Source organism: Falco cherrug, chromosome 17 (assembly GCF_023634085.1).
Source record: "Falco cherrug isolate bFalChe1 chromosome 17, bFalChe1.pri, whole genome shotgun sequence".
NCBI lineage: Eukaryota > Metazoa > Chordata > Aves > Falconiformes > Falconidae > Falco > Falco cherrug.
The window spans coordinates 1,173,631-1,315,107 of NC_073713.1; the positions used below are offsets into that span (position 1 = coordinate 1,173,631).

At 51.3% G+C, this 141,477-nt stretch overlaps 1 protein-coding gene across 3 annotated transcripts; it reads left to right on the forward strand.

Moving 5' to 3' along the window:
- The first annotated feature begins 2,485 nt into the window (after positions 1-2,485).
- NECTIN1 (nectin cell adhesion molecule 1) lies at positions 2,486-109,329 on the forward strand. 3 transcript variants are annotated; one of them, XM_055728517.1, is made up of 10 exons: positions 2,486-3,255; positions 50,146-50,496; positions 51,196-51,498; positions 51,921-52,038; positions 56,245-56,396; positions 89,234-89,381; positions 91,396-91,483; positions 92,018-92,128; positions 97,581-97,765; positions 105,116-105,223. In XM_055728517.1, exons 1-9 carry the CDS (start codon positions 3,174-3,176, stop codon positions 97,719-97,721), a joined length of 1,494 nt encoding a protein of 497 aa, XP_055584492.1. In that variant the 5' UTR covers positions 2,486-3,173; the 3' UTR covers positions 97,722-97,765; positions 105,116-105,223. The 3 variants fall into 3 exon arrangements, with proteins under 3 accessions (XP_055584492.1, XP_055584490.1, XP_055584491.1); XM_055728515.1 differs by lacking the exon at positions 97,581-97,765 and having other exon boundaries at positions 105,116-109,329; XM_055728516.1 differs by lacking the exons at positions 89,234-89,381; positions 91,396-91,483; positions 92,018-92,128; positions 97,581-97,765; positions 105,116-105,223 and adding an exon at positions 66,094-68,361 and having other exon boundaries at positions 2,491-3,255.
- Positions 109,330-141,477: the final 32,148 nt, after the last annotated feature.

Consider the following 141,477-nt stretch of genomic DNA (forward strand, 5'->3'; position numbering starts at 1 on the left):
GGACATGCACAGAGACCTCCCCAAATCAAAAAAATAAGTATGATGCAATTAAATATGTTACATATTATGATCTTCCTCCCCTAGAAATAACAAAGACTGCCAAACCAAAGTATTCTACCCCTGCCTTTCCTGCTCATGCAGAAGTCCCCTTGGGCTTCACGGAAAGTTTGGACTCGCAAAAAGCTGCAGAACAGGGGCCCCATGGCACTGTGTAATAAATCTTAGAAGTTAACAGCCAGAACTGTGCCAAATGTGATGGGTTTTGCTTTGCGCAGGATCATGAAAATAATACATTCTGGCTTAATAAGTTAGGCCTGATGCACCAGGGCTAACAGTCTGCTGCTGCTGCTGCTAATGGATTTACCTTTTTGTCTCAGATGTTTGAGGTCTGTGATTTGGGAGGCCAGGGCCCAAGGCTCTATCAAATATTGCCCTATTCTCAAAGAGAAATCTCAATCGTACCCTAGACATCGCACTGAAATGTCACCTTGCTTAGATCAAGCTCTGATCAATCCCAAGTTTTTCTTCCTGCGATTGATTTCAGATGTGAGTTTTGCAACTAACCAGGAGGGAATTCTGTGTGTTTGCCTTGTCTGTTCTGTGTCACCCGCAAGACCCCAGGAACAGCGTTCCCCTTCCCTCATAGCGAACGACTCGGGCAATTTTGGTGTTTGCCAAGCCATCACCGCTCCCCGTGGCCAAGCACTGCACCAGAGGGTTGCAAGGGTGAGAACAGACCTGCCTGGTGTACGGCATAATCACAGCTTTGGCCGTTCTCTTTCCCTTCCCAGAGGAAAACCTCTAGCTGCCGGGCCTGTGAAGCAAGCGCTGAATGTGCGGAGCGAGGGTAACCGACCCAGGGTGTCAATGCCGTGGGAGTGCAGGGAGCTTGCAGCAGTGGTGCTGAGGTCTGGCCTGCCCCACGCACCCCCGCAGAGGCTAGCCCAGGTGCCGGTGGTAATGCTTTGAAAGGGAGATGGGAGAGGATAAAACGCTGGGAAAAACGTAAGTCAGAACGTTGTATAATGTGGGGGACTCGATCGAAATTTAGAGAGACCTGCCCAGGGGAGTCATGTCTCATCGGAGGTATCTCTTTAATGGAGTCGGGAAAAGAAATAATGAGATTTTATGGATTAAAAGTGAAACTAGCCAGATAAACACTCCAAGGACAGGAAAACCAACCGCTGAAACAACCGTTGCAAAGGTGCGAAGAGCTCTCCATAGCTTGCCTGTCCGCAAGGACAGGGGGTCACGCTCCCATGCTCCAGCCTGCAGCTTTACCGAGGCAGCGGGAGGCAGAAATCACCGGGGCAGGCTCAGCAGCCTCCGCTCCACAAGCAGGATGTCCAGAGGAATCCCAGTGGCCTTAAAGTCTGCGAATCTATTAACTAAACCGCATTACTACGTAATAACTTTTGTTATTTTGGAACAAACCTTGTATCTGGCTAATCCGCTTTGTTACAGAGCTGCCCATCCTTCCCTTGAACAGGAATTAACTTCTAAAGGAATTAAAAGGAGGAGGAGACTGCTGAAGGGGTCCTTAGAGGTATCTTTTTATAGCTGCTGGCTGCCGCCCCCCCCTCTTCCCTTCTCCACTACGTGTGGTATCCTTCCCCACTGGTTCTGTCCTTTTCTGCTTGCCAGGCATTGATTTATTCCTGTGTTGTTCTAATGGAGCTTGAAATCAACATGACTTTGTTGTTGGTTGTTGTCATTGTTGTTCACATCTTTGTTTGGGGTTCAGCAACCTGGTGGAGGCCGGGGCAGCTCAGGACTGGCATGAGCAGGCTAAACACCTCTTTAGCAAAAGAGCCACAAAACCCACGTCCGTGTCCACATAACAAGGGCCGATACAAAGTGTAGCAAACCAGTGCTGTGCTTCGCTTATCGGCACGCGCAGGATGTGTCCAGAGCAAGCTCCTGCTTCCAGCAGGCCCCATGGAAAGCTGTGTATCGCTTAGGATCTCCATCCAAAGCATTCAGAAGTGTGAATCCCATAGGACAGCCGCATCTATTTCACACGTGGTTTACGGAAAGGGTCTTTTATGTGGCAGATCAGCAGCCCCATAGGTAGGCTGCCATCACTGCCACCATTGCCACCACTGCCAGCAGCCCAGGCGTTCCGCCACCCCGGGGGGGTTCCGCAAACCAGCCCCAAGGCCACAAAGCCCGGGTGCCCCGAGAACACCGGGACCCCGCAGCGGGGGGGGGGCGGGGGGGCGCGGGGCGATGGGCGCTGCCGAACAAAGGGCAGCTGCCAGCAGCAGCGGCGGCAGCCGGGGGGGCGGGGGGCGAGGCGGGCCGCCCCCATCCCCCGGCCGAGGCGGGCAGCCCCCGCGGCCGGGCGCGGCCCCCGGGGAAGCAGCCGTGTGTCCCCGTGTCCCCGTGTCCCCAGGCCGCGTGGCAGGCAAAGGGTTAACGCAGCGCCCTCCTTCCGCCTGCACTGACATCACGCAGGAGGGCGAGCGCCGCCGCCGCCCCGCCCGGAGTGCGCTGCGCTGCGTGTGCGTGTGCGTGTGCAGCGGCCGTGCCTTGAGCCCGGGCAGCCCCCGCGCCCCCCGCCCCGCGGCCGGCCCCGCGCCCCCCGCCCGGCCATGGAGCGCCGCAGCCGGCCCGCCGCCGCCGCCTGAGAGCCGCCGGGCTGCCGGCGCCCGGGACCGGAGGGCAGGCAGCGGGCGGGGGCTGCCGAGCCCCGCCGCCGGAGCCACGGGACCGCCGCTGCGGAGCCCGCGGAGGGCTCTCCCTCGCTTCCCTTTATTTGTTTTTCCTCCCCCCCCGCCCTCGGCCCCGCTTTTTTTCTTTTTTTTTCCTTTTTCCTTTTTTTTTTTTTTTTTAATATTACAGTTCTCCCCTCCCCTTCTCGCCCGCCCGGCGCTGCGGACGTGCTCGCTCCCGCAGGACGCACCCGCGGTGCCCGGCCGGAGCGCCCCGCGCGCGCGGAGGGGGCCCCGCGCCCCGCCGAGCCCCGGGCCCCGCGGATGTGCCAGGCGCCCCCCGCCGCCCCCCGCCGCTCGGCCCGCGCCGCCTCTTTGTCCTCCTGCACCTACGGTTGTGGTTTGTTTTTTTTTTTTAAATTTTTTTAAGCAGCCCTGATCACCACCGGGGGCGGGGAGGGTGGGGGGCCCAGCGACGCTGCCAGACCGACCCCTGCCCATTTCTCCTAAGGAACTCTCATGGCTTCACAGCTGCAGACAAGTTGCCGTGCATCTTGGTGGACTATCGGAGTTTGCATCCTGGCGGCCGCGCTCCTACCAGGTGAGCCGCTGCCGGCCGGTCCCCCCGGGAGGCGGTGGGCTGTGCCGGGGGTCGGGGCAGCTCCGGGGGAGGGCTGCGGGGTGCCTCGCGGGGGGGGAAGGGGTGCGGGACGTGCTGCGGAGCGGCGGGGAAGGCTGGGATCGGCTGGTGGGGGTGCGCGCCCGGGGCTGGAGCAGGTGTGGAAGCATCTGCGAGAGGGTGGGAGAGAGCCGGAGCCGGCTTCGCCTCTGGCTCGGGGAGGAACAACACGATCGTTTGTTTTGGAAGCAGCTGCGGGCAGTGGGCTCCGGCGGCCAGGGAGCCGAGGCCGTTTGTTTGCTTTTTTCGATCGAGCAACGTCTAGCGAGGCAGAGCAGCCAGGCTTCCCGGGAAAGGGGGCCACGAGGCTGGGCGATGAGCAGCGGTGTCTGGGAGGAGGGATGGAAGCCCTGGGCTGTCCAGCATCCCTGAACCCGCCGCTGCCCCCAGGCGCACACAGACGCTTCCCCCGGGCGCTTCTGGCGGGGGGGCTGGGCTGCTCCCGGGGCTCAGACCTTCCCCTTCACTGCTTTTGTGCTTGGGAGCCCCACGGCGTCCTGAGCTCCCCCACCCCCCCCCACCCCCGGTCCTGAGCTCCCCCCCGCCCAGGTCCTGAGCTCCCCCCCCCCAGGTCCTGAGCTCCCCCCCGCCCCGGTCCTGAGCTCCCCCCCCCCTCCCCGGTCCTGAGCCCCCCCCCCCCGCAGGCTCTGAGCAGCCCCCACCCTCCTCCGGTTCTGAGCCCCCCCTGGGAATGAGGAGGTGGGCAAAGGTTTGGATCGCCTTCTCCCCAGCTCCCTCGCCCCACGCTGGTGGCTGCAGGAGAGCCCCGCTGCCCCCGGCTCGGTCCTGCCCGGGGCTCTGGCACAGCGCGGGGGGGCGCAGGGTGACCCCCTTCGCCCAGTGCCCGGGGGGCTCTTTTATCCTGCTCCAGTGCAATGTGGGTTAATGCCATCCTGGGGGGCTTTCCGGAGCCGGCTGTCGGAGAGGTGGCAGGGGAGCCGGCAGGCTGGGCTTACAGCGCTCGTGAATGAACTGGGGAATGCAAACAGCACCGATGTTTGCCTTGCTGAGGCCAGGCTCCTGGGGGCTGTGGCTGGAGGGGCTGGCAGCGGGCACATGTGCCACCCCCCTCCCGGTCGGTGTCCAGCCTTCTGCAGGGGTGAGAGAGGCAGCCTGTGCCTGCAGGACTGGGATCTGCAGCTGGAGAGATGTTGCAGTGAAGGCAGGGTGGAATTGCCTCCGCTCCTCCTCTGGCTCGGCTGGGGCAGCATCCTAGAGGAGCCGCCAGGCTGCCTGGGCTACCACTGTGGCCACCGTTAGCAGGGTCTGGGCCAGAGGACCGGCCATCGGAGCAAATGCCAGGGCCCAGGGTTCTCTAATGCTAGCAGAGACAGTGATGATAACATCCAGGGCTTGGGGGCTCAACAGAGCAGTGGCTGGATGGTCCAGCTAAAATGGATGAGGACAGAGGTGAAATGGGAGGAGGTGGTGGTCAAGGAAATAGGAAAACTGTGAGAGGGAAGGAAGAGGTTAGAAATGATGAGAAACCAGGTCTGGGTACACCTCTGTACTCTTAGGACAAAGGGATCTGCTGTGCATTGCAAAAAGAGGTGAGGGAAGGGACAGCCTCGGGCTCCCTGCGCTCTGTGCTTCCAGGCAGGTGCCTGGCTGAGCTCTGCCTCCTCACAAGGAGTCTCAGAACTTTCCATGCCATTCTTCACCTGGTCTTCCCTCCTTCCCATCCCTTCCCACAACCCCTAGGAAAGGTGCTGGAGGTGGAGTAGTGCTGTGGTGACTGTGCTGGGTAAACCAGGAGGGGTTTATGCTCCCCCAGTCCCGCTAGGAATTGCTTTCACCAAGGAGACGCACCGACAGTGACCCCTGAGGCAGCCTTGCATCTCACCTTGCCCTGCCAAGAGACACTTTTTTCACCCCAGTTATCCTATTTTTGGCTGTTCTCGAGGCTTTGCTGCCAGCAGTCAGGCAAACTCATCTCCTGCCACTCTGCAGTAGCCTGGTAGTTTGTCTTGCACTGTCCTGCTGACAGCTCTGCCAGGATAAGCCAGTGGTGCATCTAGTGGTGCTTTGCCAAGCAGAGGGTACAGCCAGCTCTGCAATGCTCCGGGAAGATAATCCTTCCTGACCACTGTCCGTGATCACCGAGTACCCTGCAGCCTGTGTGGGCGAGACTTTCGGCTGGTCCAGTTTAGTGGTGAATGCACCACGTTTGCAGGAATGCCTGATTCTCAATTACGTATTTATTCATTCATTCGTTTCATTCATTCGTGGGCTTATTTGTACTGTGGATGCATCCCAGAGCTGTGGGCAGGGACCAGCACAGTACTGTGCTAGGTGCTGCACAAAGCCGCGGCAGACGGACAGACCTTCCTACACCACAGGTCTGAATGCTGTACTGAGGCGGGCAGTTCCTCAGGTTTGCAATGCATTGTGCCAAAATCAGCCGAGGGTACGTATCTAACAAGCCGTATGTAACCTCTGAGTGCAGACAGGCTTGCTTATAAAGGAGAAGCGGAGATGAGAACTTGGGGTCCTCTATTATAAGCAAATTAATAGCTGTGGACTTTGTTGAAAAATGTGTTTTGGTACCTAGCACCAAAGGAGGATGAGAGGAAGGCAGGAGACAGTACCTGCTTTCTGGAAAACCTTTCCTGCTCCTCTGATCAATGCCGTTTCATTTTGTTGCCATCCACGTATACTACCTCCCCCTTCTGACAATGTTAGCTTTTTTTCTGATAAGGAAATAAAAGTTCCCTGCTGTAAAAGCTGAAGGAGTCCCTTATAAAAATCTGCCTTGCAAATCGTCTTTAATGTGATCGGCTCAGTCGTCCAGAACAGATTCAATTCAGGGTTCCTCCAGCCTTCCATGCATATCTGTCTGCCTGTCCATTTGGAGCCACTAACCGGGTATCAGCTCAGGCTACGGCTTTAGGGCTTCGAGGTACTGATATGAGCAGGGCTTATTGAAAAGCCATGGGGTGCTGGGGAGGAGAGATCCTAGGCAGCTGATCTTCAGAGGTTAGGAACACTTGCAGTTAAATTTATGCTTTACATGTCTTAACAATCTGTCTGTTTATCCCCGCCATGAAATTCGGTACAGCTTGAGTTGCAACCACGCAGAGCAGAGGCATTCATCTTGTGCTTGGTCCTGCATCTGCATATCTGGGCCTCTATTTCCAAGTGCTCCCCTCTGTCTGGGGACAAATTCCTGTCTGCTACCACTGGGCCACCTCTTGGGCTCTGAGGGGGCCTGTGAGCCTTTCTTTGCAAAGTGCTTTGAGATCCTCAGCAGGGGAGAGCGGGAGAGGTGGCTGAAGGTTTGACACAGGGTTTTTGCATCACCGTGCTTGAAAGCGGCTTTGATGGAGCTGTAGTGACCTGGAGGCCTTAGGTCAAACTTGGCTGCAGCTGGAGGGAGGGTTCCTTGTTGGGGAGGTATGACAGCCCTCTGGAGTGCTGGCACTAGTCAAAGCGTGTCACTGCAGGATCTGGTCCGCCTTGTGCTCTGTAAAGCTGCTTTAACATCCCAAGGCAGGTTCTCAAAGGCAAAAAGTTGCCAGAGTTTTGTTCAGCCTTTGGTTTGAGTTCTTTGTTACTTTTTCTTTCCTCCACCTATCTCCTCCCAAAACTCAAAACTGACATCATCAGGCTATTTCAGGAAGCAAAAGTGTGTCGTTTGCTGATATTTTCTCATTAAACCTCGCTTCTTGTGGTGGAACCGACCCATCGAGTTTTAACCTGGAGTGAATTGATGAGCTCATGCATGTGTCAGCGTGGCTGAGGCGACAGGCTGTACTGAGAGCCAGCTCAGCCCACAAGCAGGAGAGTGTCTGCCCCATGGCCAGAGCCAGGGGACGACCGTGGTTAATGCTATTTGCTCTCTGAACCGGCAACGTTAATCAAGCAAGAGCTCCCAGCCCAGTGCGCACGGATCCATTTGCAGAGACATACAGGAGCGGGGGCATTGCCACATCCAGCAACGCAGCTAGCGCGAGGCAAATACTCGCAATTAACTGGTGGCTGACAAGATGCCGATGCTGGCGGAGCCTGGCACATCCCTCCTCGCATCGCCCCTCCTCTGGGCTGCAGCTGTACCAGCCACAAAGCCAAGTTTACAGGGAGGCACCAAAAGGATCCTTTGGGCACTGCTCACACCTCAGCTGAATCACGAAGGGAACCAGAAGAGCCGGTTGTCGTGACCTGCTTCCCAGGCCTGCCTTTCCACTGGCACCCCTTGCCCTCTGCTAGCGCTGCTAAGGCTGAGGACAACTGGGGCAGCCCATCATAAGGCTGGGGGAGAGCAGCGTGTGGCCACCACTAGCCAGGGGAAGGCTCCTTCCCACCTCCAGCACCCCTGGGGAGTTACACAGCACTGCCAGCAGACAGGCTTTGGGGGGGGATGGTGGGGCAGCACCCCGGGAAGATGATTTCTTTATTTTTTGGAAGAAGAGAAGTCAGTCTGCCTGTGAGTGCTGCAGGGATGAGCTGGTAAGTGCTCAGATGGACGGCCACCATCCTCGGGGCCTCTGGGAAAAGATTTGCGTCTTGCAACATCGTTGCTCGAGGTGGTGATGGCGCTTGCTCAGTCCCTTTCACAGGCTAGCAAGGCGTATCGGTGCAAAAAGCAGAAACAGATGAGAGAGGGACAAAGGTACTCCAATCTGAGCAACCCCTGGAGATCTTCTTGCTTTTTTGAGTAAGTCAGATTAAATCAGGGCGGCTCTGATGCAGGGTGAGTTGGTGCCGCCAGCCACTGGAGCTGGGACCCAGTTTGCATTTGAGACACCTATTGTGTTAATTACCAAAGCACAGCCGTCCCAGCACAGAGAATTCACAGCTCTGCAGTGAACGCTCCCTAACCCAGATTATTGTTTCAGGTGAAAACTTGTTTTAACTAAGGAATGAAACCTCTCATGATACATCCCCTTGCTTTCGGCTTGGCTGCTGTTGAGCCGCAGATATATCCTGGCCTTACAGTTTTCTTCACTTCTCCCAGTGCAGGTTTAGTCCAGGTTAGGTTGATGCACGTACCCTCCCAGCACACACGCACGTACCCTCGAAGTTTTCAAGGGGAACCCCTCGGCTGCATAGGGGAAGAGAAACTCTTGCCCAAGCTGCCCAAATGCAGAAGTGTCATCCACGAGCGGAAGGAGAGTTTCCCCAAGTGAGATCCCGGGGCAGCCGGGCAGGCACCTCCCTGGCCTTCCACGGTGCCACCATGCTAGGCTTGAAGTCCTGCCTTTATCTTGTCTCTGTCACTCACAGAAACGGGAGGCGAAATCTGCGGGCGCGAGGGCTGCTGCCCTTCCCAGCACTGTGTGTGCTCCGTGTCTTTCTGTGTGTCCCTGCCTCCGCGGGCCCCGGGGAAGCGTGGGGAGTTTAATCCCCTGGCTTCCATTCACTGCTTGTCCCCATTCACTGCTTGTCCCCGTCTCTGGGGCTGATGCAGCCATTCATGCAGGCTGGCATCACAAAAGCTGCGGCAGCTCTCGGCTCTGCAGCAATCCCGAGGCAGGCGAACAACAGCTACTGGGCATGTGAGGGGGAGAAAGAGCTTCGGTCCCTTGCTGCTTGCCCAGCCCAGGAGGACAGGGGTCCCAGGCTAGGGCAGCTGCTTGTGCCCTGCGTGGCGCAGGTCTGAAGTGGCCGGGGCCAGGGGCAATCTGCCCAGCGGTCTCTTGTCCCTTCAGCATCTCTGTGGGGTGCTGGGGAGGGATAGGAGGAACCGGCCCAACTCAGTGAACCATCTCTACTCCATTCCCCCACCATACAGCTGTCCCTGCAGGACGTTTATAATCCCCCTTTGACATTATTTGGTGTGATGCAGGAGGACAGCCTTTCTAAGCACTATCCGCCCAGCTCTGCCTCTCTCCCTCCGCTCCAGGCCTCCCTCCCTGCCTCTGGGCCAGTCCAGCTGGAGACTGGTGCACAGCACTGCTTCCCATCTTCACTCGACCTACAGGTGGGCAGGGAGGGAGAGCTTCTGGAGAGGCAAGATCCGTGCGGCTCTCCTGCCTGAAAGAAGATGGGGTTTTCTGTTCCCCATCCCAGCCTGTTTGCCGTTCTAACTGCACGAAATAGCAAAGTGCCTCCATCTGCTCCCGACCATGCAGAGATGCTACAGAAGGACCTGCAAATCACATCACTGCCTTGAAGCAGCGGCAGGTACCAGATGGACCACCTGGCTATGAGACAGAAGGTGCTCCCAAGCCTGGTTAGTCAAGAGGACTCTGCCTCCATCTCTCTTCTCAGCAGTCCTCTCTCTACCTGGGAAACCCCTGTAATCAGACTTGGTTTTGAGTCTGTTTTTCTTTTCCCATGGAAGATCCATTCCTCCCCCGTGCTAGAGTATGGCATCCGGAGGCACGGCCGGGAGCGACAGAGGGTCCATGCAGCTCACAGCCAGTGGCTAACATCCAGCGTTTCTGCTCTGGTGACAGGCGAGAGCGGTTCCCAGCACAAAGGCCCATCTGTGTGGGAGACGAGGGGGCTGGAGCGGAGCATCGTGTGGCCACCTGAGAGCTAAACCAGCCTTCTTCTCTGTGTGAGGCTAAAGACACGGTACCCGATCAGCCCGCTGCAGTGGAGGGTCCGTAGCCACATCATGTGGATCTGGGGGGGATGCTGGATTTCAGCCAGCCTTATAGGTATCTCCTTTTTGTGGATCCTTTTGAGGATCCCACACGTGGTAAAACCAGTTTTTTTTGTATCCCCTGGCAAGATACCTTCTGGACTAGGGGGATATACTGCTTGAGAAGCTTTTCACCGACCACATTCGCTGTCCCTAGGAGAGGCAGCCTGAGGGGGCAGAGTTCTGGCTATGGACTAAGTTAATGTGTAGCAGAGGCTGGTGGGACTCCAGAGCTCAAGCAGAGGTCTATAATTAGAGGCTGTTGTGCTGAGTGTTGTAGCAAAGCCAGGGGTTACAAACGGTCTGCGGCGGGCAGAAGTCGGACCTAGAGGAGAGTTTATTACGACGAACAGGGTTTACTGGGAGGCACGTGCTGGGTAGCTGAGGAGACGGGTCAGGGTTTCTGACACTGTCTTCTCCAGGTTCCTGTGTAGAGCAGCTTGACACACGATGGTTATGCTGGCCTGTGCGAGGCACTGTGGCACTCGGGTCAGGGGAGAGCAGCAAGCTAGGAATGAACCCTGCCCTGTCCTTGAGCAACCCAAGCAAACGAGCTAGCTGAGCTCAGGGTCCGGGTCCGGATAAGTTATCAGTACACTGCGGAGTCATAACTCACCCCTTGCCCAAACCCATGGCCCTGACAGAGGTTCCCCCTGCCTTGAAACTTCTCCTCGCCCTCCCACCGGGCTGGGAATAGAAATAAAGAGACTGTCTGGGTGCCTCAGTGTGCTACAGCCCTGGCTTTCCTGACTGCCACAGCCACAGCCACTGCGTCAGAGGCTGATGTGTGCTATATGCCCAGCAAAGTGAATGCTGTGGGTGGGCAGGAGAAGGGTGCGCGTTGCTGCCAGCACGTTAAACATCCATACGAAGCCTGCAGTCAGGAGTACACTGTCTTCAGTGGAGAATTAAGCTGCATCAAGCTATGGCTACTTTTTTCTTAAGGAGAGGCATCTAATGGGCTTTACTCTGTGACTTTTCTTGGGCTAGATAATGAGCACTGAGACCCCTTGTAGGCAAGCCCAGAGTGACATTCCCACCAGAGTAGTTGTGCTGATGGCCTTCCTAGCCCGTGGGGAGGGTGCCCAAACCAGAGGAAATGTTAAGGACAGATAATCAGAGTTGGTTTAGGGGTTGTAAGTATGCACAGGACGATGATTGCCCCTGTTCCAGAGAGGCTGCAGCACATGGTATTTCCTTGCTTCTCTTGCCTGTCTTAACTCACTTAGCCAAGGCCTGTGTCGTTTGAGAAGCAATGTTGTTCTAAGGGATGGAACAGAAGGCAGCAGCTAGTGATTTGGTGGTGTACAGCAGAGACAACTGCACAAGCTGTTCATGACTGGGCCTGTTCGTGTTCTTCCCCTTGCCAGCTGCAGCGGGTGGTGGCTGGGGACTGCGCTGCAGGATGGGGCATCTTCTGGGTGCGGGGCAGAACCAAGGCTGTGCCCATTTATGGTCAGTGAGGATCAGGGATGTCTTGCGGAGCAGCATCCTTGCCATGCTGTAATTTATATCAGCTGCCACAGTTCCCGTTGGATACAGGACCCCCCTTGGCTCTGTAGGCAGTGGTGCTGGGTGCTGCTAGTTTGTGCATTGCATCCCGCAGCTGGACACGCTGGAGTTCTGTGTATTTTACTTGGGAAGGGGGAGTTCATTTTTGTGTACCAAGGGGCTGAGACCTAGGCGGTAGGGGCTGAGGAAAGGGCAGTCTGGGGCCAGCCCGGGAGGTAAATCGACAGCACAGCTATCGTCACGACTTCAAAGCCAATTGCTGCGCTTGTTGTGTCATATTGGTGAAGTGCATGGTGTCTTATGAAAGGCTTTAGAAAAAGCTTCTTGCTTTTCTCTTTGAGGCCATGGTTGTGAAAGACACTTGTATGCACCAACATGTGAATCAACACGCGTGTGCTGGAGCAGCACTTATGTCCCGGTGTTTGCAAGCATATCCACCCACTGCCAGCGCTCCCCTCTCCCTGGGCTTGCATTGATTCTCTGCTGTCTCCCAGGGGGAAGCAGGGAGGGGAGGGCGGCGAGGGTGAGGGGACCTGCTGCTATCGCTTGTGCCATCTGCGGCAGCCCCCCTTGCCCAGCCCAGGTGGTACGCTGCAGCTGCGGGTGGGGATGCGAGACCCAGACCTTCAGGGCAGCAGCAATGCCCTCCTTGCTGCAGGGCACCAGCGCTGGGGCAGCCTCTGAACATCTGCTGCTGCATCTCTGAAATGGAGGAGAGGGCTTGCAGGGGAGCAGGGAGAGGCCAGGAGCTCTGCGTGTGCAGCTCCTGTGAAGAGACTTTTCCTAGTGATGGGGCTGAGCCTGCCAAAGGTATCTCATGTGCTTGGGTTCTGCAAGAACCCAGAGAAAGTGGGGGCAGGCTTCTTGGGATCTCCTTGCAGAGGGAGTGATTACAGTGTGCTCTGATCTTTAGAGGAGGCTTGTTTGGGGATTTGCTCGATGCTGTGATGCCTGATGGGTGTGCTCATGTATCCCTTTGATACAAGCTGAAGAGGATCCTTCTGGGGAGGATGACTGCAGTCCTGGTAAGGGGTGGGAGGGATGGTAGGGAGAGAGGCTTGCACAGAGCACAGCTTGTAAAAGGGAGAATGTTCTCAGTGCCTGAGGACCCAGGAGGGAATTAGGGAGCAGGACTGAGGAAAGCTGTGGTTGCAGAGGAAGGCAGCGCTCTGGCTGTTTATCTTTGGGTCCTCTAGGACCCCTCTGGAGCCAGGCTGAGAACTCCCACATCATTACACCTCCTGTGGCAGGCTGTTGCTGTGCAGCATCATTCAACCTGTGATTGGTTGACCTGTGATCAGTCAGCTGTTGTCAAGATTTCCTAGATGCCTGCCAAAAAAGGAGCCCACCCCACTCCCCACCCTATGCAGGGAAGGAAACACTACCCAACCCAAGGAACAATAAGGCATCAGGAAGGAAAAACTGGCCTGGCCATCCTGCACAAGCCAATGCATGGATTTCCCTGCCCCAAAGCTCAGGTGGCCTTGCCATGGGGAACAGCTGGGACACGCTGCTCCAGCGGGCCAAGCACCACGTGGGGTGGTGCCCTTGCTCCAACTCCACGGCTTCGTCCTTCAGTTGACATCCATGAGCTGTTCCCCGTGTCCCGGTGTCCCGTCCCCGCTGTGTCTGGTTACACGTTTGGGCTCCTGGCCCGGCAAACCAGGCTGCTGTTCCCGTGAGGGTGCCGCTGTGCAGAGCCACGTTGTGTCATTGCCTATGGGACATTATTGCAGACACTGAGTAAGCAGGGACAGTGCAGAAGTCACCCTTCAGCATTCAGAGGAGCTGGTTTACATTTGCCACTGGTTCAGCTGGGAACTGACCTAGCAATTTGCCAGGGAAAGAACCTTTATCCCCTGACCCCCCCAGGTCCTTCTGGGAGTTGGATTTCTCAGCCTACAACAGAACGATGGTGGTAGGAGTGAATCCTCTGGGGTTAATATTTCCAGCTATCACAATATAGAAAGAAAATTCTGCCTTTCTTGGCATGGCAGGAACAGACTTTCAAAAATGTACCTTGATTTTTAAATACCCTTTTTGCCTGTGGTGTAAATACTAAAATGTGGTTTTTTTCTCTCTCTTCTCTCCCGGAGTTTAAAAATATCGCTAGCCTGGGGAGGTGCATCTTTCAGTGAGATTTATAACGGCTGCTCCCAAGTGATGTGGAAAATGAGCCTCCCTCTGCCCCATCCAGCCTGGTACCTTCCAGGAATTTATTTCCTTTATTTGCGTGAACCTAAGAATACTTAGAGGCTGCATCTCCGCCCAAGCACTCTAATTATTTAAGTTTTGTTTATGGCCAATCTCTGGGGAGCTGAGTAGGTCCGGGTTGCCGATCCTTCCCTCGCCTGGGTAATTCAGCCCTGCATTACTGCCGTTTGATAATGATCAACAAATCACAGATGCTGTATCTATTGCCCGCTATGTATCACCCTGGCTCTGTAAATTGGCCGAGCCTTTGGCGGAGCCTTGGGAGCGGGTGTGAGCGAGACATGCATGGCCTCTGGCTGGCAGGGCTGCTGCGCACAGGCGGGAGCCAGCGGGGATGTGGGCAGGGGGTTGTGAGTCAGCCTGGTGGGGAGCTTGCTGGGGCAGGGACTTCTGCACAGCACCCAGCGTGGCAGGGCTCCTGACCTAGCTGAAGCCTTTAGGTGCTGCCTCAGCGTTGCTTGCGCTAGGCAAGAAGCAGGCAGCTCCTGATGCAAGCACAAAGCTTTGGCTCGTTCCTGTGCTACCGCCCGAGCCCTGGTCGGTGCCAGCTGCCATGCCCGTGCCGAGCTGCTGCATTGCTTATCCCGTGACCCCCCGTGCGCTTCTGTCTCTGGTGGGAAGCCGCTGCCGTGGGGGAGGCTGAGCACTGCGGGGGAGGCAGGAGCCAGGGGGTGAGGGGGCAGTGAGGAGGCAGTGCCCTCCCCATGCACTTGGTCAGCACGGGCGCCGGGAGGCTTCTTCCTTGGCATGGCCAGGTGAGCGTCTGGGCTCTGCTGCTGGCCAGTGCCCAGCTCTGCAATCGGGCTGTGGGTGCTTCTGGTCTCAGCCTGACTCTGCACTTCCTTCCCGCAGCACCTGCTCCGCCAGCGCCCCTCAGTCCCCATCTCCATCTCCCCGCTGTGCCCACCCAGGTCCCTGCCCAGCTCAGGGGCTGAGGCTGGCTCTCCCGTTGATGTGCTTGGCCAAAGGCAGGCCAGAGAGTTGTGGCGGTGAGGGGCTCTTTCCCCCCCACCCGTGGCAAAGCTTCCCAGCCCCAGTCTGATCCACAGGAATGTGCAGTCTCCAGAGGCCGTGTGGTTGCCAGCGTCTCTGCTCCCGTCACGCTCCGTGATAAAGAGAGAGTGAGAGAGATTTTGATTACATTATGACAAGCAACAGAGAAATGGAGTGAAGGCTGCAGTCTGCCTATTGTAATTCCAATTAGCAGGGGTAATGTGGCCAAAGCCTGACAGCTGTATTGATCCAAACTTTGTATGGGGAGAACCTATAATGCAGTTTCAAAAGGTCCCTGGGGCATGGGGCTGAGCACATGCGCAGCTGTGGGGCAGGAGAGGGGAAGAAAGGCCTGTTGATAATGGAGCACATGAACAGGCAACTGCAACCCACCATCTGAAATGCCAGAGCCAGCCCGGTAGCTAGGCTCTCTCTAGGGCTGGATTTGCCTCAAAATCTGTGCTGCAAAATCCCCTTGAACCCCTTAGGTTCTTTCTACCCACGTGGTGAAGCAGGTTGTCTGGCTGTGCATGTGGAATGAGTTTGTCAAGACTCAGTTTCTTCTTTAGAAGGAATGTACCGAAGTCAAATAAACCAGCAGTGATCTCCCTGCCGGGGAACAAAAGCCCAGGGCTCAGGGGAAGGGGGGGGGAAGGGGGAGTTTCCCTCTTGCACTTCAAGGCAGCTCCTCAAGGTCAGAGCTGAGGCAGGCTGGCAGAGGCTGTGGGCAGGCTGTTTGTGCAGATGCTGGCTCAGCTGTACCCTTCTGTGGCTGAGGGGAGGACTCCAATTTGCAGTTTTGCTGGTATTGATCTGAGACCTTTCACTGCCTCTAAACTCACTTTGGAAATACAAGGCTAAAATCATTCTTTTTAAGTATAAATACATTTTTTGTATTCTTGACATTCCGATTGCGGCCATGCCTGTGGAGTACCTTACAGTACCCCACTGGAAATGGGAATTTCTGCTGCCTCACACTGACTTCTACCAGGCATGATTCAGCTTTTACTTAAAGGGAAGGAATGGCCTGGAGGTGATGGCAAAGGCAGGCTGAGCTCAGAAGGGCTGGCATCATTTCTTGGCTGTGCCACAAGCTCCCTGGAATACCCTTGGCTAGCTCACTTCACCTCTGTGTGCCTTTTCTTGTCAAAAGCTGCTGGTAGCAGTCCCTCTCTTCTCTGCTCGTATTGCCCTGTGTCTGCAGGGTGCCTTGCACAACTCATCTTGCCGACGTTACTCTATACAAGCAGGAGACCATCTGCAAAGCACAGGGAAAGGTGACTCCCCTTTATTTTGTCATTTTTCGTAGCAGCCGGGAGCCAACAGCTCCTTGTCCGGGGATTTTAGAAGACAAGAAATTGTTTCGCATAGATTGATGTACAAATATTCTGTCAGTGCAAACACTGGACCCAGTTTCTTACTGCTCTGAGTGTGTGATGTGTGGGTTGGAATCATGGAAGTGGGTGAACATGGTCCATTGGCTTCCCTGCCTGGTTTCATTCAAAAGTCTCTCGATTTCTCGCTCCACTAGTTTTGCATTTGGGTCACTTCAGGTTTCCAGTCACCATCTTGGGGGGGCTGCAGGTAGGTGAGAGGCACGGGCTGGGCATCCCTCTGCACCCCTGCTGTGCTGCCATCCCGGGGGGGGGCAGCTTCCACCCTCACCCTGGCTCTTTGCTGGACAACACGCCAGGCAGGACGGGTGACAGGGGCTGTGCCCTCTCCTGGGTGGGTTTGCTGTGAATGCTGGGGCAGGAGGGATGGTTGCGTCCTGGGGACAGTGATGTAAGTCTTTGGGTATCTGCACTGCGTTTTGCTTTTGCTACCAATTTCCTAGGTGCCTGTGAGCAAGTTTCCTAGCACCTGAGCTGCCCCACTGTAGGATGCAGGTAACAGTAATACCCTGCCTGTTGCATGAACAAGTGCTTCAAAACCTCGGTGGTCCTTCCATGAAGAGGGGCGGGCAGCAGTGCAAACCCAGGCCCTATGAGCCGTTCAACTTGTTTCACGTGTGAGCCATCACATGGTACTGATTATAGTTGCCTCAGACAGCAGATGGATTTAAACAAGTGTCTTTATGCTATAAAAGCTTTCTAGTCTATCTCCTGGGTAGATTATGGTTTTAGTCATATGCAAGAGGCTATGGTATTCCAAGGCTGGGGGAAACTTGCCTAGGAAGATGCGTATCACAACAAGCCATTTCTTTTTGTGGCCAAAGGAGCTGCAAGATGCATTGAAGGAGGGAAACAAGGAGGTTCGTAACCAAACTCCCTGGAAGCTTGGAGCTGGGAGGTTGCAACTCGGTGTAAAAGCAAGGAAGCAGGCCGAGCGACTGCCTGCCCTGGAGTCTGTCTGCATCCCCCTCCTTTCCCCTCCTGCCCCAGTGTGCCTCGGCAAACCAGGCTGGGAGTGTTTCAGACTGAATGAGTTATTACAAAATCCTGGTCAGGACAGGGAGAGAGACGGAGGGTTTAAAGTCCGATAATTGTTAATTATTACCCAAGCTTCCCATGAGACTTTCTGAGAAAAAGCCATGCCTCTCTTTTGCGAAGGTGTTTCGTGGAACATTCGTCTCTGTCCTGGCCATGCTGAGTCCTTTTCACTCTGCCTTCTTTCCGCCTCCAGTGGGATTAATAAAGAGCTGCTGGAGAGCTTCTTATCTAGCAGCTGAATAATGTTTGTAATACAGGGAGGGGAGGCAGCTTTGATCCGGGAAAGAGAGCAGAGGGGAAAAAAAAAAAGATGGGCTATTGGGGCAGGGGGAGGGTGTGGGCCAGGCTGGGCTGTGCTGATGCGTGGGAAGCGGGCACGGCTGCTCCTGCACCCAACCTGTTCTGCAGAGAAAAGATCTGGGTTTCCCGGGCTTGTCGGGAAGAAAGGGCTGAACCCAGACGCCAGCAGAAAATAAACCAACTGGGAACCCCCTCGGAGGGAGAAGACGCACAGAGAAGGGGTGCTGGGCCAACCCTCTCCACACCAGGAGGCTTTGCAGCCTCCCAGGAGCTGGGCACGGACCTCCATGGCAGGGTGCTGCCACCCAGCAGCTCCTGCTCCCCATCTCCCACCAGCCCAAGTGGCCGCATCCAGGCTGGCACCAGCGCTCTCACCGGGCAGGAGCCCGGAGGCGATGGGCCACACCTGAGAGGCAGGACGGGCTCTTGCTCTTCTCACGGGTGTGGGCTGGGAGCCGGTTGGGCCGGGCCGGGCCCCTGGGGCCAGGATCTCTGCGAGCGTGCCAGGCCGAGGGAAGGGGAGCAGCCTGGCGCGGGAGCCGTTGGCGCAGGGAGAAGGCGCTGCTATTAGGCAGGAGGGGGTTTTGCTCCCCCTTCCCTGCAGCGCTCCATGCAGCCTCCCAACACGCTCATCTCTCGCCCTGGGACCGCCAGCTTTCCATCCCCAGCCTCTTCTGGCCCTTGAGCCCTGAAAAACGCTGCTTCCCCGGTGGGACAAAAGCCCCCCCGGGACTCTGTGAGCAAGAAAAGCAGCTGCCTGGCCCCCGTGTATCTGGGGACAGGGCTGCAAACTCTGCCATGATCCACAGAGGCTTAACTTGTCTGGATCGAAGGAAGTTGCGATAATCATGGTAACAGCTCCAAAACCGGCTCTGGAGAGCGAGCGTTGCTGTGGGGTTTTCAGGAGAAAATGCGTCTGAGAAGTTGAGACAGCCAGTGCTAGGATCTCAGGTTCCTAAAGGAAAAGCCACTTCTTTTTTCTTTCTTGCAGCAAGGTTCCTCGGCGTCTTTAGCCTGTGTTTCCCCATAGAGAGCCCTTCGCCTTTGCAGGTCCAGACAGCTTTGTAGGCTTTGAAGTGTAGTTTCACACTTGCTGCTTTGCCCCAGAATGCAAGCAGTTTTGGGGCTGCCCACACCAAGCTGTATTGGGTTTGCCGCTCACCCTGCAAATCTGGGGAGAAGAAAGAGGTCTGCGCCCCTGAGAAACACCCTCTTCTCTCTGGGTGCCTGGGGCATGCCTGGCTGCTGCTCACAAACACTCCAGAGGCGTCGTGGGTACCTCCAGGAGGGCTTTAGATGTTGTTTGTCTGCTCCAAAGCCCCACACCACGGCCCCACGTGGGCAGGCTTGACAGTTAATCTGCAGGGAGATTAGCGGCTGAGTTTTATCTTCACCCAGCCGGGTCCTCATCCCCGGTCTGCTCAGATGAATCTGTCCGGGAGACCCGGCGAGGCTGTGCCAGCTGGGCCGCGTGCCCGCTCGCTTCACGGATGAAAAGGTCTGGCCCCCGCGCCCACCTGCTGCGCAATCCCCCTCTCAGGGGGCGAGCTCGGCTGTAGGTGGGCAGGGGGATGCTCCAGATGTCTCAGAAAATGTGGCTCTTCCCATAGGCGGGGAAGCCCAGGTCATGGGATGGTGGGTCTTGGAGGGGTCGTGCCCCTTGGGAGGGGAGCGGGCATGTCCCTCCCTCCCACGAGGCCACCCCGAGGTGGCACCAAGGCTATGGATGTCTCAGCGTGGCCGGGGGGCGAAGGAGGGGAGCGCAGTGGGGGTGACCTCGCTGTCCCCCCAGCATGTGGCCGGGGCCCGCTCCTGCCCTGCCCCGCGCCCCAGCACCGCTCCCCCTCGAACTGGGATTTGGCTGCCTGGACCATCTGTTCCTTTCGGCCCGTTGCCATGGTGATGGGGTGGCTTGAGATGGGGTTTCACCAGCACGGCCGGGGACGCTGGGAAAAAAATCCAGGCAGGGACAAAGTCTTCCTATTTTTCCTGGGCGGAAATGAAGGGGAGAGGGAGGGACCCTCCCTGCAGAGGCTGTGTCCCTTCCTTCCTTCCTCGCCATGCTCCACACGGCTGTCCTGTCCGCGGGCTCCTCCTGCGTGCCCCCCTTTCCCTCCAGCCTGCGTCTCCCGTGCACACATGCAGCTGCAGGGAGCGGGGCTGCGGCCGTGCAGGGCTGTGCGGGGAGGTGTCCTGCCTCCCCCGGCATGGCGGCAGGCAGCGAGCCCGCAGGGTGCTGCAAGGAGGGGCCGTGGTGCCGCCCCGAGCAGCCCTGCTGGGCTCTGCCTCCCCCCAGCCCAGTTCTGCACCCGTCCAGCACCCGTCACCGGCACGTGTGCATGGGAGCGTGCTTGCTGACCCTGCAGAGGAGCTGCTGCGGGCCCCGACAAGCTGTGGCCGTGTCTGTGGTCCCGCCACTTCCCCACTTGGTGTCTGGGCTGGTGACTCGCTCGGGCTGAAGCCACACGTGCGATGCTGAGCACGAGGATGTTCAGGATGGCCGCTGGTGGCTGGCTGCTTTGTGCCCATGCTTAGCCCAGGCAGTGAGAGCGAGATTTTGGGTTTCTGCTTGCTGGGCTGTGGTCGGGCTCCTCCTCTCCCGACGCAAATCGTGTGGTTGAATGGGAACATGATGGCTGGTGGGCAAGTGTGGACTGGCAAATGGGCCGAGATCTGCTGCTGGCAGCGCAGGCACGACCTGGCCTCCTGCTCTGCCTCTGCACCAGCTGAGCACAGGCTGGGCAGATCCTCTTGCCTACCCGCCTGTGCAGCCAAGGGGAGGCTGTGGCCGTTTGGCTTTTGGTTTTAATGCAAAGAGTCACTTGTCAGACCAAGTTACTCCTAGTCTTTCTCATTAAATAAGCCTGGAATAGAGAGTAACCCTGGTGAAAATAGTGCCCTGCTATTTGTGTGTGTATGCCTGTGTCTGCTGTGTGTCGGTATGTTTCAAGGGGAAATTGTTTTTAAAAAGAAAACAAAAGAGGAAACAATAAATAACTATCTGCTTGTAGACAGTAAGATCTGAGATAATGTGTGACACAAAAATGAAATGAACGCAAAGTGACAGATTGACAGAAAGACAGACATGTTTTTGTGCTAGTTTAGCTTCCTGATAGAAACCGAAGATAATTCAGGTTGCAGAAGACCTCGGGAGGTCATCTGCCTCCCTGCCAGAGCGGGTGGGCATGCTGAACGCCCTCCATCGAGAACCCCATGCCCCTTCCCTTGCGGCGGATGCTCGGAGGTGGCTGTCGGTGGCAGGGCTTGGCAGGGCGCTGGCGGACGGGAGCTGCGAGCCTGCGCCCGGGCGGCCCCTGCGTGCTGGTTGTGGACCGATGGCCATGGGGCGGTGGGCAGCGTGGGCCCTGAGGGGGGCAGGGGGTCACCAGGCAGTGAGTAAACCGGTAGCAAGCTGGGGGAAGCCTAAACACAGAGTTCCTTTTGGGTACGATGCTTGCTGGAAAGGCAGTCTGGGGTTTTCGATGATGAGGCTTTTTGTTTGTTTCTACTAAATCTAGGGAAACTGGATCGATGAAGCCAGTTATCACTGTACACCTTTGTGTCAGAGTCCCGCTGTGCTGGCTGCAGTCCCAGCCGGGAGATTTTCCGATCTCTGGCTTTACCCCTGCACTGGACACATCTCTGGACATGTTTGCTCCCAGGGCAGTAAGGCAATAGGAGGCGTTCGGGGCCAGGGCTGAGTCTGCTGCCTTGCAGATAAGTCTCGGTTTCCCATTGAGAGCTGCGAGAAATGGAGTATCAGACCTGAGACTTCCTGGCCTGTTCTGGGAGCTGGGAGGAGAAACCAGGGGCTCGTGTGGCCCCTGTGAGTGCAGGGCTGGCTTAAAGTCATTTTTCTCTTCCCCTTGTATCCCAGACCTGAGTGCAGCAGGACTGAATGTCACCTGTTCCCTTGTGACTAGAGATTTACAAGCGCTCATCCTGCTGCTTGTTTGCAGAGCAAATGCCCTTTTCCTGTTGGCTCTGCCCTCCCTGCAGTGGGGAATCAGCATATTCTGGTCTTGAGGCTTCTTCCAGATTTATGAGCTTGCTCTTCACCTTGAGAGGAAGGCTCCCTTGCCCTGAGAAAGCTTTGAAAGCCAAAACACCAATTGCTGACTTAAGCAAATGCCATTGATCCTCTAGCAAGTAAAATTTCTTTCTTTTTCCTTTTTAGGACACAGGTTGTTGAGATTTTGTTGTTGCCCTCTCTGTATTTCTCATCTTCTCTGGAGGCACAAGTCCCAAATGGTTCTGAGCAAAATCAATGCGATTTGAAAAGAACTCATCGATAACACTTATGGGGAATATTACCTCCTTGTCAGGGACCAACAAAAAAACCCACAAAAAAACCTCCTCTCGGTTTCCTGTCCCCTTGAAAAGCAAAGTTCTTTAATTGGCTTTTAATCTGGGGAAGAGGAGAGCTGTTTGCATTGAATTGGTAATAGGGGATAATATCTTACCGTGAGTGATGGGTTATTTGATCTCTGTGCGTCAGAAACCTGAGCATATGGCTGTGAAATCGGGGGGCGGGGGGGGGGGGGATACCAGGGCTGGCTCAGGGCCCAAATAGGAGCACAGCTGCTTTTTTATTTCCAATAATAATTAGGAATAAGATGGGGAACAATCACCTTTTGTCCTGTTGCTTGAGGGCATCAAATGATACTGGGAAGCCCGGGGAAGAGCCTTCAAAGACATTCATGGGGCGTACAAGCCACTCAATGGGACACAGCCGAGCCAGTGCTGCCCCAGCTCAGCCTGCCTGCACGGAGGCTGCCGTCATCCAGGGCTGCAGATACCTGCCCAAGCAGATGCTCAGCAAGGAGGGCAGCTCCGCTGCCTGCGGCCCTTCGGCACTTGCTGCACTCTGAGCACGTGAGGAGCCCAAAGGAGCGGCAGCTGCAGGAGCACCGCGTGCTGCAGGACAGGGGTTGCAGCGATGCGCAGACCTGCACCCACTGCCCTCCATCACTGCTGGGCGGCGGGTGCCTGACGGTTTGGAAGCAGCCCTCATGCCCGTGCCACCGCCCCTCCTCCTGGGAAGAGGAGGAGGTGAGGTGAAGGCTCTACCATCCAGAGAAATGTGTGATCATTTTTTTTAAAAGAGACAAATCTCTGTCGTGGTGTCATCAGGTGTTAACAGCGCTGCCAGAAATGGGCAGTTTGGGCATGGGAACATTGTTCTGACCCAAGTTGCCACCGGTGTCCTGTGCTTGTGCCCTAGCTGTCACTGCACAGGGCCAAGCGTCGCAGCAATAGCAACCTCATTGACCTCTGTGGCTCACGGTGCTGGCCCAGCACCCCTCCAGGCAGCGATCCCACCGTGGGGTCTGTGCCTCTGGCAGGCGCTCACCCCCTTCTGTGTCTCTAAGTGTCATTGTCAGGCCTCTGTGGCTTCCAGACTGGGCTTGGAAAAGGGGATGAAAGGGGGATAAATCAGGCAGTCACCAGTTTACCCTCCCAAAGTGCTGTCAGCTCTGCAGGCATCACAGGGGTTTTGTAGCGAGCTCCAAAGTGAGGATCATTGACGTCATGTGCCTATGGATTGGGCCCGTAGCTGGTGCACTCATGCGGCGCAGGGAAGAGCGGGAGGTGCTGGGAGGCAAGTGGGGCTGGGAGAGCAGTGCAGCGACAGTGCCCCAGTGAAACGTGCTCTTAAATGCCTCCTGGCTTCGAGCTGACTCAAGCACACATGGGAAACTTGTTGATGTGGATGACACCGTTCATTCCTGGCTGGTTTTGTTTGTTTTGTTTTGTTTCTTGCTGCAGCTGCCTTTGGAGCAATAAATAGCTGTGGATCTTGCTTGTGGTCTGTGCAAAGTAGTTAATATTTAATCAGAGGTCTGAAGGTGGATTTGTTTGGTTGGCAAAACATAAAAATTGCTTTTTCTGTTTTTAGAGCTAGGCAGATAGGGCCAGACTTTCAGAAAAGCTCAGGGTCAGGTTTTAATTGATTGATTATTTTAAGATTGTAGCACACTGGTCAGTGACAGGTTTTGTAAACACCTCGGCTCCCAGCAAACCACCCTAATAAATGCCAAAGCATCTGAAGTGACTGGCATCTGGCATGCCCTTGGTGTGAAATATTATTTATAGAAAAAGACCTTCTGACACATGCTAGCAAAGTGTTATCTGCATCCACTCCCCCTTCTCCTGTTCCTTCTTGGGGTTTTCCTCCTGGTCTGTTCACATGGTTGGATTCTGCTGCCCAGGATACAGGTGGGAGGCAAGAGGGATATGCTTCCTGCAACAGGATCTGGCTTTCTTAGGAGGTCTTCCCTCTGGCTTTGTTGGTATTAGGGATCCAGTCCCTTTGCAAGTGTTGGTGTAGAAACCCTGCCACAGACTCCTAAGGGAGAAAGGTTGAGCTTTGATTCCCCCATTCGCAATTCCTGCCGCCTACAGAAATGTTTCCAGCAGGTATCTATGGTTGGACTCCATGGCCGGGCTGTCTGGAGCATCGCCCACATTTCTTCTGACTCCTTCAGGCCAAGGTCAGAGAACAGAAGAGGCACACAGGCTTTTGAGGGGGCTGTTGCCAGACTGGAAGGTAGCAGCTCTAACATTTAGTGAGAAGCATCCAGCAATGCTCCTTTTCCCAAGCCCTGAACCTGCTGGGGTACCAGAGGCAGGATACCGCGCACCTGGTCTGCAGCCTGCCTCCCCTGGTCCCCTCTGTTGCTCCTTTTGTCCTTTCATTTGGGAAAGATGCCGGCACACCAGCCTTAGAAATCTGCTGTTCCCCCTCTTCACCTCAAAGTCCATGGTCTCTTTCCAGGGAGATATGAGTGAACCCTGTCTGTACTCGGAGCCAGCCAGACCCCACAGCACTGTGTTAGCAGAGAGCTCAGGCCCTGCTTGATGGATCCTGTCCCTCTGCAGGGCGCAGCTCCGGGGTTGCATCCTGGTTGCTCCCATGTGCAACATTTCCATGTTAACTTCAGATTGCTGTAGGAATTTGCCAGTCCATGGGGTTCTCCGGTATATTTTGCAGTGCCAGGTCTCTGGATTATTATCCCTTGAGACTAAGCAGTGGGATGGCCAAGACTTAGGCAGCTGGTGTTTTCATTGTGTAGGAGGGCATGGTTTATTTATGAGAAGGACCAAGCACCAGCATGTCAGCTCTGTTGCCTGATGATCAGAACATCATGCCTATTAAAAAACAATGATTGTATTAGGTCATGGAGTCCAGCAGTCCACCTCCAGGGGCCAGTCCCTTGTCAGGTCTTGTTTCTGAAGGTGCAGAGCTTTGTGCGCTGGCCTGTCCATGGACAGAGACCTTGATTCTGACCCTGTTGATCAAAACATTCCCTGCTGGGGCTGTAGCACAGGGCTGACTGCAGTGCAGCAACCTTTATGAGCTACTTGTAGGACAGATCGTTTCCAATCTCACCTTGCACTGCCACATTGATCAGTGTACAGGTGATGCTCAGTGCAGGATCCAGCCCGCAGCCCTTTCCGCACAAGTGCAAGGGGATGTGAGGACTGGAGGATGGGGTTAATGCTCTGCCAGGCATCCTTTGTTCTGGGCAGGCTGCTGAGGTTTGGAAATGGAATGCTAAGAAGTGAGCACCACAAAATATATACGTCCGCACTTTATGATGCTGATTTTCAGTTTCAACAGCTGTTCCATTTGGAACGGATGAACGCGTACTCCGGCTTAGTGGGAGTCAATTAAAAATAAACCAAGGGAGAAGGATTGGTGTTGGAGCCCAGCGACGCTCATCGGACATAGAAGTTGCATCCTTTCAAGCCTGGATTTTCACTCCAATTTGCCACAGGCGGCAGGATCCAACTCGGAGCTCTCATTAGCATAGAAATGCTGCTGGTTGCTCTCAGTTCCAGGGCTCATCGCTTTGTTCCTGCTCCTGGCAAAGCCACCTCCCAGCCTATCTGGGCTGGGAACAGCTGGTCCCTCTGCTCTGCCACCCTTCCCTGGTGCTGGGTGACACTGCTGGGTGACACTGCTGACCAGAGCGGAGGCTCTGGGGATCAGACAGCAGGCATCTGCAGGCAGCGGGGAGGGGGCTGGGAAGGGCTGCTCTCTTTTGTTCTTGCTTTTTTACCTTACGTGGCCAGAGCATGGCCATCATTGCGGCCATCCTTGGGGTTTGGGTTTTTTTCCCTTCAGCTTCCCCAAAGCAACGAGGAAAGCAAACTTGGGCTCAGCCCTGCATCTGCAGAGGTGAGCATCCTGCTGTGTCAGGTGCGCAGGAGAGGAACGCTTTGAGCAGGAGCGTTTGACTGTGGATAGGACTCCTGTAATGTCCCTGCTCTTATTCCTGCTCTCATCACGTATTTTTTGGCAAAAAAACTCCTGTCTTTCTGTGGTTTTGCCAGCAAGGAACTGTAAGCAGGGTAAGGAGAGGTACAGGATCATTCAGGAGGTGTAAGGTGGGCTGTGCGCCTTCGAAGTAGAAAAGACCTGATGGCCCACAGTAGAACCTTAAGTTTTCTCCCCTTCCTATTACTGTTAAACGGATGTGCCTCTTGAGCCCCTCTCACTGCTAAGGTGGGAAACATGGACAGGTCCTTGCAGCATCAGGCTGTCAGCGCCTCTTCGCCTGCAACAAATACATGTCTGGGTTCCCACTGCCTCTGTCTCTCAGGCTGGCCGTTCGGGAGGGCAGCAAGGGGTGGGAGGGAGAAGAGGCCAAGCATCACTTTACAAAGGCTAGATTGAGCATTGGGCCAAAATGCATCATCTTTAAGTGATGAGTCAGAAATCTGATCCACAGGCAGTGTCAGTTTTCACAGAGGGGGTGTTTGCAAAGGGAGAAGAAAAAAGACAAGTGCTTTGCTCAGAAATTTGGGCAAGAACTAGCACTGCCGAGGCGGCGGCTCTGGGGGAGGAGGTGGGTTCAGCTGATGTTCCCCTTGTGGCTTGTGATTTGGGCTGTCCAGGTTAAGACCGTTAAGGAGGCCAGCGCCTGTCGGTAATTTCTGGAAAGAACAGGCTCTCATGAAATGGGGTCTCCAGCTAGGCAGCCCCTTTAGAACACGTAGGCCAAGGTCTCCTGAAGGAGTGCTTTGAGCAATTGCTGGGCAAGTCACTGAGTGAGTGGAGCCCTCTCGCTAGTCCAGGTCAGTGAGAAAGGCTCCGTTTCACTGGGGAGAGGCTCCTGCAAGACCCTGCTTTGACATCAAATGGGAACATGGAGCTAATCATCCAGGCTGCATGCCCAAGGAAATAAAAAGGCACTTTCAGGCTAAGATTCATCCAGCCCAGGGTAGATTCCTTGTGCACACGGCGTGAATTACGCAGTATCATTGACTCCACGGTCAGTGCAGCCAGCCAGCTAGGATGGAGGTGTCTGCACCGTGTGGCATGAGCTGTGTTTTTCCACGAGGGGGGCTGCTTGTTGTGCAGGCAGAGTTTCTACTCCTCTCACCTTTCTGCCACTGCAACTTCAGGAGCCGTTTCAGTAGCTTGGCATCGTTTGCTGGAGATGCTAAACAGCTCCACAGAGGGGAAGATGGCCCCTTTCTTGGAACCTCCTTCTCCCCTTCCCTGCTTCTCTCAATCACTCCTTGTGCCTTCCAGCACTTTTTAGTAGTGTGTTTGTGTGACAGGAAAACACAGGGATGGGAAATTAAATCTGGAGAATAAATGAGAGGTTTATTAATTTATTAATATGACAGAACTGATTACTGTCTCTCCAAGATTCATCTTCTTCCCTGGGCTCCTGCATGCCAGTGACTGGGTCCCGAGAGTCGCATTACTGTGACAGCAAGGCTGGGAAGAGCCTCCTGAGGAGAATGAAGAGCAAAACACACAGCCTGGGCAGAGAGGGCATGGTGGCACCCCAGCACGGTGGCATCTCAGCTCTCAGGCTGGGTGTGCACAGAAGGCTGAGGTTAAGACAGAGCAGGAATGAGTGGACAGAAGCTAAGCCATTGCCTCCCTTTCAGCTGCTTGTGCTCACTGCGGGTAATCCCTGGTGCAGTTCTTCCTCAGGGACAGGAGCAGTAGTGTTGCAGAGGACAATCCAAGCCAAGTGACCTGGCTGCAAAGTGGTGTCCGCGCTGCAGGAGTTACCTTCCGTTCATCTAAAGGACGGGTTGACTCTAAAAACCGAAGTCTCCCGGGTGCGTCTGGCAACAGCTGATGTGGTACTTTCAGCTGCTGGGAGGCCTTGCACTCCTGCTTGCACTCCTGCTCCTGTTGATGTGTTACTTAACACGAGCATGGGCAGAATCCTGCAGTCCTGCGGGATGCCAGAGCATGCTGATGGATCCCCTGGCTTCAGCCCCTGCTGGCATTACCAATGGAAAAGCCATTTGTCCTCAATGTGTGCGTTGAAAAATTCTTGGTTCATTTTATTCTTTGTCACCTTCAGTGTACAAAGGGCTGGGACTCTATTTTAAATCTGTTTGAGTGACGGTTCAGAGGTTTCACAGTGTCTTGGTGAAGTTTCGTAGGCTGTGTATTCAGTCACTGAGTTTTCTGCACTCATCAAGATCTTTCACTCTATTTCTACGTCTTTGTAAAAAATAGAGGGAGCAGATTGAGATCAGTGTTCAAACAAGCTCTCTGCATACCTGGGCCTGATCCTTCCTCGGTGGGCAGTAGCAAAAAAGGACAGCGTGGGCTGTTTGCTGACTTGTGGCTAGAAACTACTGTTGTGGTGCTTCCAGTTTGCTGGATGTCTTTGCGTTCGTGTTTATTAAATGCAGATGTTTTAAGGTGGGGTGGGCACGGAGAAGTTTCTGCAGTGAGACGGGGTCAAGCGGGCCTGCTCAGCGCTCCCCTTCCCACACACCTGGCGCCCTGTGCTCCATTGCTGAGTTTTGCTGCTGCAGATTGCTGGTTCTGGCAGAGAACCACCATGCTGTTGTGTGCAGAGGTGCCAGAAGGGCAGAGCAAGAGACAGTGTGGAGGGTGGGAGAAAAGGAAAATAAAGAAAGTGTAAGTCAGGTGCGTGTTTCTGAGCCTGCCACTCTTGCTTCCCCTTCTTCCCGGGAAGGCAGAGCTGAGAGACGGAGGGGGAGCTTTGGCTGCCCTTGACACGCAAGAGGGAAATCACCGTGCTGGCAGGGACCCCAAGGCAAGCAGCTCCAGCACAGCTTGCCTCCCCTGCACGCCATCCCCCAGGAGAAGGCATGGATGCTGCCAGCCGGCCCTGGCACCACAGTTGCACTGAGCGGCTCCAAATTGAGCCCCGGGCTTTGCTTGGTGCAATACAGCCCTGGCGGAGCCTATGCTGGAGCTCAGGACCCTGGCCCTGGAAGGCCAGCCCTACCTCCTAGAAACTTCTGGGGGGGAGCTGGGGCTGCTTCTTGGTCTGTCAGAGCTAAGCCACAACACAGGTCGAAGTTCACAGAGGAGCCCATCACCTCCTTTTGTGTGAGGATCTCCCGGCTCTGCGGGTGCTGATAGTACCTGGCATTTCCTTCATTGCAGACATCGGTTTGCAGGAGGCAGTGGTCAGTGGGACAATTTTGAACACTGGTGTGAGATCTCAGCTGTGGTTGTCAGTGGGGGTGACTCACCAAGTCACCCCGCACAGCAGTCTGCATCCCATCAGGATGCTGGGAGCCGTAGGAGCTTTTTGAAGTCTCTCCTTTATGGGATATAAAATAACCCAGTTGCCAGCAGGCAGCAGGATTGCAGCCCCACTTCTGCAGATACTGGCTTTGGACCGAGGTCCTGCCTTTCAGCCAAGGGAAGGTGGTTGGTATTAGCAGTAGGAAAGAGTGGGCAGTAAGTAACATGCCTGGAAGGGGCAGCTCCTCCCTGGCATGCCAAGCCGTGATCAGCTCCTGCTGTGAAGCACAGGGGCTGAGATGCCGTGTTCTGCTCCTGAGCCCTGGCTAAGGGCCCCGCAGGTGGCCTGCCTCGAGGGACAGGAGGAGAGGGAAGACGCTCATGGCAGGGCACCCTAGAAAGAGGCTGAGGCACAGCTGTTATGGCAGAAGCCATTTCCAGCCTCGTGCCCTCCCTCCTTTGCCAGACTGGGAAGCAGGAGGGCAGAGCAGGCTGCAGGAGCAGGACCTGGGACCTGCCGGAGGGGCACCCCTGGGGAGGGCAGCTCTGGGTTTGTGGGGGAGGGGGTGAGCTGGACATGGCCCATGGGAGCAGTGCGCTGTTTGCATTCTGCCCAGAGCAGAAGGGGAAGCCTGTCCGTGACGGTAACGTGCCTGTGATGGTAACAGCGTAAGCCAGCTCCCCCTGCATCTGCCAGATCACCCCCTTGCTTGGCTGGGGGGTGCCTTCTGTGGAGAGGGACCTCTCTGTGTGTGGTCTGCAGCAGGGTATGCGTCCTGTGGGGCAGGACAGGCCCACCAGGCAGCCCAGGGGCTTTGCCACCAGGGCAGTCGATACAGATGAAGGTGTCGTGCCTCCCACCGCGCTGCAGCCCAAGGTAGCTCCTGCGCAAATGAGGTCAGGCCAGGAAGCCCCAGCCCTGCTCTCCTCCTGCGCTGCCCAGCTGCTCCGTGCTGAGCTGTGTCTCTAGGAAGGTTTCTCATTTATGGGCTGGGTTTCTCTTTTGGCTGCTTTGTTTGCAGGGGAAGAAGTGACACAATCAGGCAGCCGGATCTGGTGTGTTGGGAGGGAGGAGAGGATTGATCCAGATCTTCATTGCTGCTGCAATCAGCTTAGCCGTTCCCAGGATCAGGGTCTGTAGAGATCAGCCTTGGCAGGGAGACCGAGACCCTGCTCTGCCTGCAGGGAGGGGAGGTTTTGTGGGAGCACGACCAACCCCAATGTCACGCTGCCACTGCAGCCAGATTGCTTTCCCAGGCTTCCAGCCCTCTCCTTTCTCCCCACTGCCGTGCCATGCTTTTCAAGCCCATCGCTGTGGACAGACACGAGCCAGCCTGTGACTTCCTCCCCGCTCCTGTTCTCCGTGCTGGTTTGCTCCCCGTCCCATGTTCCTGGGTGACCCCCCTCGCTGTGCAGCTCCTGGCGCTCCGTCTCTCCCCCTGTCTCACATCTAGTGTTCCTGTTTGCTCAGTTGTGCGGTGGCTGGGGGGATAAAGCAGAGCGCACGGGCACACAACCTGCCCGCCTGCGGTAGCCGCAGCCGAACGTAGGGCGGAGAAGGTGGGTAGGGAGCGAGCGTGGGAGAAAAGAGCCTGTGTATGAAATATTCCAAGTAGGGAAAACTGGCACATTTGCTAATGCTATAAAGAAGGAGGCAGCCTTTTCTCAAGCCCTGGGGCAGACAGGTAGGCAATAAAGGAGGAAAAAAACCCACTAGAAATAAGATCCGCCAAGCTGATGGCCCAAGCAAGCTGAAACCTGCCTTGTGGGGAGGCTTGTTCCAGAGTGGGAAGGGGCAGATTCTCAGTCAGGACTGGCTCTGCGCAGTCCCTTTCTCATGGTAATGGAGCCCAAGGTTTCCAGGAAAAACTGGGCTTTCAGTATCTGGAGGGGAACTCTGCCCCCAACCCATCACTCTGATTTCAGGCTGCTCCAAGCTCGAGGAAGCCTGTGATCCCAGTTAATGCCCAGTTTGAAATGCAAACCCAGCCCAACAATTTCTCTCTGCAAGTCACAACTCAGAGAGCTTATCTGGGTCCCATCTGAAGCGACGCTAGGGCTAATTTACTGTGACAGTATAAAAGCAGGCTCATTGTAGCACCATGCCAGGACCTTTCACTTGTGCTCAGCCATGGAGAGCCCACCAGAAAAGGAATGTGAGAGAAAACCTTTTTGGTGGATCCTGCTGTGACAGCTGGATTTTTTCCTCTACAGAGGACTCATGAAGCCCCGAATATCACCCCACTGCCAGGCTCCACTGGTCCTTCCCCTGTTTCATATGCAATATTTGCAACTGTCCTTGGTTCTCGCACCAGAGCAGCTGTGCTTAGCCTGCCCGCCCTTGCTGAGGCTGGAGGAGGCGAGGGCAATGGTTTTTCTGCATTAAACCATCCCTTGTCATTAGGGCTGGGAGCCAGAGTACATTCCTCAACAAGCCAGCACAGACCCTCCCTCCCGTCACGCATGCTGCTCCTTGCTTTGCACATCCCTGGGTTTGCGATGGCCCTTGTCTGATGGGTCCCAAGCAATGGGGACCAATTCTGTGGCCCTTCTGCTTTCTCGCTGATGTTTCTGAACTAAAGCTGCATCTCTGGGGCAAGTCAGAGCAGGCAGCCCAGTTTCTGGTTGGACAGGCTTTGTTTGGGAGAAGCGGAGAGGTTGGCTGCAGGCCTCAGCTTGGGGTGGGAGCTCAGCAGTTGTGGCCGGGGAGAGTGGGGACCTGTTGCAACTTGCTGCCCGTTGCTCCCCCTCTCCCCAGTTCCCTCTCTGGTTTTTGAACTTTGGAAATGTCTTCCTGCAAAAAGGGATGTGAAATGGTGCCGGAGGGAAGCAAAGAAGGAAAAAGGGGAACAGCAGAAGCAGGTGATTCTGTCTTAGGGGAGTAAACTTGATGGAGTCTGAGCACTGAGCACCTGTTGAGGCTGTGCAGTTTGGAGTCTTAGGGAAGACCAGCCATCCCCCATGAGCTAAGTGCTCCAGGCTTCTGGAGTCTCCTGTCCCCTTGGGGAATGCCACCCCAGTGGCGTACCACCTCTGGTAGCTCAGGCCATGTGGATCCAGGAAGGTCCTCTGGGTTCCCAGGGCCCACACACAGCTGGATCTTTGCCTTTGAGTCTAGGCTCCCCCCTGCCTTGTTGCTGTACCTGCTGAGAGCTCCGTGCAGCCTCAAGCTGTTTCGTAGATAGCAGGGACATTGGATGGGTAGCTTGTAAGAAAGGCAGGGGAGCATCGTGGGGCACATTGAACGTGTGGCTGAGGGTCCTGGTTTCTCTCCATCACATGGATCAGCCATTAGACAGGGCAGTGCTCACATACGCTGAGATGGAATGGCATTGTTTCCCTTTCCTCACTTCCCTCTCTTCTATTCAGCTCCTTCTCCATTTTAAATGTGGATTTTTTCCCCCAACCCTTTCTCTTTCCGTCCCTCTCCTCTCCCTACTACCCTTTTGTCTTTCTCTGTTTCAACCCCCTTCCTACGTGTCTGCAGAAAGCCTCTGCCCAGACACAACAGATGCTGAAGGGCAAGACTTGAACTACTCTAGATGCAATCTCCATTTTGCTCAAGGATCATTAATTACCTTGATGATTAAATACAATTAAAGATCCGTAAGACCTTTCTGATATCAGAGCCTTTAGCAAGGGCAGCTTTTAGGAACCTTCACCAACAGTAAAACAAAAGGAGGAGATAGACCAGTAAATCAGGGAATCCCAATTAAAATCCACGCTTAGCTCATTAACCTAATTACACATTGTGTCGTGCTAGCCTCAGCTCCACTGAGGGGGAAGAGGAGCAGCAGTGGGGGCAGGCAAGTGTGCTAACTGTACTAGGTTGTTTATGTTAGATCTCTATTGTCTCTTCGGCTGAGAAAATGGCCTTTGTGGGGGATTTGTAGCTGGGCTTGGAAGCTGAGAAGCATTTGTGCCAAGCCCTGAAAGGCGGTGTGTGTGCATGTGATACAGCATGGATTTCCTCTTCCCTGAACTGTTCTTTCTACACACGCCCTGCTCCGTACGCTGCTTGGCAGATGGCACCAGTGCAGGCAGGAACCTTCCCACACCCAGTTCACCCGCATCCCTCACGCTTGCAGAGGCACCGGCAGAGCTGGTGGAAGGAGAGCGCCTGAATGGGATGATAATGGAGTTGAGGAGGAGAGGGGGTCTCAGAAAAAGGGGAAAAGGGAGGGGGTTGGTGCTGGGCGTGGAGAATCCTTCAGCGGAGGCAGGCCCCTTTGCTGCGGGGTCGAGGCTGAAGCACACCAGGACTCGGTGACTTGCGGCTGGCTCTGCAGAGCGCCGCCTGCTCCAGTTACCTGCTGTGGCACCAGACACCCCTGTCCTTTCTCTCCTTCCCCTTTCTCACCAGGTTGCACAGGGGGCTCCCCTTTGCCCATCCTGAGGTCTGGGTCCGAGATCCTGCTCCCAAGGCCCGGCACAGCCTGGCAGGCAGGAGTCTGTCCCCCCAGGGAGCTTGTGCCAGTTACTGGGGAGGGAGGAGGGAGGCATGATGTCTTGGGAGTGTGTCTGTCCCACTGAGAAAGGGAACAGGAACATTTGCGGGCCCCTCTCTCTGCTAATCCAGGTGACTCATGGATTTGTGGTTTTTCCACATGAAAGTCTGAGGGCTGGATCCTGCGGTGTGCAGCTGCATTCAGTGTGCTTCGCTGCCTACGTGTCTGCGTTCAAAGGGACAGGGAAGAGCAGCAGGCCCCAGCATGTCCTACCCGTAACCAGGCAAATTTGGAAAAGCAAGTCAGAGCTCGAAGAGGTCAGGGTGCGGCTTCCCACATGGCCGGGCACGGGAAGCAGGAGCGTACCGGAGACCCTGAGTCCCGTGGGACCAAGCTGTGACTTCCCTAGTACCTGCAAACGTGGACGGAGAAGGGAAGGAGACAGGGAGCCAAGAAGGCATGCTCCCCTCAGCAGAGCAGCTCTATGGGGGGGTCTGTGCAGAAGAGCCATTGCCAGCTGGGAGGGGACAGGTCCACCCTGGGGAACATCACTGGATTCCCTGGATCGGCAGGGCTTGAACTGCCTGCAGAGCGCTTGGGAAGAAGGCAGGGGAAGAGCAGAGAAGGGAGTTAGGCATGTGCAGGAATTTGAAGAGGCGCAGCACAGCTTGCCAAGCAATATGCCACGTATGGGCTACTTGAGCCTCTGATAGGGAACACTGCCATAGCCTCAGGTAACTTCAGACAGGGCCAGGGCAACCCAGCTGGCAGGCAAATGGTCATCCCTGCCTTGGGAAGAGCTCCTGTTCAGCACCATCTTAGTCTCTTGGGAAAGATCTATTCCTTCCCTTCCCTCTGCCCACATATAAACACACCCAAACACGATTTTCTCTCACATGGGTGTGCTGTGGGCATGTGAGAAAGGTGGCAGGGGTATGAGGGGACCAGAAGCCGTAGGGAACTACTGGGAGCTGGGTAGGGTTAGGTAGGATGGGGACAGATGGACTCAGATAGGCAGATGGAGCCCAGAGGCGCAAGCAGCCTGCTGAGTGGGTGAGACAGGATCATGACAGGGTGAGTCCCCTTGCACAGCTCCGTCCCACATTCGCGCTTAGATCTAGGCTGAGCCGTGGTGAGGGTGTTTGGCCTGGCACCAGTTTACTTGAGGACAGTGTGTACGAGAACAGCTGTTCAAAAACTTCCACAGCGGGTGCCAACCTGAACTGAGGCTGCAGAGGCAGCCAGGAGGCGTAAAGGTGATCAGAATCCTTAGAGCTTCAAGAAAACAACAAATAGAAAACAGGTTGGGAAGTTCAGGATGCTGCTTCCCCCCCCCCCCCCCCCTTTTTTTTTTCCCCTGATTAATTTGTCCTTTCTTTGGAAAGAAAAGAATCTTCCCCTGCCAAACGTTTATCAGACTTGTAGGGTTACTGTGCTAAACGAAAGTCCACTGCCTCTGCCCCAACAACAGCTGTTTCTGGGCATGACACATCCTGGAAGAAACACTGATATCCTGAAGCTCTAGGGCTCTGAGACAGTGGGATCTGCCTCTCTGCGGCGATAGGAATGGAAAAGCAACTTCAAACCCTGCTGAAGTCACAGTTCCTGGGATTTTGCAGGGCATGTTGTCATCCAGATGGGAGGTTTGCAGTTGCACTGCTCTGGGATTACAGGCATTGCCCCAAACCAAACAATGGATTCTAGGGTGCAGGAAAGAAGTTATCCCTGTTGCCATAAAACTGTAGGCCAGCTCTCACAGAAGAATTTAATCTAGCAGGAGATCAGCAGGCAGCCTTCCTGAGACATCCCAGCCCCACTGGGACAGCAGGGCTTGCTTTACACATTGACCATTCTTTGGCTGGTGCTCTGCTTACAGGTAATTAAAATGGCTTAACCCTGCAGCCCAAACAGCTGCCTGCAGATAACTCGACTGTATGCCCAGGGGACCCTTAGCTCATTGTCTGCTCCAGAGAACCCCTTAACTGTGAGGCATGTTTGGAGGAGACGAGGATTTCATTACACAGTGAGAGAGTGAAGGCAGAAACTCAAATAACTTTTTCTGGGATCAGGGCAACAGAAAGAGAGAGGACATGAGAGAAGAGAAAATACAGATCCTAGGGATGTGAAAGAGCAGGGGATTTGTAGATTTTACAACAGGAGAATTTGAAGTCTATTTCTCAGTTATGCCAAGCATATCTGGAGTGTTTCCAGAGCAAACAATGCAATTACTTTAGATGCACACTATGCCAGTGAGTTGTCAGGCCTGAGGTTCTGGCTCCCAAAGGGTCCTGTGCAGACTTGCATATAAGCTGTTATGCTTTCCTAAGGGATGTGGAAGCTCTGAGAGAAAAGACTGCATTCACTTTTCTGAGGACAACTGTAAACTTCCTCTTCCTCTTGGGCTTCCTGCTGCTTCCCTGTCTGAGTCCTTCACTTGAGGAGATCCACAGCAAAAAATCCCAGCCCTTTTCGTCGTGCTTTTTGAGCTTGTATAGCCCACAGGGTTGAAAACAGCCTTGGGGATAAGGCTGGGCTGCCCCTTCGGGTTGCCTTCAGCCCTGCCAAGAGGTAGTTATTTTCTATTTCAGAGGTGTTACTTCTTCCTGATGGGATCTCTCCTGAGGAAGGTGTGTCTGTCCCCTAAATGAAGTCTCTTCATTTCTCTTTGGGGCACATCATCCTTACCCTCTGTTTCCTCCATCTCACTGCCTGTGTGTTTCGCTGGCTCTGGGCACTGGGTGACTTCACATGCAGAACCCATAACTGATCTGCTCGCCACACTACTGATCTGTTGAGACTTCATGTCCAAAGCCCTGTTCCGTAGAACTGTCGTAGATTTGGTGCTGGGACAGCATCAGAAACGAGATTCTCAAGCCTGGTGCCTTTCCAGAACTAGGAAGAAACTTGGCTTTTGATTTAATTAATGATTCTTTCGTTCCATCCACTTGCGGATATACTGGCAAGGCACCAGCCTGTGTCTTGCAGCAATATTCCCTTTGCTTAAGATCAACCAGGCTGCTTAGCATGAGTCCTTTACAGAATGGCTATACCATTTTCCCAGAGCCTGAGCTTACTTTTAATGAGCAAGTTAATCTATTTCTGCATGGCACTGTGCTGTGCCAGGAGGACATGTCCTGCTCCGCTCTGTGTTCACACAAGGTGACATCATGCCTTAAAACTGGTGTTTCTTTGTGCCCACCTTTGCCTCCTCCCAGGGTTTCTGCAGACCAGACCTCCACCCTTAACTGAAGACTGACCCTTTGAACTCTCCAACCCCTGCACTAATAGGAGTTAATGACATTTATCTACATGCTTATCTTTCTTTTCCACTGCCTACTCCTTACTCCTCACACTGGAGTATCTGGGTACCTTACGGGCAGTAATGGTTTGTGGCATCCAAGTGACATTAACTCTTTTTCCAGGATGGGAGAATTGCTGTTTAAACAAATGAAGAAGCTCCCTTTAATCTCTTATCACTTTTCCCTGGTTTCTTTTTTCCTCCTTCCTTTTTCTTTTCTTTTTCTTCTGCATTCATTTAATACCCAGGTGGTTATTTCTGGAACTGTTTTTCCACTACTATTCTGGTCATTCTTTACAAAATTGGAGATGGGACTTTTGTCCTCTTTTCTCTTGCTGTTAGCTATTTATATCCTTCCATCCATCTTCTTAGGTAGTCAAGAATCCAGCTGTGTTATATCTGTCACCTTGGTACCTAAGCAACAAGTAAAGATGTTTCTTAACAGCTGTTAGCTCAAGCAATGGCTGCTGTAGAGCAGGGGTGGCAGATAAGTGACACTCGAGCTGCTGTGCAGCTTGTAAGCAATTCAAGCCCAGCTGCCATGCCCAGAGGTGGTGAAGCACCAAGAGGAGCCCTGGCCAGGCTTGTCCTGTCCTTCGCTGTAGTGTCGGGACCCCAGGGGAGGTGTTCTTGTCTCCTGGGGATTCATTCTGCACAGCTCCTCCTTCCCTTGCTCCCGCACTTGTGTGATGGGACTGGGCATGGCAGGTCGAGAGAGCCCATCACATCTGACCTCCCAGCCTCCCTCTTCTGCCTCCGGTGTTCGGGGCCGTTTCCCCCATCCTCAGGGGGGACGGGGCTGCTTCTGGGGGCGCGCTGGCTGCGCGGTGCTGTGGTTCTGGGGAGTGTCTGTCCTCGCGCCGGTGCCGGGGGGGCAGGCGGGGAGGCACGCTGGTGAGGAAGGTCGGGGGGCCGGGGTGCTGGCTGATGCTGGTGCTGGGGTGGGGGTGCAGGCAGGAGGCTCTCCGCAGCGTGGTACACAGCAGCTGCTGCGGGCAGTAGCCAAGGCTGTGCAGCCAGGTGCTGAGAGATCTTGCCCAGTTGTTCACAGCTTTCCAAGGGGAAAATATAGAAGTTCTGCTGGAAACCTGGAGGACCCTTTCTTTTCTTCATTTTTCCTCCCACCAGGGCAGCTGGCTGACATTTTCCGGGTAAAATTTGTCTTGAAAAATGTACAACGCTCTGCAGGAATTGTGTCCGTATTGTCATGTCCGCTAAAAAATGTAACAGTCTGGTTTGTGTTCTCTCTCCCTCTTTTTTTTCCCCCAATCTGAAAAGAACATGAGTTCTCTTAAATAGCCTCCCATGTAGCTGTTAGCAAGTGGGAAGACACAAACAGCAGACGGAGGAGGAGGTGGACACACCAGGCAGGTGGAGGGTGGGAGCAAATCCGTCTGTCGGGAAGGAGGACGAGACAGGGAGTCAGAGGGGCTGGCGCTGGCGCGGGCACCCCGCAGAATGCGGCCGCACGGTCCCGTGCTGGGCTGCGGCACACGGCTGCATGGGGTAGCCCCAGGCCCCAGGGACCTGACCCGGGGACAGGACGGGATGAGACTCTTGCCGAATGAATCCAGATGGATGGAGCTCGGAGCAGGCTGTGGAAAACGGTGCGGAGAGTCATAGGCAGGCGTGAGGTGCTTTCTCTTTGGGTGTGAAAGCTGTTGAAAAGGTCAGATGTGAAGATGACTGTAACGCAGAATGGGCTTGCAAGTGGAGATGTTGGGTGTTTCAGGATGAATTTTCCTTCTTCTTTGAAACAAACTGGCATTTGAGAATTTCCACGGAAATGAAATTTCAAAAGAAAACTTTGGCCTGGCTTAATCCAAAACGTCCCATTGCATTACAACCGAAATATTTCATTCTGGTTGCAGTTCTGGTCAGTGCTTTACCACATACCATTTAAAAGAAATGGGAGTTCAAAAGAAGTTGTTCTACAATAGATTTAATAAGTCTTAAAATGAGAAAAACCTTTTTTGTTTAAATGGGAAAAACTAAAACCGCAGAAAAAGGAAACATTCTGTTCCAAGGTTAGCGCAGACCATTTCAATCTTATCAAAAGGCTTTTTTATTTTTTAAATTAATTTTGTCAAAATCAGCACGTTCCAGTGGACAGTTTTGGCTCAGACTAAATGGTACTTTCCATCAGAAAAACATGCTGTGTTGGAAAATTTTCCACTGGCTCTAGTTTTTTTTCCACATGCTTTCCATTTTTGTGGCAACTTCGTCAGTCCCCAGTTTCAGCTAGGAGGAAGCATGCAGAAGCCCCAAGAGAGCAGTTGACCTCCTGGTCTTTGAGGACCAGGATGACTCACTGGAGCTCGCCCCAGCGGTGCAGAGGGAAATACGTCTGCGCCCTCCCCCCCCCCCCCCCCGCCCCCAGCAGCCTGCTGTTCCCATCCCCACAGCCAGCCTTTTGAACACAGCCTGTTGCTACATAGGAAGGAAATGGGGAGCCTAGTGCTGATGCAATTTTGACAAAAGTCAATGAAATAACTCTGAAAGTCAATGAAATATGTCAATTAAGGCCAACTGAGCTATTTAACCCTCAGTCTCTGGGCCTAGATTCTCCAGCATGAGGCTGGAAATGGGATGTTGCCTCTCAGCTTGCACTGTCTTTATGGGGAGCTGATGGCTTTTTGGTGCTGGCCTGCCCTCTCATCCATCTAGACTTCAAGAACAGTTAGGTTTGGAGGAAATATGTGATGCAAGCCTGCTATAGGGATTCAGGCCTTGTAGCTACCCGCAGCTCCTGTCACAGTTGATATCCCAGCCTTCCTGCTCAGGCATCCCCAGACTGGGGAAAAAAGCGAAACATGCTGAGAGAGGCCCCAGAAACCAGCCCAAGCAGCAGCAACCCAGTGCAGATGCTTGCAGATGCATCCATCAGACTCCGGGTGATGCACAGCTGAAATGCCTCCCAGGATGCTTAGGAAGGGACATCTTTGTACCTGGGCATAAGAGGCCCGATGAGTCACTCAGCACAGCATGTCATGCCGCCTCCTGAGTGGCATTTGTCATCAAATTCCCCTGGGTGTTGTATCACAACGCAGCTCCCTCCCTGGGGCTACCTGGAAGCGCAAAGCCAACCTTGTTTGAGGAGGGGATAATAAGGCATGGAGAAGCCCTTAGTTTCTCTTCCTGGAAGTTTGCTCGCCTCCTCCATTGCACTACAGTCACTAAGCATATACAGCTCATAAATCGAAGTCCCCAGTTACCCGTCTTTGCCCCATCAGAAAGAGCAAGCCTTGCTCCCAGTAGGACCAGCATGGACTCTACTTGGCAAACTCTTCGCTGGAGGACAGACCTTTCTGCAGGAGTCCCTTTGAACTCCTGCTCTTCCTGCCCTGCCCTCTGCTCTGGGCTAAATGCTGCCTGTCCTTACAGTGCAGTGAGCCCTCGGTGACTGCCCTCACCCTCCTGGGCAGGGAAGAGTGGCTGTGACAGTGTGCTGGTCTCCCTTACTGTCCCCAGAAGAGCAAAGCCACTGTTCCATGCATGCCAGAGCTGTGGACCAGGCAGGATGAGGCAGGGAGCATGACCCCTGGGGGAGGCCTCTCTGCAGGGTTCTGACCCTCACTCACTGCCTTCCCCCCCTCCTTCTGATGCTCACGATTGGGGCCAGCACAGCTGCCTTTAATGGGTGGTCTTGTCACTTGTTTACAGTCCTGAGTCTTAGAAGCTCAGCAGGCTCCTCTAAGCCCCAACCTGTGCAGGCGTTTTGAAGCTCAGCAACCATTCCTGAGACAGCCTGGATGGAGTCTGTGACCTTAATAGATACAAGTGCTGCGTCTCCATCCAGCGTGGAGTTGACCTGCCAGCTGCCCTCCGCTCAACCCCACCAGCTGCTGTGAGGTCTGGAGTCAAAGGGACCCCCGTGCACCCAAATGTGCCCTGCTCAGGTCTCTCTCCTCGCTGAGATGGCATTGCTGCTGAGCTGTAGCAGGCCATGCCAGATCTGAACCCAGGCTGGGGGGGTGGCGGCAGCCCCTGATCTGGCAAGCGAGAGAGATGAGGCAAACCCGGAGTGCATGTCGGCTGCTCGGGGCAGTGGGGTCTGGAATTGTGGAGCTGGCTTTGCTCAGCGGTTGAATGGGACGTTCACTGTCAGCCTCAACATCTCTCATAATTTCTGGCATGTTCTTAATACAAAATGATTTGTATTTGATCGCAGCCACTTTGCATGTTCTTAATACAAAATGATTTGTATTTGGTCGCAGCCACTTTGCTCATCGTTGAGAAAAATGTGAGCCATGTTTTGGGAACCTTTACTCTAGCTGTTGACTTGGGTAACATTCAGGTTTGCTTCCCGGCTCTGCCAATAGAATGGGTTTTCCACTTCATCTCCCTGCACCTTCATTTCCTCAGCCATAAAAATGAGGGTGACCTTTTCTATTTGCGTGAGTGGTGGGTGGGGTTGGGGTAAGACGCCTCCATACCTGCTTCATTAGGTGAGAATTGTCACCATAAAATGCAGATACCCACATGTAAACCAAGCCATTCAAGTGAGATTGCCAGTGATTGCCTGGCTGGCCCTGGGCACATCTCTTTGTCATTCAGCACCTCTGATTTTCCCATCCCTGAAAGCAGGGGTAAAATATTTTCCTGCCTCTCAGGGTGTTGGAGGATTAATTAATTACTGTTTGAAAAGTCTTTTGAAGATGCAAAGCTTTCCATAAATATGCAGACTTATTTGTACAGATGGGGTCCAGGTAGGACTGAAGGTCTGCACTGTGGAGATCATAAATGCGGGAAGAGCTGAAATTTGTAAAATTAGTTCCTTGCACAGGACTTGATAAGAAAGCTGAGCAGCAGCAGGCTGGAAATCAGGCAAGGCACTGAGTTTTGGTTTATATGTACACACTGTTCTTTCCAGCCTGTTGTTCATGGGCAGGACTCCTTAAACAACTAAGGCAAAGTTCGAGGTCTGAGTCTTTTCCATCTTCCTGCAGAAATTATCTCCAGGGCAAGCTAAAACACATTACGAGAGTAATCGCAGGCAGTCAGCCAGCGAAGGGTGGCTGTCCATTACATCTGTTGGGTGCCATGTTTGTGCTCATGTTGGGTTTTTTTCACTAATTTCTTTCCTAGATTTTTCCTAGTTGTCAGTTCTGATGGGTCACGAGCTGCCAGAATATATATCACATCTTCCTGGCCACAACAAAAAAAAAAAAAAAAAAAAAAAAAAAAAAGTTGTTTCTATCTTCAAACAATTTATAGTAGAACAGAGCATAACATTCCTATTTGCAACAGTAGAAAACATTTTGTTTCAGGAGATACTGAAATATCAGCAATGCATTATATACTGAAATGATAATGGCAGGAAAGAGGAGAGCCAGACCACAGAAAGTTGTGACGGGTTCACATGCATTTAACCTACAGGAAAGTAGGAGTTTTGATCTTCTGCACAAAACTTGCAGGGCTGGCCAGCACCAGCGTGCTTTGGCAGGGATGTGTTTTGCACCATGACTTGGACAGAAGACCAGAGAGTTTGTGTCCTCTGGTTATTTCCCATTGACCTGGCGTCTACCCCTCTGATAAAAGAGGCTTGATTTGAGTGAGGACAGAGACTCGGGAGTGGCGAGGCTGGCGGGGGCAGTCAGAGGAGGGCTGCCAGCTATTAACCCCGGTGCTGAAGTCACGCCTGAGTCAGCAGAGTTTCGGCTTTGTCGCGTTCCCATTGCGGAGCCGAGTGAGTCACCCCCGTGAGCCCTGCAAGCTCCCTGGTTTCCTGCTTCGGCTCTGAGCTGTCAGCCCAGGGAAAGAAGGACGGATCTGATGTTCTCTCTTTCTGTGCCATCAAGTTTATTTTTGTTTTCACTGAATCTCTTCAGTCTCAAGTTCCTTCATTTCGGAAATGAGACTCTCTATGGGTTACTATCTTGATCCTCACTTCACAGCTCTTCATTAAATCCCTCCTTCTTAGCACCTGGAGAGCTCTAATAGCGAGATATTTAGTCCTGGACCAGGGCTCCTTGAACAACATCCAAGGCAACGCGGAAGTCCAAGAAAGAGGCAGGGCAGAGAAAATACTCATGTACATTTGGGGACTCAGCCCATCAAGATAAGGTGTCGGGACAGTCTCGGCTTAATTAACTTCTCCTCGCTCAATGCTTCAGCTTCTTTCCCCTCCTCCATGCTTGATTTTCCAGCTGTACTGTTCTTTTCTGCCCTCGCTTCCCCACCCAACCACCAAATAAGCATTGGCTCTGAACGTCGTCCCCTTTCTCAGTCTTCCCTCTTGCTTACAGGTCAGAGCTGGTAAGCAAGAAGACCCTGGTTTTTCCTTGCTAGCAGACAGAGAGGTGGCTCTTGAGAGGAGGGCCTTTGCTTTTTTGTTCGTTGGCCACCCTTGCCTTTGCCTGGCCGGCTGCCTGCTTTTCCTAGTGCAGAATTGTGATCCTGGACATATTCCCTGGTTCCCCTCCAGAGTAACCAGTGGCTAGGGATGAGCAGAGGCTAGTGCGTGGCCTGGGGTGTGGTGATGATGATGCTGGGGAGACACAAGAGGGGTGGGAAAACCTGTAAGGTTGAAATGGAGGGAGGGCAAGTCAAAGAAACCAAGCGTTGCAGACCAAGTTGGGGCAGCCCTCTCCTGGCTTACGGAGGCAGGTGGCAGGGGCAGAAGGGAGTTGTGACTTAGCTGTAACAAGCTGCATGAGGCCACAGGGGAAGGGAGATGGGAGTCCTCTGCACCCAGGCGCTGGGTGGGTGTAAGAGCGTGCGGTGGGACAGACCTGCGGAAGGAGCTGGAGCGGGGTCCAGCCCAGAAGGCTGGGGGACAGGGTGCACGGAGGGGAGAGGGGCCAGGCACTGAGCACAGGTGCACATCAGGTGGAGGCGAGGGGCAGCCTGGTTCCCTGCTCAGGTGTGTGGGAACCGGCAGCTCCCGCCGGAGGATTAGCCGACATGCTGGCGGGGCGGGCGGGCGGCAGGAGCCGTGACTGAGGAGCCTTTGTGCTTTGTTGCTGAGCATGGGGTTTCACAGCTTTATTGCAGGAAGGCCTTTCCCAGTGCTGTGTCAGCGCTTTCAGCAGGAGCCCTGCTCTGCCAGCCTCCCTGCTTTTGCCATGGGGCATGTTCCCCTCCCCGTGACTTGGGGGTGAAGCAAAGCAGCTGTGTGAAAGCCAGGAAGGGTACGGCAAAGAGTGAAAGCCGGGAGCAAAGGCAGGCATGGTTGTTCCCTTCCCTCTCCTCTGGTTTGCGGCCCTTTTCCTAGAGCACTAGAAGGTTGGCTGCAACAGAGGCTGTTTGCAAGGTTGAAGTACAGACAGCAAGAACTAGTGGTCTACTTGGGTGTTCAGCTCTGCTTCTCGCTTTCTGTTTAACCTGTGGCTGGTCTCACCCTGGCGTTTGCTATTTTTTCATCTATTTCTGTGAAGAACACCTAGGACAAGCATGGCCTTGGCCTGGCTTAGGGCCTTTGTGTGAACAGGCTTCCCGAACCTTAACAGGCAACAAGCAGAGCATCAATGGATCAGGCCCTTTAGGAAAGATCTTTCATTCAAGTGGATCCTGAGGCTGCTTTGTGCTCTGTTTATCCAAAGAGGAAATACAGCACAGGCAGGAGAAGGCAACCCTGCTCTATCCCAAAGGCATCTCCACTGTCCTGTCCCAGCAGACAGCCAATGGCAGGCTGTCTAGAGACCTCACTCAATACAGGCCATTGACTGGTCCTCAGATAATAACATCTCTGCTGTTGCTACTATGTGCTGGTTCTGGATATGAACCAGTGACCTAGAGAAAAAGGCCCTGTGTTTCCCATTTGCGAGCCAAAGCCAAGCCGGTTCTCTTTTTTTGAGAGGGATTTGAATGAGAGCCAGATGGGCCATTGTACACGCTGCCATTTCCCAGCTCCTATAAAGCTCTCAGCTGGGGGAAGGGATGCTTGGGCTTGCAGTTTCTCTTGCTGTGCCCCCACCCAGTCACAGTGTTATCTCAGGCCTTTCACTTTCATGTGCAGCCACGTCACCTGGAGCTATAATCTTGCCACATCTATTCCTCATCTTCTTTCTAAGGCCCCCTCCCCTTGTGTTGGAAACTCAGTCTTCCTCTTCTAATCCCGTTGGTGTTCAAACTCCACACTTCAGTGGGGCAGGACTGAATCAGTGCATGACAGAGAGACCTCCAGTGAGAGTCTGCTGCTGTGGGAAGAGCACGTTGGTGAGTCACTGGAGACCACTCCTTCACTGCAGTCGGCTGCAAGCCATTGACTAAGCAGGGTGAGGCAGGCACTGTGCTCTTCTGGAAGAGCAGCAGAGTACTGATTTGAATGCCTGGCAATCAATACAGAGCCTCTCTGGCAAGAGGAGAGGTATTAACCCCAACATCCTGGCCAAGCGCCAGCTCAAACCTTTGCTTCTTGCCACCTGAATTCCCCCTGCTGGGATTTAGGATCTTCTTTCCCATTTCCCACCCTGCCTAACACACCTGCGGCATTTCTTTGAGCTGTTGGAGGCTGGTTGTGTTCTGCCCCACAAGGGTTGCATTTCAGACCTTGATTTCCACCTAAAAATAGGGAAGATTTGCAAGATGAATTCAGAAATACCAGAAGAAAGATTTATATGCGCCACCAGCTGGAAAGTTTTGAGCTCCTGTTCCATCCAGTTTTTTTCCCCTCATGGAAAGTTCTTGGAGATCTGTTTGGAGTGTCTGTGAGGTGTACAGAACCACGCACAGTCGTTGCCCATAGCTGAGGTGCAGTGCAAGGGGCTCTCTCAAAATCAGGTGCTTTGTGTAGGGTTTTGCAGGTTGAATCGTGATGCTTTGTTTTGTGTTTTTGTAAGGTCCAGCTACTGTGACCCTTCAGTTTAGTTCTAAGTGATGCAAGGAGTATTAGCTCTGATTCCTCTGACATTTGCATCAGCCCTGGTATTGCCACACCGAAGGGTGGCTCATCACACTTCTGCCAAGGGCTGTTTCAGTGCCCTTGGGGTGAGATGAGTATCAGGGAACAGGAGGGAGAGAAATCGGTGGGAGGCTCAGCAGAGGCAAGGTTGTGCAAAGCGGCGTGGAGTTCACATGGTTCTTAACAAAGAAGCATTGATTGGAGGCTTGCTGTTGTGACAGAGCTGACTAGTGCCTGGAGATCATTTCCAGAGCTTTCTATATGGGGGAGCAAGAACCAGATTTGCAAGTGTGGGAGCCTCAATGTAACAGCATCTCCCGGGCTTTTAGGGAGAAAGGGTTTTCAGGTTCAAGAGCCACCAGCTGCCACTTAGCCTGCTCCCTCCCCAGCGCCCCTCGCACCCAGGGAGTGCAGACCTTCCTTCCCAGCCCGCTGCCTGTGCCGCAGGGCACCCTGCCTTCTGCACAGTGCCCCCCAGGCCTTGCATGACCTAGTAAATATCTGGGTTTGGGATCGTGGGGAAAGGCATCAGCGCAAACCACTTCAGAGGCCAAGGTGGAGGAGTAGGATCTCAGAGGTCTCCACTAATGAGGTCTTGGCACCAACATGTCTTTGGCACTCAGCTGGGCCTTTTTACTGCTTTTGGCCCTTCACAAAATATACCACCAAAAAAACTAATGAGTAAAATGCAACTCGACAAGCTTCAACCTATACAGCTAATCCTTCCTCGTGTGCTGGCTGCCCCCTGGGAGGTGTCAGGGTGGATTGGTGGGCACTGGGAGATCTGGCACAGGAGCTGCACATGACAGGCTGCTCCCAAGCCTTTTCTCTGCCATACCAACCACATAGATCATTCAGCAAAGAAAAAGCGAGGCAAACCCCAGCACTGCACATGCACACACACCCCCTGCTTAATATGTTCAAGCCTCTCCAGAGGCTGATTAGTGATTTTATTTTCTCCTCCTCTCATGGCCTTGCATGCTCACTGCCATCAATTATCTATGCATTTGCCCTGATGAATTATTGAGTGCATAACGGGGCGAGGGAAGACCCGCCATCCCAGCTCAGTCACCTTGCAAACAAATGCTCCCCAGAGTGTGACAGCAGCTGGTTTGCCCTCTGGCTTCTGATTTAGGATGGGGAGCATGGGAAGCTGATCAGGCAAACTTGCAAAAACCCCTTTACTCCGTCTGTTCCCCTTCCTCATCGTTGCTGTTGGGGTGTGGGTGTTGTTGCAGTGGTACGGAGCAGAGCAATGGGTGCGTTATTTCCCTGATGAGAGGCTTGGAGGAGCGGAACATAAATAGTTTACCATCTTGCAAAAGAGCCGTGAGTTATTCAATCACCTGGAAAGGAAACACGATTTCCGCACAGTGTTTGGGGTTTTTTAGGGTATTTTTTGTTTGGTTTGTTTTGTTATTTCTTCTGCTGGGTTGGTTTTTTTTTTTTTCCCCCTTTTCCCCTGAAGCCTCTAGAAAGTTTGGAATGTGTTTTTGTTAAAATTGCTACATGTAGGGGCCTGAATCCCAGCTTTGGCAGCGTTTTGTTGTTGGCAAGCAGTCCTGAATTGGCACCAGCTTTTTCCCTAGCCGAAAGTCTGACTCTGTACACCTGGGCAGGGGAGGGTTCTGCAGGACCATCCTGAAGTCTGGTTCAGGGTCAGGTTTGCCAGCACCAAAGTCTGCTTTTCCTCCAGTTTGTGTCCAGGTGCAGCCTGCGCTGATGCATGGATCCTGTGGCTGGGGGAGGGTAGAACTGGGAATTGTTGCTACCACTCAAGGTCAAGAAGAATCACTTGATTTTTAAAAGGGTCATTCATTAATTTGCAGGGATATCACAGCATAAAGAAAGGGCATAGTAATGATGAAGCAAGGGATCGGATTGATCTCTGCCCAGTGATATATATCCCATTCTCTGCCAGGCTGGATGGCAATACCTTTATTTAAGGGGCACGTCTTAGGTGCCCATCCTTGGGCGGTGGTGGCCTTCGGCCTGGCATAGCCTTCTGCCTGCAGTGCTCGGCCGCATGCCCTGCCAGGGAGGGACTGGGCTGTCCTCCCGGCTCCCCTGCAAGGGTGACTCCGGGGAGAAGCTGGTGGCTTTCCATCCTCTCCTCCCTGGGGTTCAGCTCTCTCTAGCTTTCCTGGCGCTGTGGGGAGGCTCTGGGCCATGACTTCCTGCTGTCGCGGACGGGGCCTCCTTTGCTGGGATGTCGAAAGCCTGGATCAAAGGGAGCCGCTGAGGCCTGTGGGGGGCCAGGGAGCTTGTGTGGGAGCGGGGCCAGCCCTGCCATCGCCCCAGCCCCCGGCAGGCTCTGCCTGGGGGCATTGGGCCCTTCATGAAAGAGGTGGGGACCGTGCTGATGAATCTGTTCTCCTCCAGCCTTGGGAGAAGGAGGGAGCGCTGAGCACACCTACAGCCCGGCAGCCGTGAGATGGGTGGCAGGTTGTTCCCAGGGCCCTTGCTACGTGATTGCTTTTGCTCTCCGGCAAGCTCCCACACGCTTTGCAAGGCTCGAAAGACTTCAGAGCCAGACTGCTTGGCAAAGCTGTTGCTCACCTCCGCGGGTGTGGGCAATTCTGCAAGAGGCTCTCTCACCTCCAGGGTAGAAGGAGCAGCATATGCTGCAAAGCATGTTGGAGACATCTCCCCCCTCCCCATCCACCCATTCTTTCCTCAGATCCCAGCACATCATTATCTAAACTCAGCCCTGCTCTGCACCCAGTGCCCTCCTTTCATCGGGAAGGCTTTTGTGGGCCACGGGGTCCCACCAGGCACAGGCCAGACTAGCTTCAGGGAAGTCTTTCACTGTGTCTTACTGCCAGGACATCCTTGGCATGGAGAGACGTGGTCCAGCTGTGACTTTATCAGCGCAGGAACGTCCCTTCCTTCTGGTTTCTGGAGGAAGGTGCATGGCAAAAATGGCCCTGGGTACACTGGGAGGGGAAACGTGCAACCCTGCCAGCTCAGCAGACAGCCTCCGAGGGCTCGACGGCTTCATGCAGGCAGGCACATGAGGGCACCAGTGCTTTGCTGTGGCTGTAAACAGCGCTGAAAAACATTCCTCAGCACCCAGCTGCAATGCTAGGGTGTGGGGCAAACCAGCCCTTGACTCAGGGAAGGGGGCAAGTTCACACAAAGCTCTAGAGACATGAGTTTCGGTCTTAACTGCTGGTGACTGTGGTCAGCTGATGGCGTCTCCTGGCCGGGCTGGATTGTTGAGGCTTGTCCTCAGGGTCACAGGCTTGGTGCGGAGGGAAGGAGAAGGGGAGAAAGAAGAGGCTTAGATGAGATGTGGGGACTGAGATCAGGCCGAGAACAGCAGGCAGGCAGTGAGCTGGCAACATGGGAGAGTGCCGAGAGAGCGGTAAAGGCAGTGTTTGCGCATGAGAAGACTTTTGTATGCCTGCATTCGTGTGTGTGTGTGTGTAAAACTGCAGGAAGGAGGCTCTTGCTCAGGTTCACTTGTAGAAGTCACTGGGCATGTCTTCAGGGGTCTGCAGGGGCTAAGACTGACTTCATTTTGGCCTTGCACAGGGAGCCCATTTGTCCCCTGGAAGAACAGAGTAGGGGTGACATTTCAGAAATGCTCTGTCCCCTCAGTTAGAAGATGCTGTCCTGTTTCTCTTGCTACGTATTTTTCTCTTTCCCAGCTTCTCTCTCATTACCCTTTCATGTTCCTCACTCTTTGTACATCTTTCTTTTTATATTACCCCTTTCTTTCCTTTACTCTCAGTCTCCCAGAATACATCCAATTTCAGATTCTGCCAGCAGTGACAAAACCCGCTTTTCTTGTTCTTGCCACCTTGCTTCTCTATTGTATTTATCATATAAATACTGGCTGTATAATTACCAGAGCATTATCTCTAAACGTACAGATTAGGGAAAGACACAGTGGCAGCCAAAGATGAATTTCAGGGTCAGTCCTGGTGGGAGACATTTTCCTCCAGCTGTCAGGGGAGGAATCAACAGACAGAAGAGCAGACATGGACACCAGCCACCACTTCTCCCAAGCACCTTTCATCTTTACCCTGCAGAATCAAGATGGAAGGTTTCTAATTGCAGCCACTTCTGGGGTTAAAAAAAGGCCACAGAAACGACCTAGATCATGCTGGTAGATCGCGCAAGGTGTATAGGCACCGCGGTAAATCTGTTCTTATATGGGAACTGTCGCTACTCTGAAATCAAGCCTGAGTCTTTGCAGCTCATTTAATTACTGATGCATTTCCAATAGGATTAAATGGATGTCTGAGTGTGTGTTAGCATATGTTAGGATATGCTATGCTTATAAATATCAGTGCTTTCATATGCCTCTAGATATGCATGCCCTGTATTTTTACAATAACCGATTTAGTGTCATCCAAAGTTGAAGACAAAAGAAAGGAAAATTTTATTGATTCAGCCTTGTGCTTTTTGTTGATCACAAGCCCTAGGTTGGCTGGTTGTAGTGATGTATGAACAGCAGTTGTGGGAAGGAAGGTGTTTATGAGCAGGAATGAAGCTGCAGGTGGATGCAGGTAGTTGCAGAAGGTACTGAGTGCCTGTAGTCATAGACTGTTCTTGTATCAGCCACGCCAAGAAGCAGCAAATGGAATAAAGGGGTCTGTGGGCCTGATGTCCAAGAACCATTGTTTTTCTGTCTTTCTCTGTCTAAGAAGTACACGTATATTCGTGCCTTTCCATTTAATTGCAGGGCTGCAAGCTCAGACTGTCTTAGTCAATGACACAGTCTCGGGGTTTATCGGAACGGACGTGGTCCTGCATTGCAGCTTCACCAATCCGCTCCCCAATGTGAAGATCACGCAGGTCACGTGGCAGAAAGCCACCAACGGCTCCAAGCAGAATGTGGCCATCTACAACCCTGCCATGGGGGTCTCCATCCTCTCTCCCTACAAAGAGCGGGTGACTTTCCGGAATCCTTCCTTCAAAGATGGCACCATTCAACTCTCTCGGCTAGAGCTGGAGGATGAGGGAGTTTACATCTGTGAGTTTGCCACCTTCCCAACTGGCAACCGGGAAAGTCAACTGAACCTCACTGTGCTGGGTAAGATACTGGACAAGCTTTGTAGTATGAACCATTGCCTCCAGTTAAACAGATCTGGAGGAACACAGAACTCGTGTCCTGAGAGCTCAGGGCAAACGTGGATCTCGGGTGTAAATTTTATCTGTGATGATCTTTCAAGTTGACTGTAAAGAGGTGAAGAGCAGGGAACGCAGGGTAGGTGGTTCACTGAGCTATCACAGGAACGCCGCTTCCCTTGTCAGGCTTCACTTCCCCTATCTCTTAATGCAGGTGCAATAACAGGGACCTGTTCCCTAAGGGAGTGGTGAGTTTTAATGAGCTGGTGGCTGTCAGGTGAACAGAGAGAGAAGACTACAGATACCCTAAGCACAGATAGAGCTTATCCATGGGGCTTAGGGCTGTGCGTGAACAGACCCCACCCAAGGTCTGCACGATTTATTTCAGTTTCTCATTCTAACGTAGGGCTGAAAACCTATAGCAGGAAAGGATTGACTTTCCATCTTGGATCTGTGCATCTAGGGCACCTCCACCATTCTTTCCACAGAGCAGGTTGCTGGCAATTTGCAGCAGCTCTGGATTCACCACAAGGTCTGTCACAGGCTCAGTGGTGCTAGGTGTCTCTTGGGTTGGTTGTAGTAGAGAAGGTAGTATGGCTTTTCTAACCATCTCTTTGTACTCTTTTCTTCTCCTCCTTCTCCTCCTTTTTGCACTTCCTTGCAGCGAAGCCCACAAATCGGATGGAGGGCACCAAGCGGCCACTTATTGCTAAGTCTGGCAGGACAGAAAAGATCTTGGTAGCTACCTGCACCTCCTCTAATGGGAAGCCCCCCAGCACTGTCACATGGGACACCAAGCTCAAAGGGGAAGCGGAGTTTCAGGAGATCCGGAATAGCAATGGCACCATCACAGTGATTAGCCGGTACCGACTGGTGCCGAGCCGGGAGGCCCATCGGCAGCAGCTCATGTGCGTGGTTAATTACCAGCTGGACCGCTTCACCGACAGCATGACCCTCAACGTGCAGTGTAAGTGAGCATGCAGTGTGAGTGAGTGCAGCAGGGCTGGAGAGCAATGCTCCATGGTCAGTCCCTGGGGTGGGTAATAAAGTCTGGCAAGAGGATTTTTCTGAAGGGAAGGTGTTGGTCTGGTGGAGGGGGTGAAGGTGGAGGGCTGCTCTCTTTTTCTGGAGAGTGAAAACTGAAGTGATCCCTTGGAATAATCATATGCTTTCTTTTTCACACCTTTTTTCCTCTCTGCCTCTGCTCTGTCCCTCTGTTCCTTCCCTCCTCTCTCCTTCATCCACCCTCTCTCACTCCTTCTCCCATAATCTTTCCCACCTTCTCCCACCCTGCCCCCTCATCTCTTCCTGTTTCATGTTCTCCCCCTTCCTTTTCCATAACTCTTTCCTTTTCCATCCTGCTTTTCTATCTTTCTCATCTCCCTGCAGATGAGCCAGAAGTCACTATTGAGGGCTTTGATGGCAACTGGTTTCTCAACCGGAAAGATGTGAAGCTGATATGCAAATCTGACGCCAACCCCCCAGCTCACACCTATGAATGGAAGCTGTAAGTGCCTACACTGCTTCTGCTCTCAGTAGCACATAATGATCTTCAGTCTTCGAGCAGGGCTAAGGAGTTTCTAGAAACCTCAGTCACCCTCTGGTCAATTAGGGCATGGTGCCATTACTGTCAGCGGTGTCACTCCAAGGTAAAACCTGTGCGTGTGAGCGGGGAGTTGGACACTTGTAGTTGCTGGAGCCACCGTGCTCCTGCAGAACGCTCGGAGATGATTCTGGTTCCCTGGCACAGCTCTGCCAGGAGGCCTTCATTGCACAGGGACTGGAGCTAATATCTTTATTTGCAGACCTGGGAAGCTGCTGTCTTCAGCCTTGGCCTTTCTGGCTCACCCCTCCTGTGCTGGCCATCCTCTGAGGCTGAGCTTGTCAGACCCGAAACAAGGCTTGCTGCCCTGCAAGCCCTGCCTACGGGGCAGCCGATGCTTTCGAGGCAGGCAGTGCAGTTTTGAAGCGACATGGGCAAGGGACTTGTTTTGGGTGGATGGGCTTTATCAGATGTTTCCTGTGGCCCCAGCTGACAGAGCTGGCACTAGCATTTTAGTTGAGCCACACACACCCACCTCACCTTGTGATGGACAGGGGTAACCCCCTGCTTTTCAGCTGGGTCTTCCTCCAGCATCTTCCAGTTCAGGCTGAGGAGGGAAGAGCAGTGGGTAAGGATCATACACACCCCCTCTCCACCAGGCTGGGACGGAGCTTGCAACCAGCACAGTGCCACCTCAGTACCCAGGGTAACTTCCTATTCTCAATTCACTGGAATAATATTCTGCCCCAGTGATGTGAAGCAGCTGAGGTATGACAAGGTGAATCATTTGCCTAGCACCACTAAGTGCTTCAGTAGCAGAGCTGGAAAAGAATCCAGGAGTTCCCTTCCTTAAAGGGGCACAAACAGCACAAAATTTGTCTGCGTGTGAAAAAACCTTTCTCTAGAATCAGCCCCACTGTAAGCAGGAGCTCCCCTTTGGAGCACACATCTCCACATGACTGACATTAAACAGCAGCAATTCCTCGTCCTCCAGGGTTTCAGCTTTTGGCTGAACACACTAAAGGGAGTGAAAAGTGAGCGAGGGGTGTGTGGGGAGTCAGATGGGAATTGATGCAACCTGATGTGGTTCTCTCTCCCTCTCTTTTCTATAAGCACTCATGTAGCTTTAAAAAAGAAAGATCAAATGGATCCTTTCTTCTTTTCATCTGGCATTTGTCATCAGGAAAGAGGCTCTCAAAATGGCTTTGCAAGGAGCTAGGCATATTCTCTCTCATTTCGCTTCCCAGATCAAACTGTTCACAGTGAAAGTCTGAAGAGAATTGTTTTTCTTGCCTTTTTTCTAGTTCTCGTCCTCAGCTCTCTCCCTCTCTTGGTTCTGCCAGTTAAACTTAAACTCCAAGGGGGCTCTCGGGGTTCCTCACATTACCAGGAAAGCATTAGAGGCAAAGATGCTCCTTGTGGTACCCAAAGCAGAAGAGATCCTGGTTTAGGCTGTCTCTGTGTAGCAGGGCTGGAGAATGGAGCTGAATCAAGCCTTGTGAGATGGATCTGGGGACAGCTGGTTTGTGGCAGGTTTTTGGTCTGCTTTTGGACAAGTCATTGCACCCCTTTGTTCTGCTGTTGCTCACATGCAGGGCTGGAGGCTGAGCGCTTGCTGGGCTCCCTGGGCACCAGGCTGTCTGTGGCAGGAGCTCTGTCACTGTGTACAGACACAGCCAGCAGCACAAGCGGACCCTGATCTCTGTTGGGCAGTCTGCTCCTACTGTGATAATGATGCTGAAAGCAGGCTGAAAGCTGAAGCACAAGGTAACCAGGTGCCAAATGTCTTAGCCAGGTGATGTTTCTATAGCTCAGGGCAAGAAAGAGGGTTAGTTACCAGCTAGGCTCAAACACAGCAGGGGATGCGGGTGTCAGGACTGAGCGTGGTGCTGCATGACTGAGTGAATATGATGTGTCATTTCCACACCTGGTTTACACACTGCGCTGGTAATAAATTCAGCTCTGGCAGAAGCGATTCCTGGGAACAGCACATCTTTGAGCCAGGCATCGAGCTGGTCCCTATGTGCTTGTGTGATGGATGATTTTTTAAATTATTTTTTTTTTAGCACTGGAAAGAGTTGTTTTCCTGTGGATTCTCTGTGAGCTGTATGTCCATTTGTCTGTCTTTAGCCTGCAAGCGTTTCTTAACTTACAGCTAAGAGACTGGGAGTATCGATACTTTGCTTTGAGAAGGAACTGTGAGAATAACAGAGAGAGAGAAAGCACAAAATTGAAGAGTACAGGTTTCTAAGCCTGACAGCGCTTCAGTCCGATGCACCAGCCTCTCCCTTGTTGCACACTTGGTGGGTCAGTTAGGACCAAGTATAGTTTTATTGGCCTGACAGGATGGAAAGGAAAGATGGAGTGTGGCTGAAGGTGAGGAGCATGAAGGCAGAAGAAGAGGATAATAGACAGTGAGAGAGAGAGAGCGCGTGAGACTGGGGGAAATGAGGCAGGAAGGGAGGAGGAGGGAAAAGCTGGAGCACAGAGTTGCCCCCGGCTCTTTCAGCCCAGACTCCTGCTCTCCCGGTCCTGGCTGCAGGCTGCCTGTGAGCAGGGCGTGCAAGGAAGAGGCAGGCATAACAGATGGGGTGAAAGCCTGATAAATAACTGTACTGCAGCCAGCTACCTAGGCATGTGGCCCGTGTGTACATGTAAAGAGGTAAGGAACGGGAATAAGATCCATGGTCATCCCCTTCCTTCCTCCAGTGCCACGTTCATAATATCAAACCGATTCCTTATTTCTTTGGCTGGGCAGAGAGAGAAATAGCCATCAGCATCTTTGGTTTATCCATGTGCTCATATGTGCCTCTTCCCCTTCCTGGGGGACAGGAAGCAATTACTGCTGCTGCTGGTTTGCTCCTGCCTGGAATGTAAAAACCAGCCATGCTTTCCTTTCCTCCCATTTGGATCATGATGAGCAAGAGTCAGGGGAGCTGTTAGAGGAAGCAATAGCTGCCTTTAGCATCCCATACCACAGTTTTTAGATGTGCCCTTGTCTTTGTAGCTTCAGGGTCCCTGTAGGCAGAGGACCAACTGTAGGCAATTCTGTTCGTCCATCAGCTTTGGGATGATTGGCTTGATGTAGCTGGGAAAGACTAACATGTTTGCTGTACATGTGTGCCTGTGTGTATATGTAGGCAGGCAAAATATGTGTGTGTGCATTTAGGTACTTCTTTACAAACCTAATTATACCCCCATTATTCCCTTTTGTTTCTTACAAATTGCTGACAATATGTGCACATTTTTATTGGAAGGAGGGGAAGGAATTACTTGAGTAATTTTTAATTGCCTAAGAGAAGTAATTACTTTACTTTGCTTCAGTAATTAAGAATAACCAGGCCATGTGTGTCTTTTCCTAACACACAAGGTTTTTTTTATTTTTCATCTGCCTTTGTTCATTTAATCTATGTATCTCCAGACTCAGTTTTGCATTATTCCAGTTTCACACTTGTCTGACTATTCTGACATAGGGAGGTTCGTAGGTGGCAGGGCTCTAAATCAGCACTACTTTACTCGAGCTTGACTTGCAATTAACACTGGCTGATCAGCTGCCCAGGAGAGTTACATGGGCAGGAAATTGGAGTAAAGCAGGGTCAGATTGGTGTCCCCTTCTTGTGTTTTCCATCAAATGGAAAGTCAGGGATGGAGCAGCGCTCTGAAGATGAGCCTGCTAGAGGTGAGCCACCCGAAACAAGAGAGTGACCTGGACATCTTACCCTAAGCTTGTACCTGCATGGGGACTGTGCTGGAAAATTAACTGCTTTAAGGCTCTGACTCTGTTTTCTGGATAGGGAAGAACATAGACTAGAAGTGCTTCACATCCCATTAGCCAAATCCAAGGAGGGGCTGTATGTGACCCAAGTATGTAGAATCTACCTTGTAATCACAGAGAAGGAAAAAAACCCCAATCCATGTAAAGAACCTGATTCTCATCATGCAGTGGATTTACCCTGGAGACACTCTACTGATTCTTTTCTGTAATGCTGCTGTCTGAGGGTTTGGTTTCAAGGCTGACTACATTAATGGGTATTTTCTAGCCAGCACCACCAGGTTATAGAGCTGCCCAAAGGCAAGCGCAGAACCAGCATGCCAGTGTCACTTCTGCAATACTGCTTGACCCCACTGAGTATCATCTCGGGGGTTAACCATGTCTTTTGTGTTTCCTAGGCCAAACGGGACTCTGCCAGGGAGCGTGGAAATCCAGAACAACACCATCTACTTTAAAGGGCCCGTCTCCTACAATGTGGCTGGCACCTACATCTGTGAGGCCTCCAACGCCATCGGTACACGGTCGGGCTTGGTGGAAGTCAATGTCACAGGTAGGAAAACACTTGGTGTGCTTTGAAAGACAGAAGAAGAGGAGATGAGGAGAGTGTCAGCAGCTGACAACTACCAGTCAGTTAAATCTCCTTAACATCAGTCTCAATCACCAGTGTCTCCTTCTAGGGGTGGGGAGTTTCATGATGCAAAGGGAGCAGTGAAGTTATTGGTTTTGCACTGGTTTGGCTTGGATTTTTTTCTCCTTTCCTTTTGTTGTCTTTTCCTTTCTTGCACCAAGATATGTTCAATTTGTTTTCCCCTTGTCTTCTGCTTTGGATTCGGGGAGATTGGTGGACATGTTAAAAGCGAAGGCATGTCAGGGATGTATTTGTTAGAAGGTAGAAGAAGGAGTAGGATGAGGATATAGACTGCCACTGAGGCAGTAAAGTGTAAGATGAATGAGTCATTTGTTCAGGATGATGTTTGGTGTTTCTGATGTTAGGCAATTCTCATGATTTTTCATTTGTGCTCCTTCCAGTGCCATGTTGGGTCTGTGCACTTGCTCACCTGGCTGCGACAGATTACCAAGAGGCTGTGAGCACTTGACTAGCTTTGTCTGGGCTCCAGAAAGGAATAACGTCACAGGACGCAGACAGTGGGAAGTGATGCTCTGTGATGTCATATGAGACAGAAGGATTTTGATGACTTGCAGATCAGTGTAGCCATAGGAGTGAGGAAAAGACCTGTGGATACGCTTAGGTAGTGTCAGGGAGAGAAAGTGATGTCAAGAAATAGGTTAAAGAGGAGAAATAACATATCATAGTAGCCTGATTTCAGAGAGACAAAGTGATATCGCAAGGTGGCACCGAAGGGGAAAAGTGGTAGTGCCTTGAAAGCAGGGAAGGGAACTTTACCCCTTTCCTTTTGGAGTAAAAGAAGCAATTCATTTTGTCAGTGGGTTAATGACAGGCAGCGACCAGCATGTGGGTCTCACGAGAGATGGAAGCACCTCTTACAGGAGTGAGCTGGAGCACTGCCACACTGCAGTGGGCTCTGGGCTGTCAGGGGACAGGGGAGGGAGTGACTCTGATGAAATGGCGCTGCCTGCCTGGGAGACACGCCTGGGGTGACTTGCTGGGGCTCCCCTCTGGCCCCCCAGCTGGGCAGCAGCACTGTGGGGACTCAGCGCTGGTCTCCTTCAGGTGCTCCCCCTGCACCCCAGCACCCCAGGTGGGCAGGCAGCACAGATCACGGCACACGGCCGCTGCTCTAGCTGGGCTCACAGCCCGGACCGTGGGGTGTTGGAGCTGCAGACCTGCTCTCTGGGGAGCCCAGCAGGACTGTGGCTGCAGCTGGATGAGCTGGAGAGCAGCCGGCTGCCTGCGTCCTGCAAATACCACAGGTGCCTGTGGGCTCCATTGGGAATGAGACGCACTGGGGGCTCGCAAGGCATGGGAGATAGCGGCCAGGTTCCCGGGGTCGTTAGCCTTTCCTGTTGTCCAGCCCGAAGCAAATCAGAGCGCCTGCTGTTCTGATAGCAGGCCACTTCTCTGAGCCACCCCAGTTCTTGAAGAGTTGACTAACCTGAGAGTGATGAAATGGGCTTCTCAGCCCCCTCCACCCGCTATCTAAGTGGTAAGTGCTGAGCAAGCATAAAGACGAAGCCCAGGCAGCTGACCTCCTGAAATCAGCAATAACACAGTTTGGCACCCTCACCACCTCAGTTCCCCTGTTCTGTAACATGGGTAAACCAGGCTAATCTTTCTCTATCCAAGTGCTTGGAGGTCAATGGATGGGATGTGCTAATTAGATGCTAATTACCAAGTATTTATTTATGATCATTATCACTGTAGCAGGCCTTTAATTCACACCTCCTGTCCTGGATCCTTGCCTGCTGAGTTGTTCCTGATATATGCTTTTCTCTGGGGGATTTTTCATTTGCCAAGTGAAAGGCACCAGAATAGCAAAGCTCTTTGTTCAGGGCAGCCATGGAGCAGCATCCACCCTGCCCAGCCCTGCCCACCGCCCAAAGCAGGGAGTGGGGGGGGGGGGGTGGCGGGCAGAGGGGAGGTCATGGACAAAATCCCAAAATCCATTCAGCCACTAGCCTTTCCATGGGAGTTGCCACCAAAGGTGCTGTGTTTCTGGGACAGTGCAGGCAACTGCCTGGTACAAACGGAGCAGACTCGCTTGCCATCGGCAATAGAAAACCATCCCGTGCAGTAACTAGCACCTTGGGTCACGTTTGAAACAGCGATCGGAGAGAAGAAGCCTCTGAGCTCAGTCCCCAGTTGCAGAGGAGGTGGGATGGGTATTGCAGGAGACTTAGAGAGGAACAGGCTGTCTTCACCATGTCTCATTTCCCATTTCTGCATAGCCTGTATATCCTTCTCTTGCTTTCGTTCTGTCTATCCAACCGCCCTGTATCTCTTGCGGTGTCAGGACACATGTTCCCAAACACCACGTACAGCCCTCTCTTCGTATTTCCTGCTGCCACTTGCTAGCGTTCGGTCTGTCTCAGCGCCACACTAGCATCGCAGCCTGGGTGGGCTGCACCGACTCGCTCGCACCGGCACATGCTCCTCTAGGGATGAGGGTCTGTGGGTTCCCCTCTGGCCTTTGGTAAGTGTCTCCCTTCCTGGTGGTTTCTCAGGGGACTGGTAGAGCATCGTTCTCATGCTCGATCAGCACAGTGCTGGGAAGGGAAGCGAGGACTGGCAGGATTTCTGGGGAATGACTTTGGGATGATGTCTGCCTGCCTGTAATCTCAATTTATTCTCAAAGGTCCGAATTGTGGGGTTGAGGTTAAATGAGGAAAGGAAGGGCACACCCGCAGCTGCCCTGCTAGGAGGGATTAGCAGCCAACCCATTAGGCCAGGCTCCACCACATAAAAAAACGTTTCAATAATTCATGGATCTGAATATGTTTATCCAGCTCTCCCTAAGGACCGATTAGGCCAGTGCTGGGGAGGGCTCCGCCATCCTTGCTCAGCTATTACAGGTACATTTGTTTGGGTCTTGCAGGCAATTTAGGGATTGTCAGTGGACCACAAAACCTCTTTCAAGAGCTCTGTGCAATAAATGGAGTTCAATCTAGTGAGCAGCCAGCCTTGGGAGAAAAAAAAAACCAAAAGGCTGATGCAGAGAAAACCCTGCAGCGGCTTTTCCCCCTCCTGCCTCCCTGGGTACAGACCTCCCCCTTTCTGCCACCCAGCATCCTTCCTCCCAGCCCCGGGCCCAGAGATGAGGAGTGCGGGGCTAGTTCAGCCCACTCATGGGAGAGCGATTCGTTCAAAGGGAGAAGGCTGAATGCTTCTATTAGAGTTACAGCGCATTAAAGAGATTGATAAGTGGAAATTTAATATTTTATTCCAGCAATCTGTTCCTATAATAGCGTCTCCTGCCTTGCAGGACCTTTGTCAGTCTCAGCCAAGCCATGTAGTGTGACATGTAACTATTTATTACAGGTGGTTGGGTGACATAATAAAAGGCTGTGGTTATAGACTGCATGTGTGTGTCCCTGTGTGCCTGCACACGGCTGCAGTGGTCCTAACACAGACAGCTGGTCATGTACATATACACACATACGTGTGACCCTGATGTGCATCCTGGCATGCAAATGGGCCTCTCAAACCTGCATGCTTGCACGGGGATGCCCTGCTGCACAGTCACATGTGCATGCAGGACACGAGTGCATCAGCGCACTGGCGTGAGTGAATATGCATGTATTTATGAACATGTGCTTGGCTGTATGGGCTTGTGTGTAGCAATGCGTATACATACCCCAGCCCTTATGTGTGTGTGTACATACACATTTGTGTGCGTATGCAGGGGGGACATTCATGCATTTGTGTTCTGGCTTCTGCCAGAGGAAGCACAAGGAGAAAGATGTTGTTAGAACATCTTTTCTCCCTCTGGGCCTTCAAGCACCAGGCAAAGATCAAAACCGAAGGACAATCACGGTGCTGGAGGTGGGGGAGCAGGGAGAGCAGAGCCTGTGCTGAGGCAGTGACTGCTATCAGCCTCCCTGCTGCACTGCTCCCACCTGTTTCCTGAGGCCAGGAAGGGGTCTTCTGCCGGGATACTGTGGGCTCCCCCAGTTGCTTGCTTGGTGTAGCCCCAGCTCTGCACCCCCCGGGTTTCCAGGAGATAGGAGGCGATCTGTGGGTGCCCCGGGGAGGGGCTGTGAGGGTGTGAGGCTCTGTGCAGGTCCCTGCCCAAGGCGGGCAGCCCTGGCCTTGGATGCGAGACAGGCTGTGGGGCAGGAGGAACGGCTGGCAGGGGCTGACGGCCCACCCCCATTTGCTTGGCTTGAAGCAGGGAGTTACTTCCACACCGCCAGTGATCTCATCCCAGCAAGGTCACTGCAAACAGCCCGTGGGGCTCACTGGAGCCCTGTGCCATGCGGCAGCAGGCTTTTACTAAGGCTATTTTGCTAAGAGAAAGCCCTTTCTGGGAAGCGTTAAATCCCGAGCCCAGAGCAGGTGCACCCATAGCCCAGCCACTGGCCAGGGGCGACAGCAAGTGCTTGTGGCTGCTTTGGGTGGGGAGGCACAGGGCTGGGGGCTAGGGAGGAGCAAGCCTCGGGGGTCTCTCTGATGCTAATCTTCCGGATGGCAGGCAGGAGCGTCTGCTGCATCCTGTCTGATGGCATCTGTGCCAACGGCCCCTGTGGGAGCAGCGCTTGATTGACAAGCGATAGGTGACCTGACAGAGAGATTAAAACCTAAGACACGTTTGGCATCTGGCCTAAAAGCCGTCACACTCTGAAATGCCAGTGGCAGCTGCTAAACTTCTGGATTAATTGCCAGTGGTTTTTCCACCCCCACCGCCTCTTCTCCCCCCACCTCCACCCCAGTCTGCACAAGGATAGCAGAAATCCCTGGTAGGGAGAGGGAAGGCAGGATAGCTTGAAGCTGGAGATGGGCATGCATTGGTCGGTGCAACGGCTGTTGTGAAGGAAAAAGGACAGCAGTTAGGTGCTGTGGGCTTCTCAGGTTGCAGCGCTGTCTGGGTTGAGGCAGGTCCAAGAGGCATCTCCTTATCTTCACTCATGTCCACGTCTGTAACACAGCAGGTCAAAGTCCTGGGATAATTTGGCATGGACTGTACTGGCAGGGAAAGTTTGCCGTCAGCAATCTGTCTCTTAAAAACCCACATGATCACCACTGTATTTGCTGAGGCCATCTGGGAACTGGGAAGCTCCATGAACCCGTTGGAATGAAGGTTGTTCCTCCTCCTCCCCGGAGCTGCTGCTCGCCCTGGCTGGAGCCAGCCAAAGGGCCCCCTGCTTCCCGTTGTGGGTGCTTGGTTTTGCAAGGCAGAAGGAAAGCCAGGGTCTTCCTCTGGAGGAGGTTGAGTGTCAGTCCCTTGGGCTGACACATATCCAGAAGGTAATTTCTCATGGGGTTTGACATTTTCCTCAATGCCCATGGCTACAGTGAGAATCTCAGCTGGTGCTGGCTGTTTCCTTGGCCCTTATGATTGAAGGGAAAAGGTTGGAGATGTGACTTCAAGAAAAAATGTGTCCATGGGAAGTAGTATCTTTTAAAATGTCTAAGCAGTGCGATGAGCAGAAGGGCTTTTGAAAGCTGGTTTCCTGTGGATCTGCATATCATAGAAGAATTACTTGGTGACTAAAAATATCCTTTTTCTGATCTGGGCCCTTCCTGCTCTTGGGAGCAGCCTCTTGTCCCTGTGGGTTCTCTGATGTCTAATGAGGCTTAGCTCCCACCTCTGCCAGGGATCCCACTCCAGTTCTCTCCAAGACCTTTAGGATGGGGATAATTTTGGCTCGCTCTTCTTCTGTCAGCACTGAAATTGGCCAGCAGGTTCAAAAAGCATTAGATAAGGAATTGATGGACAGGCGTGATGATTTGCATACGTCTCATTTTTGTTGGGAACCAGGCATTAAAAGAAAGATGTGATGTTTAAAACGTGTGGTTTTGAAGCCACTCGTGCGGCGGGGAAGGCCTGCTTTGCCTCCTGCGCTCCTGGGTGCTGCGGGGAGAGGCAGGAGCTGGGACAGGGGGATGCTCGGAGCGTTCTGCCTCGCAGGGAGCGGGGATCAAAGCGACCCTGTGTGCTGGGCCGGGTGCCAGAGCGCAGCCCAGGGTGACCCCCCGCCTGCCTGCGCTCCCAGCTGCCGCCCCAGCGCCCGGCTCCTGGCACCGGGACAGGAAAGCGGGGCTGAATGCAACAGCTGGCAGCGCCGGGCAGCGGGCAGATAGTGTTGCTGCTTTAATTCCTATTCATACAGCGCTCCCTCTTTTTATGAGGGCTGGGGGGGGTAGCAGGGGGGGGAGGCTTTTTATGCTGGCATTAAAGCTTAGCTTGTTCCCCCTCCCTCCTCTCTGCTGTCTCCTGTTTCTCCAGTCCGCTTTTCACAGCAGCTTTAATTCTCTCCAGACTCTTCCTAATGGATTTTTCACATGGGGCCCCCAGCACGCTCAGGCCTCGCACCACTTTCCAGAAATTTCACGCACCCCTTGAACACAAAAAGGGGATCCTTTTCCCACAGTTCCCCCTGGCTCCCCAGGCTGCAGTCCCCTCCTTGGCACCCCCGGCACGGCGCTCGGTGGGTAGCGGGGTGGATGCCCTCCGTGGGGCTGGCACCGGGGCACCGTGCGCGGCGGGGGGGGCCGTGATGGAGGCCGCGGGGTGCCGGGGGAGCCGGGCCGGGGCGCAGGCGGGGGACACGGCTCCCTCCCCGGGCCGGGCCGCTCCTGAGCCAGCGGCGCGGTCTGTGCCGCCATCCAGCGGCGGTGTCAGGTCTGGGCCTGGCCCGGCCCGGCCCGCTCCCGCCCGGCCGCCTCAGGCCGGCCTGCCCGCGGCCTGCCTGCCTCAGGCCCCCTGCCTGCCTCAGGCCCCCTGCCTGCCCGCCGCCCCCCGGGCCGCCCGCCGCCCCCCGGGCCGGGCTCCCCCCTGCCGCCCCCTGGGGCCACTGGGCTCTCCCAGCTGCGGGGGAGCGCCGGGGGGCGGCCGAGGCGGGGGGAGGAAGCCGTGCGGGTAGCAAGGGGCTGCTTTGGGCTCACACTCTTCCCATCTTTCTTCTCCCTCTCTTCCCACAGTTGGGTTTTGTTTTCTCTGGCACGGTTACTGGGCCGCTGCGAGGAGGACGGGGATGGGATCCGAGCAGAAAATAGTTTGTTCCCTGCACAACGTGTGAAATCCAACGCAGCGCCGTGTCGCTGCCGTGGCCGCCAGCCGGGGCTGGCATGTGGGCGAGTGCTGGGCCCAGAAATCTGTATGGAGAAGGCAGGAAAACATTCCCCCTTTGGCTTCATGCGTCCAACTTGGGCTGTTAGGGAAGCTTTTAAGAGAAGAGTGGGCCAAGCTCCTTCAGAAATTGTGCACGGGCTTCTCCCGTCTGGGCTGTGCCTGTCCCAGAGGGGGAGGCAGCGGGGACCGGGGTGGCCCTTGGGACGCTGCGCCACCTTCGCAGGGTGGCTCTGGGACCCTGTGCGCTGTGGGGAAAAGTGAGGTCGGAAGAGGCTTCAGATCAAGGCTGTGGGGCTGGGGAAGCTAAAACATCTAGCCCCTGGGGTCTGAGGCAGCTTGCGGACCTTTCCCAACACTCACTTTAAGCTCCAGGTGGACCCCTGCTTTGTGCCCAGTTTGGGGAACTGGGCGCCAGGGTTGCAGAGGCTGTGGTGGCAAGGGACAGGCCTGGGGAGGTGGCATGGGCAGGGGGGGAAAGGGCTGTGTGGATGCTTGTGTGGTTCAAGCTGAGCCCTCAGCAACCAGGACTACCATGGGATGGACGTGACATTTCTTGCTGTGTCTGCAGAGAGGTTTTGCATTAACCAGCTGGCTGTGACAAGCCTTCTGTTAATGCAACATGTGGTTTTGGCTTTCCAGAACCCAACCCTAGCTCCCTGTACTGAAATACATGCCCTTGCTCCTGCCTTGAAGGCTGTCTTTGGAAAGAGATGCTGCCTGCACAGTGTCTTGCTCCTCATTCTGGCTGCAGCAGGGACCCCCTCCATCTGTCAGTCCCCCAGCCTGGTCTGCCCGGTGTGCTGTTCTGTGTGTGGTTTCAGGCTCGTGAGGCTTTGCTCAAGGCAAGTCAGCACTGCAGAAACCAAGATGCTGTTATTGGGATGATGTCTCAGAAAAGGTGGGAATGAAACAGCTCTCAAACACAAGCGAAACGTTTATACTGCAAGGATCAGGATCAGGCCAGCAATTGCTTGAATTCAGTATCCTTGTCCAAAATCTGCAGCTGTTTCAGGAACCGCCTCTACCCGGGGGAAGCTCTTTTCTCCCCTCCCTCAGCTGATGGGCTGAGCAGTGCTTCAGGGAAACCCACTCCCTGCCCAGCTCTTGCTTGTTCAGGACTTCTTGCCCTGATGCAGAAAGGTGGCTGCCAGCAGCAGGCAGTCCCACAGGCACATGAAGAGGGAGCAGGAAGCAGAATCTGCCTCATATCCCTTTCGAATTTGCTGCCTTTGAGCCCCTCCTTCCCCAGTGCCCCGTCCTGGCTCTTCTGGGAGGGCGTGCTGAAATTACTATTCGGTCTGCACTTCTCCTTGTCTGCCAGGGTAAAAAGTGAGGGCCAGAAGACTCCAGAGCAGCAGTAAAGGCTTGCAGCTTAGAGCAGGGCTGGCAGACAGGTCTTGGGGGTGGAAAAAGTGGTGTGAGGGGTCAGAGCATGGGGTGTGAGGGGTCTGGGCATGGTGTGCAAGGAAGGGCAAGGCTGCCAGAGGGCATTAACCAGGTGCCTGCTATCAGAATTCAGAGGCAGGTGAAGGACTGAGGCAGCCACGTGGTGCTTAATGCCTCATGGACGTGGATGCTCAACAGGCAGCGTGTGAAAGCTGAGTTTGGCCAGGGGCTGTAACTGTGTCAAGGGAGTGTTAGGAAGGTTGATTTAAGTCCTGGATCGAACTTTATCTGTGCCGAAGTGTAAGTGTTCAATTGCACAAAAGAAATCTTTCTCATCTCTTTTCTCTTTCTCTTTTGAGTTTTTTTTTTTTTTTTAAATAGGTCAGGGTAACTGTAGGAACAAGGTTAGCATGAGTAGCGGTGCTATGCTGGCCACAGTAACAGCAAAAGAGAAAGAAACAGTGGGGAGGTCTGTGTTGCTGTGGTACAGAGCACAGCCAGGACAGCAAGTGGGTTCGGGAGCCAGCCATGACGCTGAGCAGCACCGTACAGCCGCAGATCACTTGTGGGGTGGGTGGGAGGGGAGATCACAAGGTGCTGCTGCCTTCTGGCCTGACCTAGACTGGTTGGGGTCAGGCCAGGCTGGGATGCCGAGGAGGGGGATGCAAAGCTGGTGGGCCTAGCGTGGCATCTACGGGAGCAGGTGTGTCAGCTTGGTGCCTACCATTGGCTGGGGTTTGGGTCATGCTCCCCAGCAGGAGACTCTGGGTAGACTGGACCTGAAGTGTCACCCAGTAAAACGGAAAGCGTCTGGACTCAAGGCACTGGGCTTGTGGGATCTGAGCACGTCTGGAGAAACCAGGTTGGGTGGGGAGGGAAACACTGCTTCCAGCCTGCTGGGCTCCTGCATGAGGCTTGGCGAGCTTGGCACGGCACGCTGCGTTCCCCTTGCTAAGGCAGAGCTCCTGTGCGCTGACCCCTGGTGAGGATGCACCCTTTTCCCCTTTCCCTAGTTTTTCCCTTCCCTGTTCCTTACCCTCATCTTCCCACCCCCTCACCCCCCAAAAATGGCAATGAAAGCATGGAGGGAGGGCGCGTTTCCGCATGGTTTGACACTGTTCCCCCTTCCATCTGTCTTTTCCTACCCAGAATTTCCCTACACCCCGTCTCCAATCGATGATCGCAAATCCATGGTGCAGCCGAACATCCCCACACCGGTGATTGGGGGCATAGTGGGAGGAGTCTCGCTGGTCCTGGTGGTGGCCGTGGTGCTCTTTGTGGTACTCCGGCGCCGGCGTCACACCTTCAAGGGTGACTACAGCACAAAGAAGCACGTGTACGGCAATGGCTACAGCAAGGCCGGCATCCCGCAGCATCACCCCCCCATGGCCCAAAACCTCCAGTACCCTGACGACTCAGACGACGAGAAAAAGCCAGGCCCGCTGGGCGGCAGCACCTATGAAGACGAGGATGAGGATGCAGGAGGCGAGCGCAAGCTGGGTGGCCCCAACAAATATGAGGAGGATGCTAAGCGGCCTTACTTCACGGTAGACGAGGGGGAGGCGCACCCTGAACCTTACGACGAAAGGACACTCGGCTTCCAGTACGACCCCGAGCAGCTCGACATAGCGGAGAACATGGTCTCACAAAATGATGGATCTTTTATTTCCAAAAAGGAGTGGTACGTGTAGCTCGGCACCCCATTGCTACACACACACACAGAGACACAGACACAGACACACACACACACACACACAGACACACACACACGAGTGATGCCCTCCCACTCCCCCTGCATCCCTGCCAAGCGGAGCTGAGTGGAGCCGAGCGTGCCGCGGCCGCTTGCACACACACTGCACGCACGCCCACCCCCCGCACACGCACGCACACCCCCGGCCAGCCCCAGGCGCTCAGCAGAGACTTTGGACACTTCTAGCACTGGCAGGACGGGCGGGCTGGGGCGAGCAGGGCGGGAGGGCAGCTTTGCTTACAGATCATTTTTGGGGCGTATGGGAGGTGGGAGGTTGGGTAATTATTTTCTCGGTTTTGGTTTTGCTTTTTAATTTCTCTTGACGACTTTCGTCCCCTTCTGTGGTGTTTGTATTGGTCGGTGGCTTAGGTGTTACTATTTGCTTTAACGACTGTTGCCCAGCCTGTATATTACACTCTGTTTGTGTCTTCATGTCTCAGAGTGCCCTTCAGCCCCACTTCCCTCCCCGAGGTTCCTCCTCCCACACTTCTCCCCTGAAACACTGGAATTTGTTTGTATGTTGTCTTCTTTGTATTTTTTTAACCTTGGGAGGGAGTCAAGTGGGATGTCTATGGGGCAGAGGCCAGGAAAGCTTATGGCAATGGAAACATAGGTGCCGTTATCAGGTGAACTGATTTATTTTTTTTTCCTGATCACTTTTTTTCCAGTGGGGTCTGGGTAGCGTTCCCATTGCCCACTGCATGCCTGGGGAGATCCACTCCCAGTTTTTAATGACTCAATAGAAGGAAAATGAGGAGAAAGGGGGGAGAAAAAGCCCTAGAACAAACCCCAGGTGCATGGGCTGATAGCAGGGCAGGGAAACAGAGCTGCCATTTTTCTCCTACAATTCATTATTTCCTGGCTTTTCATTTTCTGTCTTTGTTTGAGTGTTCTTTTAAAAGAAAGAAAAGGAGTATTTATTGCTGACATTTTTTCCCCTGTGATGGCTCAGAGAAATGCTGGCTCTTTTTGTTCTTGTTGCTGTTGTTGCTAGTACCAGCCACAGAGCAGTTAACTCTGGCACAACAGTCGTGCATGGCGTGTCATGCTCGCACCGTGCTGCCATTGCCAGGGGAGGGGACCAACCGATACCACTTTGCTTCTCCCACAGACTCACTGCCTTCAGCTCTGGTCTGCAGACTCTGGCAGGGCAGATCTCCCAGGGTACCATTCAGTGTCTTTGAGGGCTTCAGTACAGGATCAGGCCCCTAAGTTTTATTATACCACTAAGACTTAATTGTCATGTGTTTACACTTCTTTTTTTTTTTTTTTTTTTCTTTGGGGTCAGAGCACGGGGGTGCTTTTCTCTAACTCTCCTAGCAACAGCCTCAGCCCTTTGATATATTGCTTAGTCTGCATTGATTGCCACTTCTTCAGTTTCACATCCCACTTCTAAGCAAAGGCTTGGTAGACTGCACAGGAGTGAGTGAGCCTGGGGTATTGATCTCGTCCTCCTCCCCCTGAGCCACTGCATTGTGATGGGGAGGCTTGGATTGCTGCTATCTCTGCTCTGTGAATAAATGGGATTCCAGACTTCAGGGCCCTCTGTCTCACACTGACCATATCCAAATTAAGATTCACTGGGTTGGGGCTTATTTTTCTTTTTGTGGGTTGATTAATTTTTTTTTTAATTTGATGTATAAATAAATCTTTTGTTTGAAAAGAAACCCCCAGTTTTCTGAGCTGTGTTATCATGCACATCTAAAAATAGCAGGACTAATTCTCCTCCTGCCTTACCCGCTGGGTTTTGTTCCATAGCATCCAGCAGTTATCCTGCTACAAAAGGGAGGGTGGAGAGTTAGACCCACGCAGATGAGTCAAGGTCAGATCTCTGATCCAGGCAGCCTCCAATGCTTTCCTTTAGTGTGTGGTGCTTGGTCCAGACAACGTGAAGCTCAGCCTGAGCCATCCACAGTCTGTAGCTTGCTCTTATTGCGTTAGTGGTGTAGGGGAGTGGGAAATCCAATTGTTACACTCTAATCTTTCTGCTGTTCCTGCCAGCCCTCCAGGCTTCCTGGCTTCTGGCGGAACAGCCAAATGACACAGGAAGGCTGCTCTATGTCCGCTGGAAGCAGGGCACAGAGGTTCCCTTGCGATCTCTTCGGCCAAACCTTAAAAAACACGGCTAAACCTTCACATGTCTGTCCAGTGCCAACAGAGCACCCTGCTACCAAGCATCCTCCCAGTAAAGGAAATGAAATCTCTAGCATCTCTCTGTATCTTGATTACTAGTAGGGGCTGATTATTCTAGCGAGGTGGGTCTCTTCTTCCAAATAGCAAGCAATGGCACAAGAGGAAACGGCCTCAGGTTGTGCCAGGGGAGGTTTCGAAGCAATGGCACAAGAGGAAACGGCCTCAGGTTGTGCCAGGGGAGGTTTCGATTGGATATTGGAAGGAATTTCTTCAGCAGAAGGGTCATCAAGCTCTGGAACAGGCTGCCCAGGGAGGTGGTGGAGTCACCACCCCTGGTGGTATTTCAAAGACGTGTAGATGGGGTTCTTAGGGATGTGGTTTAGTGGTGGGCTTGGCAATGCTGGGTTAACTTCCCTCTGGTGCCTTGGGATAACAGCATACACAGGGCTTTAATTCCCCCAAGTGTGAACCCTGTAATCTGGATCAGGACAGAGCAGCATTGCTGAGCACTGAACCTTAGCCACAGCTTACTTTAATGTAACATGGGGTGTGCTCAGAGCCGGCACAGTTTGTGGTTCAAAGATAATTTTCAACAAAGTCCATCTCTCAAGTGAATAATCCTTTAGATCTAAATTTCACAACTAGGCTCTAAAAAGGGTTGTAACAACGCCTCCAACACCAGACTCTGGGTGGTTCATGACCAAGCAGAGAGTGGAATTTGGTGGCACAGACCCTCTTCTGCAAATTTCCCCCAGCACAGATAAAAACAGCAAGGAGATGTATTTGGAATAAAACAACCTTTTATAAAATCTGCAGGGTCCAGCAGCAATTCTTTCACATTCTGCATTAGTCACAGGCAGGGGCCACTGATCTGATATAGTGAATTCACACTGCACTGACTCCGCAGCACAGTGGGGCCTTAGCCCACAGTGAAGCTGTGTCCTAAACACCAAAGATACAAAGCCTTGCAAATGGAGCAGAAGGGCCTGGGAGCGAAGGGACAGTATGACTCAGTTCCCGAGTTAAGATGTGGCTTGCAGGAAATACGAACAAGGTGCCCTAAGAAATATGCTTTGGTAGTTATTAGCCTTGCACTTTGAGGTGTCATTTTTTGAGATGTAGCCTCCTTGGCTTATTCGTTGCCCATTCACACACTGTCCATGTAGTTAGCGGAATGGGGGCTCAGAAAAACAGTGGGACTCAGAGGAAGAAAAGGAGACAGCGGAGCGATACGGCATTTCCAAGCTAGAGCCTATATACAGTTCTCTTTCTGCTGCATCACGTTTTGCTCCCCAGTACTGCACCAGCACAGGTCTAGGAAAGAGCTCAGCCACTTAGCTTATCGGAGTGGTTCAGAAGAGGGCTCAAATGATTATTTTCCATCCAGAACCTGGGAAAGACTGGAGTGGAAGATCCTCAGACAGTATTGCCTGGCACAGCAGCAAGGTATCCTGCAAGTTCAAGGTTCAGCAGTGCATTCTGCTCATCTGTGGGCCCCTCAGCATTAGTCCATTGGTGCAATTATCCCCACAGCCATGGAGTAATGCCACCTCTGTGCAGTGATTTGCATCTTGCTGTCCCTTGCAAAGTCAGCTAATTGGCCAAGAGACTCTTGGGCTGGTAATTAGCCAAGTGATTAGCCATTAATCCATAGCAAGGTAGAAGAAAAAAGAAGTGTGGGGGAAAAAAAAAAGACTGATGTTTCATCTGAGAGCCATTTTGATCCAGTAATAGCATCACTCCCTTCTCTGGGTTAAATTGCTCTGCGGGGGCCCTTGGAGGGAATTAGATCAGCTTTTCCACCAGCATCAGGAAGAAAGTGGTACCTGTCTCTACCCAAATGTGAGGGTGAGCTCAGGGGAGATGCCAAATTGAAGACCATGTGCATCCTGCTTCCTGGGAGGTTCTGCAGCAGGGTGAGGGTGCTGGAGACCTGCAGGGGCAATCTGCCTGGTGGCCCCAGGGGCCTCCTGGTGCCAGGGCTGCGGGGAGGATGCAGAGGGGAAACCTGTTCTTTCCTTGGGGGATGGTGGTGGTTGTCCCTTTGTGCCTGTTCCTCACAGCGGGCCAGATTCTGGCAGGCTGGAGTCAAGCTGTTGATTTTAAATGGTGACGCACTTTTCATGTGAGCTCGCAGGCTGGGCCAGCTGGGTCACCTCCCCGAGGGACCCTCCGGCTGCCTCAAGTGAGGCAGAGGTGCTAAGACGGTATAAAACATCCCTGTGGGACCCAGCAAAGAGCAAGGGGAAGCTTCCAGTTGGGAGATGGAAGGTGTTCGTTGTGGCATCCCTGCTTCACAGCCAGCGGTGGAGGATGGGGTGGGGACCCCAGGCTACCTCTCCAGCCAGGGTAGTGTACATCCCCATCCTCTCTCAGTTCCCAGCACTGCCGTGGGCACAGCGTTGGCTGCCTCTCTGCCTAGGTGCTAGGGACCTGCTGCTCTCCAGGAAGAGCTCGGTTTTACGCTGGACCTGAACTGGTGTGTCACATTAGTTACACCTGAGCTGGCTTTCTGCCTGGGAAGCACCGTCACACTGCTTGGGGACTGGGTGTTGGCCTCGGAGGCATGGCCAGTTGCTGTACCTTCACTGCAAGGGATCATTGTCCAGATCCCTTTGCTGGGTTCTTGCCAGTGAAGAGACATAACAGTGTGGAGCTTTTCCCTTCCCAAGCCCTGATCTTGGATGGCAACTTGAGGCAAAACTTGTGGTACCTCAAGATTAAGATGGGCAGATGGGAAAGCTGAACAGGCAGATGAGAGGGAGGTCAGTCTGAGCCCTGTGGTACGTCACTCAGGGTCTCCCCACCACCTCAGCGAAGAAAATGCAGGTGAATTTATGCTGAGCTGAGCCCCCAGCTCCTTCCCTGTGTGTACTCGGGGAGCCCTATTGAAGCAGACACATCTGTGTCACAACCCAAAACAAGCCTGTAGTTTATGTACAAAGACACCCCAGCTGTTTTCCTGCTGGGGCTTATCTCTAGGATTATTCATTGCAATTCACCCTAGTGATGTTATTTTCCCTTATTTAATTATGAGATTTTTTTTCCCCTGTTGTTAAATCATTTTTGTTCAGCCAAGGGAGAAAAAAATAAAACAAAAAACCCCAAAAAAACTTGAAGATTTCTTAGTAAAAAAATCAAACAAACTGGAATGGTAGCACCAAATTGATTGCAAAGACATAGGGGACAAAGGGAGCCATTTTCCTGATGTTGAGTCAAAAAAGAAACACAACAACTGTTCAGCAGAAATCACTGAGGGTTAGAGAGAGAGGGATGCAAAAGATTGATCTCCAAGCAATTAGAGAAGGGAATGCAATTAGAATGGGGGCTGCTGCTCTCCTTTGCTGTATTTCTTTTCTATATACAAGCGCACACACAGCTTCTCGGCGTTTCAGCACTGGTGGTGATGCTCAAAGAGCGGAGGGGAACCACCCCCTGCCCGGCTGAGTGCGGGAGGTGGGCACGAGTGGTGGGCACGAGTGGCACGCCTGCGGACTGCACGGCGCTCGGAGGTTTCTTACTGTGGAAATGGGGTTGGCATCCCAGGCCCATCTTGTCCTAGGAGGAGAAGCAGTGGGGCAGGTTGTCGCCTTTTGCCAGCAGCTTCAAATTCACTGCAAGGCGGCCACCTTCACTTGGGTCTGTTTGCTCTGCTGGGCGGTGAGCCCCGCTGGGGAGAGGAGATGCTGCCAGCATCATGTGCACTGATGCATGTTCTTTATTCTGCGGGGCTTACGATAGCACTTTACCCTCCCCCAGCCTGCAGTTTCACCCCCCTCTTTCCCTCCCCTTCGTATTTAATGCAATTTGCTGTCAATTTGAGCTACTCCTTGGGAGAGGCAGGGAAAGCCTTGGGGCAGGGGAGGGTGCGAAGGAAGGTCTAGGGTCCAACCACTGCCTCACCATCACTCCTAAACCTCCCGGCCCCTGCCCAGGGGCTGCAGCACGGGGTGGGGAGGACCAAGGGCTGGACCTGGCGGAAGGGCCGGGGCACAACACGGCCAGGGCTGGGGTGCCGGAGCAGGGGGTGCTGCCTTCTGCCACGGGGCAAAGGGGAGAATTCAGTCCACCAGCAAGGGAAGGAAACCCAAGCCTTAGAGAGGGGGATGAGTTTGTACTTCGGACCAGTGTGACTTTCCATATGTAATTTACCTGGGGGTGAATGTAACAAGCATATGGAGTCAGATCCTCCACTAGCATGAACTATTATTGGTGGAGGTACTCTCGCTGAGGATCTGGTTTTTCTTTTCTTTTGCCTTTCTTTTTTTTTAACATGATTCCTTAACTCCAGTGATTTTATCTCGCTTTTTCTTCTTTCTCTTGCTGTAATTATCATTGTGGAATAAAGACTACAGACAGACAAACAACCCCAACCCCACCTGTTTTTTTTTTGTAATCTGTGTTGTAAGTGCTTTTGTAAAAAATAAAAAATAAAAATAATAATAATGTAATGGACTTTTATGATTTTTGTTTGTTTTTTGTTTTCCATCCTTTGTAATTTGTTTGTTTGGGGTCCGGGGGGGGGGGGCATTTTCATGGTTATAATTTGTGTGGGCGGGGTGTTGCATCACCCTTCCTTTTACTTGTATAAAAACCAATAGTGGCTCAGCTGTGGAAAAAAATGTACTTTTTTATAAATAAAGAATTTTAAAAAAAAGAGGCATTCTTCTTTTTTGTGTGTGCATCTATGACTGCGTCGTTCCGCAACCTGTGACTGGTAGCTGTAAGGAGAGTCACAGCAGCAGAACTGCTTTCTGTGCCACAGAACGGCATCTGCTTTCCAACAAGCTCGGTCTGTTCCCATGATATGCTGTATTTTGTAACGGGACTTGCTTGCAGGTGAAGGCTGAAGGCTAAGGGTTAAGAGATCTCCAAAACAGCAAGCAGCCTGGAGAAGGTAGGCAGGGAATGACTGGTTTTGCCATTGACATAGGTGGTATTGCGTGAAATTCCTGGACAGCAGATTTAAGATAGACAAGAGGAGGTGGGAGTGTTTCCCCTTATCGATGTAAGCAGAGAAATGCCTTGTCAAAGGACGCTGCTCATGCCAAAAGCTAACCTGAGCTAGAAAAGTGGCTAGAGAAACCTAGGGAAGAAAAATTCATCAAAAACTATTAAAAGTTACTACACTGTCTCTAGCTTAGGAAGTCACTAAGTTGCTGTTTGCTATAGCAGATGGGACAGGCTATTGGAAAAATGTCAGTACACGCTTGTTCTCTTCTTACATTTTCTCTAGGCATGTGAGCTGATGTCAGGGCCAGGATACTGGTCTAGGCCAATCTTTGATTTGACACAGCAGGATGTTCCTATAGTGCAATACTGGACTACCATGACGATTGTGCGTCAAAAACATCTAAATGCTGTAGGGATGCTAAGGCTCCATTGGGAGGTGGGATCAGTCAAACCGCATCCCTGTATCTCCATTACTGATCCCTGCACTGGGAAGAACAGTTTGCCTTTCCCCTTTCCTCCTGCTTCCTGACTGTAAATACACGCTACAAAGAAAGCCTTGTTCCCAAAGAGCGAGCCGGACAGCTCTGCAACACCCAGACTTTTTCAAGGGAGGGAGAGGCAAAGCAAGCAAGAAATCAGAGGAAACGTGCGTGCTCGTCCTTGCACGGTTATCAACTGGCACTTTGCTATGCCCCTGGCCTAGAGGGTGGAATACTCCCTGGAAAAGGGTTTTTGCACCCAGCTTCAGCCTGTGGGTGATCTGCTGGAGATCTGAACCAAAACACAGTACTCCCCAGAGTGAGAGGGATCCTGATCCAGATCTGCACTTGAACTGGTCTCTATTTTGAAGAGTTGAGCTGGATGGAGAGGGAAGTGTTCAGAATTAGGCTGGAAAGGAGTGGTTTGGTGCAGACTGTTTATTCCGTCGGCAGCGAAGCAGGCCTGTAGCATGTGCCAGAGCAGCAGGAGGCTCTTTGATAACAGGCTCGATGATCAATGCATTGTGTGCTGCTTGGCACAGGCTCCATCCAAACCCCATGCCACTAGCGGAGCCAGTTCTCAGTCATTCTGCTGAAAAAGGTGTGTGCTGAGCATCTCGCTTTGGAAGAGGTTAGGGATAGCCTTGGGGGAGGCTTTCCTCAGATGAAAAGGGAGGAAAAGCCGGGAACACTTGTTATCAGGCTTCTGTGTGGCCAGCAGAGTTGTGACCACTGTCTGGGCTGTATCTATATATCCACGTATTTTACTCCTCTCATTTGCCCCTCTCTGCCAGGTCCTCTTAGCAATGACAGCTGTTGGAAGTGCAGCTTTGCTTCAGCTGCAGTTCAGGACAGTAGCCCCAGGAGCGACCACGACAGCAATGCAGAGGGGCAGCATCCTACAGAACTGGATCCCCAGTCGCTGGCTCAGCCACATCAGCCAAGTTTGGGGGTGGGGAGAAAGGGGAGGAAGAAGAAGAGCACCAGAGAGCCGAGATGGGGGATCTAAGATGGAAAGAAGGATAGGAGGGGCTATCTGCCCATGGTCCTACTGGGATGAGCCCCTGGGAAATGCTGTGCTGATTTCCCAGGCCACGTCTTACAGTTAAGCGTTGATGGATAAAACCCATTGCATGGGGCCTCTTCTCAGCAGCTCAGGTTGCAGAGAGCTGAACACAGCGGGAACAGACTCCCATGCAGCCCCTAAGTATTGTGTTTCTCTGGAACAAAACAGAAACACGTTGGGGACCGGAATGCCAGAACGCCTGTAGCCCATGGAAAAATGGCAGCGTGGCTTGGATCTATTCTCAAAGCCACATCTCTGCAGGCGAGCGCTGCTGGCCACAGAAGCAACTTCAGAGCCCTGGCAATCAGCAGAGGTGCCAGCAGGGTCAGGGGAGGCGCTGGCTCAGGGCAGGAGGAGATGAACAAGAAGCTTGTGTTTGCTTTTAGGCTGTATGCCCACAGCTGAGCATGTGTCCAGTACATCTCCAGGGAGGGAGATGTACACAGAGATCAGGGATGAAGTGTCCGTGATGAAGATACAGAGCCAGGTTCCCAGTTGGTGCAAGTCCAACTTTTCCGACTGTGGTGCAGTTACACCCATACAAATGCATGTGACCCAAGGAGGATTTGTAGGGAGAGTGAGATACAGTCCAGTGTAATCAGGGAGTTACCAAGCAACCTGGGTTAATGCCTGGCACAACGCTCAAAACCAGGTGGATCTCCCAGGGATCCGAATTCATGACAGAGTCAGAACTGGAAGTGCGAGAGCCAAAGGGCTCCAAGAGGCAGAGGAAAAGCAGTGTAACCAGGAGATGTTTAACCAGGAGATGTTAAACCGGGCTAGCTGTGACGAGGTGGGAGCTTGAGGGGCACTGGAGACAGGTCAGGTCATAGAGCAGCAGTCCAGAAATATGTGAGCTTCAATCCAAAATTCATTGTGAGTTAAGAGGCAATCTATGCTCGAGTTCAAGTTGGAGCACTCAAGGTGACATATTTAATTCTCCTAGAGCCAGTGCTGGATAAATTGAACTGAGAGAAACTTGCCAGTTTAGAACAGTGCGGGGTGAATTACTTGTAGTAACAAATACGTTTGATTAGTTTTTTTCATGGTTTCAGAGTATTTGCAATCTTGAGTTTGATTTGTATGAACATATTTGTTAGAGGAAATTATTTTATGCAAATGTATTCCAGCCGGGGGACCTGTGACATGGAGAAGTGCTGTTGAGCCTCAAATGCCCTCAGCGGTGCCTGGCAGAAGGCAAGGAGGGCTGGTTCACTCCTCCTCCAAACAAGGCATTTCACAGCCTTCCCAGACGTGTTTACTTGCAGGCTCTTTCTTACATAGTATTTGCAGAACAAGGATCAGCCCGTAAAAAAAACCGGGTATGCGTTGCACTCCTAAAATTTTACATGCTAGCTAGCAGAAATAAGTCGGGCATGGTTGTGCAAGCAAAGCAGGGGCACAGCAAGATAAATGTGTACATGATTAAAATGTAGGTTTACAATGTTATATCCGCCCCCCCAGGGACTAGTTATTGAAAGGTAGTAATTTATGGATACCAGCCATTGGAGTTGCTTCCTTAGCCGCAGCAGTTGAGGTAGATGTTGTGGCCTCATCTAAGCCCAGCGCCAGGTGAGTCAGGCACGCTCCCTGCTCCAGAGATTTCACAACTGCTGAACCAAACCCAGATCCTCATAGGAAACACGCAGAGGTTTTGTCTGGACTATATGGAATTTGGGGAAGAAAATGGCTTGCGTGGAAAGAGGCACTAAATGCTCTTTTTGCAGAAAACACCATCCTGTGGTTTGCCGGTGAGATCAGGAGGAGCAGTTCAGTGCTGGCTGAATCCCAGGAGATGAGTATGGATCAAACCTTAAGAGATCAAAGGCAGTACCCTTTGAGGAGCTGTAAGAGGAAGGGCTTTCTCTGTTTCATTAGTGCCTGGTTGTCAAGCTTGCTCCTAGCCTTGCACCTGAGTCCCTGGTATATCTGGAGCTTTGCAAAGTGAATTCTTTCCCCCGTCCATCTGCCTGTGAGACACCACTAGCCCCATGGTAAAAGGGTACCTGAATGTTTCCATTTCTCCCTTATCTCTCTGTTCCTCTCAAACTCCTGCCAGCCTGTTTATCTCACAGTTTTGAAAAGAAAATTGCCAACTTCACACCTGTCAGGTTTAACTGATTGCCTGTCACTTGGAGGGAAGGAGTCCAGCTGTATGGCCCTGGCTGCACAGGCTGTGCTCACCAGGGGAAATGTCTCCATCCCACGAGGGAAAAAACACTTCATTTCCCATCTCCTGGCCTCATCTCATTGTCCTACTGTATCTCCCAGCCCTTTCAGTTGCTGCTTTTACAGTAGCTTTCTGCTGGCACAGAGTTTTGTCTGCCCAAGGAGCTGATCCCATCATGACACACTCATCCCCCAAGGTCCGTAATTTCCCCGCTGTGCAGAAGGGTGCCCTTCCCCAAGCAGGGCTGATACAGAGAAGTGAAATGACTTCAGCAAAGGTGTGCGGAGGACCAGGGAGAAGGCTCAGAGCTGGACTCAGGAGATCTAAATCCAGAGATCTATATCCTTATCTTGCTCATTGGAGCACACTTCTGCTGATGGGACACACACAAACCACACTCGCTGTCACCAGCCCCAGCAGGTGCCTTTCCACGGCTCTGGCGCATACCCATTCCGCCATCCCGCCTGGATCTGCAGAATCTGGAGGAGACTTAATTCTGGCCGTGCCCATTCTGGTAGCCTAGCCAAGGAGGAGGTAGGAGAAGGAGCAACAAGTAGGAGGGGCACCCCATCCAGCTGCTGCCAGCTGTGCGAGGGCCACGGCTGTTGATACGACTGCTGCAGCTGTCTGGTATTATCAATGGATACCGGAGCGGGAATGCCGAGTCTGAATGGCTCGAGTAAACACTGCAGAGCAGTTCAGAACTAATGGCATGGGGACTTTATAATAGGAAGGAAACATAATTAAATAGAAATTAGTCACTTAAATGGTCACTTCCTGGGGTTTCGTTGATGTCCGATTAACTTAACTTTTAATTTGCATAAGCAATAAATGTTTAATTATGTTATTAATATATTTGAGTTGAGGAGCTTATGGGGTTTTATAATTGGCATTTAACTAGATAGTTCCAGCATATTAACTGATGTTTTATAGCTCCATGCAAGGTTTCCCAATTATAACTGACCTAAAAATTTGCTTGGAGGACCTGCCTTGAAAGTGTTACCTGAGCAACAGAACAGGGGGAGCTGAAGAGGAGGATGCGTGGAGGGGACTGAGGAGCATGAGCAGGCAGCTCTGCACCCTCCACAGGGGCTCTGAGACCCCTTTCCCCCCCTTAGAATGCTCTTTCCTCAAGGCCCCTAACCCTCCCTGTGTCGGAGAGGGTACAGAGATGTAGAGGGGGGGAAGGCTTGTCCCTGGGTTCCAGCATGACCTTGTGACTGATCAGCTCTGGCAGCCTCTGGGACTCTTGCGTTCAATTCCCAGACCTTGCTTGTTCCCCTGCTGCAGGTTGGCACCAGTTTCTTTCTCACCAGGGAGGTGTTAGGGAACATCATTTAAAGTCCAGTTTCAATAGACTTACCAAAAAGCTATACTCAGGCTTCTTCTCTGTTCCTCCCTTCTGGGTCCTCTTCCTTTTAAAAATACAGGTGCTGCAGCAGGGATGCGGAGTGTTGCAATGGCTGAATTACAATGTCCTGTGTCTATTAACGGGCTTCTTTACAAATCCGCCGACCCCTCTCTCATCCAGGCATTGCTAAGGCGCTGAGGTGCTCGTTGCTCCCACAAGCCCTGTGAAAGGACTGAGCAGCATCTGGCCCACCACCCCTCCTTGCGGACTCTGTAGAAATGTGCCCACGGACAGTGATTCCTTCTTGACAGCTCCTTCTAAGACCTGTCAGTTAGCAATCCTTAATCTACTTTCTATTCCATCTCTACACTTACTTTGATGAGATGACTGGTTTAGTAGGCAAAAGATGGCATTGTGTTTGACTGACAAGACCTATTTCCCATGAACCATGTAGACTGGCATCGACTGTATTCCTGCCTTTTAATTCTTTATTAACTGGAACCTGTGTTAGGCTTTTCTTTGGTGCCAGCATATCACCCTATAGTATTCAAGTAATTCTCAGTCCTCTTCCAGTCTGCTAGAATTTAACCTTCTAGAATTTAATTATTTTAACAACTAATAAAAACTAAGAGCAGTGAGTTAGGGATCTCCTCAGCTAAGTCTTTCAGCCTGTTTGCTTATAATAAGTGAAGTATCCAAGGAGATGATGTCCAGCAAGCTCCTCAGCTTGTTCTCCTCAAACACGCAGATATTGTTTTGTCATCTCAGAAACCACAAACAAATGTCTGTTGGTCTCCAGAGACAGGTCATGAATAGTTATTCCAATCTTTTGCCTTTTCTGAATCATCCTCTTGGCCACATCCATCTGGTAAAGTGCCTGTAGAGCATTGCAGAGATTTTGGTTATTCCTGTCGTATTCCCCAGGGTAACCCTAGCTCTTGTATCAATCACCTGTCCTTCACAACTGCTCCTTCATACCCAGCTTTTCCATTTGACCTGTACTGGAAATGAAGGAAGCTCCCCATGTGCATGCTAACAAACACCCAGCTGAATAAGGTTACATGGCTAAAGATCGGTTACACGCTAAGGCAGAGGATATCCTGCAGAGCTTGGAAGGCTTTTAATAAGTTAGGAGGGAAGGTATGTTGGGAGTCTTTAATTGCCATTAACAGGATGGAGCAATCAGGAAGAGGGTCAGGAACATGGTCTGAGTTGCCTCCTGCATCGCTGTCCCTCTGCTGGAGCACGACTGGATGGGGGCAGCCAGGAGGTGCTGCAGCTGCCCTGGGCAGTCAGTGCAGGCACAGCCACTGTCCTGGCTTGGCAGAAGCAGCTCTCACCCTCTGCACTGCCAGGAAGATGTGTGTGAGGAGCAGGAGGGGAGGCGCTGGCACTAGGGTCCAGGTCAGAGCCACATCAGCATCCAATAGGTCCGTTCTGGCACATCACTCCAGAATGGCTGGCAGCTCCCTGCTCCAGGAGCTGAAGAGTCATTCTTTTGTCGGGACTGCAGCAGGTCTCAGGGGGATTTGGGAAGCTGTGGGAGAGGAGAGAAGGGAAGGGGGGGTGTGAAGAGACACAGCAGCCTCTAGCCCTACTTGCTGCTGCAGCTAGCAGGGGAGATGGGGGAACTGTAGCCCTGTCCACCTGCCCATTTGCGCAACTCTTCGTGCACTTTTGGCCAGATGACAGAAGCGGAGCAGTTCCTCCTCGCCCTGCCGCACATACCCTGTGTCTGCACCTAACTCCCAGCCGTCTCTCTGCATAGATGCTAACAGAGAGCTGATCTCATCCTTTGGGGACATCCAAGATACAGCTGCCCCGTGCTGTTAAGCACCCCAGAGACAACAGGAGACAAATATGGCCCAGGGCATGTGGCCAAGCAGATCGAGACCTCCCAGGAGTGCTGCTGAGGACTGTTGAGCAAATTAACTCTATTAACGCAAATGATAAGAGTCTGAGCTGCAGTCCCTGTACCTTCTATTTGACAGAATTCATCTGGTGGCTGCTTGTAATAGCATGACCTTAATGGACTCATCAAGGGAGCAGGGCTGTATCTCTGGCTAAACATGGATTTGGGACCACGCTGTGCTCTGGGCAGCTATAGCAGGCTGCTAAGATCAAGAAAGACACACTCTGGTGTAATGGGGTTCAGGATCTGGCCCCTTCATCCCTCCAGGAGAGGCAATTTCAAGTGTCATCACCTCCTCGAAACCGTACAGCACAAGAAATAAATTACTAAAGGGATTTGATTGTTCATTACTCTGCTGAGCTGCAAGGAAATGAAGCAGAACTAAAATTAAGGGCTGGGAGGCAGAGGAAACGTCAGATAACATTTCCGATCTTCTCCAGGGCCCATCTTCTCCCCCAAAACAGGCTGGGGTACTCTCCATACTGCTGCACTGAGCTGTGAGGCCCCAGACTCTGGAAAGGCAGAGGGGTCAGTGGAGCTGGCCAAGCGGGGTGGAGGAAAGGCAGCGTGAGGTTTGTGCTGGATTTGGATTGATGGGTTAAGGCAACAAGGTCACTTCTGGCCCCTCTTTGCTAGAGCCACCAAGTGGCACAGAGAGACAGGGACATCCCAGAATCCGGGGTTAATGCAGATATTCCTTGGCTGGGTGGAAAGCGCAGTGAAGTAGCATGCGTGTGCACATACAGAGGGGCTCAGTTTCTGTGGGTGGGCACCACTGCAAATAACTGCTTGCTGTTGCACCCTCTTAACAACTGGCTCTCGCTGTTGCACAGTAACGACTTTGCTAAGCTCCTTCCTAAGCTCTCAAACCACATTTCCAGGTGCTGTTTAACAACTGCTACATTTTGCTCCAGGAGTGGAAGAAAAACCAGCCCAGTAAGAGGTATCTGCAGGGGACCTCCCACTACAACAGCTACTCTGCAGAAGTCAGTCCTGCTGGATCCCATGGGGTTAACACACTGCTCCTGTTGCTGCTATCCAAACCCCATCCCTGTTAGTGGCCACTGGGAAGCATCGCAAGGCAAGGTCACCAGGAGTTAAAGCCGCATTCCAGACATGCTTTTGCAGCCAGCAGCTACTTAACCAGATGCTACTTAACCAAGGATGACTCTGTTGCTTCCTCTGCAGGAGAGGAAAGGGAGAAAGCTGGTCATTACTGGAGAGAGCGGAGATGCCTCCACCCTCGGGGAATGGCAAAGCAATTGCCTTTGCTGGAATGTGTGTGAAATCTCCACTAATATCAAGCATATCCATGTGTCCCCTTGTAGTGGGCATGCTCTTCAAAGCAGGCACCCCAGCAAGGGCTGGATCTGCATCACACTGCCAAGCTCTCCCAAAACCTCATCAGACAGGCAGGTGGTTTGCGAAGTCTTTAAGTGCTGGTTGGGCTAGCAGAAATTAGAGATGAAAGCAAAGTGGGCAGAGATCTTAAAGGGATGCTGTGATTAGTACCCAGACAGTGGGATCCCCATGCTCCAAATGCACTCAGGGCCCAGGGGCTACCCGGTCATCTGGTCTGCAGCAGAGAGGAATTAGAGAGGGGCTGTATCAGGTCACTCCTAGAGGGGCTTGGCCCTTGTGAGGGATTGCCACTTGTGGGAGGGAGAGGAAGGACAACACAGAGAGTGGTCAGGAGCATTTGTTTACCTAACCACCCTTGGCGACACTGGGTTTTGGCCCCGCTTAAAACACACCATATAACCGAGACCCCCCCAGCCCCCGTTTGCTTGGGCCATGCACGGGGAGGCAGAGCAGCCAGCGGAGCAGCCGCTGTGGGAGGCGAGCATCCCTGGGCAGGGGGGATTTCCAGGGGAAAGAGGCTGAAGCCCTGTGCAGCGGTGGGACTGCAGCCATGGCTTGGCACTCCCATGTGTGGTGGCTAATTGTGTAAATGAGTTACATCAACAAACACCCCTGGGGAGAGGCTGTGACGGCTTTAAAATTCCTTCTGACTTATATCAGGGCATGGAGGCAGAAGAGCAGCTCTGCCTTCACTTTGGTGTTTAACCTTTGTTTGGCTGGCTGCATCTCCAGCTTGTGGGGTGGCACAAAACCAGAAGCACCTTCTCTTGCAGTAAGTGGGGTCCTGAGCCCTTTCTGTAGCTGGAGGAGTGTCTGGGAGGCAGGGATGGGGAGGGTGACTGGATCAGCTCTGCTTTTGCTATGCTTTTGTCACCAAGTAGAGCTCAGACACTCCTCCTGCTCAGAAAACCCTGTCAGCCACCTTTGCTAACCAAATTGCTCCTCTTGCCCATGCTGATGTCTAACTCCCACTATTTCTCTCGCTACATGTCACCAGAGGAACAGCACTGGCTGATAGAGCTGGTTCTGGACACTGCAGGGGTCAAGTGGTGCTGCAGGCTGCAAACTGACCGGCAAACGTTGATTTGTGTTTGCACAGGGATGGATTCTGCTCACCCTGAAGTGCTTTTGCAAATGTTTCTTGCAACCTGGTCACCTCCACCTGCAGTCAGGCAAGGATCTGAGCTGGAGCAAGGCCTGAGCACAGCTTAGGTGGTAGGAGAATGAGATGCTGCGCTCCCCTTCTCCTCTCACTTCAGGCCAGGACAAAAGGAAGGGGCACGAAGATTTGGAGCCGGCTCTGATGGATGAAGGCAATGCTGCTGCTGAGGAGGCAGGGTGGCACTTCGACCTCACATGCTAATGTCCAGTGCCACTGGCTCAGCTTTCCAAGCAGTGTCTTTCCCTTCTTAATCCCTTTTATCTTCTGGATGCTTAGCTGTCCCTGCAAGAGATTCACTTAATATACACAGTGAGGGAACTGCCCCCAGAGAAACCTACCCCACCTCTCCTCCCTCAGACTGAAGATCTCTAAAATCTCCAGTGACTTGCAAGCCCTGCTGTTTATCCTACCCTTTGGCCCACCAGCTCTACCAGCTCCAGTCTCCGGCTCTCCTGGGAACAGCATTTCATTAACTCTTTGTAAACACAAGGCTCATGAGGCTCTGAACCCGCTTGTGCCTGGGGGCGTGTGTGCTATTGGAGCGTGTCTCAAATTAGCCAATCCTGCTCTTGTCTTTAAAACCAAACTGGAGATGTGTTTGTTCTGCCAAGCTTTTCAACTCAGTTTAATTTAGCTCTGTGAACTTGCCATGTCTCAGGCTCTCTGGAATGTGTCAGGTGGGGTGTATTATAAATATGCATCATCTGATCTCATTGTCTGGCTCAAAGGTTCAGCAGGCAGGAAGAGTCCAGCGAGTGCTAACTACTTCCACTGGCTCAGGGTGACAGTCCAGGTCACAGACAGGCTTACCTCGAGCTGGCTCTGTGCCAGGACAGGCTGCTTTGGACAGGCAGCCTGTATCAGCCTGCAAACAGTGGTGCAACAGCACAAACATAACATTAACTCTAGCAAGGCTGGCAGCTAGAAGGCTTCAAAGCCGCCAGCATAAAGAAAGGAGAAGAATCCCGACTCCTTCCCACTGATTTGCAACGTGTCTGTGAGCAAGGCAGCACATTGCTGAGTGCCTTAGCTAGCCTGCTGTGAAATAGGTGGGGATTTGTGTGGGGAGGTGATAAATGGAAAGGGAACCCTACTGGTTACAGATGCAGGCAGATCTTTGAGCAAATGGCTTATCAGAGGTGTTGTGTGTGGTTATGCTGGTTTTCTGCAGAGCATGGAGGGATCAGGTTGAAGTGAGGAGGAGGCAAGGACAGGAGAAGAGTGTGCACTTCTGTCTGAGCAAACCAGCTTCACTCAGAGCTGCAGTAAACGGGGCCCAGAGACTGACTCGGGTTCCAGATTTACCTGGGGGATGCAAGTTAGTGCACCAGCGATTAGATGGGGCTCTCCCTGGGGCAGCTGAATACACAGCAGACAGGATAGAAAGACAGAACCGGGGTGAGACCCAGCCCTTTCATCCAAATGAAACCTTCCTGCCTGCCAGCACCTCTGTCCCACCCCACAGCTGTCTGTGCCATTTGTCCAGGACTCTATTTCATAGATCTGCTCCTCCCCACCAGCTCAGGCTGGTTGTCACTGTGCATACAGTGCAGCAAGCGCACAATTACCTGGCTGATCCCAGCTTTGCATAAAAAGTCAATCCCAGACAGGCACAGACCCTTGGTGGGGATGTAACGTATCTCGCTTTTAGGTCTTGATCCCAAGAATGTCCAGACTGCTTCATGATGCAAATGTCCCAGCCACACAAGTAGCCTTAAGGGAAGAGACCTTACTTCCAAAAGTGTGACAGACGCCGTCTCTTCTTTCCTTTCTTTTTGCAAAATCCTCCACATCACTCTGTTCCATACCAATAGCAAGTGAGTCACTTCTGCTCTGGCATACCCTTCTCTGGAAGCTCTCCAGTTTATCCATCTTTGCCTCACTTCAAGTTCCCTTTGGGAACATCTCTCTTGCTTTCCTGCAAGCTGGTTCTCCAAAGCTTTCATTGTTCCTCTATTATTATTTACTATTGCGCTCTGCAGCTGTGCTATTTCACCCCGTGGGCACGGCGCGTGTGGACAGCCCCGTCCGTTTGTCTCTGTGCTTTGAACCACCACCACGGCTGTTTGCAGTAAATCTGAGCCACGGCTCTGTCCATACAGACAGACTCGTCAGCCCTGCGGCTGTTTGGACAAGGGTTTTTTCATAGTCAGTGCTATGAAACTATGTGTCAGTTGTGCGCTGCGATTGTGCCTGATGCATCTCTCTGGGATGGGCATTCTTGTCTCGTGGACATTCTTCACTTGTTTGGGAGATGTGAGCAACTGACAGCGTTGGACTGCTGGACGAGATTTAACGGAGTCTTGGGACTGGTGAATTACAGTATCAGCAACGCACAAAATGGTTTAATTGATCTGGTTGGTAGAAAGATCCTCATCTGTTACCGGTTACTTTTGGAAACCCAGACACACACACCGCCAGGTGACTGGGGAGGATGCTTTACAGATAGATAACCACTTTCTCTTCCTTTCTTGTGTCTGCTCGCATCTCCAGAAGAGCTGTGGGAGAACAAAGTAATGAAAGAAATTCTCTGAAAGAGACGGGGGATGGGGTGTCCTTCTTTTCTCCTTAATTGTAATACTGTGAATTAATTCAGTTTCCAGCAGGAACAAGGAGTTCCCAGCAGCCCTTAGACATCCAGATAAGGCTGAGCTGTTCGTTCAGCCCCTTTGGGTTCTCTGGTACCTGCCTCACTGCCAACTGCTTCACACAAAACTTTTTTGAGAGTTTTAAATTATTCGAGCATGACACAGAGCAAGGGCTTTTGCATTCTTAATTGGCAAAGCCTTTTCCCACTCCAGTCTGGAGGCCCCTGAGCTGTCCTGGCAATTTATTCTGATCCTGATTCACAAGCCTTGCAAACATCTTCCCAGGGCTGCCCAAAAGCCCTGTCAATGTAACTGAATCCACATCTGCCAGTTCTTATAATCTTCTCCTGAGTCTTTCCCAGTGTCCTCCTGTTTGACTTACAACACCCCTTCTTGCAGCCACCCTGCCCTCCAGAAAAATCCTCATGGTGCCTCTGGCTTTGCCTGTTAAAGAGGCAATGCAGACAGAGGAGGGAAGGAAATCAGCTGGGTTGCAGATGAGCCTTCCAAATCAGAATAGCCACAGCTCTTCCCCAGGAAGCAGAGATTGAGGAAATAAACAGCTGGAGATGCAAATGAAAGATTTTAAAAAGGAAAAAAAAAAAAATAGAAAAAAGAAAGAGGGAAGAGCCAGCAGAAAGGAAGGTGTCTCTCTACCTCTTCCCTTTTTCTTCTGTTCTCTGCACTTTCTTGCTCTCTCAGGACCTTCACCTCTAATTTATCTTCCTTGTCTCCTGGAGTTTCCTCTTATTGTTGGCAGTTATCCCTGTCACCTTTCACAGCTTCCTAGCTGGACTCCTGCAAAGACGTGACCAACACTTTTGCAGGATGGCTCAGCCTGTCCTCAGGAGAGACCTGCACGTAGGGGCAGGCTTGTTGTCATACGATTGTGTCCTTGTTTGGTACTTGCCGTTCTGTGGAAGCACTGCATCGCCACACAGCCCCCTCTTAGGCAGCTGGATGGGTACCACCAGTGGGATGCTCATACCATAGTCCTGAGAGCTTGGCAAGAAGGACGCACTCTGATAGACACCCCGGAATATTTGCGTTTCTCCTTGTGCTCCTTTGTTCTTCCCCTCTCCTCATCCCCTTACTGTCTTTACCCAGTGCCCTGTATTTACCTTTCTCTCTTCTGCAAACTGATGGCTGCATTTTCCCCTCTTTAAATTTTCCTCACCCCTTTCTGCTATTACACAGCCCTGTTCAAGTTCCTGGAGATTCATTGTAGCTTTATTTATTTATTTCCCTCTTTCTCCTTCCACCACACACATATACACACCTACTGATTTACAGCAGTAGCAGGAGGCTGATGTTCTCTGCTCACTACCTGCCATCCAGAGAGCCATTAGGGGCCAATTCATCATGGAAATGCCCCAGCCAAAGTGACTGGAAAATTCTTTACAGTCACCATCCCTGCCACAATCTCAAATGCTGTCCAGGGGTTTGGATTGCAGCATGTCAGCTGTCTGCCTGAGCATGGCTGTAAGTGAGCTGTCTCAAGGCAGAAATATTATTTACAAGATAATGTGGCTTATGGAGAAGGGAAGAGAAAGAAAAGTGACTGCCACTGCTGAGGACAGTGGGAGCAGAGCCTCACATTCCGATGATTATGGCTTCCTGTCACTCAAAGACCCACAACTCTGAGCTCTTAATTAATGAACAGGAAGGTGGGATGTGGGATGCTGACCAGCAGAGGCTGCGGGGTGTCCTTGCGAGGCAAGGGAAAGCCAGGTTTGCATGGAAGGGGATGGGGGATCAGTACCAGGACAATTCCCAGGGCAAATTCTTCCTTGGTAGCAATGTCTCAGCACGGTGCTGGGAGTTCAAGCATTTTGTACTGATACGGTAAACAAGCCAGTTCTCTGCTGTGCAATTTGTCAGTATTGACCAGGGAGTGGATTTCCCTGGGAAATGTTTATACACCTCAGTTCACTCCGGGATGACAGCAGCAAATCAGAAAGGTGAAGAAGGCTGGCTGTGAGGTGAGGTCTGGGAATAGGCTGTTGGCAACGATTCAGCGCAGTCAGTTCTGCAATTGCACCCGGTAGGTGGGATTTCAGGGAGCCCAGCCTTCGAGGGAAGCAAGCGCTGAATCCATAGATGTGAGGTGGGAGTAGGTGGCAGATTTTCACCCCAAAAAGTCCTGTATAAGTTGTCCTGTGTGGTTTGGGAATCTGTGCAGACATTTTATAACCGTGCACACATGTAAAGTGGGTAGAATTTTGAGGCCTTGGGGATATGTAGTTTAGTGGAGATAGTGGCTACCACCATGATACCCAGAGCCATTACTCTTACGGAATAAGGTCCACATAGTCCAGTATGTAGTCTCGTAAGAGTAGCCAGCCAGTGCATTAAGAAAAGTAAAAAAATAGGTGTAACAGACAAGTTCTGCAAAGCACCTTGTTCCCTCATTCCTGTCTCACTCCCCTCCCCTGAATTTCTTTTCCTTCTCCTCCTCCTCCTTCTTCCTCCATTCCAATTATCTCTTTCTTTCATCATTGCCGGAGCTGTAAGTACAAAGTACCAATTAGCTAGTTTTCAAGTTTAATTAGGTTGGAAGGTAGAGCAAATTAAATCCTTTTATCGTACATTTCAAAGCGCTTTCCCGTCAGGCCCATGGGATAGGTTTCCTTTGAATGAGGTCCATGTTAGTCACCAAGGAGCTGGCCCAGGTCACAGAGCTCTCCAGCCATGGGGCAAGCAGAAGACGAAATGCAAGATGCGATGTATCTCCCCCTTGCTCCTAAATCCTATGCTCAGGACAGCTTTTTGTTAAAGTTTAGGGGTGCATATACCTCTGCTCCACCTCGATAAATTGAGCATTGGTCCTTAGCTCTTCTAAGGTCTACATGAACAGCAAAGCTCTCCTTCATTTCAACAGCACCAGGAATTCAGTGAAGACACTGTGACAAAGCCCTGCAGAAGGCTTTCAAGATAGTTAAATATCAAGTGGCAGATCCACACGAGTCCCTCCACACCACATGGGGTGGCTGCTTGGAAACCCCTTTACTCTCTAAACCCTTCTTCCTTCGAGGACAGAACAAAAGCAGAAAAACAGATTCAGGAATAACCACCTGATTCAAGGAGAAATTGCAGAATAGAGTAAGGAAGTGGTTAGCTCTTGGAGACACAGTGGGCTGCAATTGTAGCCACAGATTTCTGTTCCCCTTGAGCTCTGACTACTGCGTTTCAGTGTGACTTGTCTCCCTCCGTGAAGCTGCCTGCACACAGCTACCTGAGATGGTTTCAGAGCACATCGGTGTCTTTTCTGCTGGAGTCCCTGGCTCTGCTGGTCTTTGTGCCTTCCCAGTTGTGTTGTCTGATGCTCTAACCTTCTCTCCTGTGCTTACCTGTGTGTTGCAGATAAGCCACTGCCTCAGGGTGCTCCAGGAGGCATTATTGGGATCGTGGGAGGAGTCATCGCAGCAGCTCTCATCATCGGCGTGGCTGTCACCGTAATTATTGTCTACAGGCGGCAACAAAAGAACCGCACTGAAACGGACAATGACCTGTAAGTAGCCCCAAGCTCACAGGAGTCCAGCACTGGTGGCGCAGGTGCTATCGGATGGGGCAGCAGACAGAGAGCACCTGTGCACAAGAAAATCTTGGCACCAAATCGTTTCTCCTGCCATTTCTTCCTGCCTGCCACCCTCTGGCTCTTCTGACTCTCTTCCCTTCCTTGGGGCCCCCTAGCACTTTCCATCCTGCCGTGTCCTATTTTTAAATTCTTATCGCAAACCTTAAGTGGAAACTGAAGCACAATGATGTTCACTCGGTGCTGCTTTTGCTGTAGCATATCCTTGGACATGGTGCTCAGCGCCACTCTCACCTCCAGTGGTAGGAGAGGATCCTATCCTTCCTTCTCCAGAGAAATGGCTTCAGGCTCCTGAATTAGGCTGAGTCACGTTCCATCGTCAGAGAGGGGTTCCTGATAGACCCTGAGCACCTCTGAATGTATCCCAAAGAGTCCAGAATGGATTCACATCCACTCAGCTTTCCTGTTTTATACATATGGTGCCAGCCTGAAGACACAAACTCTGGCAATAGTAGCAGTAGGGGCAGGGGACGCCCCAGGGGCCCCTCTTTGGCAGGTACTTGCTTTGCTGTGCCCTGTGCTGTGCAGCACAGATCCCAGGCAGGGAATTCGGTGGTGTGGCGTTCAGCCCATGCAGCATGAACAGAGCCCTCTTCAGAAGTGTTTACCCTGGCCTCTTCCTGAAAAGCTCCGTCTTGTCACTGCCTTTCCACAAGAGCACCCCCTCCCTCCTTTCCCTCCCACCTCACAGGGGAGGCACGGAAAGCCCAAAGGCCAGAAGTTGCTTTTATCTTCCACAGCCCCCCACCTTATTGTTGTTACATCTTGGCCCCATTTTGTGCTCCATTTAATCCCATTTGAGAGAGGGCATCGAAGGATAACAGCAGAGGGAGGGGAAGAGAACGGGGAAAGCGGGAGGAGAGACAGAAAGGCACACAAACAAAACAATAGCACCACAAGGTGAAATTGCATCAACAGCATCAGCCCGATGATAGAGATGTGTTCAGACAATCCACTTCCCACAATGACCCTCCACCAGGCAGAGGGAAGAGCCACTTTAGCTGAGAATAGAAACACAACGGTGCCCTAGTCTGCAGAGGTGCTGCCTCTATTGTGGAGTCTGCTCCAAAGCCTCTGAAAGTTAATGGCATTTCTTTTCTTCTGAGCCAGAAAGTCAGTGTTTTGCAGAGCCTCGGGGACCCGTTTTACCCTCACCCGTACACTCTGATCCCACGCTGGAATCCGTTGGGTTGCCAAGGAAAGTCACCCGTTGCTATCAGAAGATCTGGTGAAGTTTGTACAAAAGGAAGGGAGGGGGAGCCAGCTAATTAGTGCATCAGAGTTCTAATAAGTTTTGTAAAAGGATTAGACACATCTGTGCATATGAACAGAATGCACAGAGACAGTCTCTAGGCTGGGATTATAATGGCTGCCAACCCGTATGCTCTGGGGCAAAAGCTGATCCCCTGACAGGGTTCAGGGATCAGTGTCCTGCGTGGCAGAGCGTGGCTCTGAGGAAGATTCAAAGTCCTACTGAGAAGCCTGTGGCAGGGGATACCATTCCAGATAAGCTCCCGGATCGAGGGCGATGTTACCTTGTTGATTTGCAGTGACTGCTGCCAGACACTTCCTGGTACCCTACAGCCATAAAATAAGCCAGCTCCCACGGGATGATTTGAAGCCATTCCAAAACACTGCCAGGAGACAGGTATCCCAGCTGCACCCCTGGGATCTGCAATCCGACATGGGGATTTGCTTGGAATTAGGAACAGAATGCTAGGAGGGAGTATATTTCTATTAACAATTCTAATTGGGGTGAGAAAAAGGGCATGGGTGGGGCATTACTGAGGATAATCTATATAATTATATTGGCAGTTTGGTGACTAACACAAATCCTTGGTACATGGCAGATCCGGCTTGTTACAGCACATCAAAGCAAGCAGACCCCGTTCTCTTGCTCTCTAACCAGCAGCCACTTCTTTATCTGCAGAATTGACTTGCCTCCATCTCACAAACCTGCCCCTCCACCAAAGAGGAAACAGGAGATGAAAAGCCACCTGACTGCAGAAGACATCCAGGTACGCCTGCCCAGCCCAGCTGCGAGTTCCTTCCCCAGCCGGGAAAACTGATTTCAAGCAGTGCCAGCAGTACCTAAACTTTGGAAAACTGGGTTTGTAAAAGCAAAGAAGACCATGGCCTAAGTGTGAGGGCAGAAAGTAAGGACTTGTCTACCCACAATTCCCAAAGATTGGCACTAATCAAAAGCTATACTTGGATCCTGTTTACTCCCTTTTGTGGGGCTTGAATTCTAAATGAGATGGTGTTCGATGGGCTCTCAGGTATGAGGGTTTAGGAGGACTTTGGAGCATCTCCACCATTTTGAATGTCGTGAGTGGTAGAGGGGTGTGAGAACACAAGAAAGAGGACAGAAGGCAAATAATATGGTAGGAGCAAGGGGGAAGGTGAGATGATCTTAAAGGTCTTTTCCAACTTAAATAATTCTTTCATCGTGATACCTTGTGGTGGTGTCACCTGAAGCAGATGTTGCCCCAGGCTGTGACAGAAGGATAGTACTTGCTCTTCTCATCCCTCTTCTCTCTCCTCTGTTACAGGTTGTTCACTTAGACAACATGAAACACGAGGAGGAAATACAGAAACTCCCTCTGCAGCCTCCATACTACGACATGGCAGCCACCGAGCCCTCTCCCTACACTGACAAACTGGTAAGGAGATCAGGGTGCTGATACTGCTGCCTGGCCTTGTTCTCCCCCCCGCCCCCCCCCCCCCCCCCCCCTGCCTTTCACACAGGGTCTCTCGCCCTAAAAAACAAAAGACCCCCCCAATGCGCAGAGGTGAACAAGCAGCCTTCACAGCCCAGGAGCATCCTCTCCCAGAGGAAGGGAACCTCCACACTGACCTCAGCCCACCTCTGAAATACCACTGACCCTGTTTCAGCACTTGCCCCTTTACCCTTGGTTTCCATAGGACCTATAGGTGTGACTGTATGGGTCATTCCTCAGTAAAATGCCCTGCCTATTCCAAGTCTGTATCAGAGGACTATCACAGCCTGTGGTAGTCTCATCTTTACCTAGATATGAAAGCTAAGCCTATCTGTCCCACTCCGGTTACTCTTCATCTCCTGCAACTGACCCCGTTAGAGTTTGCAGCTGAATGAAGCAGCTCTCCAAGAGCAGCATGCGCTGCAGTGAGAGCTTCAGAAAGCAATTATCTGCAGGGCAGAGCGTGCCAGTCTTTGACTCTCAATTGACAACAAGTTCTTTAAACCCCCTTTTTTTGTGTGGATTTGTTCGGCTTCAGATAGGGAGATGCTAATGTGAGGCAGCAGCAGCAGCAAGATTAAGGGTCCTGGGGAGATGTTAGCAGCCATGCAGGAAAGGCTGGTTTTCAAGGACTGAGGGTGAAGGAGGAAATGTTAGATGCAAAGGGATAGGAAACAGAAAACAGGTAGGATTAGATTCCTCCCTTGACAAGAAAACAAAACCCCTTCCTCCTCCCAGGCCTGGGACAATATCCTTTCCCTCCCTCACCCTGTGGCATGGGGCTGCTCCCCCCACCCTCCATGGGAGATGCAGGTTCCCCACGTAAACGCTGCAGGTCTCTCTCAAACTCTTCCTCAATGAGTGGTGATCTCAGCAACGTGAGCCCATTTATTTGAGAAAACAGTGCAAATACCAGGCCATACTAGAATAATATTTTATGAACATTAACTAATTATAACCCTCCCTCCAGTTCATCCTGGTATGACCCTTTAATGCATATTCCTGTGCAGATAACAGAAGGACAGGGCCCAGTGACCTTTAGCTAGCAGAAGTCTGCAGTGAGACAGATGCTGAGGGCGCTGGAAATAAAAAGACACAGTTCTGTGCCAAGCTGTGTTGATGTGATCCTATTTGCTTCATCCTGGCTGGACGTGGCTGATGTCCCTAAAGAAATACTTCCCTCTGGAGCCCTTCCTCAGTCCTGGGGCTTGTCTCCAGCTCTTTCTAATCCTTGCTGAGTGGTAACTGAGTTTTAAATGAAAGAGAGGGTGCTAGAGCGAGATGGGCTGCTCTTTGGAGAGCATCTGAGAGCCAAATTTCAGGCAAGCAGGAGGACGGAAGAGCTCATTTTGGGAAATAACGAGCAGTCAGTTAATTAAGTGGCAGAGTTAGTGATGTGAGATGGGGCCTGATGGGTAGCTGCTTTGTAACCATGGGAACAGAGTTTGCTGCTCTCAATCCTGGTCTGAGATGATACATTTCCATGTCCCATGCTTGGCACTCGCTACTCCTTACCCATGATTTTAGCCAAGAGGTGATGGACTGTGGAGCCCTCATTTCATTTGGCCCATGAAGAAACTGCCTTTGCAGTAGGGATGCCATGTCTGGGTGACTCAGCCACTGCTGCCACAGCTCTGCTTGCTCTTGGCACAAGTCTAGCACAGCTGTGAATTGGACCTGTCCTCTGGTCAGCTTGGCTGACCGTCCCTGTAAATGATATCAGGCTCCCCCATCGCGCGCACACATCATGCTTTGGCTTTTTGCCCCAGGAATGAGATGAGGCTTGCTCCCGTTTCTTGCTAAATCAGTGTATCCTTTGGGCAGGCAGCAGGCTATTCAAGTTTGTGACTGGCAAGGGGAAGGAAGGTGTCACTTTGCTGCCAAGGAATGTTGGTTTTGCTGGATTTTTCCCAGATAACACAGGCAGCATGTGCTGCCATGGCCAGGGCCAGGTGTGCATCACATTGCCCAGCCACGCTTTGCAAAGGATCCAGCTCTCTCCTTCCCCCCTACAGGACCACTCACGGGCATCACCATGTCACACACATGCACTTCCCTGCGGAGGGGACGCTGAGGAGTGTCTGGCTGGGACAGCACTCACATGGAGCCCTCCAGGGAGCAGCCGCAGCGATAGTGGTGGTTACCAAAACCAGCTCGCTCAGCTCAGGCCCAGTGAGACACTCCGGCGGTGTGCTAAGGGAGTGAGCAAGGCCAGCTAGACCTGCGCGGTGCTTTGCCTGAGAGATGGGCCAGTTGGAGGATGAGGAGGGAAGCACATTCCCTTCAGCTTCACTGACTCTCTGCCAACCTCCCTTTGATATAACCCCGTTCCTAACTGTGTTCAGACGCAAATGTAGGCAGCTGCTCTGTTGTATATGGGATTCTGGGATCCTTTAGAGGGGAAGACACAAAAGGCAGGCAGGATATTCTTGTTCTGCTTGTATTTCATCTGTAGATTTGAGTTGGGAAGGTAGTGAAGAAGATGAGAGTTGAAGGGAATGGATTCTGCAGGAAAATGGGGCGGGTGCATTCAGCTTTAAATGAATTGTGCAAAGCCTCGTAATTTGGGATAAACCAGCTTCATCACAAGGCAGCATGAAAGCCACTGCCTGGGGTTGACAATTTCACAGCACTAGAATGGGAGTCAGAAAGTGATTAGAGATGGCAAAGAGCGAGGGAGGGGGAAATGGGAGAGGTGCCAGGAGAAAATCAGAGAGGCAGGTGGAGCAGGGATCCACGGAGAGGGTCCGCAGGCACGCGTGTGTGGACAGGTACAGATGCGTGCTGGCAGGGGACCAGGTGGAAGGGAGAGGCTGGAGCATCTGCTGGGACAAGATACCTGCAGAAGGGAACTGTGTCAGAGGTTACAAATGAATATGTATGTTTATGTGTTGCAAACTGTGGGAAAGATAACATGAAGCTAACTGCACAGAAGTAGGCAAGGAGGCTGCAGTTGACGACTAAAGGTACAGAAGTGGGCACAGGGGTGGTGGGGTTGCCCGTGGCATTGGTGTCTCAGCTCTTGGGTAAAAGCTTTGGTTTATGTGAGGATATCTAAGCAGGCGTGAATGGGGTGGAAAGGTGAGTGTGTTTCAGACAGCACCTGCAAAGACTATGCATGTCAGAGTGCTGGTACCTATGCATGTCAACGTGCAGAGTAACGTGTGTGAGTAAAAGCAGAGGTGTGCTCTGTGCATATGGCAGTGCCTATGTGTCATGTAGATGCTGTGTGTTGTGTGTGAGAGAGCACATGAGCAAGAGAGGTGGAGGTACAAGTGCCTGTAGGAGCACAAGTATGATTAGTGTACGTGTCAGCGATACCCATTTGCACAGATAGAAAGGAAAGTTCCATTGCTGCAGACAGCAAAATAATTCCTTTGAGTTTACAGGGCAATTACCAGGGTGCCGATGCTGATGATTTACACAGAGCGCTTGCATGTGGCAGTACTAGACCTTGTATACAAGTCACATTATTGATATTGTAATAAATTTTGCTCCAAACAAGCAGCAGGGAGCAGTTGCAAGCCCAAGAGTGGCAGAAAGCAGGGGAATCCCGTGGATAAAACACCTCCAGGGCGAAGGAAGCACGATCTGGGAGAGGAGTGAGGCAAAGTAGGATAGAAATGAGGCAGTAAAGACTTTGTCTTTCTCCGGGACTAGAGGAAGTACCGAGATGTAAAGTTCAAGGGGAGAGTTCTGTGGAGCATAGGTTTAGGTTTGAGACTAATGGAGATGGAGTTGGCATTACTAGTTTTCTTCAGTGTCCATAGACGCTTAGCCTGGGTCCAGACACGAAGCAGAGAGGCCGCGGGACACAGAGCTTTCACACAACAGCTTGCCACTGCCATCTGGTCACCTCCCCCTGGGCAGGACAGAGGGCACCCCAAGCCTCCTCCAGCTCCGCTGAGCACCGCGGGGAGCCCCTGTTCCCCTTCCCCCTCATCCCTGTGGCCGAGAGGCACCACCAGGGAGCCGACCCCCGCCAGGGCACAGCACCGAGAGAATCACTCACTGAATAACCCCTTCCAGCAACGGGCATTAAACCAGCTCATTACAGGGCTATAAAACGGCTTCTGAAAACGGCTCTGCCACAGCTGGTGCGTGGCTGAGGACACTTCTTCCAAACAAAGAGAAGAAAAACATTTTCAAATTAAACACCTTTTGCATAATTGCCATGTGGTGCAGCCATTTTGGAAAGGGGATAGGGAAATTGGAAAGCTCTTTCATTTGGAAGAGACAACTCTCTCCTCTCAGAGAGGCTTAGCAGATGCTTGGCTGATGCTGGCACAGAAACCAGACCCAAAAGTGAGTATTAATGAAGCTGCACAGGGCAGGTAGCCAGAGGACCCCCTCACACCTTGGCTACTGACACCAGGGCTCCTCCTGGTGACTCATTTTCCCCACTGAGCAGTGAGGTTTCCAGGCCATCCTGCCTTCCAGGGATCTCTGACCATTACTATGTGCAAAACGTGAAAGATGTCTGGATAGGAACGATCCGGCAAATTGGATAATATTCCATTCATGCAGTTCTTGCTGATAAGCCTGCTTAGTAAGGGAATACCCATAAATACTTTCATGCCAAAGGAGGATGCTTTTAGCGTCTATTAGACATTATTACAATGAGAAAATCATGCTGCACAGTTAATCTGGAGTAGCATACTGGTGCAGTCAAGCCTCGTGTTAAAACGTAGCACTTAAGAACTCTAACAGCCCCCGCGCTAGGGCAAAACAACAGCATTGGCTAAGCAGTGTCGTTTCCCTACGGTAATGCGTCTGCTGCAAACCTGCCCTTGGAGCTATGGCTTTGAAACCTCTCCCTCCAGATTTCTCCTTCCCAACACCCAAAATTCAAGCCTTCCCCATGATTTTCACTCACGCCCCCAACCCTGCATTTGCCTCCAGTGTGCTGCAATGAACCCCGAATTCCAGCTCAGGTATCCGATAAGGTTTGAATTCACCGAACAACCCCCGGCTAAGGAAAATGCTGATCCCCGAGGGGTTGATGGGGAGATCAGTGCAGCGGGATGCTGCTGGGAGCAGCCCCAGTAAAAGGGGCAGTTGGGGCAGCTGCTGGGAGTGCTGCCTGCCTGGGCTGAGTCGCTCAGCTCAAGGGTGGATTTGGGGAGCAGTGCCATTGGGACCTTTGCTTTGATTTGAGATTTTACCTGACTGATTGTTCATTACCTCCCTACCTCCCTCTTTTTAACTGTTTTTTCTTCCTCCCCCCCTCCCTTTCTTCTCTCTCCCTCCACCCTTCACACACTCCCTCTCCCGTCTCATTCACTCACGCCTCACCTTCTGCACGGTTCCTGTGTTCTCACTCCCCTGCCTCCCCACTTCAACCCCAACTCCTCCCTCCTGTGTCCCCATCGCCTTGCTGCTCTCTTCTCTCCAGAACTCTGGCAACAAGGACTGTGATGTCCACTATGCAGAGCTGGACACTTCAGCTCTGGCCTCGTCACCCAGCCCTCGGACCTCCATCCATGCTGGCGGAGACCTAGTCGAGTATGCAACCATCCAGCCCAACTTACGCTAGCGCATGTCACTCTAGGCCCTTTCCCCTCAGATTCTGGCCTCAAGGTACACGATCGCACTCTGCCTTCCTCACTGCACCCCTCCGAAGTCAGTGCTCCCCCCGCATCTCCTCCCCCCCTGTGGAGTGACCCCTGTGCATCCCATCCGTCCTTCTGCCCACTCCCTCCACCTCCTGCACGCTGCCCACCGTGGCTGCTCTCTTTGCTACCCTTATTTCTGGGGGTGCCGACAGGGATGCCTTTGCCTTGTCTTGCCTTCTGTGCATGCTCTTTGCAGTGTTTTCCTTTGCTTTCTACAGCGAAGTGAGGCATGTGGGGGGGAAAGGGTTAATGGCTTTGTTTCAGAACAGGGGTCTGCCCCCTCTGCAGTCAGTGTGACTGGAGACACAGGGAGAAATGAGGTGGGTTTGAAGGGTCCAGCTCTTGGTGTGGGACTTGGTTTGGGGCATTTTTGTAAGGCTCAGCAGCATGAAGCAGAGCAGCAATACTAGGAAGTGCAGGGGCTGAAGCCAAAAGCCTCATGGACACGCTAAGAGGCCCTTTCCAAGCTAGTCAGTACAAGAAGGGGAGGGAAAGAGAAGGCGGTTGTCTGAAAGAAAAAAGAAAAAATAAAAAAGAAGAGTTTGTGTGCATGGAAGCAACTATAGATAAGATGGAGCATATGTGCATGTGTGAAAGAACAAAGTGGGAGAGTATGTGAGAGAATATGGGAACATGTAAAGGTTCCTGCATCTGAAAGAGTCAGTGAATAAGAGACAGTCAGAGAGGGACCACGTATGTGAAAAGAGCTCGCTTTGCGTGAGGTTGATGCAGACAGTATGTTGGATGTTTGAGAGAGAGGGAGAGAAATTATTTTCTTTGGTGCTCTCCTTCTCAAAACTAGAGACCAGACCTGACTGTTTCCCTGTTCTCATGTTTTTCTGACCACTTTAACCACCACCAAGCTCCTTCAAGCTCAGGTCCTGTGGCAGGGACCGCTCAGGACTCAGCTTGCATTTAAACCTACAAGTGGTTGTTCTGGACCATCTCTAGATATCAGTGACCCTTTGAAATGCAATGGTGTCTGCAGTGGAAAAAGGTGTCTTCAGCTCTTCTTACATTCCCTTACCCTGTAATCACACCCTTTTCTCAGGTATTAAAGCCACCAGGTTTCTGTCTGAAAGGCAGGCAACTTTCCCGCCCCATGGGACATTTGCTGGGTGATGCCAGAGCTGTTAGCCAAGAAACTGCCACTGGCAGCCCCGTCCTTGGCCGTGACTCTCCCTGGGTCCCAGGTATCCCCCGAGTTGTGGTGACTTGCTCCTTCCCCTTTAACTTGCTGCCTTTTAAATGGGAGGAAGCAGCTGTGGGTTTAATGGGGCTACAGCCCCACAGGGGTGCTCCATGAAGAGGTGCAGAGAAGGATGGGGAGACAAGGAAGAAAGGAAAGGGAGAGATGAGGTGCTTTACAGCTCACTGAATCCCTCCCAGGTCGCCCAGGATAGATCAGGAGGCACACACAGCAGCAGTAGCTTGGGATGGGGATGGGTGGCCTGGAGAAGAAGATAAGAGGCAAGGGAACTGGGTCCTTAGGAAGGAGGGGGACAGCTCTGTGCAGGACGATAAGCAGGAGAGACCCAGCATTTTTAAGAAGTCCCACTGGACAGGGCCGTTGATTGGTACCTCCTTGCAGGCTAGGAACATCCAGCTAATGGTGGGTGAAGGTGGAGCACAAACCCCCGGGTGGAAGGCGTGCAGCGGGCTAGTTCAGTTTGCCTTTGTCCCTGTGGTCCCTGGTTTTCCTGTGTTGGAAGCAGCCCTGTAGCTCCCCTGCTGTAGCAAAAGCCTCCTAGGTAAGTGTCTGCAGCAGTCCTGGCCTGGACCAGAGCGGTAACCTCTCTCTCTTGCGGTGTCTCACCCACCCCTGCTCCCAGAATGAGGATCAAGGTCTTCGTAGACGTAACGAGCGAGAGTGGACAGTAAGTTTTGGATTGGTTTGGGGTTTCTTTTCTCCATTTGGTTGTGGGGTCTGCCTGTTGCTGGAGAGAGGTGCCGGTCAGCCCCCAGGCACCTGCCAGCCCCTTGCACACAGAGAGAGGACCAAAATGCCAGTCCAGGAGAGGATGTGGCTGAGGCAGCCACCCTCCCGTACGCGTTCACCTCCAGCTCCCAACAGCTTCTCGGGCTGTGCTGGAGGAACCACTCCCTCTGTTACAGCAAGGCAAGTGCTGCCTGATCCATCTTGGAAGGTCTCGCCTTGTCCTCCCTGGGATGGGGGATTTTATTGTCAGCAAGAGGACAGTAATCCTCCTAATCCAAATTTGGAAATCCTCCCAGTTTCTCTGAAGTAAAAATAAAGCCAGTCATATGGTGCTTTGAAGGTGTAATCTCACCGCCATAAAATCTCCCTGCTAAGACACACCACAGATCAGGGTGATTTTTTTTTTTTTTTTAATACTTTTTGAATTATTTCCTCCCCGTTTACCTCCCCACATCTGCTCTCAGGTTTGTTTGGGAATTTCTTGTCCCGGTTACAGAAAGAAAAGCTCAAAATCATGAGACTTGCACCAAGATCCCAGCAAATTAGTGACCATGGTTCAGATTGCCAGCTCCGCTTTCTGAATGTCACTATAAAATTATTAAATCTGCATCAGTTACAGATTTGGTGCAGACTGAGCTGGGGATATTGGGGAACCAAAATCAGCCTTGACTCCGTTCCCATTTGCCACATTTCCTTCCTATCAACACCAGGGTTGCCTGAATACCACCCCACATGCCAGGGTCAGTATCCCCATTTCCAGTTTTCAGGAGGAATAAAACAAAGAACTAAGGTGGCTTCTTATTAGTTTCCCATTTGAAAACGAGGATAACAGTCCTGCCCTGACTCCAAAAGGGTGGAGAGGAGGACTCAGGAGAGAAGCAGCAAGGAGTGAAATGTTTAAGATTATTGATGGTCTAAGATGCTATAGGAACGCAGAACAGGTACGTACTATAGACAGCAAGAGAAATAGTTCAAAGCATGCTGAAAGATGGAATGCAACTTTATAAACAAGTTTTCTGCAGAAGTAATACTTGCATGTGTCTGTGAGTGCATCCCTTGTCATAGGTCCCTGCCCTGTACTTGGGGAATTTCAGCCTTCCTCATGCTCAGTCTTCTCCTTTCCTGAACCCAGGGGTAAGCCCCTCCATCCCACTTGCCCTCAGTTTTGTCCCCACAAAAGTCCACCAGTGCTAAAGCAAGCTCAGGGCCACTGGTTCCTGCTCATCCCCGATATGTTAATGTTTGTTCGTTACTTGGACAGTGATTATTCAAGGAAGTCCCTCACCAATAAAGTGTCAAGCAGAGCAGGAGCGTGCCAAGAGATACCTAAAGTTATGGCCATAACTTGGAACATGAAAAGCAGCTCAAAAACACTGAGTAGGGAGTTTAGAAACAGGGAGGAGAGGATGTGAGGCTCCCAACACGATGATGACATGCTGCTTATTTCTGGTTCCCATTATATTTTCTAACACCACCTACATCCTCTCGACCGAGCGGTCCACAGCATGACAACAGTCTTCTGCTGCTGTCACTCAACAAAACTGCTTCTTTCTGTTCATCAGCCTGTTCTGCATTCCAAAACTCAAAATCAGCTGATGGAGATGATTAGGACAGTGGCAGCCCAAAGTCTGAATCGTTTTTGAGCAGCAGGGACTTTTCCCAGCCAAGGCACAGGCCAACACAGCCAATAGGGACACGAACGTGCACTGTTTGCCTTGAGTCTGGCCAAGCAGAGAAAACCAGCCTACTTCTAGCCTTCAGCATGGCTCACAATGTCTAGTTTAAATTGCATGAGAGGTTATTAATTGGCTTTTGAGCAATAGCAGAAACCACAGTCCTCTGCAGCAGTATCCGTCCAGCTCTCACATGTCTTCAGGTTTTCCAGAGACTATAGCAGAGAAATCCTCAGGACCCTGAGAAGGAGTCTTTCACTTTAGACCAGCAAGAACTCATTATTTTGGGATGATTAAAAGTACAGGATATGGTCAGATCGGAGGGAAATCTGTCTGCAGCACACCTAGTTTTACCAAAGAGATGATCTGCAAATAGAAGAAAAGCTGGAGACAGGTATATAGGGGGTGGAAAAGGGTTGTGAGTAAGTCATAGCAGAAATGAAAGCTCTCTAATTCAATCAGATAAAGACTGTTTAAAGGTAATCTGCCAGGCTGTCTGAAACAGATAGATTGCTGACATCCCCTTTAATCAAGCTCTTGAAAATAAAACTGAGAGGGGAGGATGTAACCCAGATAATGAAGAATCATATGGAGTCATGCTGGAAACAAAGGCAAGTGGGAGAAAGTGGCAGAATTGTGTGCCAGTTCAATTTAATTAGTTCATTAGCCCTAATTTAATTTCAAACTTTGTTAAAGATAAATTAGATTTGGGAAAAGTCACAGTGGGACTGGGGAAGGAAGTCAAAGGGCAGTGGCTGCTAAATATGTTAAAAAACACCAGGCTGATTTGGCTCTCTTCCCTTTTGCTACGTAGAAATGAGATCAGGGAACAAAGCTGGAGCAATGTGACTCCTGGCTTCACACGCTGAAGAAAGGTAAAAGGAGTCAGGGAAGCCTCTTCCCCTGACCCCTCTGCTGCCGTTTGCCAGCTGCCCTGCTCTGGCCCCACTCCCACCTGTGGGGAGCGAGCACAGAACACTGACCAGAAGGAAGAAAACTTTTTCATGCTCACCTGGCCAAACAGAAGCACTGACAAAATTGCACTCATTTTCTTTAGCCCAACTTCACAGGTGCTTGTTTCATGCCACATTAACCGATAGATAAACAGAAAGAAATATGCTTTCCTCACCCAGTATATTGTCAATGTGCAGCCCATAAAATAGCATCTCATGGCCCTTTCTGCTTCTTTCAGTGTTAAATGCCAACACCCAGCTCAATTTATACACAAGATGTCTACTTACGTTAACTGAGAAGCTCTTTCCTATTAGGCCTTTCTGTCTATTAGACCTTTTGAGTGCACCTATTAGTGTGAAGTCCCGTGTTTTTCTGTTGCATGCTCAAAAAGCATATAAACCGACCCTACCATTTAATTGGGAACAGATTGCTACCCTTGCTAAGAGACATTTTGCCTGCCATGTCTTACCAAATTTCCATCATTGGAACAACTTCTCTTGCAGGTTAGCTTTACCCAGAAAGTTGAGCTATCAGCTAATGACTTACCCCCATAAAGCAGGCACAGAGCTAATGCTTACCCCACCCCCACCCCACCCCCTTGCAGGTATGAAAGCAGTTCTGTTGTGTTTAAGATTTCTTGAGAGTAGCTTATTCCAGGAGAGGACTTTTGCACAGTCTGTACCAACCAACACTCTCCCTAGCTGTCAGCCCTTCTTTATCCCTTTTTATCAGCTGGTGCAATCAGAAGAATAGCAAACAGCTGTTCCTTGTTCCCTGCCTCCCTTATGGTATGGATCCTTGTTTATGCTATACAATTTGTATGAAGATAACTGTCTCCAGGCTTGACGTATGCGTTGCCACAGCTTGCCTACTTTTCCAGCCACAGGGTTGTGTATGGTACAGTGTAAACCTGAGCCTTGAGTTGTGTAGAGGCATAAACTTTCCGTGTAAATATAGATCCCACCTGGGAATGGGAGAGCTGTGTCAGGGCTGCCTAAAGCAGCTAGGAAGAGATGGCAGGGGTTAAGGTAAGGTTAGCGAGGCTTCCTCACGTTCTGTGGCTTGAGTTCCTCCAGTTACACAGCTATAATGCTGCACAGCACCTCTCCACCTTTTCACCTTGCAATTAAAAGCCAGAAGTGGACAGAAACCTCACAAGGTAGCTGTGGGGACGTCCCACTCGAATGTCAGATACCAACAGAGCAATTCTAAATAGAAGGGGCCTGGAGCCTGTTATTCTTTGCTATCTGGCCAGGTCAAGATCACTGACTTTTAAAAGCTTAAGCAGTGGGACATACAGTTTTGCCAAGGAAAGGGAAATGAAAATCAGATTGACCTTAGCATTGCTGCTGTTTGCCTGGTTTGCAGACAAACTTTCCATCCTCTAGCAGCCTTCATTGCTCTTAGCGAGACCGTTCCTGAAACTGTTTTAACCGTGCAGCCCTCCAACTTGCTTGTTGCCTCTTTCCAGCAGTCTGAACCATCAATAAATTATTGTTGACACTTTGTTTTCTATATGACTTTTTTAAGTGTCCTGGTGAAATATGTATCCAGGAACTGGCAGCAGATAAGCAGATTCTTCTGTTCCTTCAGGCATTTTCTCCTGAGGGTCAAATCCTTGTCCTTTTCTCTAAAGCGACTGTTTCTGGTATTTTGAAAGAGAGCAAGGAAGGACTCAAGGGCAAGTTACTCGCTTCAACCAGCCCCAGTGAGCACAGGCAGAAGAGGTGACTGCCAGTGCCTTTGCTCTCTGAGACGCCCCTGGGCGAGAGCCCAGGAAGGTGGGTTGATTTTAAAAACCAAACCCACTGTCCTCGCTAGATGTCCCTCCTGCTTGGGTCATCTTGCAGGGCTGCACACTGGAGGAAAGGCTCTGTGAGCAGGGAGGAACCCTTCCCATCAGCTGCCCCCCCCCCGGGGGTCTCCATCTGCGCTCCCTGCGCCCCTGCAGCTGCCCATGCCTGGGGTCTCCGTCCCTCGCCCCCAGCCCCCAGCGCTTCCTCAGCACTGCTCGCTGCACCTCTGCGAAACTGTCCCAGTAGGAACCAAAACACTTTGGGCTCGGAGGGGTTTTCATTTCGTTTGGCACTTAAAAGAGGAAGAATCAGAGTTTGCAAAGCATCCGTAAGGGTACGCTCCGTCGGAGGGGTCGTGGGACCACGGAGCAGTCACAATCTTGCAAGTGCTTTGTATTCTCTGTAGTTGATGTGACCTACAAAACTGGCCCCAAGGCTTTCAGTGGAGCTGCTCACACAGGTGGAGCTTAGCACATGCGTTCCTACCTGCTAGGTAACCAGTAGGCACAATAACTCACGTCGCCTCCAAAGTCCCTGCCCGGACACATGCCCTTTCGATGGAAGAGCGTGAGCCTGGGTTAGATTCGTGATGCGTACAAGCACTGCTTTTTCAAAACTGAGGCGTGGAAGAGTTAGGAAGACTGAAAATAAACTGTCCTTTCTTGGCCAACTGCTTATTTTGTCCAGAGGGCCAAGGCATTTACAAGGGGCAAACCATGCAAAACCTATACATATGTGTGGGCCATATGGATATTTTGGGAAGTGAGACAAAAATTTTGAAATGTGAGGACTGATCACCTGGCTTTCTATTTTCCTGAAGCAGTAAGCAGAACTACTTAATTTTCCATCCTACTTGTTGTATGTGTGTGTCTCAGCAAGGAGCTGGAGGGTTGTATGTTTTATGGCTGACGATCCCAGAGTTTTCACCCGCTGACTTTTGTCTCTACTTACAGAACTTTGGAAAGTGTCACTCAGAGATATCGAATGCGAGTGATTACCTGACCCGCTGTTACTCACATGAAGATCGATATCTGGAGAAGATCCCTCATGTCTATACCCCCTTGTCAGATCTCCCACAAGATCTTTATCCTCATCATTCTGACATCTCCTTCTGCTGCCCACCTCCCGGTTCCCGGGCTCCTTACATCTGTCCTAAGGAACAGTATGTTTAAAGTGTCAACACAGCAAAATGAAGAAGCTAATGTTTTTCACTTCTCCTGACCCTGTTGCTCAACAACCAAGGCCTTTTAGATACCCCCTTTGCCATTGCTTATTTTATTTATTGATTTTAAAATTTTGGTGCAATTGTAATTGACATGATTAGGTTAAGTATCTGCCTGGCTTGCTAATGCTCAAGGGAACACTCTGCCTTTGCCCACGTCTCATTCAGTACTTGCATCTTTCTTTTCTCATCCTGGCCCTCCTGTATCAAGCTGGCTACGTGTGTGCATGTGTATGTGGGTGACAGCTGCCCTGTGTCCGATGGGACGTGCCCAACCTCATTAAATGTCCGTAGGTTCCCTTGTGTCGATCTCTACACTGTTTGCACCAGAGCAGCCAGCTGTGGATTCTTCACAGCCCTTGTTCCAGCTTGTCCAAAGTTTTACAGCACAGCCAGTGCTCAAATCTAAGGCTGTAGTGGGGTTTGGGATTTTTTCCCCCTCCTTTGGAGAAATTTGTTTCCCCCTTGGCAATGGGGATAGGAAATCCCTGTTGTAAATGGCTAACAGTCAAGATTGCTGAACCAAATAAGATGCTTATAATGAAAGATGCTCAAAACCAACCCAAGAATAGAGAAAAGGGTTTGGTTTAGGGGTTTTGTTTCTGTCCTTGTCCCCTCCTGTTCCCACTCCCAGTCTCTTGGATTGACTTTTAAATCCAGGCAGCATGGAGACACGTATTTTGAAATCAACACATTTGGAGAAGGCATCCTTTAAATAACCGTCTTACAACCTGAAACCCAAAGGGGAAAAAGAATTAGAAAGGGAAACACTCTCTCTAATTTTCTTTTTCAAAGCCTAACGTGACCCCCCACTAGCTTTTCCCCCTCTCTTCCTTGCATCTGTTGATTGGAATTTTAAAATGAACTCAGGCAGAATATAAAGCATAAATCGTCATTTCAGGTAATCTTCTTGCTCTTAATGAAGGATAAAAGCCAACAGAGGAATCTGGCCTTTTAACTTTTTTAAAAGCATCTTAGTTTTGGGACTACACATTTTTTGATATTGGAATGTGTGTGGGTGTGTAAATCCAAACGTGTACATTCCTGTGACCACAAAGTGTTTTAGAGAAGGAAATTTATCTCCACATCACATTTGTGTTCACTTGTATTAAAAGAAAAATAACTATAGATATACACTTAAATGTACATAAAAGCAAAGAAGAGGAAGAGGAAAAAAAGGAATGAGCATCCTGTATACGAGCTTGGTTTCAAGGATAACTTTCATCTGTTTCACCCAGGTATGGCATAGAAGAGATGACGTCTGGGACAGTTCTGAACAAGGGGATATGCCTTCTTGGCGAATGGGCATTTACTTTCCTTTGTCTCGGGTTGGGTATTTGGCATTCCACAGACACTGCACACATAATATCACTCTGGAAACCATGAGGATGTTTGAGCAAAGTGCATGTGGGAGGGAGACATGGGAACCACACCATTATCCTGCTGCCCAGACACCAAACAGCATTTCAGCGCTACTTGTACAAATAAGTGAAACTACCATCAAGACGAAAGCCTCCCCGTGAGAGGAGGCATGAATACCATGTTGGATGCTACCAGCCCAGCTCCTGCCATGCCACATGGACTGAAGTACCATTTTATTTTTGTATATCTGAATCTAAACAGCTATAGTTGTTCTATGCACTTTCTGTGTCCCCATCACCTAGAGCAGCCTTGAGACTCACCTTGCTTGTCCCTCTTCCTCCACAGAGAAGCACATCTGTGTTCACACTACCTCGTGGATTCCCTGCAGGCTAATAAATAGATCTGTATATAAAAGAGAAGTTTATACTTCTGTTAGTTAGGCAATATAGCACTGTGTGAGGATGACGGCACATGCATGGATGCCCCGGTGCCCTTGCATGGCATACATCACACCCGTGGAGAACTGCCTCTTCCCACCCCTCTTCCCCTGCTTCCCCAGTGCATGTTGCTACTTCGTACTTTGTGGAGACGGCATGGTAGCTGGTCACGCGGACAAGATTTTGTTTCTGTGGTGGGAAATCGCTGCACCATGTGGGGAGGTAGCTTCCTGCTGGGAGCTGGTTTCCCACCAGACTGAGAAGTGTTGTACCAGCTGTGGCCTGGCTGGGCTTGGCTGGGTGCGGTGTGGATGAAAGGGCACTGGTGCATTTCTTGGCCAAGCTGAAGTGGCCAGTACCTCCAACAGGCACAGCAGCTTCACACGTGCTAGTGCATGGAGCGCTCTCATTCCCAGAGGATCAGGGGACTACACAGACATAGCCTTAGAGCGTTAAACACAACTTTTCCAATACCATCCTTTTGGTCTTTAATGACCCTGGAGTCATTTGGATTCACATTTCCCCTGCCAGTCTCCAGAGAATTCAGCCAGTCATTTCCCTATACCAATGGACTCAAGCGCTATGTGTCTCGATTCAGATAATGTATTTCTCTCTCTTTTCTTCTCAACATACCTTGGGGTACTTTCTGGTTACCACAGAGCTGGAAATTGGATTTACTCTGAACAGAAGCCACAGTCAACACATTCACCCCAGCAGGGGAACCATGCTTTGGAGTCTGCCGAATCTGCCTTTGGTCACTCTGGAAAGGTGATGAGGTGCTGGAAAACCCAGGTGTCTCTGACATCCTGGAATCAACCCAGCACCACTGACCATGGAGAAAAAGCAAGCAGAAGTCCATTACACGCTTCCCTGTTTGCATGCCTGTGATAGCAGGATGCTGCCTGCGCAGTGGCAATTAGAGTGGATTTGACTGGGGCAGCCTTCGCCTGGTGCAGTTTCAGACAGATCTAAGAGTTTAAATAAGAAATAGAATATGGTCAGGTCTTCAGATACAGAAGGAACCAAGTTAGACAAAATGCTGGCTGGCCTGAGGAGGCATAGGACATGTTGCAGGTGGTTTTCTGCGCTGCCTGTGGCTGGAGGGACGATGCCTTGATGAGGAAGGGGAAGGCAGAGGTGCAGGCTGCAGCGTTACAGAGAAATTCTCGTTGTCTTGTGCAGCTTTGAATTTGAGCTACCCACAGAAGACTGCCACGAAGGGGTTTACTGTGCTTTTCAGCAAAACAGAAGGATTTCAGTCCTCCCTAGAAAGGGGAAAAGCAAGAAAAGCTTAAATTCAAAGCAGTAGTTTGACTTATGCCAGCGCATATATTAAGCTTAGCAATGTCTTGGTTCTCTTTGCCTCTCTTCTCCTTAAGAATTGGGTTGGTCTAAAAAAAATTGCTAAAGGGAGTCTCCACACACTAACACATTCCCTTGTACTGTAGGAAAAGGGGGGAAACTCCTGAAGAAAAACCCTGAAGAAAGAGATAGTGAGGTTCAGGTCCATGTTTTGGTTTTACAAAGCTGCATTTAGAAATGGTTCTGATTCAGGGCTCTTATTCCTCCCTCCCTCTCCATACAGTTGCACAATATTTGCCGTTTCCAAACTTTGCTGCACCTGTTGCCACAAGCTCAACGCTAGCTTTGCTCTGTGATAAGGCTACCCTGTCTGTGGTAACCTCTCAGGCACAGAAATCCTGCTGCAGCAATGCTAATGAGAGGCATTCTCCTCCTGCCATGGTGCAAATTGATTTTCGAAGAGCCCCTCTCCGGGAACAGAGCCATCCAGTAACACTGTTGGGCATAGATTGCTGACCAAGTTGAACAGGCAACTGGTGGAGTGTGATCCTGCATCCAGTGGGCTAGCAGTATATGGGAGGAACTGGTGCTTTATTTCTGTGTCTTACTGGTGTGAGACATAGAATCATAGAATCATAGAACCATTTCAGTCGGAAAAGACCCTTAAGATGAAGCCATTCTTCCTGTTACTGGGGTGAAATGTCATAATTTCTGTTCCATATGTTGGTGGCAATGACACAAGAGCTCTTGCAGATGGAAAAGACTGATCACAGAACTTAAATAAAAGTCAGCTGAAGAGTTATGACAACTTCTCTCATAGCTGTGCAACTGGTGTGAGGTGCTTGATCTCTTCCTTTCTCCTGGTGCTGACTTTTTCCCGAGTTGCTCACGACACCCACCATCCCTTGCAGGTTCACTCCCCAAAAACGTACACACGTGCACACCACCCCCCCTTGCCTTCGCACTGAGCCCCAGGAGTTACTGGCTGAGCTCGTGAAGCTGTCCTCAGGGCTGCATTAACCAGCCTTTCGTGCTGCCTCCTTCACTGTCCGCAGCACTGGTGGGGATGTGGGGCTTCAAGGTAAACAGAGGAGCAGCGTTCAGGTGACCTGCAAGGCCGTGCCTGGTGCCCTTCACTACTACAGCTCTGCCCTCAGAGCAATACAAACATAATTATGATGCCCAAGTGCTCTGTGAGAGATGCCTCTTTCACTTCATTCGGTTCACTTGTTACCTTTTTGGGAAGCCTCCCCCCAGCCTCCCTGTGCAAGTGGGTGGAATAGATTCAGTGTCACAAACAGCCGGTCCCCTGGGCCAGCAGCTATTTAGGGAAGGTATAGGTGAAGTCATCCCCGAAGCCCCCTCCTCTCTAGCCCGCTTCTCTTGCAAGTGCCCAGATTTCCTTCTGCAAGCAAGCGGTCCTGGTTCTGTATGCAGGTAGACACTGAACATTGTTTTAAGACAACAAATGCATTGCAGCCGCCTTTGCTCCAAGGGACTGCTGGAGAGCCCCTGCTGCGCTCTGGTGCGCTGTGGGGGAGCTGTCAGAGAGGGATGGGGAGCCCAGAGACCCCCTCCTCTACCCCATCCATAACGCAGGGGGAAGGCGACTACTCCATCTCTGCTCCTGCTTAATTACATGCTCCACTAACACCCATGAATCACAGTGCAGTGAGCAGGCAAGCGCTGGAGTCCCGGGTGGTTCCTCACCAGCAGCACACGGCGATCAAATGTACCTCGGTCAGGGGCAGGATCGGGCCCTGCACCAGCTGGCAGGAAGCACTCCCTGGCTGATCTGGGATTAGCAATAGCTGGATTCACATGAGAAAGAGGCAGCAGAATAAACCCCCATCTTGAAAGGGGGTCCTCTAGTTAAAAAAGAGAGAAGCAAGCGGTCTGGTGAAAGGATGGGGGACGAGCCGGGGAAAGCGCTCCTGTCCGGGGGGATTCGCCCTGCAGCCCCCGGGCAGCACCCCAGGGACAGGTGGCCGTGGTACTGGTGGCACAGCCCCAGCCTGGCTGCGTGTCTCCACAGCCCCAGCACCCCAGCCTTGGGCTGGGACCATGGCAGGAGGAGGGCCCAGCAGGCTGCGGGATTTCCCGGCCGTTCCCCTTCCCAAGCACTGCTCCCATGGCTAGGGCTCGCCTCGCTCAACCTGCAGACCGCCGCTGTAGTGCCTGCCTGCCCTGCTGAGCATGCTTGTTACCGAAATCTCAGAATAAAGAACTTATCAACACCAACGTGATGCAGATAAGCAGACACTTCTTTATTGAGGGCCGGGTGCATGAGTGAGCCCTCTCACGATCAACGCACACCGAGTTTCAAAATCATACTCCATATATAGAACTTATTCATACATATTCATTAAGTATTCATGTATAAACATAGTATTTCCCGAAAATCATTAACATACTCTCCTCCCATATCCAATTCTCCGCAGTAAAGGTTAGAAAGGTCTAGAAATGGGTCTGGGGTGTTATTCGGGTAGGTGGTGCATGAGTTGGTGGCCGCGCTACCCCCTGCCGGAATTACCTTTTACCTACATTTACTTGTTTCTTGGCAGGTAACTATGAGTTTTTCCAGTCGACTCTCCCCAGTTCCCATTAATTCTACATTTTGACATCTCAATGCATTCTCCTAGTCTACACGTAAATACTGTATCAAATCATTTTGAATCTTAAGTCTGTTATCTAAGTTCTAATCATTCCTACTAGGTGATTCTGACCTATTCTTTCGGCCTTGGTACGGGGCTGTACAAAGGATTTCATAGCAGCTGTCGGTTGCTATGCAAACACAAACTCCACTAAAATATTTCTTATAACTCTATATTCCTAATCACATGTGGTTAATTAATTCTAACTAATAGCAGATATGTAACATGCTGACATCCGTGGTGGGCAGAGGAGCTACAAGCAGAGAGACACATTGGCCTGTGCTTGTGCAAGCACTTGTGCACGCACGGGGGAATGGGGCACCAATCCAGCCCAGCTGAGCACGAAGCTCACGCTCACTTAGGAGGTGCCCTATCAGACAGATCTGATCAATACACCATTACAGAATTTTTAGCACAAGCCACTAACTCTGAGAATGAAAAAACCCCAGGATATTTTTTAATAAAAAAGCTCCACTGCACAAGGACAGAGCCTCTGCATCTAGATAAAGACCTTTTGGAACAATTCAGCCACAGATCTGGGCTAGCAAATGGCAGGGGGCTGGGTGGGGGGTCATAAAGGGAAGGCAAAAAGGTCTCTGCCTTGCAGCCAGTGGATTGAACACAGCCTGCGTCAGCAGCAGCCAGAGCTGGTCATTACCGGGTAGGTGTTTATTGGATTGCACGAGATAAGCTGTCATGACCAGGGCACATTTTGCTGAGAGCTCCGGCATTGCTCTTGGTTGTTTCTCCGAATGGTTTGAGGAGAGCCTCAGGGACAGTGTGGCCCAGGACAGCGTGCAGATCCGAGCACTAGTGGAGGATGGTGAAAGCAGGCTGCTGGCAAAGTTATCCTCACTTTGCACAGAGACAGACAAGCTTATCCTGTATTTCTGGAACCTGGCATCTCCCCCCGGGACTGTATTTACTTTCTGAATGGGGAAGAGACTCTGGATTTACCTCGTGCATGGCAGTCTGCAACACAGGTGCCATTTGCACAGACTCCCACCAATGCCCAGCAAGAGCTTTGCTCATCTGAGTTGAAAAGGCGCACAAACACCGAGGCTAGTATCAGAGACTCTTTGCACAAATAGGTGGAAAAGATGCCTGCTCAACCAGAGGTGCTGTGAAACACATCTGTTCCTGCTTTTTTTTATTTCCCCACCGCTATCAGATGTGCAAGCAGGGTCAGCACTTAAGATGAGTTTTGAGGTCTCTTTCTCCAGCGATGGATCTACTATGATCAATGCCTCACTCAGAACAGAGAACCTCCTGCTGGGTCACTATGTACATATAGAAATTTATGTATCAATCTATATGTATAAAACAAAAATATTGGTATTACTGCCTCTTGGACCCCACTGAATATATCAAAGGTATCAAAATGCTCATATCACTAAGGAGCTGTTGTTTTATCCTTGGAGCTAGTCACCTTCATAGAGCTTTTCCTATGGAAGCAAAAAATCGGCACCGTGGATTGCAGCCGATGCACCATAAGCATGGAGTGGGGTGGGGGAGCTGCAAATTAAAGGACAGCACAGGGAAGAGCTGCATTAAAGATTCCATGTCTCTGCTGCAAACAGGGATGGCTGATCCCTTTTTTGCTGTGCTGTCATGCTCTATTTTCTTTCCCTTTATGGAGGATGGGAGGTGAGGTTTCAAAGCCTGCCAAGAACGCATCCAGCCCTGTTCCTCTGGGTGAACAGCACCATAGACGGAATGAACTTCCTCCAAGCTTCTTCCCACCCCCATATCCTTCCCTCCCTCTTGTAATCCAGGCTTGAGTACCATCATTTTCATATCAGTACTAATTACATTAATTATTCTCCTCAGTATAAAACTCATTAAGCTGGAATTTATGGTTCATTAACTCTGAGCCAGAGTCCTTCCTCGGTGCGCTGGTGTGGGGCCAGGATTATTTCTGTCCTGGCTGCGGGCAAGTTTTAATCCGTGTCCCTTGGCCACGCTCGGCATCGCCTATTGAAGTGTGAGCAAAGTCGCGTGTGTTTGCAGAGGGGTCTCACACCAGGCAGGGAACGTGTTTCTGAGCCACAGGAGGACGGGAAAGGTCAACACCTCTGGTGCAGACCCGGTGTGAAGTGCATTTTGTTACAGTTCAGGGAAGATCAGGTGTGACAAGCGGAGTGAGAGCAGCCAAGGGAATACTTGCAGGTGGGCTGCGTGCCAGGGTGGATCAGGATCGACAAGGACATGTTTGGTGGTGTGGGAAAAGGTTTGTACTTGTGCTCGCTCGGGAGATCCGGCTCCAAGCCTGGCACAGAGCTGCTGTGAGCCTGCGGAAGCACAGGGCCGAGAGGATTTATGCTGCCGGACCTCAGGCAACCTGGTTAGGTGGCTGGACTACAGGAGTGAGATGCTTCTCCAGACATCACACCTGCTTTAAGGGCAAGTTCTGATCACATCCTTAACACGCCATGGATGGGAAAGGCCTTATGCCTTTGGGGTGATGGTATGCCCGTGTTCTCTCCCCCGTCAGCTCCCAGACGCTTTTCCTCGGGGCGCGGGGCTCAGCCTGCTGTGCAGTCCCACCTGGACTCCCTGTGACTCAGTGGCCAGGCTGTGGTGAGCACTCCCACTCTCCAGGGGGGTGATGGTAAGACAGGTCCCTCGCTGTCACCATCTCTCCTGGGGGCACCTCTTTAACCAGCAAACAGTGCCCAAGTCTTCTAAAGAGTAGCCAGGATCGGGCTTTCGTGGCCCTGATCTTGGAGTGTAAAGGTAGTCCTGGGAAGGGGGGGAAAGGAAGGAAGATGGGAAGCTGCTGGTCCCCTGCCTAGGACACCAGGTCCAGCCCAGTATGCTCCAGGCAGGCTTCCCAAGCTTCCAGACTGGAGCACCACAGGAGATGGAAGTGACAGGCACTCACCTCCTGATGGACCCAACTGACAGAGAATCCATTTTCTGAGTGCAGTGCCTCCTTCACACCGCGCAGGTTTCTACCGTGCTCCCTAATTACTGTAATTAAGCAGTCACGCTGAGGGATGTTAGACAGAGGGTTCGGAGTCATCACAGACCTGCAGAAGATTAAATCAGCCCCGACTATCAGAGTCTGAGCTCTTCTTTTTGATGGTGATGATGAATATTAGAGTAAGACATAGAGCTTTATGACACGGGGTCATGTCATTTCTCACGGCTCTCGGGTCTGCCCTTGTCAGACGTGGCCAGCCCAGGAGGGGACACAGCACTGGTATCCTGTCCATTCCCAGGGACCTCTGCATCCCTCTGTCTCCCAGAGGTGGACAACTGTCCTGAACAGCAGTTTTGATGCTCTGGAAGGGAAAGGTCGTTGTGACTGGCACAGAGGTGATAGTGATGCTCCATGCCCACATGTCTATTTTGCCATTTGTCAAGCATGAGAATAAATACGCAGCGGGATTTGTGCAAGTGAAAAGTCCTGTGAAGCAGAGGAGAGTCCATGTTCACTTTATTCACTTGGTATCCATCATTTTCTCTCCTTTCTGGTCCCCTTTAGCTGGTATGTCTGAGGTTAGTCTGTAATCTTGTACGTCAAACACCCTGGTATCATGGAGTTTAAATCTATTTCCTATGGTTTTATACAGCAGCCTGATTAGTTGAGGAATGGCCTTCCCTAAGGCGCTTGCTGACAACAGCGAGGACTAAAGTGGAGACAACCTTTTTAATCCCACAGTTGTACTCCCTCCCTCCTCAACCCTTTTTTTCCTTGAGGGCACCCAGTGTTTCACAGACCTACTTCTATTCACACAGGTGGTGAGACACACTGCGTACAAGAGGCAGCGGCTCAGTTCATATACAATTGGCATCTAATTCATTTCTTTGTGAATGTGAAAATCAATACTGTTTATAGAATCCACAAAGGCTCTTCAATCGGTCAGTGTCCTTGTTAAGTTCGTTTCTGGCTGCCAAAAGATCCTTTCAGGAGGTGATTCTATGAGCTGAAGAAGGAAAATAATGATTCTCATTTCTCTAATGAACCCTGAGAAGTCTCTAGGCTTCCGCCCCTGCCCCCAGTAGAGGGAAAGTGTTTCTTGGTAATCAACTTTATGGGATGGACTGGCTTTTCTTGGAATTTTGCCTGCCTGTTCAAATTCTGGTGCTAGGTTTTGCTCCAATTAAGGTCAAAGTGTCTTCTTACGCATGCAAGAACACGCATTTCTTCAGCAGATGTTAAATGAAATCAGCTCTACTTGTGCTTGCAAATTCTGTGGGCCTAACGCTAAAAGCCAAGTTTGGTCTGTCCCAGAGCATCAGAGCTCCACGTTTTTTTGCCGTTTCCGATGCCTCTGATTTTCTTTCTAGCAAGTATCTTCAAAGCAGTGTTAGATCTCTGTGTCCTGCTCATTCTGTCTGTGCTAGGAGCAATCCCAGCCCTGTGGTCAGCTGGCCCACCGATAGCTCCTTTCCATCTGGGATGTTGCAGGGCCTTGTACAGCTGTCTGCTTTCCCATTTCCGTCTGTTTATCTCCTCCATGAGTCATCCATTCAGTCGGCAATTTCCAGTATGGCTCTCGTGATGTAGTGACATGGCAACACCACCTGGAGCTGTTGAACAAGTGAGTTTAGCAGCCCGGGAAATCCAGGCTGAGGTCTCCAATTTGCAACTGCTCTTTTTTTCAGTGTTCACCTGCTAAAACCTACAGAATTGTTACTAATATTCCATCCCTCGCTTATTGATGATAAACCAGCTGGAGTGTGATTGCTTGTTATATCTCAGGGTCTACTGATAAATGTCGCTCTTAAGCTGGCTATTTTCCAGTTGTCAGGGTCTCAGTACCAGAAAACCTTTATTTTTCATTTCTTTAAAAAAGGGGAAAAAAAAAAGAAAAAAAAAAAAAAAAAAGGAGCCAAAGACCTTAAAATTAAGGTTAGTTTTACCTTTTCCTCTCTTTCCTCTAGAGACTAAATAGATGGGTGCTGGCTAGGGCAAATGCAAGACAGTTTTTAAAACTGTTTCTGTTGTTCTATTTTCTACCCCATGGCTTGAAGTGATGTATGGTGCGTTCCTCCAGGCTTTCACCCCTGCCGAACTGGCTCCCTGTGTGCTGGGAGGGCATTCAGTGACACAAAAAGAGCTCAGCTGCACCTCACCGGGTGTCTTAGGGTTTTTCTGAATACTTTCAGCTCTTCCTTAGCTGTGTGGAATGGAAATGCTTCCTGGGCTTGAAGCCACTCCATCCCTCTCCCAGAGGGTGACAGCCTCTGGGAACAGGCGTAGCCCCGGGGCAAGGAGCCCAAGCCCACCCAACGTTCCCTCTTTGGGAGCAGTAGGTGAAGAGAGGCAGCTGATCCCCCTCTGTGCTACTCTGAAAGATGTGACTTGTGTTTTCTTCATCACCGGTGCTGACTGAGCCCCAGGACCACTCACTTTTCACCTGCTGGTCCCCAGGGAAGAGCAGGGCAGTCAGCATAATGTGTAAGCATTGCTCCGAGTCAAGCCCCAGGGCAGTACAAACCAAAAGGAACAGGAGTCCATCTTGTGACATTTGCATTTGAGTATCTCATGCGGAGGAATTTATTTCTCTGCAGGGTATAAAAGACAGCAAAGAAACTTCATGGTAAATCCAGCGTTCAAATTAATTCTTTTTCTGTTTGGGGTTTTTTTTCCTCCCTTTTTGGAGAGCAATTTCCTTTTTTCATAAAATGCTACGAATACAGCCACAGAACTCCACAGAATTTTTAGACTTTTTTTGAGCACTGGATTCTTCTGTTCCTGTTCGCTCTGCTAATTACCCTTTTAGTTTGCTTTTGCTCTATTTTCACAGATCGCTTGGTTTATTTATATCTACCTATCTATAATGATTTCAGAACCATTACTCACAGCAGCACCAGGAAACATTACATTTCCCAATTTACAATTGCAATTATGATATCCGTCAGAAACAAATGCAGCTGCCTTTAATTTTAAGCAATATTTTGATCATCATAATTAAAAAAAGAACTTATGGCATTGCACACATTAGAGAAATTAATGTAATTTCCTGGCTGCCTTAAAAGGCATGCAAAGTGGTGGTCGCTGGATGAGAGAATTAGGGGGAGAATTAACCCTTGTGGTTGCTTTTACCACTCTTCAAGGAATATTGAAAGCTTTAATGATATTGGTTTTAAGAGTTAACTCCACTGTAGAATTTAACATGAGTTCTTTGTCCTTCAACTTTTTTTCTCTTACTTTTCTCTTTCTGAAATTGCTAGTTACTGAAGTATTTGTGTGCAAACAAGAACATTTTCCTGTCACTGTTCATTTCAGCTTGCATGTTTGAATGTGTAGGGACAGATGAAATCCGGTTGGCGATATTATAATCATTCCCACAATTGCATATTACAAACTCAATAACAAACTGTGGCAGATCCTGGGTCTTTTGTGTCTCATTGTGCTTTGCAAGAAAGAGTATAGCAGCGCAAGTTTAGATTATAGACACAAAAGCATCTTGAAGGGAAGCAAGGATTCAGATGAACAGCCATAGCACATCCGTTTCATGAAAGTTGGGGCTCATTCAGTTAATTTTATTGTGCTGTCTTAGTCATGAAAGGTGAAAGTGTGACTTGTCTTAGCAGCAGGAAATTCATCTATGCATGACTTTTCTCGCTGTATTATTTGCTAGCTACTTTGAACTCCCCTCTCAGGACTCACCTTGGGCAACTGCTCAGTGCAATGCAGTGGCATTTTGTCCTCACCATTTCACAGGTTGAGGCACCATCTCCCCTCCAGCCCCCGCAGAGGTACCGAACCGGAGCACCCAGTCAAGCTGCAGCCTAGCACTCCACCATTGGCACTGAATGCACTGGGTCTAACTCTCCGTTTGCTCCTGCTTATTGGCCTCTAGGGAACGACTCTAGATTTGCATCTACACTGAAGGAAGATGCAGCCAGGCTTAGCTCTTTCTCCACAAGATGCAGGCTGATGCACATGACATATCACATACCCTGCAAGCTTCTAGGCAAGGATGAAATCTGAGCTTCTCTCTTCACTGACTGCCCCTGCTCTGGAGACCTCCTGGTACTTGAGATGTGCGTGTGTCTCATTCCATCGAGCTGTGCCCCCACCATGCTCCTTTAACCACTGGATGCCTTTCTCAGCTGGGAGCTTGTTCTGCAGAAGTGAAATGTTAATAACAGGCACATAGGAATTGCAAAATTTGATCAAGCCTGAGGTTCATCCAACTTACTATCCTTTCTAAGACTATGCCTACGTCATAAAAAAAAAAAAAGCAAAAAAACCCAACAACCGGGCCTTAAGGTACAAAGTCGCAGTCAAGGCATCGTATTAACCGCAAACCCAGCCTGACACTGTGTATAGACCCATTGCATTGGGCTCAAGGGGTGAAGGAGAGATGCGCTCACAGCTCTGTCGTTAGCGGGTGGAATTTAGTTGTTGCATTTGATTATTGTTTGCACTGTGACGGTCTCTGCGGGTCCTGTCCAGCTGGGTGCTGTACCAGGTAGGAAGTGTCCCTGTTCTGAAACTCATATGGCCCAACCAGACAAAGCATTTGCAGAAGGGAAGAATGTTGAGCCTGGCCAAACGGGCTGATCGATGGGCCCATCGTAGCGGCACAGAACAGGACCTGCCTCTGTGTCTCCCCTGTTCCAGCCTAAACCTCCAGTGCCAGAGCATCTGATCCTGGTGTCTTTTGTGAGTCTGAAAAGCCTGAACGTGTTCGTAAGCACCAGTCCTACAGTCAGAGCAAAACAAAGCAAAGAGCACAAAGTGATGCCCAGGGAAATGAGCTAATGACCAGAGGGGTGTAACAGAGCAGATGGCACTGAGCAGATGTCCACTGGTGTCTGCTGAGGTTTATATCCCCTCCAAAGGACCTACGCTGCCGAGCAAGGCTGGCCAGAAGGATGAGCGCTCCTTACACGTTCCTGGCCAGTGGACATAGCACTAACAGGCCTTGTGCCTTGCCTGCAAATGCGTCCCCTGTCATGCCCCTCTGCTCCCAAATCGCTCCTAGCAGCCTGCCTTTTGTTCTGTCTGAACAACTCTTCTCCCGCATTGGCAAAACAAACACACCCGAGCGGCTGCGCCTGCACAGGAGCTGATGGGTGCTTGAGTGTCACGCCAGGTAAGCTGGGGGAGAGCAGACTGATACTAAACTAAATGATCTCATCATAATTCCCTCCACTCTGCTTCTTATTTCTGCCAGGGTCTGAAATCTGATCACTCGTCTGACCACGGATTTCCATCAGATGCAGGATGATTTTGAGATAATTTGGTATCTGCCAGTAGCAGGTCAGGAAGACAAGAGCTTTCTTTTTTTGCCTTTAAGCACGAGAAAGAACCCTGTTTCAAACAGAAAATGGAAGCGTGAGAGAGGAAGGACTAAGGACTGACTGCTTTTACGAATCTTCCTTGAGGTTGGCACCTCATCGTACCAGCCAGTGTGATCACATTCTTAATTTCAACCTCAAAAGGTCAGTTCAGTTAAAGAAAATCAAGTTGTAGTCAGTTCTCTGCACATCAGCGCTTGGAGCACGGAGCAATAATCACTCCCTGATCAGAACTTGTTTCCCATTATCTGCCTGGTGTTGGTCTATGATATATGAAGCAATTTTGGCTGCGACAGTTCTGTTCTGTGTGCATGCAGCTTCTTCCTGGTAAAAACTATACAGGATTGGGTTTGTTTTTTTCTTTGTGCTTTTTTTTTTCCTTACCATGGAGCAATATTTTAAACTAAAAGGAGTTTTCAAACTGTAGTCACCATCGTTCATCTTTACAGTCTCAGGGTACGAACAATCTCTTCATTAGACACTGAATTTTTCTCCATTACAGCACTATCTGAATGCATTTATTCGATCATTTATTAGAAGTCACTTGATGGGGTGCAGGAAAGGAGAGAACTAAATTAAAGCAAAAGGGTCATGTGTGTATGCACGCTTGTATATTGTAAGTGGAGAAGTCTATAAAAATATCCAAACTTAATAACAACCATAACACTGTAACTTAGACAAATACGCAGTGGAAACGTTCCACTTGCTGCAATGATGGGGAGGGAGGTAAAGGGGTAAGAGGGGCTGTCATGGACCCTCTGCCAGTGGTGAGAGCTGGGGCTGGGAAAGAGTGATTTCTCTTTAAATGTTGTGAACAGCATGAAATGCTTTGTTCACAGATAGCACCAGCGGCTGCTGTGTCTGTCTAAGGACATGACTGTCTCGTTGGCTGTACTTTGTTTTGAAAGATCCACAGGAAGACAGGATTGAAGCGTAACAGGGACCGACGGGTTTGATCATGCCGAGTCGGTGCTTTTAGGATTCCCTAGGCCTGTCCTGTGCTTTATGTTTTAGTAATGCCTCAGGGCCAGCTGATCAGAGGCTGATTGTATAAATTCAGCACCCATTCATGGCACACATCAAGATCATATGCATATGTAATGGGCAGACCAGACCTCAGCTGGCCTTTCACCAAGCAATCATGCATTGCAGGTTAATCCCCTCCTCAATCTAAGGGAGCAGAAGTGGCTCACCAGTGCTAGAAAATGAAACACAGGAGACCTTGCATGGAAACGTGGGGCACTATCAAGGTAACGCCAGGAATTGCAGACTGGTCCTTTATGGACAGGCCGCCTTCTCTTTTTTCAGCAGCCAGCAGTAGAGCAACCTCCCGGCTGGGTGAGCTCACTTTACAAATCAGGGTGTAGCAAGGATGGAAAACAAGATCCTGCTCTCTCACAGCACAGGCACACACAATACACCGAATACATGTTCTCCCTTCTGCACTGTGTTAATCTGCTCCTAGTTTTCACCTACACTTACTTCCCACCCCTTTGGATCCTTATATTTCTTCTCTCGGATATTGGCTCAGACCAATGATCCCCATTTCCCCCCACTGCATGAATTCAGCACTGTGCTGACAGAGCTGTGCTCTAAAAAAGAGATCACACCAGGAGCTGCGTTTGACTAGGGTAAGACTAGCCTTTCTACCCAGCATTGTATTTGAATGATGCCTGATGAGATAAAAAGCCTCTCCCCCATTTCTGTCTGTGTCACACCATCATTCCCAAGTTAGTTCTACTAGGATGCCTGACATTACTAATTTCAGGGGATATATAGTTGTTTCTGGGTTTATTTTGTTTCTTCCTTCTCACTTTTATTAAAAAAGACAAGTCTTTCCTGCATATTCCAGAAGGCTGCTATAGTTCCTCAGAGGAGATTTGTAAAAACTAAACCAAAAAAGGGACGATTTCCATCCAAATACTCTTAAAAATTTAACAAAACAACACAACAGCTCATAGCTCAACAGGAGCATTTAGTCTTTTGTGCTTAATTTCCACTGTGAATCTTTCCCTCAGAAGTGTGCTCATGTAGCAATTGCACAGTGAAAATGCCAGACTGAAAAACAAATGCATGCAGGCATTTGGCCTATCCAAAAGATACCAGGGCATAAAGCAGGATTATGATCCCAGACTGCAATAAAAAGAGATAAAAAATTCAAAAGAGATCAAAGTAATTTCAGAAGCAAATGGAACATTTACATGGGAATCATACCTTATAAATGGAAACACAGCAAATGGTATTAGCCTGTATTATTGACAAGTGGTCTGAGGCCAGATATGCCTCTGAAACTTATTTAGGTGTTAGGTGCATCCTGAGAGCTAAAGCAGGGGCAGGTAGGGTAGGAAAACTGAGCCGTGTCGGTCACCCCATGTCCCCCATGAATTGTGGATGGGCTGTTGGTAAGTAAGGGGGCAGCTCGGAAATGGCAGCCTGCAATAGAATCAGGCTGTGTGGTTACACCTCCAGTTGATTTTCGGGTGAGTAGTCACGAGGTCCTTCGTGCCCTAGAGCTTGACAGACACCCAAGTGAGGGAGATTTTTAGCTCTTCCTGGCTTGAAATCCTTTGTGTGATGAACCACCCCAGCTGGGGAATCGCCTGAGAGCTGCCGTGACTCACAGGTGCCACGTTGGAAAGGGGCAGCCACAGCGTGGACTAGACAAAAACATGATTTCATGGTGTAAATCAAGGAGACAGCTGTGGAAATTACATGGTGAGCAAGGCGTAAGCAGTTGGAGATGAAAATATTAATACAGCCGTCTTTCAGCCCTTCCCTCAGGATCTCCAAGCGAATGGGAGGGCAGGCATTCTCCACTTTGGAGGTGACTGACTAAAAAATGCAGAGAGGGAGAGAAATAGCTTGACCCTGACTCAGTAACCAGGGTAAAGGAGGAACTGGGAGCCTTGCCTCTGTGCGAAAAGGAACAGAAGGCAAAATGAACACGGAGGAAAGCAAGCAGGCACCCAAGTGAGAAGAAACAAATGTCCTTGGAGGAACCTTCCCAAGAGCAGCTCTGTGCTGAAGTGTCACCAGTCTGGCTGAGGGGCAGGTGCCGGGGGGGTCGGAGGTCCTCAGCACATCGCTCGCTTTGGGCTGCAGTATCTATGCATAGAAAGGGCCTGCTTAAACTTGATGGATGGGGGGGCTGCCGGCAGTCGGAGCTAAGCCTCTAAAACAAAGCCCTCTGACAAAGTCTTTAATTAGATTCAGAGCCTTATCACCAGCATGGGCTCACGATATATTTCCCCACCTGACTTAGTATCAGCCCCAGATGAGAAACAAAGGGGAAAAAAAATCTCAACCCCAAACCAAGCTGCGATCAATTCTAATTTGCCTGGGACATGCTGCATTTTTTGTCTCACCTGACACAGACTCAGAGAAGCAATTTTTTAATGTCACAGCTCATGACCTCCGCCTCTCCTGTCTGCTTTCCGGATTCTTCCCTGCCCGGGCCAGGAAATGAGGCTGCCGATGAAGAAGGTAGCGCATCCCTTAGGAGACGGTTTCAGTTTAATGCCCAACATGTTCAGCTTTGGATATTCTATTGAAATAGAGGGAATTTGTTAAGCTGATGAGGGAAGGCTGCAGTAGAGAAACACAATAGCAGAGCGGGATTAGGCCTGGAGTAAGTGTCTGTACTTTGGAGGATTAATGAGAAAACTGCAATGGATTTTACATGGTGAAAAGGATTCACTGAATGCTTTAGGTGAAATGAAATTAGTCCCACTCATGCTCTCTGAGCCCTCAAGCAGGAGAAGAGACTGGAACCTGCCCATCACATGTAATAACCAGATCCCCTCCAGCTGCGCTGCCTCATGGAAAGTTCCAGTGCAACACTGCAGGCCATTTATTTCCATTTACTATGGCAACTCATGCACTGTCTCAGGGCAGCGTCTCTCCTAATGGGCCATGGGACACTGCCAGGAGGCCTCTCTGGTCCAGCCAGCCATTGCTGTCTCTGCTGACCAGCAGCTGGGCTCCTCTTCACTCAGGGCAGCAGGACTGGTGTAGATGGGGTCCTGGAGCCCCCAAGAGAACAAGCACCTTCAGCAACACTGGCCTGATCCACACCAGGAGAAGAATCCCCGGGGTGACAGGTTCTTCTCCACATCTCCATTGTCTGCCCATGGACTGTGGGTTCCCTTAGACTGCCCGGTGCCAGCAGGAGAGCTGAGCCGCTCAATGACACCAACTCCATGCCCTCAGAGGAGGCCAGGGACTCAGGGGGTCCCCTGAGTGGAGAGCAAGGAGAGATACTTGTCTCAGAAATTCCAGATGCTCAAAGTACTTGCCGAAGAAAAGGCTAGGAAGGACGGACGCTGAAATGAAGAGGGAGGAGGAAGGAGGATCAAAAGTTCTTTAGCACATTTGATTTTTCAATGGTAGGATTGAAAAATGGGGAAAGGTAGATGGATAAATAAGCATGTGGACGGATGAAATCTTCTTGGGGCCACGCTGGCACATGAGAGTTACCAGAGAAGGGCTTCCCAGTTCCCCGAGTGAAGGAACAGAGAGCGAAAGGGGACTCACTGATGCTAGAGCACTTACATTGCATATAGCTGATGCTCCTGGATACGCGGAAGAGGCCGTTAAGAGCAGCTTGGGCTGGCTTGTGCCTCCTGTGTGTTGCCTTCCAGTCCATCATTCTTTCTAATTAGGCACCTCTGACACACAATTAATCCTATTTGCCTTCAGGCTTTTTTATCTTTCCTTCTGCTTTTATCAGACAGGGAATTAGACTCTGTTAGTATGTAAAGTGCATTGCATGGACCTGGCTTTTCATGGGGATTTGGAGACTTTTAAGAAGGCAGTGTCTAACCCATGATCTTGAAAGTTTCTTATGAGTAATTAATTTCTTTCTCTTCTCTTCTTTTTCTAATCACACTGCTTATTTTGCCTACGCTCATACAAGCTAAAAGGCAAAGATGTGAGAGCGGGACAGAACTTGATTCAATGCTGCAACATCCAGTTAATCCCAGCTTCCAGCCTGCTCTCCTCAGCCCTCAGCAGCCATGATCAGCAGCCATCCACGTCCCACTGTCCCCATCCTGACTCTGACGTGCGGAATTAGACTCTATAACTCGAAAGTTATAAAGTAGGTATGTTTATTGCGCGCAGATGCACGGGGGATCGCTCCTCCACAAGCGTGCATGCCCGAAGTGACGAACCATCTCACATTTATACAATGAAACAAATGAATATTCAATTAACACCTATACATATTCGTTACCTAAACCCGCTTACTCTCGCTTCGTATGTTAATTAGCTTATCAGTCCTTTGCCTGGAATGTGGTGGTCTTGCAGGTTTGTAGGTGATTCATGTTCTTGTGACCATCCGATCTTCTCCAGCGAGGAGACTTAGCACTCCCTTCCTCTAGATAGCCTTGGAATGTCTCTCATCCTTTTCCCATTCTTTTTTAAATAGCCCCTTTGTCAGAGGAAGAAGGGCAGGCGTGTCCCCGTGTCGTGTCGTGTGTCCCACCCCCCGCCTCCCCGCCTCCCCCCCCCTCCCCCCCCCCCCTCCCGTTTGTTAGAGGAAGAAGGGCAGGTGTCTCCTCAAAGCTGTGTGCCTATGTGACCAGACACCGCACCCATGACCAGTCACCATACCCACATTCCCGAGCAGACGTATACAATCACAGTCGGTGTCCATTGTCCCCATTTCACACTATTTCTCCATATCAACTCTGTCTCCCATCCCAGGCTTCCCTTGCAAAATCTATAGACCTGCTGGTGCGGCCCCAGCCGCCGGGACAACCCCACAGCAGCTCCGGCTTTGGCTCTGCTTCTCCTCCCCACAAATACCCACCTGATTTAATCTTCCCCCCACACACCCCCAGCACTGATGTCCTCTCCAACTGACTCTCCGGTCCCACTCTTGCTCTACCAGGTGTGTGCCAGCGAAGGCAGCGAAGGGGAGCCACCTTTTGAACTTTCAGTAATGTCTCAGACTCTAGTCAAAATGCAACATGATGGCTGATGCCCCTCGTCACTGGGAAGTTAATGAAATAATGTTAATGAAACACCCAGCTCCACTCGGTGAGCTGCGAGTGCAGGCAGCAGTGGCCACCACGCCAACTATTTATCACTGTCAAGGTCCCCTGCAGCCTAAAACCAATTCCAGACCCAAATGAAGAAGGTTTGGCTCTATCCAGAGTGTAATCTGCCTGTCATTTCTAATACATATTCCTTTGCATTAAGTGATGAATTGCAGGGGCTGCCAAGGCTGAAGGGTTATGAACCACTGAGAAATTAAGTGCTCCACATCCTGCACAACTCACTCCAGTCGGTGGTGGTCCACATCACGCACTCCTCAGCTCCTGACTCCTGCTCTGCTTAGAGGCCACGGAGCTGCACTTTCAGGCCACAAATTCTCCACCTGGAAAGTAGCAGGGGAACGAAGGCTTTCGGTTGCCTCAGGCTTTTCTGTCCTTTTTCACACCCTGAAAGGATTAGCCTCACCAACCTCCAAGCGGAGAAGGAAAAAAGGAAAAAACAGAGCTGGCCTTGAACTCATGGCATGAGCTTTTTGGTAATGAGAGAGGGTTAAAACTCAATCCTTCCTGGGATTTCCCCGTGAGAAAGAAGGAAAGTCTTGCTGCAGTGAGGCCAGGTAAAGCTGGACTGCAGACAAGCTCTAGTGACAGCCAAACTCAATACTTCTTCCCATGGACTAGGTCAGAGGCAGAATACGGCCCTTATTCTGGGAGCAGTTAGTAGGAATACTTTCCCTTCTCTTAGGCAGTTAAGTTCCCCCCCCTAAGCAAACACATCCTTCCTGACCCTTCTCTCCACCAGCCTAAAACATCTTCACATACACCTGCAGTCATGCCTGCAGCCAGGTGTTTTGTTGTTGTTGGGAGTGGGGATGAGAAAATTGCAAACAGGGGGTTAGCAAGTGTTACACCTTACCTAGGAAACAGAGAAGCAGGAAAAGGTCATATGCCCACCCTCCCTGCTACCCATTCAGCGAAAGCCGTCTTGCCCAGTCAGCCCTGCTCCCAGCCACCCTGCAGATCTGTTAGTCCCTCTTGGTACCGACGTTTGATTCCTGCAAGACAATGATTAACAAGACACTTCTGACTTAGCAGGTACTGCAGAAAGCTGCACCTTCTTCACGAGCTCCCTAAGCTGCCTTTTATATATCAAACTGAAATGTAATTATCTTCACAGTGCAGGGTGTAAATCAAGGTGTGTGTCAAGACGATTTCCTTCAGGGTTTTATTTTATTGCATAATAATATTTGACACAGGGCTTAAAGGTGCTGTTACCTGCCTAATCGCGTGAAACAATTTCATGTGCAAACAGCTGGGAAGTGTGAAAACCTCCATAAACTACCTCCAGGAAATGCTCTGCTTCCCTTCTCTAGAAATTCTTCCTGGAAAATACCCCCTGGCACTGAGAAAACCATCAGAGAAACCAGACTGGGAGAAATTGCTTCACCCTCCCGGTGCCACGCTTTGGAGCAACCAGCTTGTAACTAGCTTGTCTTCCCGTGGCAGGGGCTGTGTGCTCTGTGCCTCTTCCCGCAGTGGGTGCTGTGTGCTTCTTGCCTCCCTTGCGTTGCTGCTGGTGTGCAGGGGGAGGGAGGAATTCAGGGTCCTCGTCTGTGTTAAGCCCCTCAGGCCAGAGGGATGAAGTTAATTTGGAAGCAGGGCTGACTGGGTCTGTTATCTAAGGGAGGGAACCATCTGTAACCAGGGATGTTTCTTCAGCCTAATCTCTCACAGTCAAATAATCTGGGAGGGGGCGTTGTGGGTGAATACACCTAATTCTCCCTCCAAACGAGCTTTCAAATCAGCTGTCTTCAAAGCATCCCATGAACCAGAGTCTCCCCTTCGAGAAGGCAAGCTGTTTTGAGCAGGAGCCTGCAACTGGCCCATTGCTGGCTCCCTGTCTTACACCCACTGCCCACCAGCAGCCCCAGCAGGACTGGCATTAGCAAGGGTTTCGGGGCACGCTTTGGGTGGCATTACATCGATAGCTAACGCTTCTGGCTGGCATCCTGCTCAGGTAGAGGCTTTTGTGTCCAGTCTCTCTCGACATCCACACAGGGTTTGGTGTTTGGAGGCCTTGCACTACACACACACACACACAGAGGTGCCCTTTGTCCTGCAAGGCACTGCACAGCCTGGCAAGGGGATAAAGAGCTCCTGAGGGCTGCAGGGGCACATGCGGGCAGTTCATAGGCGTGCACTCAAAACCTCTGGGTGCTGGGAGCCCACCTGGGCTGAGCTGCTCCAGCTGTGTTTGCAGTCCTGTGGAGCTCCACTCTCAGTCCATATTTACAAAGCCTGCTGAGGCGCATGCTTCCCTGAATGGCAAAATACTTCTCCACTTAGGGATATTCAGGAGCACGGAGATGAATCAAATCCAGATGTGAAACCCATATGCATCTGATATGGAGAAATAGTGTGAAATGGGGACAATGGGCATCGACTGTGACTGTATACGTCTGCTCGGGAATGTGGGTATGGTGACTGGTCATGGGTGCGGTGTCTGGTCACATAGGCACACAGCTCTGAGGAGATGCCTGCCCTTCTTCCTCTGACAAAGGGGCTATTTAAAAAAGAATGGGAAAAGGATGAGAGACATTCCAAGGCTATCTAGAGGGAGGGAGTGCTAAGTCTCCTCGCTGGAGAAGATCGGATGGTCACAAGAACATGAATCACCTACAAACCTGCAAGACCACCACATTCCAGGCAAAGGACTGATAAGCTAATTAACATACGAAGCGAGAGTAAGCGGGTTTAGGTAACGAATATGTATAGGTGTTAATTGAATACTCATTTGTTTTATTGTATAAATGTGAGATGGTTTGTCACTTCGGGCATGCACGCTTGTGGAGGAGCGATCCCCCGTGCATCTGCGTGCAATAAACATACCTACTTTATAACTTTCGAGTTATAGAGTCTAATTCCGCACGTCACATCAGTTAAAGGGGGTAGCTCTCACACAGGAGTGAGGTGGGTGAAGGTGCTCGAAGCTGAGCTCCCCCTCGCCTTTCACACCAGGTGCACTTTGGAAGAAGGGGGAGCACAACTTTGTGCCTCTGCTGCAGCAAAGCCATGTGTACCGGTCAAAAAGCAAAGGGAGTGCAGAGCAGAGGAGGAAGATCTGAGCAGCCCTCCGCTTCTCCTTAGCACAAATGGAGGCCTCAGAGTCTGCCTTAGGGAGAGGGCAAAGGAGGGAGAGGCAGAGATAGCAATCTTGGAACAATAGTGGTTATTTATAAGGCTTCTTTTCTGCGTTGCAGATCATAGCCAAAAGGCATCTGCCTGAGGCCTGAATTAGTCAGAATGGGGTTGGGAGGGGAGGTGGGCAGCTGCTTGAAATCACCAGTCTCCAAGTCACTACTTTTTTTCTCCTCAGGGTAGCTGGCATTGTCAATGATGGTTTAACCTACTTACAGTAATAACCCCTGTAATAAAGGCATTTTTAAAAATCTCGTAGCCCAAATGACTGTGTGGAGGGGTACGGGAGCTGCTGTGCAGGAGGGCTCTCTGTGTGGCTTGCCAGTGAAGAGTGGTGAGCCAGCTATATGCTGTAATTCCTTTAATACAATCCCAGACCACTACCCCTGACAAGGCAAGAGAATTCCTTTCCAGGAGGAGAGTTGGCAGGGTCTGTCCCTTCCCCCAAAAAAAGATCTCCTCCCTGTGGATTAAGGCATTTCACATCTGGAGCGATATTAGATCATCTAGGTTTCTGATGCATTCTGAAAAATCGAATGCCTCTAATCCTGCCCACCATCTGGCCCAAACCCCTCGCCAGCTGGTATGCTCCCTTTTGCACACCCAGCAATCCCTGTGCCAGGACGCGTGCCCTGGCGTCGCAGGGGCTGCCGCTGCGCAGAACGCGGGGCAGGAGATATTGCTCCAGGTGCCAGCGCAGGCAGATGCAGTGGCAAAGGTGTTGCAATGGCCCTCAGGAGCCCTGAGGCCAGCTGCCCTGCAGGTTCATCATCCTGAGGCAGGCAGAGATTCCTGAGCAAGCAGAAACGATCCTGACACGGGGACCAGCAGCAGTAAACGTGCATCAACATGGCAGCAGTACTGAGTCCTCTGGGACAGCTACACTGTTTTGGGACCAAGCTGTATGGACATACAGGTGGCTGAGGACCTTGAGCAGGTTGGTGCCATGTCATCCTGAGTAGAAAGAGCAAAACCTGCAGGCGTCCCAGCTGTCTGAATTGCACAGAGATCCTCCAGAGGCCATGGATAGAGCTGGCCGTGCTCTTTATCTGGGCGTTGTTTCTACTCTGCAATACAAAGCCCTTGTCTTCCTCCCTCCCTCTGCTTCCAAGACTTTCAAGACTTTTCCTTCTGCAGAACACAAATGTTCTGTCACACTTTCTAACTCCACTTAATGAGGTGCAGACCTCACTGTTTCTCTCACTCCAGCTTTGATAGGGTCTTGGCTTAATCCTTCCCTGCTCACCCACTTGAGAATATGTGGTTGCTGAACTCAGCTAGGCACAGTGGCCAGCACGTTGGCTGGCCAGGCGAGGAGGCGTCAGAACAAGTGGGCTGGAACATGCTCTTCCACAGCTTTTCCCCAAGCTCTGGGTAACATGGGGAGACAAGAGCTTTTTGTGTATTTACCAGATATCTGCTTACTGAGTCACTGAGAACAGCATGACACAAGTTGTACTGGATGTGCACTGAACAGCGGGGTAGAAAAATGGGGCTGGCGGTGGATGGCAAAGAAAAATAGCAAGATTGTGCATGGCTGCAGGTAGGTAGCCAGGGAAAGGACTGTGGTCTGCATTATTTCCTCCATCTGCCTGCTCACCTGAGCTCCCTGTGCCTCAGCTCGCCGTTAACAAGGGTATTGCCCGTGCTTCCTGGGCTTCACGCAGAGGCTCGTCCCCCGGGCTGCCTCAGTTGACAGGGACACCCTAAAGCGCGAAGGTGGAGCTGCCATTCCCTGCAAGCGATATCGTTGCTAAAAGAATTTACCCCTTATGTCTGGGTACGTGGTGCTGGGGACTTGGCACACAGTGAGCTGGGAAGGATAAGGCTTCCACAGAAGCCAGAAGGCTGTGGGGAAATTCTCCTTTATCCCTGTGCGCCGAGAGCAACTTTTAGGTACAAAACCATCAATGAAGGTGACAGGCTCTAGGCTGGGACACCAGACAGATGAGGTCCCCTCAGCCACGAGAACACAATGGCAGCCCAGGGGCTCTGCCTGGTCTCCTCCCCAGGCAGATCATTTCCATACTGAGTGGTGTTATTCATGAGGGTGCCTGGGGGCCCCACTGGTGCTCAGAGACTTTTATAGAGCTGCAAATCCCAGCTGCTCCAACCAGGGAATAAACAGCTGTGAGCGAGAGAGAGATTTACCAGTGCTGGGGCTGTGGAGCAGCAGTTTGCAGCGCTTCCATGGGATTAATGGAGAGGAAGGTGACGGCATCTGCACGATGAGCCCTGGGAGGGAATGAGAGCCTGCCTTTGACATCCTCTGGCTTGTGATTATTTATTCTTCTGCCATGGAGAGAGGCAGGAAGGAGGGCTGAGGTGCAGGCTGGAAAATACTTGGGGCTTTAAGGGATGATTTAGAGCTCATGCCCTCGGCTGGAGGTACTCGACCTGGCAGCATAAGTTGACTTGGTTGCAGAGCAGAGCTAGATTTAGCTGACTGCTGCCTTCTTGCAAAGCAAGTATGGCTTCTAGAGGACTGACTGGATGCTTGTCACAGGCACTGCCCTGACTGGAGAAGGACAGTCTAGCAGGTAGCACAGGACCTGGCAGGCAAGGTCGTGGGGTGCAGTACCCGTGTGGGATGGAGGATGACCTACTGGTTTGGACAGGAGAGGAGGAGCCTTCATCTCCATCACTGGTGAGGGATGCTGAAGAACAAAGCAATTGTTTTCTTACTCTGTAGGGTCACAGAGGAAGAGGTTTGCTTGCAGGCTGTGTGGTTAGGGAACACTAGGTCTGGGCCAGTCCAGCTAATGCTGTCAGTCCTATAAGCAGGGGAGAGAAGAGAGGGCAGAGGGCAGTACGCATGCGTGATAAGCGGTCACTTTGTGGATGCCATGGAGCCTGCTCAGGCTAACGTAAAGAGTTTTATTATAAACCGTCCATGAAACGTAGCTTGAAAATTGCACTTGCTATTGCTACCTCAGCCGCTACAATCAAAGCTGAAGAAATGTGCAGCTCACAGAGCTGTGAGAAGCAGCTAAAAATAAGGCAGGTCAAAAGGGAAAACAAGGAAGAGCAGAGCCTAGCAGCACAGCGACTGCTTCAGGAACAGAGCTGGGCAGCGTGCCCCCTGCCAGGGAGGGGGCTAGGAGATGCAGAGTGGCTCTCCAGGTCTGGGGAGCTGGAGAGGCCTTACCCCTTTCCTGCTCATCATCTCAGCATCACAGGGAAGGAGACTTATAATGAAGTCTGAAATAAGAGGCAAGAGCAAATATGCCTTTACTTGCACGGTAAGAGAACAATTTTTGGGGTCCTGTTAATCCTGTGTAGATCATATTAACACCAGTAAAATACTTAGACAGTTCCCTCTGTAAAAATGTCAACATGTATTAAGTGCTGTAGTACAAGCAGCTGGATCTCATAATTGTCTTTTTGCTTGGGATTTTGGAGGGGAGGGGAGTGGCTTTTGCTTTTAACGTTATTTCACAGAGACATGATTGTGTCAAAAGAGGGTGAGATACGGTGACCCTAGAAATGTCTAGATCGGTAATGGGATCTTCCACATGCTGCTGCCACCTGAATTTCTTGCAGCCAGGAGGTTTTATATCCAAGCTGTGCTCTCAGCTTTGCCATGTGTCTCTCCTCACTCCCTTTCTTTCCACCCCCGTCAGCACAGCTGCTGGGCACAATGCTGAGCTATAGTGAGCTGCAGCTGCCCCCCATGGAGCCGGTGTGCAGGCTCTGTCTCCTTTCTTGGTCTTTCTAGGTACCAGGTTGTTCATGCCTTTGCCTCCTGAATGCACCAGACCAAGTCCAGTGTCTGTGGGAAGGGCCAAGGAAAACAATCAACCTCAGAGACAAACTCTCCAGCCCTGCATCTGCACAGACAGTTGTTGTCAGGTTCCGATCTGAAGCCAGCTGCTGGAAGTGGGTTGCAGGATGAATTAGTCCCAGCTCTGCCCTCAGTCTGGAAAGAGAGATAACGGACTGGTTTTATGTCACAGACCACATGGCCTGTCTTTCCATCCTTTGCATCCCTAGATTCCTTCTATTTATACAATCTCATTGGCTGCCGGGCAGATCTGAGGTATTGAAAAGAGCGTACCTACAGAAATCCAGCAAAGACTTTGCTATCTCAGACTCACAGCAGAACAAGATATGAAGCTGAAGGAGCATCTATCACCCCACTCAGGACCCAAAGCGTCCCCCCGAAGAGCAGCGAACTACTGAGCATCTGACAAGCAGTAGCCGTGGTCATAGCCACCCTCTACTGAGACTTATCTAAGGTGAAGTAAAACATCTGTGGCAAAGCAAGAATGTTGCATGCCTTTCGCTCACCTTCCCCATGCTGGGCTACAGCTTTCTCTTCATAGGGTGGCCCAACTAACAGCAGGCAGCTACAGGGACTTCAGACAAATGCAGCTGAAGTAGATACAGTGGTCATATAGCCCAGCACCTGTGTGGTACAAGAATGATGGATGTCGTTGATATTCCTGAACAACATTGAATTGCCTTTTTAGATGGGAGTTATCAATTTTGCTGCCATAGCAACCCCAAAAGTCACCTAGAGGACAGCCCGTCTGGGAGAGCAGAGATGGTTTATGTACAGGATTGGGGGCAGTCAGGGTTTCTGGGACTCTGGGCCCAGGCTGAAGGGTGTGAGCCCCCAGGGACCATAGCAGTGGCAGGCTGGGATCTCCCCAGGCAATGGGGGCTACTCGTGCACTGACCCCAAGGCTCTTTCCTCGTCAGAACACAGCAAGCGGCCCTGGCAATGGGTGCAGGTGTTTAATGTCACAACCCAACATCATTTCTGCATGACCTCCCTCTTGCACAAACCTGTGTAGAGTTTAGTAGCACCGAAATCCACTATCCCTTTGTCAAATTTGGTTGAAGCCTGTCAAAGTGTTCAAGAGTTGTAGGAGGGGACAGGAAAGCAATTGCCTTTTCTCACGCATACCATATGCAGTACCATCTCATAGGCTCCCTCTCCTTAGAAAACCAGGCTAAAGCTGGTATACTTCAACCATTTCAATTCTTTTTGGCAAATGTTTTCAAAAGCAGTTTAGCAAAACTGCCCTTTTCAATGCAAAGGGCTTCAATTTAGCTAAATTGTTGTTTTCCGCCCAAAGATTTCACTGACAAATTCCCAGACAGCTGTATTCAGCAGCTCAGAGAAACCAGGGTTTCCTTCCTTCATTCTAATGTTCATATGCAATCCTGTACATTTTAAGCACGTTTCTGTCTGTGCCTAAACTGATGTTGGTACCGAGTGTTTTAAGTGTATTAATTTTATTGAAAGACATTGTCAACCCTGCATCTGTGTTTGCATCTAGGATGCTAGCTCTGAAAAGCACATTTTATTTTCAATCTGACCCACTGAGCACTGATTACAAGCAATGATTTCTTCTGCTTTCCCATCATCTCTACGACGCCCTCCTTTTTGTTTGGAGTTTATGGTCACTGACTCCGGATTGTGTCATTATTTGTCTTTGTTCTGTGTTTTAACCTTTGTTAGAGACTCAGCCATTGTGCAATTTCTGTTCAGTGACCTATAATGCCCTAATTTAGTTGGCATTTTGATCTTGGATTTCTGGTGAAAAAATCCATCATATGCAATGCTTCTTTCCCTTTCTGTTTTCATCACTTCCCCACTCTTTCATTCCCTCCTACCTTTAAAAAGGTCTCCTGTGTGTTTCCTTCCTCTTCACACTCCACTGTCCCTCTCCTTCGGTTGCCTTTCACCCATGCTTTCTCCCTCTTTTCTTCCAAATCATCTTCCCCTTTCACCCCTGCTTCTCTCAGCCCCTGCACCATGCCATGTCACCGAGAGGTACTGCAATGAAGGCAGGCATCTGTTCATCCTCTCACGATGCGTCTGATAAGGAAACTACTCTTCTTCTGCTGAGGCTGGAAATTTTCCAGACCAAGAGATGTCGGTAGATAAGGTAATGATCATAAAAACAAGCTCTGGAAAGTAAAGCCCATCCATCTCCCGAGGACCAGCAGCAAGTGCATGCATGTGGTCTTCACCATCACAAGAGGGAGTTGCTACTGCTCGTTTGCATTTTGTTGCCAGAGACTGAGATGAAGGAGACAGACTAAGCAGCATTCCGGCCAGCTCCGGGCGCTGGAGCCCTTCCCTGGATCAGCCACTTGATAGCACTGAAGAAAGCACCTGCACAGTGTGTCACATCTTTCCAACCACACTTCAGGACCCTCTCCCAGCTCTCTGGAGGGAGCAAACTCAGCCTTGCTGGGCTCAGCTAGTGCTCTGCCACAGCATGCCCCTAAGGACAAAGAGCTTCTCGCCTCCTTTCTCAGGATCCCTGGTGGCTGAGATCAACTGTGATGTTCCATAGCCACGACTACATCAGGGCAGTGTTATTTTGGAGTCCGAATGCTCAGAGCAGAATTTCTCCCAGCTCGCCTCCCCCTGCCCCATTGGCTTTGACTCTGTAATGTAGTCCTCTGTCAGGAGACCCCAGCTGGGAGCTGCTCACAGGGGAACATGCTCACATTCCCTGTGGCTGTGGGGCCATGAGTGCTGCAAGACCTGGGAGACAGCAGCCGAACCAGGAGGGCTGTGTATGCCACTGTCCCTCTGCAACGCAACGCCCAACAGCCTGTCCCGGTGCACATGAATTACGAGATGCTGGTCTTGCTCAGGCAGCATGAAAAACACCTTAACTGCAGGGCAGCATCAGGCCAAGATGGGGAGATGGACGGAAACTCAGTGCCTTGCTTCTTCAGTCTTGCAAAAGCAAGTGGAATGAGCCGTGTTCACCTTCCGCAACATGGCCAGAGAGCTGCTATGCAATTGCTTGAGACAATTACTTTAGGGAGGAGGTAAACCAGGTAAATAATTTAGAAATGGATGAAGTCCTCTAACTGTGATAGTGGACCGCTTGTCTTTGCATGGTTAGGGCCACGGTCAGTAATCCTGATGGTTCAGCACCCCCATACGTGCCTGTGCAGGGTTTGCCACATCAGTTGGTTGGGAGCCGTGCCGGTGCAGCTGCCTTGTTCCTCCCCTATTTCATCCAGACAGGCAGTTAAAATAACAAGCCTGGGGAGTCACGCTCAGCCATGGTGCAAGCCCGGGAATTCTGCAGGTCCGCAGAGGCCACATTTTTTCCAGTGTGCACGCAGCCAGGGGGAAGGGCACATGCAGAAAAATACCTGGTGGCTCTTCTGGCAGCTCCTGAATCTCCCCTTTTCTATCACCATGGTGGCATTGTAACGGGAACATGAAAGGGGAAGATAACACTGATGGGAGGAAAATAAGGCCTGCTTTTCTCCCTCTCTCTCTCCTGTTTAGCACGAAAGGCAAACCACGGCAGCAGGCCTATCAGATCTGTCAGCGCGACAACTGGCGATGGGAGGGAAGGGGGAAACGCTATTGTACCATTCTGCTTGGCGCACTTCTCTTGCTGGCTCGGGGACGAGAGAGAAAACAGAGGGAAAACAAGATGCGGGTGTTCGACAGGGAGCCAGAGACATTTGTTATCAAAATGGAAATGCACCTCTTTGTTGATGAAGGTGTATCTGCTCCCCATTGTCTCTTGTGCCAGCCCAGTGAAAGGCTCTTTTGATGGCTCCGTGTTTGTGCACCAGCTATGAAATTGCTTTAGAAGACAAAGGGAGCGCGTGCTTATTGGTAATGAAAAGGAGGTGAGGGCTACGTTTCTCTAACCCCAGCTCACCACACGAGTGCAATTTCCCCGGGAGCAGCTGTCAAAGGCTTGCAGAGAAAATTGGAAGGCTGAGACTGGATGGGGGGCCAGTGATGAACAGGGAGAGTGGCTGCTCTTTTGCAGGACTAATGTGGCCATCTGCTCTGATTTAACGGGCCTGCTCCAGTCCAAGTGTTTCAAAGCCCTCTGGGCCACTCGTTCCCTCTTCCCCAGTACACTGGCTTCCATTAGCAGTAAGGATGGGGCCGGGGGGCACACCACTGCCTGCCACATAGTGCTGTGTTAGGCCACTGCCCAGGCACAAGATGGGACCTTTCCCAGATGGGGAAAGGAGAGGACGAATCCCATAGCTGGAAGAGCCTGAGGGCCATACATCTCTCCCCTTCCTACTCACCCTACTGATCACCAGTGATCTTGGCTGGGGAGCGCACCAGGGATAGAGATGCATGGAAAGCAGCATCAAAAGTGCAGGGATAACAGCCTCAGGAAACATGCCAGGCAGTGTAACGCCATTCAGCAGAGCCATCAGTTTCCATACCCAAAGCACAGAACCCTCACAGCCGAGCTCAGACAGCCGCTCCACCAGGCAGCAGAAGTACTGCACAGTTATCTGGCCACGGCATGGTCCACTCCTCCGGCCTCGCTGCAAGCCTGGCCTCACCAGCAGAGCTGAATGTGCCAAAACGTGGGTTCCACCTGGACTGCCCCCTGTTTACCTGCTTCTCATGCTCAGTTTCTTGCATAACTCTCCAAGCCCACCTGTGTTGCACGACCCTCACACTGCCCCTGCTCCCTCCACTGCCCGCCCTGCCTTCCCACCTCCATTCTGCTCCAGTCTCATGCACAGCCTGGGACCAGGTGTGCCCGTGTGTGCGCAAATACTGTATCACTGCACACACGCACTCTTGCTCATTAACTAATAGCGGCCTTAATAGGAATGAGTTTCTTTCTTCACCTCTCCTTCCTCGGATGGGAAGTTTAATCGCACAGTCATGCTCAGCCAGCCTCGCTCCTTTATCTGTGCAATAAAGAAATGGTTTATGGCAGATAGACGCCTCAGACCGAGCTGTCAATTTCACACAGGGCCTTATCAGCGCTCACACATGCTGTAAGGCCGTTGGAAATTAGACGCGGGATTCGCATGTCTAACAAGCAGGGTTAAATGCTTTCCCCCCCCCTCCGCTTTTCCCCTCCACTGCTCCTTCTTCTCCCCTCCCTCCTTTTTCTCACCGGTTACAACGCTGACAATGGCTTTAAAAGGATAGTCTTGCCAGGCTCCTGGTAGAAGATGTTAATTTATTGTAGTCTGTTTTTTATTTGATTATTGGTTTATTAAAACTGCCTGAGGTGATAGCATTTCTTCTAGAACAAATCTTCTGCTCTCTCCTTCAATCTGTTACCAGCTCTGTTGGCAAGTCAAAGGCAAGTGGCTGTGGCTTGTCTGGGGGATCAAGCCCCCTTTCAGCAGGAGGAGCTGGGAGCACGGCTGGGTTTCAGTGGTGTAGCCCAGCCACAGTCCCATGCCCTCGGACACAGGAGCTGATTCTCCGGTTCTCTTTTGCCTTGGACATACTCCATTCCCCTTTGTGGAGCTCACCCACACCCTGAAGAGCCCTCCTGCGGTGTGTGAGTCCCCAGGGGTGCACGCTGTGGCAGCCGGGACTCTCAGCCCTGCCTAGCAGGGACCCCCTGCCTTCTGCACGACAACCCCATTGCTCTCTCCTTTTCCCTAGCTCTCTCAGTCCAACCTTGATGCATCCCCAGCATCACCCCCCTGCTCCGCCAAGCCTCTCCTGTCCTGTGAGTCCCCTAGAATGGCAGTCCTCCTCTACCCTGCCCTCCTGCCTTGTGGCAGTATTCCTTCAGTCCTCGAAATGAAGCGCCTGACACCCAGTTACACCCTAATCTAGACTTTGGCTGGAAGTCACCATGGGTCTACGCTTGCTGTCCAACCACAGGAAAAGATGTGGCTGGTTTTTTCTCAGGCCATCCACACGGCAGCAAAGTCCATTTGTATTCTGCGAGCCAACCCTCCCGTGTTTGCACTCGGGGATGGAGTTACTGCAGCAAACCGTAACTCCGGCTGGAAGCAGCGCCTGGTGCAGCCCCAGCCCCACGGAAGCTGCACCCAGCCTTGCCCCTCCCCCACACCGCTGCCAGCCCCTGCAAAGCATGAGCTCCCTTCATCCCTCTCAGTAGCTGCAAACGCTTATTCTCCTTCTCCTCATCTGCCCTCCAGCTCAGCCACAAATGTACAGGAATATTTTTACAGTGACAGTAGCTTGTTATAGACTGCAGTGCCTGCCACATAAAAGTCAGCAGCAACATAGAGGAGCGATTATGATTCCGTGATTCTGTGATTAATGATAATGGTTGACATTTTATACAGTGCCTTCCAGTCTTAAGTGTTGCAGGGCACTTAGCAGGTTGCATCAAAATACAGCCCCTTGTTCCTCCAGAGGCAGAAAAACAGCCCCCTGGGGAACGCAACATGAAAGCTGAGTTTATCGCAGGTGGGAAGTGTTGTCCAGGAACCTCAGCAGGCAGACAGAGGGGAAGGGTGACTCCCTTCCCTCTGAACCGGAACATGGCACCCAAATCTTTCGAACAGCTGTAAAAATCCCCGCTTGCATGTCTAATAATGACCCGGTTTCAGCGGTTTCTTTAAGACACTGCTGTTGTAATTCCTGGAGGCTTTGGGGTGAGGCGTGGGGCAGATTCACAGTTTGGCTGAGGGGAGAAGTAGCCCCTACGCTATTGCTGGAACTGCAACTTGGACTCCAGGGGACAGGACAGGAGAGAGGTGGAAGCCTTCCAAGATCTGCCAAACTCCTTCCTCTTCTCTCCTGGATGCTTACAGCATCCTTCAGCATGGATGATTGTGGCAGGACAAGGCATCCATGGCTTGAATTAAGGCAGGTTTCATCCATCCTGGGGAATCTGCATATCTCACACTCCGTGATGTTTCTGAAACATCTTCATCATAACTGAGGCCTGTCTCAGCTGACCCGTAATTTAATTTTCTTCCTTTCCATCTCAGACATGTACAGCTGGGAGGGACCTCAGGAGAACATCACATCCCTCCCTTTTTCACTGAAGCAGAATCATATATAACCAAAATGTCCTTGTCAGATGCTGGCAAATCCCACCTTCATGAGCCTCTGAGGGAGGAGATTCAATGACTCTTCTGGATAACTTGTTCCCATGCCTCACTCCTCTTATAATTAGAAAGCTTTTCCTTATACTTCACCTGAATTGTCTTGTTGCATTTTTTCCTCTCCCATTCATTATGAAAAAATAAGCAATAAACCAAGCAGTGTTCCTGCCTCTCTTGCTCAGTAAGAGCTTTTCACATGAGCCATAGGAAATGAGACCCACCCAGAACTTAATTTTTTGTTCCCAAGCAGGAGGCACTTGAGGTTAAGGCCTGAAACCCAGAGAAAATTGATTTGCACAAGTAAGAGGCATTTATGCAATATGTTGATTATAAACCAGCACTCCAGGATTCATACTCCCACAATGAATGTGATGCCTCGGGGCATTAAGCTCCTGACTCACATGTCAGTGTTACAGGCAGAGATGACTGAATAATTCATCAATAAGCCTACAAATTTGGCTTCCATTCCTGTCCGTGAGCTCTCTGCATGAAGATGCCTCTCCCAGAATCTATTCATTAGGTGAGGTTACTCATAAAAATGGCAAAGGGACTCTGGGCATGAAACCCTGGTCCTAGTGGAAGTTTTGAATTTGCTTTGCTTTGCAGCAGGAATAAGTTGCAAAAATTCAGGACTGAAAATGAGAGCTGTTTCAGATTGGCTATGCTGCTCACATGGCGTTGTGTCTGTCTCCTGAGTAGCTGAACTCAACCCCTGGAATGAGTTTCCAGGGTGAATAAGAATATCACATTTGATTTCCATTAATGTGCTATAACATTGCTTAAAATTCACTTCTCTCAGTCAGACTGATCTATCTATCTATCTGTCTATCTGTATAATTTTATTCCTAGAGCACCCATCACTGCACCATCTAATTATTAATTCGTCCACTAGAATGTTTGCTGCAAGCTCACATCAAAGGCGTGTAGATACAACTGGAGTAAATCAGTTGAAAAATGCAAACAGATACTGTCTGAAATCTGCTGGCCAAGACATTTCCCCATATCTAGTCCCAGTTTTCCAGGCCCTTTTAAACTGCTGAACAACACTGGCAAATCCAGAAAGGAGTGGGGGGCAGGGGGGATGAAAATAAACGTTTAGATTTGCTCAGGGGTGACACAGTTCCACTGAAAATGGCAGAATCTGATGTCAGGGAGAAGAGTATGGTTATTATTTGTATTGCTGGGGAATGTGGGAGCCCCCTGCCAAGTGTCAGGACACCGTGTCTACAAGCAGCCAGCGAAAAAACTAGAATGGCCCAAGAGCAGCAGGCAGGAGGCGGTGATAATTCCTTGAGACAAGGCACAAAAAAAAGGGATAGATCACATCTTGAGAAACATAAAAGAAACCAGCACAGAGAAGGGATTACTGGGCTCATTTAGGGAATGGCAAACCTCAAAGCGAAGGGAATGGCATTTTTGTCGAACAAAAGTGGAGGCTGAAAGGGCATCTGATATCTGTGGCGAAAAACAGCAGAAGAAAAAGAAGGAGGGACCTGTGGTCCTCCAGCTAAACAGTAACAAAGAAGGGGGGCAAACAGAGGAAAACCTTTGTGGTCAGAGCAGAAAGAAGGATGTTCTTTGCCATCAGGGCAACCAGACCCACTGGTATTTGTGAGGACAAACAATAATCAAACTGAAGATGCTCTCCACGCTGGAGAAGGTCATGGTCCATGGAGAGGACCTGCCATAGACCAGTGCCACTGGGGCTGCCTGCATCCCTGGGCACTCACTTTCTGGATGTGCCAGCACACTCCTCATCTGCAGGGGGCTGGTGCTGGTGGGGCATCACCTGCGGAGCTGCAGGACCCCTGACCCCTGGCAGAGGGGCAGTACCATCCAGCATCGCTCTCCTTTACCCCACCAGCACCTCACCACAGCCCGCGCTTTGCTTCGGCGCACAGACTTTCATGGAAGTGGAGGAAACAAGCGCAGATTTCACCGTCAGTTTTCCCATAGACCTTAAATCTTCCCCAGCTCCAAGAGAGGGAAAAGCAAAGCACGTTGCTGTCGGCAAACGTTGCATGAATGAGTCACTCTGCCCTCACCCTGGTTCCCCGCCGGCCCCACCAG

Coding starts and splice junctions, on each gene's coding strand:
- NECTIN1 (XM_055728515.1), top strand. CDS start 3,174: ATGGCTTCACAGCTGCAGACAAGTTGCCGTGCATCTTGGTGGACTATC. Junction 56,397..89,233: donor GGTGGAAGTCAATGTCACAG/GTAGGAAAACAC, acceptor TGTGTGTTGCAG/ATAAGCCACTGCCTCAGGGT. Junction 92,129..105,115: donor CTCCCTACACTGACAAACTG/GTAAGGAGATCA, acceptor CTCTACTTACAG/AACTTTGGAAAGTGTCACTC.